The sequence below is a fragment of the Vanacampus margaritifer genome, chromosome 5, assembly GCF_051991255.1.
Source record: "Vanacampus margaritifer isolate UIUO_Vmar chromosome 5, RoL_Vmar_1.0, whole genome shotgun sequence".
NCBI classification, from domain to species: domain Eukaryota; kingdom Metazoa; phylum Chordata; class Actinopteri; order Syngnathiformes; family Syngnathidae; genus Vanacampus; species Vanacampus margaritifer.
The window spans coordinates 11,293,824-11,434,186 of NC_135436.1; the positions used below are offsets into that span (position 1 = coordinate 11,293,824).

The following is a 140,363-nucleotide window of genomic DNA, read 5'->3' on the forward strand; positions in this document are numbered from 1 at the left end:
TCCACAATAAATCCCAAATCGCTGAGTCGAGTTGTCACTTGCTGTTCGCTGAAGCTTGGTAAGAATCAACTGCACTTGTGTCGGCCACAGCTCTCGCCGACGGGCCACGGCGCGGTTTAATCTGGATTCGAAGATTCTGTTTCAAATCATCCACTTTTTGTTCCAAAGTGACAATTAATTGATCTTTTTCTTGTGTCTTTCTTCAACTGCTGAATTTCCTGCAGAAGTGGCTCGATGCTCTTTTTCATTTCAAGTATTTTGGTGACTATTTCTTTGAGTTTTGCGAGAAAAGATTTTATCCCCACAATTCCGTCAGCTCTTTTTCTGCTAGGCATATTGCAACAATGTAGTTAAAAATCCCAATGTCAAAATAGTTAGAAGTCACGAGCGAGTGCAGGAGTGAGTACAGATGCTTGTTTGAGATGCAGAAAATTCTATCTTTGACGGTTTACTTTGTTGCATTATTGATTTTTGTGCTACATAATATTATTTATTATCATCATCCATCCATCTTCCATGCCTCTTGTCCTCATTAGGGTCTTGGCGAACTGGAGCCTATTTCAGTTGACTTTAAGCAGAGTACGGTAGTTGCAAGGCACATAAAGACAAGAAGCTATTCACATTCACACCTGCAGAATCTTTGATTAAGCCAACAAGCACATTTTTTAAATGTGTTGAAAAGTGACCAAGAAAACGACAAAACCTATATCTATAATAAACACTCCCGGGGTGCACCCCGCCTCTCGTCCAAAATCAGCTGTGCTGAGCTCTAGCGCACCCACCACGATCCTGTTGTCATACAGTGATGATTTATTGGCTTACAGGGGTTTGAGGACATGGTGTTTGCTTGGTGGCCGTCACCTGCTGGTGTCGGTCATAAACTTATGTAATAATATAACCGGTAGAAAACACAAACGTATTGATAGTTTAAGTGTAAAGTGTAGACAGTATGCGTTAGTCATGAAGGATTTCAATTCTACTTAAGGGAGATTTGCATTCATTGGCAGACTTGAATGCAGTTTACTGCACAAATTTTAATAAAAATGATTAACATGAAAACAACAATCTGCTTTAACGTGTTTCACATGAAATATAAGCTCAGACAATTGATTTATTGATTTATTTTTGCTTAAACTCTAGAAATATATACCTGCACAGTAACCTTTTACCAGTTCTATCAGACTTCAATATACTTGCCACCCGATAATAATCACAAGAAACTGTTTCAACAAATCTTGTAATAATAACACACATTATCAAGAGGATTTCTGGTTAGATAATCATGACAATCGGTCTGTTTTTTTAAAGCTCCGGAGCTGCCCACGTGGTGACTCACTTGTTTAGAGAATCCCACCCACCTGTGGGGTGAGACTACAATCTCCCAGCCTAATGAATGTTATTAAAAGACAGGATGGTGTTGAATGGAGAGAATATTGAATGGGGCTGATACACGCATGGCATACCTAACAAACTGGCGCAAGCATTGGATGACTTTCAAAATAGAAAAAGTTCCTCCTTTTCTCTCTCTAGGTTAGTAAACCAACCCGGGTACAAGTGTTTCACACATCTATTTAGGTAAAACTGAACGGATTCTTATTTGCAATGCTGACCTGGCTGGTGTGTGGGGGTGGTTGTCTATACTAGGGGTCTGCAACCTGTGGCTCTTTAGTCCCTCTCCTTTAGCTCCCTGTGGATCTCTTAAAAAATAATAATAATAAATAGAAGAAAATAAAGCAAAATTAAGTACATATTTTTAGATGAAATATTCTTCAAATGAATTAATATTCAAAAAATAGGGTCAACATTTTTAAGTTGTCGGACAAAGAGACAAAAGGTAGACTGAATCTTTTCTTCTTCTTTTTTTAAATGCCTAAACATTTCCAAAAAGTGGCTGTAAAATGTCTAAAAAGTACGAGGAAAAGCAGAAAATTACCATAAATGTCCATTAAAAGAAGGAAGAAAAAAGGTTTAAAAAAAAAAAAGAAGAGAGGCAGAAAATATGTCCAAAATATATCCATAGCATTGTCAAAAATGTCAGAAATTTAACAGAGATGCAGAAAAGTCCAAAAATGTATGAAAAAAAAAACGAAATCCCAAAACGGAAGACGAAAGTTAGAAGAAAATGAATCTCAAAAGTATTGGATGCTGCATTTTTTTTCTGTTATGGTGCAGCTCTAATGACCTCTTGGGCCCTCAGCATATTAGACTAACAATTACACACTGTTTTGTTCATCACAGATTCACAATATTCAAATGTTTTGTGGCTCCTGACAGATTTTTGCTTATTTGGCCTAACATGGCTCTTTTGACAGGAAAGGTTGCTGACCCCTGGTCTAAACAATTGTGCTCATAAATGTACATACCCTGGCAGAATGTATTAATCATTGTCCTTACCTTTCTTTTATTCAGGGATGGGTGAAGCCAATTCTTTTATTATATAATATAAGTGTGTGGGCGGCCAAGTACTCCAGAAAATGGATAGATGGCTTTGTCCATTTTCAGGGCCTCAATGATGGTAATCATTTTTAGTCCATGTTGACAAGAAGCCCGTGGACATCACCACATTCTGAATTTCTTCCCTTCACTGCAGCCACCTTTCCAAGTCCGCTGATCAGCTCACACAGAGAGAGACATTTTCTACACAATAGCAACACATTTGGAAGTGATAGACCTCCCCGTTGTGCTTAAGAGCCTTTTGAGACATAACCTGGAAATTTTTAGCATCTCAGCATGTTGCCACTGAAAGAGGTGGGTGCATGCAAGCAAGCAGTGAAAAGGGGGTGGATGTGAGCGAGTAGTGCTAAGTGGACCCCAGGCGGGCAGACGGCGGATTGTTGACCAGACCCTGGCACTTACTCAGCAAATGAGGCTATGTTTGTCTGATTTACATTTTTGGCTTTCTTGGAGTGTACAATATGGTGTTTTGGCTACCATGTCGGCATGTGAAAACAGCACATGCTCTCATGATTATCTCATTTCCCCGTGTTCCATTCGAGTAAACACAATATGGACTTCAGTATGCCACGAGCGTCATAAAACAGCAACATCTTGAAATGCAAATAAATGTGGGATGACGTTTTAAGCTGTCTACTGATCATGCTCACTCTTTGTACACCTGCACAAAAAAAAAAACATCTTTTGAACCATATGGGAGGAAAGGGAACTGCAAGAACATACAAATTCTACACAGGAAGGCCACCCTCAGAAATGTTCAAATGTAACATTTGTATGACACAGAAATAACGTTTTAGCTTTGAAAAGCCCCAGAACGACTTTCACACAAAGGCATGCCACAAAAAATAATAATGATAAAGACAAAAGGGCACATGTACACTTGTAGCCCCCACCCCTTCACGCCTATGTCAGCGAACATGACATATTACGAAACCTTTTTTAAATGCCTTTATAGGGCCAAACTGGCGGATTCGTTGGTTTAGTGAACCTGATGCTGTGGTCATTTATGCATCAGATTGACGTCACCATACTTTGATCGCCGCTGAACTTAATAACTACGTGTAGAAATTTATTTTCAATGGAAATTTGCTGTAACGAACTCGTGGGGTGCCCGGTGCTTTGACCACGCGTCGCGGAAAGTTTAAAAAGTGGATAGCCAATCGTAAGTGAGCTTCATGTGTGATTCTCCATTGACAGTCCGTAAGTCATACTTTTGCTTTTATGTAATTCTCACTTGCAACGCGTTGTTTATGAGTCTCAACTACCAGGCTCACTCCACGCGAGACATGTAACATGGGATTCCACGTGCGGAGGTTGGCTTGTTTATATAAAATGATTGACAGGACCATCTAGCAATGAGCTCAACTCTTTGTAATTTCGTAGCGTTTTCCATGGATACCCAAGATTTCTGACCAATTGCAAAACGATGGAGGCGGGCTCAGAATTGAGGTCGCGGTGCGAGTTCGCTGATTGGCTGGTGTATCTAAACCGGAGGGAACCGGGGGAGGAACTGCCGACTACTGTGTCAGCCTGTCAGAATGCTGTCTCCCATTGAGGAATACTGAAGCTTTACGTGGATATTTTTTGCGTGTTTCGGCTTTACTTTTACATGACATAATATACGTCCGGAAAAGGCAATTTATTTCGATAATCCAGGTGAGTTTTGGCTGAAATTTCTTCTCGTAGATGTACTAAGAGCGTAAAAATAAATTGCATAACTAAATCCGATCTGCGCATGCGCGGCCATTCAGCTTGCTCTACTTTTTTACTTATTTAAACACAAAAATTATATTTTACTGTTTTGCGAATACCTATTTAGGAAGATTGTGTCTATTTGCGTGACGTGGGCCGTCTTGGGCCACTTGATTGTTGTTTTCGTGTCTGTTTTAAGGCTGTATCGTCACTTTTACATAACTGTGTCAGTGTACCGTGCTGTGGATTGCAGGTCAACGTGTGTGTGGATTGTGAATAGCAGGTCACTGTGGGTGAGGGGGGCGAGAGGGGATGTTTTTTTTGGCCAATTTCTCGAGTTTTTATGGTATATATTCTTATTTTAAAGTTCAAGCACTTGGAACTATGGGTAATAATCGATTTCCATCAACACAATGGCCTTTATTGTAACATAATTGATTTAGTGGAAGCCTTTTTTTCATAGCCTGGTTAATGTATTAGAAATGTAGAAATTGCCATTTCCTTTCATATTTAATGATATACGATTGAAATGAGGTAATTCTGCAGCTGTATAAGTATCATGGATTATTATTACATGGGTATGTCTTTTGCTCATAGGCGTCAACTGCTTACAGAGAAACTTTTATCTTCCTTTCCATACATTCCTACACTTTCGGTACACTGTACTGTCAAGATTAGGTGGACTTTGACAAAGCTATTTGGTTTCACCAATTGTAAATATCCTAAAGGTTTTTTCTGAACTGCGTCTTTTCCATGCTTTTAATTTTTAAATGCCGGCGAGTACATTGCATGGTCTCATGATTCAGGAAGTCCTAAATGTTTCATTATACTCGCCATTTGAAAATAAGTTAATACAGTGTACCGAGATCTTTTAAGCTATGTAACTTTCTTTATTTGGTTTTATGTTGTGTGTTTGTGCTGAAATTGACCAAACAAGAGACATCCGATTACAATTTGATTTAGAGATTTAGTGTGGGACTTATTAGAATTGTGCAGAGAAAGTGCCATGCCTGGGTGAAATGGAAACTGGAAAGCCTTTTGTTTTATGAAAGAAGGCCTACAGTAGCTTGGTGCCGCGCTGGATCCAAATCCATGTGACTGGAGCAACGTTGTATAATGCTGTGAGAGTTGGGCTAGTATGACTGGTTCAGCCTCTGAATGATGATGCAGAGCTGCAAGCACTACAGGACTTGACTTCAGTTTCATTATGTCATTCTGAGAGTTGCGTGTTTGTGAGCATGTTTTTATTGAATTTTGAAGCTCCTGTCCTTGGGAATTTATTTTACTCACGTTTTCCCCCCTTTGCCGTCAGTTATGTGTTCCCATTGGAAGGGTGTGGTAAGTTTTATCCATGTTCTTGTGTCTTTGTGGAGTGTAGTCTCAAAATCATGTGGTTCATTTTCTCTTGCCCTTTTAAAGCATCGTGGGTTGCTTTGTAAATTTAATATAGATACAAAGCAAGGACCAGCTTCAGTTTGTTGATATTTATTTATTTTTATTTATTTTTTTAAATCTTGTTTTATAATGATTTCCTTGGCTTGGTGGCTGTTCAAGGCCTGGATTTTATGGTTAATTAATTATATGGTGTTAAGTGACTGGCATTAAGTGCTAATTATAAATCCCCTTGTGCATATGTGTATATGAGGATTTCTGTGTGAAGAAATGTACCGTATCATAAAATGTGCATGTTACATAAATTATTTTTTAACATGAGAGCGAAGGAGATATGTTTGTTGTAAATCCGTTGATTGGCTAACATGGCTTGTAACCTGTTGACACTCCTTACTCTTTCCTGATTGGTTATTGGCTGCAGCCAATCGAAGGTCTCCTCTCAACAGATTGTCTATCATCAGTCCCAACTTCAGAAGAGCATGTCAGAAGCGGCACGATGCGTGGTTGCTTAGAATTTATTTTAGGTCTTAAGAGAAATCTAATCATTACTACCTGTATTTGTTTTTTTATAAGGCTGTACACAGGTGCTTATGTAAAGAGTGTAGAGAGATCAGATTGCAGAAGTTGTGTTACATAAATATTGTAGCTGCAGCCTGCTTGGGTTTTTCTGCAGTGCCTGTTAGAGGGTGGATAAAACAAATATACTGTAAGTACCTCCTAAGGAAGTGAAAGATTGTGAAAATTGCTTCTTTTGTACATTATTTTGTATTATCGATTAATATAGATGTGATATAAGTTGCGCTTTAACGTCCTTTCAAGTGACGTGCATTAGATGATGGGAAATCATTGATAATTTGCCACAGTGGTGTAGTATCTGTAAGGCATAATAAAATGTGTACATAGGGGCTCTATGTGTCCGCCGAGACCTGTTCTTCGGTTTTCCTCTCGATTACATGATATTGGAAGGACAAAGCTACAGTTTTAGAAATGAAATATGTATCCAAATGTGTTCTCTTGTGGATAGGCAATTTGACTGAGCATACAACTATGGGAATTGCAAATGTTATTTGTATTTAGGAAGGATGTTCATTTGTCTTCAGGGATTTTTTATAGCTTTATACTCTTTTGAATTGAGAATCTTCAGTCAGAAATGTAGATCCGAATTCCATTTTCTTTGTGATTATGTGTGTGCACGCGTTTATTTTGGCAGACAGTGCCCTTTCCTTTAGCATCTATTGCCAAGCTGTCTGATCAGATCAGTCATGAGCACTGAATTTTTGATGCAAAGTTTCTCCTAACCATTATTGATTGCTGCTATGTATAGGCTCAGATGTCAAATACACATTTTCTTTTATTGTAGAGCCCGTCCTTGTTGGTGAGGAATCAACTTCACTTGCACCTCACTCCAATGTCATTTGCGGTGCTGCCATGATGAAGACAACCTAGACTCCCATCTCCTGCCCTTTGGTCCATTCCATGTCAGAGAACAGTGACCCTCAGCATTACCTCTATTCAACCCTGGACGGACGGGAACGATCCGGTGAAAGGGTCAGCCTTCAGGTGGAGGAAGGAGAGATCTCTCCGCGCTCCGCCATCAGCCAACTTCACCGCATGGCCAGCAGTTACAGCGAGGGTTGTGGCAGGAGGGACGGGGGCGACATGGAACCGGAGCTGGGCTTGGCTTCCGAGGGGAGCGACAGCAGCCAAGAGCACCCCACCTCGCACGGGTCTCCCCACGATGAAAGGAAGCGGACCCGCTTACACGAAGATGTCGAGATGGCCTGCTCAAGTGGGAGTGGGACGGAATCCCATGGCAACGAATCACATGGAAACGAGTCTCATGGCAATGAATCTGTGGGCAGTTCAAATGGAAATGAGAAAGATTCCGCTCTCCACGAGTCATCAGGAAGCAACAAGAGGTGAAAGCACTCGAATGCACTCAATCGTGTACAAATATTCCGCCGTTATGTGGAAGCGCACCATCTAGGTCATGGAAGTATGGATCATTAAATATAATAGCGAGACTATTTTCTCCTGTATGAGTCATGGCTGCATTGCGGTCTGCTTTCTTAAGACTTAAAATGACAGTGACAGAAAAGTTGCATTCACAAGACCCGTAACTCTTAAACCATTGCATAAAAATCCATGTGCTGCCTTCGAGGGTATTCCTATCAAGCCACTCGTGACCAATTTAAACAGACATTTTATTTGCGATGTCAACTTATTAGCTATTGTATAATCACAATGTGAAAGTAATATTTAATCTCAAATCTTAGCCTGCTGCACCTGGGTTGTACCATTAGATTTATTTTAGAGTCCTCTCATGGCCTTGGCGATCATAAGCACATCTGAACATGGAAAGGTCTGCAAATTAAATTTGAGGCATTTCTTCTGCAAGACCATTGTTGTCGTAGTTCAGACAGAAGATACTGTACGTCGTTTATAATGCAATTACCAATAGTCCAAGACAAACACCCACAGCTTGTTTTGCTGTCCTGTAGGTAGATGGCCGAAAACCATCGAAGACATTTCTCTTTCCAAAAACTAACAATGTAATGAAATCACTAGAGTCAAGTGTGGCTATTCACCTTCTTTTTTCATTAGCAGTCAGCATATAGTAACACATAACGTTGACAAAGTCTAAACATTATGCGCCACAAACTTGACAAATCTTTTCTACAAATGTCCTTGTCTTTCTTTGATGATTCTTGTTTCTCTTTGTGATTATCATGTCACACAAATGTTCATGGACTATCTTAGAAAATGTGGATATTTTCAAAATTAGAACTGTAACTCAAAGAGGGATTTCATGGTAATTTGCAATTTAAAGGAAAAAGCTCTATTTGTTTTATTCCGCCACCATATATTCATTTCTTGATTTACAAGACTATGATCATTCGGGAAAAATTATATTTATTTGGTTTACAGACATTTGCCCAGCTTGTTTGTTTTGTCCGTAAAAATCATTTTCTTTCCACGCATTACCAATCTGTTTGCTTAGGTTCACATTGTTTGTCTGACACGTTATAACAACTCTTTAGATCACTTGTTTTGCGCAGTCTTTAGTTTCTGCCCTTGAAATGTTTTTTCACCCCACTCCCAACAGTGTCGATAATATGTTGTTCATTGTTACAGCTCAAACTCTCACAGCCCTTCACCACCGAGCAGCTCCAATGCATTCAGTCTGGTGAGCTCCGAGCAGGACAACCCATCTACTAGTGGTTGCAGGTTAGTAGTACACACCTTCAACGGCCGCAAGTCACTAGTGCAGTCAGCATCATGCATGGTCTATGCACATTTATAATATTTGTTATTATTAGTCATTCGAAGTTATGCTTAAAAGGGAAGTCAACCCTTTCTATCCAATAATATGTTTTATGCAAATTCACTTGTCTAAACACGGCATTCTGATTAATATTGCGTTTGGGGAATATGATTTAAGAGGCAAAATTCACCTTTTTTTATTCCATGTCAGGAGGTGGCCATTTTGTCACTTGCTGTCAACTGAAAATGATATCACAGTTGCTCAGGTAATGACTTATCAACGGCTCAGCTTCAGAAAACAGGTGAGCTCTTATGGGTCATTACCTGAGCCCTGAGCAACTGTGATGTCATTATCAGTCGACAGCACATGACAAAATGGCTGCCCTCAGACACTGATAAAAAATATTTGGATTTTGTTGCTTTTATTCATATTCTACAAACGCAGTATTAATCAGAATTAGGCGTGTCAGGCGAATATTTTTTTTAACCGTAATTAATCACATGACTTCAATAGTTAACTCACGATTAATCCCAATTTTTTCCCAAAGTTTTCATACTGTGTTAACATAAAAGTGGAAAAATGTTGGTTGCATCTTTTAGTCATTAATACAGTAATTTCATAATTCATAAAGTGTGATATTGATTTGTGTTCAGGTGATATTTCTGCCACTAGATGGCATAGTTGCATTTGTTAGACGGTGGTGACAGACAGCTCAGTGCATTTTTCTTTCATATTTAGAGCTTTGTAATCTTGAACATGAAGTAACTTGTGAAATTCTGCACATTTTTTAAATTGTAAAATGCAACTTGACCCCAGTCTCCACAAATATATGTATTACAGTATTTTTAAATGTATTACTGCTAAATTTTGATGTGGATGTGTCTGCTTTATTGCGACTGGAATTCCCACAGTACAGGCTTTCCAAGTAAGGGGCGGTCATTAATCATGCGTTAAAAAAATGATTGGAGTTAAAGGAACTTTAAATTAACGCACTCAAAAACTAGAACTCAAAATTAACGCATCACCCATAATCAGAATACATTGTTTAGAGTAGTGGGGCTTCATAGAACATATTGTAATGGCAATTTTGAGGTTGACTTCCCCTTTTAAAATATGGCAGCTCTAAGTGAACCCTCAGAACTTGAACAGTCCGCCATGTTTCCAGTTCGTGCTTTTCTCCTTCTCCAAAGTGTAACTGCATCTAAACTGTAAGAGGAGAGAGCTCCTTAATTCCTCCACATCCACATCTCACTTACAGTGACTCACCTCAGTGCCAGTCATTCCCATCATCATTCCTCAGCCAGTTTATACCTCTGCTCAGGAGCGAGCCAGCATTGGTGAGACCTTTTCTCTGATGCACGTGTATTTGTCTCGTGTACGCTCTGCAGCAGCGAACAGTCGGCTAAAGCCAAGACCCAGAAAGAGCTCTTCAAGACCCTGAAGGAGTTGAAGATGCATTTGCCCATGGAGAAGAGAAGCAAGAGCAAGTCCACCACTGTCAACACACTCAAATATGCTCTACGCTGTGTCAAGCAGGTGAAAGGTAAGAAATTTTGTCTTGCTCAGCCATCTTGTGTCAATCCGCAAATGTTGTCATGCATCAACTTCTTCAATTGTGCCGTTTTCCCTTTTACAGCCAATGAGGAGTATTACCAGATGCTAATGAACAATGACAGCCAACCACCTGGTTTTGAAGTGTCATCCTACACCATTGAGGAAATCAACAGCATCACTTCTGAATACACGCTCAGAAACACTGTAAGGTCCTTGCTCCTACATGTGTGATGACTTCACAGACGTTCACAACCATTTCCCTTCAAATGTTGCCTCTTTGTACTGTTTTTTTTCCTTCTTCTTCTAGTGTTTTAACAACATTGTACTTTGTGTCTTCCAGGACATATTTGCCGTGGCCGTGTCACTAATCACAGGGAAAATAGTTTACATCTCCGATCAGGCGGCGACCATCTTAAACTGCAAGCGTGAGGTGTTCCATAATGCCAAGTTTGTGGAATTCTTGACACCTCAGGATGTCAGCGTGTTCTACAGCTTCACTACTCCGTACCGCTTGCCCTCGTGGAGCATGTGCACCGGAGCAGGTAACAGAATTTTTTTTTTTTTTTTAAGTGTTGCATTTAAACACGTTGCATGGAGGTTTGATTCCCGCCAGTTGCACCAGGCACGTGGAAAACCCACATGAAACCCAAATCTCACCCACCACCTGCACACACATTTCCTTCACACGAGCCACCCACTCACACATGCCTGTACACACATAGCACATATTTAATTCGCATGATCAATATCACACAAACTGATTCATACACACAGACACCTGCCACACTGTTTCGTATTATCTGCTTTATAGCTATTAATGTACACTGTAACTATTGTTAATGGTAAGATGTTTACCTTTTTGCCAATTTTGTTGGGTGGCATACCACCGCTCAAAAAAAACCACATTAACATGTATGTTTGTTGCCTCGCTAAAGTTTGGGCTTAGGGATATTCCAATAACACTTTTTGTACACAAGTACAAGTCACTTCCTTTTATATATCTTCCGTTACATAGTCCCGATTCGATATCTTACATTAAGAAGAAAAACGAGGACACATTCAAATTTTGCCAATTGTCGTATTGTTTATTCACATGGATTTATCCCAACATGATACGGTTTTATATGGCTTTGAAGTCTAGTGGCTTTGAAGTCTAGTGCAATAGTGGTTCAAACCATGTAAACAAACAAAATCTTTTTTATAGGGGTGTCAGGTGATTAAAATATTTTAATCTTAATTAATCGTATGACTACTTAAACTAAAATCTAAGACATAAAATTTCAGCAATTCTACTAATTCTTACACAGTGCAACATAGTAACTTGAGCGCATAACTACTTCTAAGAGGTAGCGTCACATTCTGTCACAAATAAAATCACATTTTAGGCCACTACAACTAACATTACCTGAAAGAACACAATTTGCTGTAAAATGTGTAAAGTTAACTTCAGCCCCTTCCTGTCTGTGTACCAAATTAATGAACGTCAATATTTGAGATCATTTTCTTACTGTGTGCACTTGAAGTGATGTTATTGAGCAGTGTCTATGTTTTGATTGCTGAAGTCGGCACCATAGCTGCTCTTTACTTTTGTTAAATCCATTCACCTGGCAATGTGTAAATGCGGTCTCGTTATTGTTTTTTGGTTCGTATATGAACAAATCGATGATGTACAACCGGGCTTTAATGAGTTCCAGCTTGAATAAATTAGTTTCTCTTCACTATATCTCACACTTTTTTTGGGGTCACTTTGCGGCCTTTAAAAGTTAAGGGGAAAAAAACAACTAATAAGATCTGTTTGGCCCAATATCGATCAGCTGAATATAATTCGCCCCAATTCCCTACATTAGTTACTTTGGTCGAACAGGCACATTTACTATTGCCCAACCCAAATATGCAAATTCTATAGACTGTGTAGGTCATTAAGTAGGACTTGACTAACATTTTTCATTCTCATCTAAACTTCAACGGCTGGGTGATTATGGTAATGTGCATTGTTGATTATGTAGTCATCCTGCTTCTCCGCCCTCTTCTTCAGAGTCGTCTCCCACGGAGTGCATGCAGGAGAAGTCCTTCTTTTGCCGCATCAGGTGAGTGAAAGTGCACAGCAGATGCTGTGATTCATAGATTTCTGCTCTTAATAATCCCAGAGTAAGCAAAGTAGCACATAACAGGGGCAAAGGGAGTATGTGGGGTAGTAACTGTGAGCTGGTGATATTCAGACCCTTTTTTACTGCACTTCACCTACTGAGCTTGACACAGATGTGCTTGGCTCTACCTGCTACTTGAATTCTGATTAATGCCAGCAATAATGGAGACAACAGCATCAACATAGCTACAAGTAGTACAATTTTGCTTCCGTTATATGAATGAAACAAAACTAATCGAAATTTTCATGTATGTGTTTCAAGTGGTGGAAAGGAACACTATGGGGATATGCAGTACTACCCTTTCCGCATGACTCCCTATCTAATGAAAGTCCAGGATGCGGAATTATCTGAGGAGCAGTTTTGCTGCCTCCTGCTGGCAGAAAGGGTGCACTCCGGTTATGAAGGTGAGAACGCTAATAAGAGCACTGGCCCTTATGTGAGAAATATGATTCACCACTATCATTACTACTTTACAAAACATGGATTTAATTTGTTAGATTTAAGCACAGGGCTAATGTGGATCTTTTTTCTCTGTTGCTAGCACCCAGAATCCCTCCTGACAAGCGCATCTTCACCACAACACACACGCCTAACTGTGTTTTTCAGGATGTGGATGAAAGGTGAGTAACAGAATGCTTTTATGAACTTTAGGAACGATCAAAGTATTGATGCATGTGGAAAACGGTATGTAAATTTCTTGTAATATCCTCCATCAGGGCGGTTCCACTGTTGGGTTACCTCCCCCAGGACTTGATCGGGACACCTGTCCTGCTCAACCTGCACCCAAGTGACAGGCCTATCATGCTGGCTGTGCATCGCAAGAGTAAGGCTAGATTTCTTTCTTGGGATTGATATGTGCCATCTGGCCATACTAATTACTACTAGTGAATTTATTAATTAAAATATTAGTTCTCACACTTTTTCCCTTCCCTCAACAGTTCTGAAGTATGCTGGTCAGCCATTTGACCACTCCTCAATACGCTTCTGTGCGAGAAATGGGGAATATATCACAATCGACACCAGTTGGTCCAGCTTTGTTAACCCCTGGAGCCGCAAAGTTTCCTTTGTCATCGGCAGGCACAAAGTCCGCATGTAAGTCTTCGCGTGCACACATTAGAAGCTATGTTCCACTTTTTGATGGCCAATTTGGATTTTGATCACCTACAATTCTGAGCGTGTTATTGTCGTTCAATCAGGAACTCAAAAGACTCTTTTATGCTTTTTAGCATTATTTTAAATCATCAATGTTTTACTCATAAAATCAATACTGAGGTTCTTGATACATCGGAATTAGGGGGTTGAACGGCTCGCTACAAAGACTCGATTCCCATCGTTCGCATTGAAGAGCCGCTCAAAAGAGTCGATTCATTTGTGAACGTCGCATCACTAGTCAAGCCTTCTTCTCAATGCAAAGCATCAACTCGCATGTAAAGTCAGTGCAAATCTGAGTCGTCCACTTTCAAGATGTGTTTTACTGACACGAGTGATGTTATTTTCAGGGGTCCTGTGAATGAAGATGTTTTTGACGCACGCGCTTTCAATGAAGGGAAGATGATGGATTCAGACATCCAAGAAATTAGTGAGCAGATCCACAGGCTACTTTTACAAGTATGTACACACATTATAGGTTATTTAAAACGCTTTAACGCTATTTAGGCTTTTGCCAGTTTGTTTAATGGCCTCTTTATCCTTAGCCGGTACACAACATGGGATCCAGTGGTTATGGCAGCCATGGCAGCAACGGTTCCCACGAACAACAGGTGAGCAACGGCTCATCCAGCGAAAGCAATGGGAACGTGATAGCCGGGAACACAGCTGAGGAGACGAGCAAGGCCAAGCCCACCAGGACATTCCAGGAGATTTGTAAAGGAGTTCACATGCTGAAGAATCAGGGCTCCCCTCCGCCATCACCTGCTCCTTTCCCATCCAAACCCGAAAAGAAGAACTCTGATGGTGAGCTCACTTCAGTACCAAAAATCGAAATACTATTCCATTCCATCATACAGGATGCTTTTATGAAAAAACTCTTTGTTGGAGAGCGCGACAGCTCATTTGTTGTGCTAAAGACACGTTTGTTTATTTTTCTGCAACGACAGTGTCTCAAAAGAGTCCATTGGTGCGTCTGAAGGATTCTGCACCGAGAGATAGTAATGCAGCTTGCATGGATGAATTCACCTTTAAAGACCAGACTGTCTGCTCCTACCAGCAAATTAGCTGCCTTGACAGTGTCATCCGGTAAGCGTGTGTGAATGTGTGTGTTTTGTGTCGTATTTAAATCGAAGACTTACACTCTACGGTGCCTTTTTGCAGGTACCTGGAGAGTTGTAACACCCCCATCACTGTAAAGAGGAAATACCAGTTTTCTTCCAACACCTCCTCCAACTCAGATGATGATAAAAAGTGCACAGAGGACGCTGTGCAAGCGCCTGGTGGTTCCAACACAGGTGTGTGCTGATGATTCAGGGCTACACATACACACACATTAGGGGTGGAACGGTTTACAAAATCCACGGCTCAATCTCGAACATTGCGATTTCCAGTGAGGTGTAATTCCAAGTCGTCTGTTTTATGTATCAGAGATCGTGCGTGGGTGTGTAACATCTCTGTTGTGGTGGCATATGATGCTGACGTTATTATGACTCCAACTGGAGAAGCCTACGAGCCAAGACCCGCCCCACTGCAATATGATTGCCGGCCGTGTTGCCGGAAGGATATGACGCACATGTTGTGTCCTTCCTCGAACTTGAGTGTGAATCATGATGCGCCATCGTAATCATGCGCGCCGCCATCTTGGCTTAGGGCCTCTGGGCGGGAAACAAAAGGAAAAAGACAGTTGTGGGAACACAGATGGACAATTTTCCAAAAAAAAAAACGTACCACCCCTAATATATGTATATACAGTACTCACACACTCAGACACACACACATACACATTTGCGTTCCAGCATGGACACACCCTCTCCATTTTTCCTGCATTGGATTTAGTGATGAGACTTGTGAGACTGAGAGCCAACAATTGGTGACTCTTTTCTTTAGATTCTTTGGTGCTCGAGAGCCAGCCCGGATTGTCAAACATGAAAGCGCTCAAGAAGTCCGAAGCAGCAGTGGTTGGAGCACCAATGGGACCGCTTCCCTTACCCAGCAAGGCAGAAAGTGTTGTGTCAATCACATCTCAGTGTAGCTATAGCAGCACCATTGTGCATGTGGGAGACAAGAAGCCTCAACCGGAGTCTGGTAAGTTTTGTATTTGCAGTTACAAATACAATTCCCTCAGAAGCAGAACAGAAACAAAGTAATAAGATGAGGACTGTAATACTGGTTAATACGATACAGCATATTAGAGCAGTACCAAGATGCCATGCAAAAACAAGAGAGTGCAAGAGATAATAGAGTATAAGATGTGGGCGATCCAAATGGTGACTGACGTTTATGAATGCGGTGTTTTGACAGAAATAATTGAGGACGTGGCCGAGAGCCCCGCTCCTCCCGCACCTCCCGTTAGTGTGGTGTCTCCGCTGAGCCAGGAAAAAGAGGCCTATAAGCGGCTGGGGCTGACCAAGCAGGTGCTGGCAGCCCACACCCAGAAAGAAGAGCAGGCCTTCCTCAATCGCTGCCGAGAGCTCCGTAAAGCCAGGACCTTCCAGAAGGATTATTCCACACATCTGCACAGGCAGAAGGGGCCAGTCAACCCTGAAGGTAAACAATATTTTCACAACAACAGCATGAAATGATCAATTCTCACCAATTGTGTTCACTCCTTTCTTGGGCGCCGTATTTTTTGGATCATCAGGCGCAAATGTTGTCGTCTTTAATTTAAATTCCTTCCTATTACGTTCACGTTCTCATTCTCATCCGCATTTAATCACTTGCTGGCGTCCATGTTTTCGTCATACCGGAACTAGAAACTACTTCCCGGTGCTTACGTGTCAAAGAATCATGGAAATTAAAGTCCAGCTAACCTGATGCTGCTGTCAGACCAAACGCAAGCTGAGCGGTTCTAATGTTATAATGTGGGACCATGAGGTAAACTACTCAGCCAGCGTCCAATAGCTGCCAATCGAGCAAAAGGGTTGGATGATGTTCAGCGCATTGTCTTGTTTGCAGCTCTTGAACTGTCAACCAAGACAGCATTTAGCATTAGCCAAAGTAATAACACATGCACCCGAATGTCAAGCTTTTTTTGCCCTCCGTTTCTCTGCTCGAAGCAACCCCCATGTAGTTGCATGGTGAACAAAAGCAAGCGAGACACTTTCATATTTCATATTTCTTGTCGGGTTGAACCTAGCATAATAGCGCTAAATCTATTTTAAAAAAACAACAACATAATGGTACAATTTGGATAACCTGTTTAACATAATGCATTTTATAGCCCGGTGCGTCTTGTGGATGAAAATCTTTTAAAATAGGCCCATTCATTGATATTGCATCTAATAATACGGTGTGCCTAATAGTCCGTAAAATATGGCTGTTGAATTCAAGTATGGGAAGTACAATTTTCTGATCTGCCACTTCAGAACCATCAGGACTACGAGGCGCTGCCAAACAAGGCACCACTAGGCCAGAGACGACTGCCAAAAAGGGGAACCGCAATAGGAAGTCTAAGAAGCCACGCATGAAGCATCCTGAATCGTCCGACAGCGCCGTGTCCAACCGCAAACCCCGCCCCCCTCTTCAGGGCCTCAACCAAACGTCCTGGTCCCCATCAGAAGCGTCCTTGTCCTCTTTCAACGTGTCCTACCCAGCCATGGTGCCTGCGTACCAACTCTATCCACCAGCACCTGCTGCTCCAGCGCAGGTCCCCCGTCCGGACCCCTCCCTTTCCACAGGCTTTGTCGAGGGCCAAAGCAGCCAAGTCCCTCCCACTGCCACTCCTTTCCCTGCGCCCATTGTTACGCCTGTTATGGCTTTTGTGCTACCAAATTACCTCTATCCTCAAATGGGACCGCTGGGCCAAATGGGGCCTGCTCCCAGACCAGCCTTTTTCCTGGAACAGGCCCAGACGCAACCTCAGTTCAACGGCCAGCAGCCCTTTCAGACCCCGCAGCCGGCTTACGCCCTGCAAACGCAGCCTCCCTTCACCAGCCAACAGATTTTCCCCGTGCCGACCGCCTTCTCATCTCAGCAGCCTTTCCAGGCCCGCCCAACGACCTACACTGCCCCGCAGCCCTTCACTGCCCAGCCTACTTTCTCAGTCCAGACTCCGTTTGTAGCTCAAGCCCCGTACCCAGCTCAGCCCTTCCCTTATAGCCTCAACAGCCAAGCCCCTAAAGCCTCAGGTTTGGAGCCCAGAGAGGGCGCGGCTTCCCGCTCCTCCACGCCAGCATCTGGTGCACGCGAGCGCACCACATCACCGACGCTGTTTGAGTCACGGTGCAGCACGCCCCTGCAGCTGAACCTACTAAGCATGGAAGAGGGCCAGCGCTCTTTGGAGCGGCAGGACAGCACAGCGGCCTCAGCTGGACCGCCGGGCATCGGCGCAACGACGTGTTCTGCTGCGGCAGGAGCCGCCGGGGAAAAGAGCATGACAGCCTCAGCCAAGGTTGAAAATCTTCAGCAGGTGAGAGACTTTTTTTTTTGCACCAAGCTGAATTGTTAAATCTTTTTTTGATCAAACTATCTAACTCAAGGGTCTGCAACCTGCCGATCTGGAGCCACATGTGATTCTTTAGTTCCTCTCAAGTGGCTCCTTGTGGATCTCTCTAAAAAATATATATATATATATTTTTTTCAATATTCTATTTATAATTTTCAAGCTTTCCAACAACAAACAAACAGAAAAAGAAAGAAAGAAAGAAAAAAATAATAATAATCAATGAATAAATAAATGCATCCAATATATAATTATATAATTATACAAGTAAAATTATAAATAATAACAAAACCGAAATCAACAATCTGAAATCATATCAAGCTGGGTCACTATATTCAAGAAAATAGTTCAGGTTGATTCAAAGTCTACTAGTTTTTCTTGAGTTGAACATAAAAAAAATTCTGGTGTACAGTATGACAAGTTCATTCATCAAATAATTAATTAATTTTAGTTAATTAATATTTGTAACATATTTATTTTTTGTTTTTTTAATTAAATATTCTTTAAATGCATTGATTTAGATGTTTTTTTTTTTTTAAATGAATAATTAAATAAATGTTGCCGATACCAAATTTTAAAGAGAAGCGAAGAGTAGATGAAAACAAAAAGTGACCATAAAATGTCCAACAAGGAAGAGGAAAAGCAGAAAATTACGGTACCATAAAATTCCATGAAATGGCCAAAAATGTAAAATAATAAGGCAGAAAATGACATGTTTAAAATGTAACTATAAAATGTCCAAAAGCAAAAAAAGAAATCCCGAAAATTACCATAAAATCTCCACAAAATTTTAAAAAAATCTGAAAATTTAGAGCAAAAAAGGCAGGAAAAATCCAAAATTGGAAGACTGAAGGTAGAAGAAAATCAATCTGAAATTATTGGATGCTGCATATTTTTCTGTCAACCCATGAAAGTAACTCTCAATAATCAATAAAGCTATAGAATATGTAAACAAATGCCACCTTTTACAAGAAGTTTTTTTCTTACCACCTGTTGCAGGTTGAGTCTCCTGAAGTTGGCGCACATAGCGACGGTCACTCCTCATCCTGCGATCTACTGGACATCCTTCTCCAGGAGCAGGAGGACTCGCACTCAGGCACCGGTTCAGCAACATCTGGCTCCATGGGCTCGGGATCAGGATCTGGATCGGGCTCAGGATCAGGCTCTGGTTGCAATGGCTGCGGTACATCCGGAAGCGGCGCCTCGGGCAGCAGAACAGGTTTGTTGATACTCACAAAAGCTGCTTCCAAGCCTGTTTTGCTTTGACTTAAACTTGATTCTTTTAAAACACGACAGGGAGCAGCAACACGAGCAAATACTTTGGCAGTATTGATTCTTTGGAACATGACCCGAAGACTAAAACCAAAGCCAAGACGAGAGGAGAAGGAGACTCTGACGGTGGCCAATCACAGGCCAAGACGTCAGCCAAAGGAGAGGGAGAACATTTCATCAAGTATGTTCTCCAGGAGCCGCTTTGGCTGCTGATGGCCAATGCGGACGACAAGGTCATGATGACCTATCAAATGCCGTGCAGGTGCGTCTACCACATCCGCTCTCATCCACTTTGAATCTTCCTGTCACAAGCCTTCCCTTGAGCACAACATCAAAATGGTGCATCACTTGCTCTCCACAGGGACATTCAGAAGATTCTGCGGGAAGACAAGGAACGACTGAGACAGATGCAGAAGAGCCAGCCTCACTTCTCCTCAGACCAGCGCCGAGAGCTGCTGGAAGAACACCCGTGGATGAGGAGAGGGGGCCTACCTGCTGCTATCAATGTCAAGGTCCGCACCCGTTTGCTCAACATGTTTCACAATCAATTCATCGACAAGTAATCAATTATCAAATTCATCGACAACTGTTTTAATAATCAAATTGTTTGGATTTCATATTGTCCAACTCCTCTCACAGTAATTGATCACTGATTTCTGTAGCCCTTCAAGAGATAAAACTGATTATCTTCTGTGTTTAATCAAAATAAGACATTTGCAAACATCTGTTTTTACTTTGGAAAACAATGACCGAACCGGTAACATAGTATAACATCAATCCCCCCCACCCTTTTTTTTTTTATCACTACACGTAATACGAAGTAAACATAAATCACTGGTTAATGAACAGTAATCAGAGGGGATTATTTATTTTTAATACACTTCAATGCAAAATTAAAATGAATCCATTTAGTCGATTAATTGATTGAATAATTGATAGATATATTGTTTCTAAAAATAGTCGATAGTGACAGCACTAGATAGAATACGTTGACAGGCTGGCTAATCAACGTCTGAATAAGGACAGAAGCGTGCTAACTAGTGATAGACTGATATGGTTGTTTTCATGGCCGATACCGATTTTTACTAGTCAAGGAATATACATAGAGATCTTTGTTTAAAAATTATAACAAAAATTGCAGGGGGCTTCCAGAGTCATCAGCATGTGTTAAGATAGATTAAAAGTAGAGTTTCGTTTTCCAAAATTTCAGCATATATATATTTTTTAAATAAAAAATGTAGTTCCCAGTGTGAGCATGATCTTTTACAAAGTGGAAATTTAATTAAATACATAAATGAAAAGTTCCTTTTATATCACTGAGCGCCAAGTGCTTACGAATGTAGCTTATTTTGGTGTTTTGTCAGGGTTCGTAAAAGACAAAAATGGTCTGTGCATCTTTGCAACAAGTAAAAACTGTCCGTGAACATCGTACAAATCCTGATAAAAAATGCAAAATTCGCAACGTTCACAAGCATTCGCCGCTCAGTGAGATACCAGCCTTATCGGCCTTCACATTCGTAAAATGGCCGATGCTGGTATTTGTCAAAATGCCAAATATCTGCACCAGTAATTTGAAACTTTAATGTCGATGTTTGTGTTTGTTCAGGAGTGTCTGTACTGCAAAGACGCTGCCGAGGATCACATTGAGGAGAACCTCTCTGAAATGGACATAGGGGAGATGGGCGAGGAGCTGAGTCAAGGATGCGAGAATGCTCAGAGCCAATCAGAAGAGCCGCAGCCCAAACTGGACTCTGGCTCGTGAGCCTTCAACCGCCAGCGACTTGACCAACAATGGACCCTTAACACATGCACACTCAGACACACAATATTGTAAATGTGACACGAAACAATCGTGTGCCTGGCCGGCCGTCCATCCGCCCGTCCATCCGTCCGTCCGGCCATCCGTCTGCAACAAGACTTGTGAAGTGACACAGACGAACTGAAGCTGTGATGCTTGTGTGGATGCTGCGAGTGTGTTGACTGTGTGAGACCGAGTGATGCATCACATGGCCGCTCTGCTATCCAGCTGTCTCAACATAAGCTCACATTTGAAATGTACACTTTTCCTTTTATTTAATTCCCCCCAACCTTTTTCCTGAGAGATGATATGAGCAGTCAAAAATGTGTAGTTGTTCAACTTTTTAAGAGTAACTATATGGGAAAGAGATGATTGTCATGAGCACAGTGGGTTTCCTTGTTGTGTTTTTTTTTTTTTTTTTTTTAATCCTGTGTATGTTCCCCATATTGAAGCTGATGTCAGCTGGGACCCCCCCACCCCCAAATCCCCACTCTTGTACTTTTTCGACCATCGCATAGCACTTATAGTGAGGCAAAGTTTAACACTCAACTCACCTGCCAATAAAAATGTCGGGACGCATACAGTCAAACTGTAACTTGCCTCAGCTTTGACAATCCGATGATTGAACTCATCTTATTTATTTTGTCTAGAACAGGGTTTCTTATGCTACTGCCAAATCACTTAACGATTAAAATTGTATATATTAGCATTTGACTACTGTATATATTACACACTTAAGTCATCTGCAAGACCTGAAAGGTCACTTTAGTGCAGAGGCGGCAAATCTAAGTCCAGAAAGTCAAAACCCTGCCACAGTTTGGCTTTAGTGCCAGATGCTAGCTGGCTCGCTCCCTTGCTACCTCCCATGGTGCTCCTGCTAGGGAGCTAGCTAGCTAGCTAGCATCAATGGCTAAAGCCAAACTGTGGCAGGGTTTTGTGGCCAACAAAATTGATTAAAGCGAGTTTTTTCCCCCCACCAAAGAGCATAGGAACTGAAGAGTACTTTTAAAAAAAAAAAAAAAAAAAAGGTTGAGCTGAGGGGCATTTTTTATTTATTTTTTCAATTTGAGGCAGTCATTGCCTTAATGGTTTCCAGCACTGTATTCCATCTTTGAGTATTGTGTGAGTACAATGAATAATGTAGTTAATCGGGGGACCATAGGAAAGAAATATGTCCATCATGTTTCTGCCAAAACAAGTCAGGAAAGGGCACTACGGTCAGTTTTGTGGAGTGTGATGCTAGGCGCTCTGGGACCAGCTCAGGTGCTTTGACAAACTGCTTTGTTAAGGCCTCAGAATGTATCGCAGGCTGGACCAATGACATCTCTCACTATTTTTTTTGTTTTTTGTTTGTCATTTGTTCTGTTCAACCATTTTTAAACTCACTTTCTGTGGTCCTGTTTTGTCCATTTGATTTAATTTGGAGAAAAGCTTTGACATTGTAAGTGTGGCTGTAAAAGGAGGGCAGTCCAGTGTCATGTTACTGGGAGCAGTGAAAAACTGCCCCGAAATGTCCATGTGGACAATGTGTGATGATTCCCTTGCGTGTTTGGCTGAGGAGGTGTGAAGACTTCCGCTCTGGTCTCAGTTGCACAGAGACACAGACAGCTGAAGCAAGCCCATTTGCTGTATGTCTCAATTCAGTTCTGGGGATGCCCAAATGCTCTTATAAGTGTGTAAAGCATTGAGAATGCAAATATGGGAAGAGGAAATGTACTGAAAGCACAACATGGAAAATGTTTTATGGAAAATGTTTTTACGCCTTACTGTTTTCCTCAATTTTCAATGAATTCCACACTGGTGAGAGTTTGAATGAGAGGAAACAGCCCGCAGCCCGTAAATGCATATAGAGTATACGGTACTGACACATGAACATGTGTCATGTACGGTTGTTTTGTTGCCACTGTATGAATCTGGTTATATTTAACTATAGTGCAGTTTTGTGCATTATTGTATGTAGGAAGTTGTGTTTGAAACTTTGACAAAATGTTGTAATAAAATTACAAGAACTATTTAAATTGTGGAGACAGCAGCTCTGTTCACATGACACATGGATGTATTTACAAATACAGTAATGGTATTACTTTTAAACAAGCAATGACTAATTACCCTCAAGCACAAAACCGATTTGCACGGTATTATGGATGTTGGATACCAATACGAGTACTGAACTCTTGAATAGTCATCGACACTAAGTAGGGAGAGACCAATATGGGGTTTTTTCAGTGCCTAGACCAATTATTAGTAGTCAAGGAGGCCGATAATCGATACTTTTTTTTTTTTTAAAGAATGGTTTTTGAACAAATTTACAATATAAAGACTTCCCAGGGTCATTGGCATTTCTTAAAAATTATACATTAAAAAAGTTAAATAGCTCCCTATTGTTTTCTACAGAGGTTTTCCAAAATTTTAAAAATATCTGTAATTTTAAATTTTTACTTATCTTAGTTTTAATTTCAAACAAAAACAAGGTGCAGAGCATTCCCAGAGTCAGCGGTATCTCTTTTAAAGTGAATTGAAATCAGGGCTCCAGAGTCAGACTACCCCTAAAGGGTGGCATTTTGCTCCGAAATTTTGAGACAGTGAAAGTCAAATTTCCATCCACTCGTGCCAGTAACCAAGCTATTATTATTTTTTAAATAACAACTATTGTTGAATATATTTCATTGCTGTCAAATTTCTGCTCCACACTTCAGTACAGTTATTGGTAATATAATGAAAAAGAGGGGAGTTAATATTTACTTTTGCAAGTCAATTTATAGTGTGTTTCTAAATCTACTTGTGCTTTTAAAATGATAGGTTAGGGGCTACAGTGCTCTTAATTAAAAAAATAAATACAATTAAATTAAAAGGTAGTGTAGTGCCCTGTAAATAAATAGTTCCCTATAGTTATTACTGTTTTAAATTGATCTATTATCGGCCATATGATTCTTCAAAAAGGCAGATATTCATCAAAATGCTGAATATCAGCACCAATAACCAGTCCATTCCTAATACCAAATATTGATACCACTAGTACTTTTGAGACACAAAATGTTCACGCAAAAAACTGACGGATCATTTAAAGAAAGACCTATAAATCCTAATAAAGCATTTGTCTTTAAAAATGAATTTAAAAATTATGGCAGTTTTTCTTATCTTCTACTTCCTACTTCCTGATTGTAAAACGGCCACAAGAAGACGGTCAACTGGTATCAGCTGCCATTGTGAGTACCTTGAAAATAAGGCCTGTTATTGGCCAAATACAATTCCTGGTATTGGTACTCGTTTAGCCCTAATAAATAATGTTATACAAGTTCATGTTGGGGCGGCACGTGTATGACTGGTTAGCACGTCCGCCTCGCAGTGCAGAGAACGAGAGATCGAATCCGGGCTTCGGCCTTCCTGGGTGGAGTTTGCATGTTCTCCCCGTGCTTGTGTGGGTTTTCTCCCTGTACTCCGGTTTCCTCCCACATTTCACATTCAGAATTCTGACTTTAAAGGGATAATTCTGACTAAAGTGACAATTACATTATTCACAGAATTCTGACTTTAAAGTCATGACTATTCTTAAAATTCTCACTTTAAAGTGAGAATAATAGTAGTACTAAAAGTCAGAATTCTCACTTAAAAATCTAAATTCTGACTTTAAAGTGAGAATTCTGAGAATAAAGTGAGAATCCTGCCAAACTTTTTTTTCTCTCTCTTCACTGGCCCTAATCTTCGTACGTTCAAGTATGCGTTGCTAAGGAGTGCAGTTCAGCACGTTTCATTATGGGTTACTAGCGACTAAATTCTTGATCTTTAAATTTACATATCTTCACCAAATGTTATCTATGCAATCTAAAAATCTTTGGTAAGCTTTTTTTTGTTTTGCCCTTTCAGAAAATGTATCTATCTACCTCAATTTCATCTTTGATATTCTAATAATGTATATTGAGATTTACATCTATATTTGTACCCGTGTTGATAAATGTTGCCACTATAATTACTGAAAATCCCCAAATGACCAAAGTGACTTCTAAAGACACAATGTGCATTTGCTGTTCAGCCTGCTCGTGCTGTTGCTGGACGTGATTGTTCTCTCACAGTCAAAGACAGTTGAGGGTGGCGGGGCTCCCCAGGGATCCTTTTCAGCGCCATATGCTGCCTAGCGCCCGTTAAATGATTCTCAGACCAACTGCTGCATTAAGCAAGTTGACCTTTGAACCATGTAGAACTCATGCACTGGCCACCAACCTGCAGCTGATGCATGAAGACACTCAAAAGTCCCGCCTCCTGCTTGATGGTTTACATGTTTTCTCCACAAAGCTCACTGAACTGAGGAGAGGAAATTGTTCCTGCTTGTCCACCTTTCCATTGAGGAGATGACTTTTGTCAATTGTCAACAATCAGACACAGTTTTACTTGGTTAGTCAAACAAAATTGTATTTATGTTATGTTGGCATAACATAAGATAAACTTTTAAAAACTATTATCAAAATATACTTGTGTGGAATGACAGATTTTTTTAATTTTTTTTCATATCAACTGCTGTTATTAAGTCAGCAAATTTAGTGAAAACAAACTGAATACAATCACAAAAATTAGGGATGTTTGATACCACTTTTTTCAGTCCTCAATTCTTAAGTACCGATACCAATACCAAGTACTACTTGTACTTACTTACTACTACTAGTATTTTTCATACATAAAATTTAAATAATTTTAAAGGTAGACCTGTACATCCCAATATCTGATTTTCTGTTCAAAGTGGATGAAATGAATGGCAATTTTTCTATTCTCCCAATTTATCATTTCTAATTCCTGATCGTAAAATGGCCACAAGAGGGCAGCTTATACTTGTATCAGATGCTGTTGAGAGTATCAATACCTTGAAACAAGGCCTCTATCGGCCTGATACCAATACATTGGTAATTAACCATCCCTAACAAAAATACGACACCTAACAACTATTTTAATTTATGTGCATTATTAATATTCCTAGTGTACTTGTTAGTAATAGTATTTATTTTGTTTGCACTTGTCGACATTTAACAAAATAATTCAAAGCTTGCATGTTTTTCAGCTTTTTGTTCAACTAAACATGTTCACATTTCACACGGAGTAATTCAATTTGTGTAAATTGAGATTAGCTCGTCCGTTGTAATTTGGTGGCCTTCGTTTTTATGTCTTTGTGCCTTTGAAGAACCCGAGCCAACTTGTATTATTTCCACTGTCTTTTGAGCTCTGCAAGGGTTTGACGCTCGCCTGTCAAATGGTCAGCGGCAGCTTTGATCACTGCAGCTCCTCGTGTGTTTCCTGTCTCTTTCACACCCCTCCACCACCCGGCCTTGCTAATGACTTGTCTGAAATACTTTCAAGACTCCGGGATCATCAGACAGAAAATATTCAAGGATTTTTCAGACAATAAGAAAATGGACTCAAATGTCTTTTCACAGAGAGTGTTTTCGGCAGTTGGTTGTTTGTGTCAGGAGGGGAGAAGATGGCTGTGAGTGCTTTATGATGGTGGGTCCATACAATCCAGACAGGATCTAACAGCTTTTTGTCAATGAGCTCATCTGAGACGAGGTGCGACTCAAAGGGGAAGACGTGCTAATAGGAACACACACACTCACCAGCCACAACATGTACACTTTCACATTGAACAAAAACAAATGCGAAAATCTTATTTTTGGTGGGTAATTTTCAGATTATTACATTTCAAACTGAATTAGACTTTTTATGCCTCAAATGAAGGCAGGCCAAAATCAAGGATAACATTCATCCAATAAAAAAAGAATTCTGCCGGGCTTTATATAGAAATGAGCCCCAAACTCAGCATTCTTTGCTTACTTTTTGTAATAATATGTTTCAACGCGCCCAGTCTGGTGCAGTTCTAACGCATCAAGGACACAAAACTGTCAACAAAATCTTGTTTTGACCCATCTGCGGAATGTCCTTGTTTTGACTACAGTATGTGTGCATGTGTGCTAAATCAGAAACTTCAAATCATTTTGCCATACAAAGTTCATCTTGTATAATGTAGAGCAAGTATTATTGATTCAATTAGCTCGTGAATAATAACATGCCCTCATGCAATGTACAAATATTTCACTACTGTACTCGAAGTAGACATTTGACACATCTGTACTTTAATTTATTTATATTTTCTGACAATTTATACTCCACCACATTTCCACTATTCATTTCCCCTAAATATGTTCATTACTTATATGACCAAACAGACAAAACTGTTGATATAATTGCATTACGGAACACAAACTCAATAAAATTTTCTCAATTTGATCTGAGACATGTTTTCAGAGGCTAGGTATAGCTAGCTATAGCATCCCCTCTCTATTTGTTATTGTTAGTCAGACAAGTTTTAAGGCGTGACGTTTCCACTGTCTGGAGAATTAAGACCCCATTTTGTGACTCAGGAGGCAGAAAGATCTGCTGGATGCCTTTGATGGATACATCCAATGACAAACTGACACAAGGAACTACAGCGAAACAAGCTAGCCAAAATCGCTACATTGGTCGTTTTTTTTTAAAGGTCACCATTAAAGCCTCTAAATCATATTTGTGAGTTGGCAAAACTGAGTGGAACTCAAGAAATGGATGTCATCACGTGGCTCCCCCTATCTTCACATCAACAGCTGGCGACCCACAAGACAAGAAATGCTACAATAAAGCTTCACATTGAATCACATGACTGTACACTCAAGTATTTCCTTCAAAATATTTTATTAAGTAAATTCAGTGATCTAGACATTATATCAACACAACATTCTAAAGGAGTTTACAAGACAGATAAACTACAAATCTTTATGAAATACATTAGCAATATTTATATTAATCAGAGGCACTGCCAAACTTACATTTTCTAAAAGAGCTTGCTTCTCCCCATACAAAACCTTTATACAGTACATGAAGTTATTCACATCAAAAGGGGGCAATCCTTCGTTGGCCTTAGTGGTTGAAGTATAAGTGAGCGCTGTGAGGAAGAATGTCATTTTTGGGCCACGTGCCCTCATGGAGGAAAATCTGTTCATCCAACCACACACTGGCCAAACAAAATACAATAAAATTGAGTACCAAAGATATTTGAATGGTTTCTGGGTAATTTAGGGCCGCTGAGTCCGAAAATGACATGTGTTTCTCTGAATTGGCTCTAGTTTTTGAGATATCTACATGTTTGACGATTATTTTATAATTTGCTTTGATCATTACTAAAAGTAGTTTGTGCTTTGACCTCACCTGTTTGCCACTAATATTGCCTCATTTTCAGATTTTTTGCTTGACTTTCACAAAACATAATTTGCATATTGAAGGCTTTCCGTGATAACGATTGGCGTCTTTCACAATATGACATAAAAAATGAAAGAATACTGTATGGATGTGCTTCAAATGACAGCCTCATCAACGTTGTGGCATCAAGAGAATGTCATCGTCGTAATCTGCGTGTTATGAGCACTTGTCAAAACAAAAATATGGATTATCTAAAACACTCAAGGCAATTTGTCATTTTCAGATTCAATCACATTAAAATACCCGAAAACTGTTTAAACGTTTTTGGCACCAAAATGTGTGTTGACGATACTAGTCCCCAAAAAAGCTTTCACACCCATTCGCATTCATGGACAATCTGGAGTCTTCAATCAACATGGCTGACATGTTTTTGGAAAGTGGGAGGAAGCAGAACAGCACCCAAATAGGAAGCCCAGAGCCAATTTGAACCCAGGACCTCAGAAATGGGATGCAGATGTGCTAACCACTACTTCATTGTGCTGCCTAAAAAAAATCCACTTTGAAAACAGTGAAGCCGCAAAATCCAACAGGTGGCTGCAGATATTTTCTGTTGGCATGTGTATTGAGTGGACTCCAATATTTCCCAGAATTCAATAGACAGAAAAGATGAACTATCCAAAGGATCCATTGTGTCTTTTTTGTCAGGTGAAAGTCACTTGTGGGGACCAGAAATTAATCCATGGATGCAGCAACTGTACAAGTGTCTCTTCATTTGTAATTATTAAGTGTTTGTTTTGGGGTGGAATTTCTCCTCGTTTCTATCAAGGGCGCTCACAGATCCATCCAGCACAAGGAAACCGGCGGGTTCCTACCAGGGTCTCCACATGGACCTTGAGTAGGTGACGGTGGGCGTGCTCAGAGCTTCCCTGTTTTCCAAAGCCTCCGCAGTGCTCTGGTTGTGCTCGCTGTCGGTGTCGTCTAGATCGGAGCACGAGTCCTCGCCGGACGTGCCGGAAGACGACCCACTGGACACGCTCCTTCCCCCGGGGGAGGCCAACGCGGAACGGAGAGGGTCTCCCCCTCCATGCCACGCGCCGCCCGCGTTCTCGGACGTGTCCGCGATGAGATCCATCAGCACGTCCTGGAGGTGGTCCTCGTTGAGGGGCATGCACTCCAGTAGATGGTTGAGCAGCTCGGCGGCCACGGTGGTGTCGATGCCGGGACAGGTGGACACAAACATGTGGACCTCGTGCATGCACTGGATGTAGCCGGCTGCGAACCTTTCGCTTGCTTCGTTGCTCAGCGTGTCGGCTTCTGTTGATGCAAGGAGAGTGGGAATTAATTAAACTTGTCAAAAGTGAGCAGGAAAGATTTCCATTTAAAGGGGAAGTCAACCCCCCAAAAAATGATTGACAATAATATGTTCTATGCAGCCCCACTAGTCTAAATACGGTTAATATTGCGGTTAGTGGAATATGAGTTAAGCAGCAAAATAAAGCAGTTTTTATCAATATCAGAAGGCGGCCATTTTGCCACTTGCTGTCGAGTGGAAATGACACCACAGTTGCGCAGGTCTCAGGTAAAAACCAATCACAGCTCAGCTTCAGAAAAATAATGATCTGTGATTGGTTGTTGCCTGAACCCTAAGCAACTGTGATGTCATCTTCAGTCGACAGCAAGTGGCAAAATGGAGATGGACAAAAACGGCTGGATTTTGCTGCATAACTCATATTTCACAAATGTAATATTAATAAAGATGCCATGTTTGAACTAGTGAGGTCACATATAACATCACAACAATACAACATAATTTTCCCTTTAAGATTGTTTGTTTCACATACAGATTTACAGTTTAAGGTGGAAGTCAAGTCAAAAATGTTCTTTATGTTGTATGTACGTTTGTGAATATTAAACGACAAATGCAAATGACATCACAGTTGCTCAAGGCTCAGGTAATGACCAGTCACGGCTGAGCTTGAGCTCACAAAACGACGTCAGCATTCCCCAATGTTGGACCTGAGAAAGGGTCTGGCTCCACTCCGTTCAGTGTCTACATTCCAAACATGTTTGATGGGGTTGAGGTCAGGGTTCTTCCACACAAAACTCCTCCAAGCATGCCTTGCCTTCAAACGGTCTTGAAAAGAGTATTCTACAAACTGTTACCACAAAGTTGGAAGCTTGCAATTGTCCAAAATATTTTGGTAGTGTGAAGAATTGTGATTCGTGGGGAACTGGGATCAAGTCCACTACTAGCGATAAACAAAACAATAAATAAAACAATAAATGTTTGTCCACCTATCATTAAATATCACTGGCATCGATAGTTGGACAAAGACACATTACTCGTGGTAAACAAATATTAGCTCACTGGTTGCGAATCTCTGATTTCGTCCAATCCATGCGATTTGAGTACAGTAATTGACTGAGTCATGAAATGCATGAATGAACTGCCTCCAGAATGTCCGTTTCCACGTAACGAGGATTGCTCATTCATCTTATATTTGAATGTCATGGATGAGGTCCAAACCTTGCGCTCTGTCCTTCAGGACGTCCTCCACCTTTTTCACCGTCATCTCCAGCACCTCCGCATTCTCTATCTTGGAGTGCAACTGTTGAAAGGGCGGTTACAAATGAAGTTAACTGTAAATTCTGTGCGTTAGTGTCAATTGGGTGAGGTGTGTGTACTCACGTCGGAATCAGCCAGCAAGCTCCTCAGCTCCTGCAGACTCTCATTGATGCGAGCTCGCCTCTGCTTCTCCACCAGAGGCTTCCTAGTCTGCAACACATTACGTATGCACACATTTACTCCTACTGCGCCTCGCTAGCCTCCTATTTCACCTCGCCTACCTTTCTGTCCACCTTCTGGATCCCATAGTAGCACTCCTCTTGCACGCCAAGTTCGGCCTTGCTGTGCCGAGCAGAAGGAGCCATGTTGCTTGCGCGAGCTTTCTCTCCTCTCCCTCTGCTGCCTGACTTGTGTTTATTGTGCAATCCAAGTGAGACGTGCTGCCGTTGCCGGCTGACTGTTGTTAGTATTTATAGGGGCTTATTTACATGTGAATAGGGGCCGAGCTGCTCCTGCTGGGGGACGACAGGGCGCACACGGCAGCAGCCAATAGGCGAGAAGCTCTTTGTCTCTGGTCAGCACCAGCAAGAGCTGGACAGACTTTAATGACGCATTTTCTGTGTCAAGGCAGCGAGCGCTTCACCCCCCCCCCCCTACTTGAATTAAAAACGACGCAGAAAGTGTTCAGAAAGTGTTTGTTTGTTTGTTTTTTGCAATAAATTGACTACTGGCAAGCTATTTCTTCCAGAGTATCTTAATTGATAAAAATATTTGTAATAATAATAATAAAAATATACATAAAAATAACAATGTGACCGTTACATCACAGTACCCTTGTAAGCATTGTTCCAAATGCCAGTATTTTAGGCACACATTATATATCTAATGTAATGACACCAAGTAGCAATGAAAAGTAGTCAGTGTCAATCTGTAATACCAAATTTAACATAACTGCTCCCTATTTACATCTGAGACCTTTCAATAACGAGTCACATGACACTGGGGCTGCAAACTGTGCTAAATTGGAACATTTTCACTTAGGGGGTGTACTCATTTTTGTTGCCATGGCTGTATTTTGAGTTGTTTTTAGGGAACAATACATTTACACTGTTATATAAGCTCTATACTGCTTTTCATTGTGTCAAAGCGCAATATTTATTAAACATAGATTTCACACCGATATGATCAGCTCGATCGGGATTTGACGATATTTAGCATTTGATGCAAAATCGGTGATTGGTCTTAATTTGCCCAATTGATCAATGACATCATTGATTGGCTCCAAGAAATAAGACATTACATATGTTTCATTAATTGTTTATCAGCATTTTTTGAAGAAGCACCCCCCATATATTTCATTTGACATCCATTAATATGTGTTTTTTAGCTATTCGCTGGCCGGGCCAGTCCCTACACCCAAAGAATGGTGTTGGTTGACCGTACGTAGACAGTATATAACAGTTTTTTTTTTTAAAAAAACAGTGATCTTTTTTCTTTTCTTTTTATTCGTTGATCACTGGTGATCAACCCAAAATCCTGATTGTGTAAAGTCTAATAAATAAATACATACATCTATTCTTAATTTCATGTACTGTATATAACATGAATTAAATTTAATTGACCTAGTGGGGATGGTGCAGAAATTTAATGAAAATGACTTTTGTCAAATGTGTGTCATAACAATTTGTGCACTTGCCAGCCCTGAATTAGGCTGCAAAAAAAAAAAAAATGCATGAGATGTGATCCAAGAGTGTCTGTGATGTGTTTCTAATATGATGAAGGCTAAACAAAAATACTGAAATATTAGAATTACATGAATGCAAATTACATCTTATTTTAATTCATAAATGTATCTAAATGTGATGATAAAAATGTATAGCATTGGTATCCACAAAAGGCGGTTTTGAACGTTGTTCTTGTTTTGGATCTCGTAGGTCGTACAAGACAGCTGACTGGCCGCATGAAGTAATTTTGTGCCCGACCGTTCCACTTTCTTGCTCGCTTTTGTGTCCGAGCCTCATCAGATCGCCTCGCCTGTTGGGCGGATGTAACGCGATGCCTTCAGTTGGCAGCTGCTGCTGCTGGCGGCCCCTCGGCCCAAACTGAATCAGCCGGGGGAATTAAGGGCCCTTATCCAAAGAAAGCGACAGGTGTTGGCCTGAGCCTGCTGCATATGCGTTTGTTCTCCCTGTTGTTTGTTGACTCCTGATTTGTGTGCAACTCGTCTGTCTGCATCCCCATCTAACAGGATTGCCATTTATACTTTCTTTCTGAGAAATAAAGGCACTAGTTTCCCCCCCCTTTTTTGACATGCATTTTTGTGAATCAGGGACCTTTTTTTAAGAGTCTCACTGTCCTTGTTTTAAACGCAATCTCTTATTATGCAAACGATCACCACAATGGAGCGGTTGTGTACACTTTGATGAAAGATGCGCACGGCGCCTGTTGATAAACAAAACGCAGCGCACGTTTACGCGCGGAAATGCCACCAATGCGCGTCATTCCGCAAGCAGCGCCAGTAAAACTCTACTGCCCCAAATGAAGGAAGCGCCTCAGACCTTTGAAGTGGAATGATTTTGGCACCTCGCCACCCCCAGATCCCCGCTCCACATCTTTAATGGTGCGGACTGGGAGCAGCTGTCCCCACCGGCCTTTGTTGGAGGGCTCGACGAGGGACCAGGCAGCCCCCTCTGTCTCTCTGCAGGCTCCATGAAGGGGGCCACTCATAACGACCATAATGAAGGAGAATGGGCCATATGTACAGCTTTGAAATCCCATTGATGAGTTACAACATCATTGGCCAGAAGACACCCTGCAGTCAGTCTCAGCTCTACATTATGGGGGCAGTGCCTGTGACTTTCTTTTTCATTCTTTACTATCCATTTATATTTAATACAGATAGTGATTTAATTTTGTAACTAATTAATGTGTAGAAAATAAAAATAAATTCGTGATAAATCACCACAAAAGTACCAAGAAGTGTGATGATAAAGATAGAAGTGGATATGAACGTTATTAAAATGTTGTAGAAAAATATATAACAAAAGGGGAGAAATGGTACGGACCGAACTTATACAACGATGTCAGCTGCGTTCAGTGTTAATGTGATGAGGTACATGACGAAACCTCACCCTTTTCATCCTGGTCACTGCATCCATGACGTTATGATTGCACGATGCATCTATTCGTTCATAACTAATAATAATAGTTGGCTTCATTGTTAGAAATGGGTTTAACTTTTATATATAGTTTCATAGTGTGTGGGATCACATATGATGTGACTGGTGCCATTTTGAATTCTCATTCAATTCAATACAGTGGCTACGTCTGTGATTTGGCTCATTAGCACCAAAACTGGATGGATGGCAACATACTGTTCTGACTGGGCAACAAAAAACCCTTCAGACCCACATTTTTTTCTGCTGGGCAATTTCTTTCTTTCTTTCTTTTGTGTGTGTGCTGATTTTGACTCTTTTCCCACATAAGAACAGCATGGATTTTTTTTTTTAATTATCTCATGTTTTTATTTGTTATAGTAGACGCCAAGATAGTATGGCTGTAACGCGTTGTAAACTTACCAAACTTATATGCAACATTTTTAACATGAATATCATGCAAATCAACTTGTGACTGTGATTGGTTAGTTAAGATCCAATCATGAACCAGAAGTGTTAACGTCATTCAAATTATGCATTTTATTGTTTTAGAAACGCAAATATGTCATGTCCACTGGGACAATCTATGGGTCTGAAAGGGTTAAGATCCTCAAGTAAACACTGCTTTTAAAATTGTAATGTTATTATTGATTACCCTTGCTTTAAATGTGAATGTGGACATGTAGTTTACAGACTATATGGACATACCATGTAAAGAGACGTGAGAAACGATTCTAGTGACTGAATCTTTATGGTGCTGAGTAATTTTCCAAATTTCACAAATCAAACATGCAGAAGTGTTTGTTTTTTTTGGTACGTACAGAGACATTAATAAGAAAGTATTTTGTGTATTTGGTTCATGTGTTCGTACACTGCATTGAGGCCTAAGTTGAGTACATACTGTATGACATACTGTAGAACCTTCGTAAATAATATATTTTATTACCATTGATATTATTAATACAACAAAAGGATCAGACAAATATCTATGCATAACCAAGAAAGTGGAAGAAAGAGGAAAAGTAATACATTATAATAGCAAATAAATAGTGTGTTAATACAATAAATACATGAAAGATTAATAAGAGCCTTCTACAATGCAGGCTACGAGAGGTCAACTTCGGAAGGGAAGTACTGCGCAAAGGTCTTTATAGAATCATTATAGCACACCTAAAACAATAACGACTGGAACAAAATTGCCCCATGTTTGTCTTCTGAACAGCATATCTATAAGATACATAACAGAGGTTGGCCTAACAACACGCTGACGGAATGCAGAAGATCACCAGGGCCGCCACATTTCCAGCATCCCCAAATGGGAGCCGTGGAGCTCCCCTCTCTCCTGGCACCCACTGACTGCTGACATATGGGAGGTGGGCTGCTCCCTCTCGTCCCTCCTGATAAATGCACGCTGGGGTCTAGCATCCTGACTGACCGCAGTTGTGATGTCATTTCTGGCTGTGTGCTCTTCAGTAGACCTCGGGAGGGACCGGAGCAGGTGGTTGAGCAGGCGGGAGCCAAGAGTTTTATCCATCCAGTCACAGGTGAGGAGCATGTTGTGGACTTCATGCATGCACTGGATGTAACCTGTGCTGTATTTCTGCTGGGCTTCCAGAGGGTCTGCAAGGGAGGACAGCTGGTTAACATGTACAACAGTGACCCCTGGTGGTGACTACGTAACGTGCGACAGGCGTGATTTCCCAGGAAGATGTTCAGAGAGGCTTTTAGTAATGGACTGAAGATTCTTACCATTGAGTTTATGAGTCTGGATATTTTGCAGATGTTTCACCGTCATCTCGAGTATGTCGGCTTTTTCAAGTTTGGATTGCTGTTGAGAGACAGTTGGCCCGCTTTAATGATGTTCATTTCTCTTACGCCTTTTTAGAGAGACTAGACACACGGAGTACTCACATCTAGCCTGAAGGCGCTGATCACGGTCTCCTTCAACTGATCCAAACAATTGTTTATCCTCTCGCGTCGTTTCCTCTCAATCAGAGGCTTCCGCATCTGTTAATTTAGGGCAGGAAAAAATGTCGACCTCAAGATTTTGATGTGTCACAGCAAAGCAACAAGCTGAAAGTTTGTCTTATAGAATACCTTCCGTTCCTCTTTTGCACTGGTGTGTCTTCCTACAGTGTTTGCCATCGATGAAGCAGTCATGATGCTGGAAGTCTCCACTCGGAATCTCAACGTCTCTAGGGCCCTCGGCGCGCTACGTCCCTCCTATTTATACAAACACAATTAGCATGTGAATGCACCAACTCTTTGGCTGTGGGATTTTCCCACACACACTCAAGACTGCCAGGTCACTGCCTCCATTCAACAGATTCACCCAGAGAACCAAGCGGCCGGGAGGAGGAGGAGGGGGAAGCACGAGCAACAGATGTCCAGCCTGAAACCATGCACTCCCTCGCAGGCCTCCGCCCATGAAAAGTTGCCATTTCCTGCTCTCCCAAAGATGAACAAGGGTGTGCAGTTACTACCTATTTGCCCTCAGGAGGCCCTCAGCCATTCTTTGCGACAGCTCCGTTACATTACACCTGCAAAGGGGCCAGACCTCCACTCCCAAAGGCCACAGACTGACGGAAAGGAAATGTTGACAAATCACCAGGGACTGAGGCAGCACATGTGTATTCATATTAGGGCTAGATGGCACCAACGAGGTTGAACTTTAAAACCTGATTAAATCATGGTTGAGCTTTAAATGCAGTTACACTAGCACTTTAGATTTAGTTGAAACCGCAATCAAGCATTAAATTAATTTGACTAATTTTTTTTAGGTGGATCGAGCAGAAATAATGAACTTCCTAGAAGAAAATTGAGAGACAGACCTCTTGAATTTTATGACGGAGAGGAATTTTTGGTGAGATTCCGGCTTACCAAGGGAACAGTTTTGGAGCTGAACAAGAAGACTGGTCCAAATGATAAACATTACAGTGACAGAAATGCAGTCTCTTTTCTCTTTCACTCCTGTTGATCCTTTAAAACTGTCAGCCAGTTGCTGCCAAGCAGTATCTTTCTTTTCACCGTGCTGTTTTCTGTTTTCTTGTCTTCTATTGTTTGCCCACATTGCTTGTTCAGTCACCATCTTTTTTCAAAGGATGTAAAGTCTGAGTCTCAAGTTAACAAGTGAGGCTAACGTTTTTACTAGCTAGCTAGCAACAGTGTACTGTTTAGCTACTCAAAAAAGTACCTGCTGAAAGAGGCTCAGGGTCCAGACAGCACACTTACTGAGGCGTAGCCTATAGACTTGTTGATATATTTAATTGCAGAATTTATTCATCGGGTCAGAAAGTTGTTTTTTCCCCCAGAGGAAAAGTTTGAGCCTCAAGTAACGTTAGGTTAACGTTTTTTTGCTAGCTAGCAACAATCAGTTCAAATTCAGTTAAACTGAGTTCTATGTAAACCGCGTGTTATATAAACTGAGGTTAATTTCAAATCTTTAACCGGATTAACTCATTTTAAACATAGTTTTACTAATATCGGATTGGAGCTCATCTTAGATCAAATTAAACCTTGTTGGTGGAACCCAACGAGGGTAAGTGTTCTTACGCAATTTTGATCATTTGATTGGGTTTGATCATTGGTGTTGTTTCACATGAAAAAAAATAGTAGTTTGGCTATAAACAGTCAAAATACAGTTTCTTACTATCTCATGTGCTCATTGGTTACTTTGCTTAGACAAAATCAGCAGAACACATCACAAATGTCACAAAGACCAATGAAAAAACATACGTCAGTTACAGCCACTCTGCTGTTTGAATGGCACACTCAGGGTTAGCTAGTAAGCTTCCAGAACCTTCTACAGCAAGGAATAAAGACACAGTATGGACATTTTGATGCCAGTTTTCTTCATTCATTGTGACACTTCATCTTTCAGCATTTAATTAATTTGCAATCATACAACAAAGCATGTCAAATGTAATTTCTGGCGAGATAATAAAAGTATTCTTCTTCTTAATTAAGTTATTGCTGCAGTCCCCGCTTCTATTGAAAGTGTGATTAAGCGACTCACTCCATAGGGACGAATCCCTAAAATACCTGCAGTGTGCCGTTTTTTGAAGAGGGAGCAGCTGACTTATTGACTACACTTTGTGCTGTCAAATGTAAAGCATCTGCTGATGACCGTTTTGCTGAGCAGATGTCGGTTTGACCGCGTGCCCACCCATCTTTGGACTGTTGACGTGGGGGCCGTGCACTGGAGCCACGCGACTGCCAGGCGAACGCTGGGTCGTGGGAACAGAAGACAGACAAAGGCTTGTATTCAGGCAGACCTAATCAGCATGAAGAGAGTAATGATCCACAGAGAGGATGGACACTAGCTGGGAGGGGGGAGGAGCCTCTGGCAAGGTGGCCAATGTGGGCAGTCGGCTTCATCTACAATTGCCACTTGAGATGCCAACAAATTGAACTAATAACTATTCTTTCAATATATTTTTGTGTTTAAAACCCCTGGGCGTTATTTGTCCATTTTCTGTTTTTCATCAAAGAAAAAGCATTTGAAAAAAATACACTAGGGACCTGACATTTTACCAGGATTGTTTAAAAATGTAGAAGTTCAAATTGGCGCCATGCTGTAATTTATAATTATTACCAAACAGGAGGGAGAGATTTACACGAAGTTGTTGTAATAATGCCCGATTTTGGCTCATTGACTCCCATTATAAATCACAGTTTTTGATATGCTGTAAACCTGATGTGTTATAATGTATTTTCCGTGATTATTGATGCAATCGCTTCTTTGACGAGTCATAAACATGAAAATAGAGGAATTTGTGTGTTTAGAGTGTTAACACAAAAATCCACTAGGTGGCGCCAAAGGCTAATAAATGAATACAAAATGCATGCATAAAAAAATTATATTGTTATGACTTATGGACTTGTTTGAGCCTCTAACTATGTCATATGAAATATATAAATTATTATTTTATTTTACATATATATAAACCATAGTTAGTCTTGCTATTAGCATAATACTGCTATTGTTGTCCATAGGGGGCATTAAAAAAATAAATAAAAATAAAAACTATATATGTGTAGATAGGTCTGATGCCACTGAACATTTTGAGTGGTTGAAAGTGAAAAAAATATCCATAAATGACTAAGTTATCTCACGTCAAAGGAAATGCCGGATTTTGGCAAAATTACAAGAGTTTTGTGCTATTCGTAAAACTGCCATTGTGTGAAATCTGGGCATGCAGAAAAAATTCTATTGTTATGACTTATGGACTTATTCAAGCCTCTAAATATGTCATATGAAATATTCAAATTAGTCTTTTATTTTATATATATATACAGCATAGTTAGTCTTGCTATTAGCATAATACCTCTATTATTGTCCATAGGGGGCATTAAAAAAAATTAATAAAATAAAAACTATATATGTATAGATAGGTCTGATGCCACTGAACATTTTGAGCGGTTGAAAGTGAAAAAAATATTCATAAATGACTAAGTTATCTCACTTCAAAGGAAATGCCTGATTTTGGCAAAATTACAAGAGTTTTGTGCTATTCAGAAAAATGCCATTGTGAAAAACTGGGCATGCATAAAAAAATTCTATTGTTATGACTTATGACCTTGTTTGAGCCTCTAACTATGTCATATGAAATATTCAAATTAGTCTTTTATTTTATATATATATATACAGCATAGTTAGTCTTGCTATTAGCATAATACTGCTATTATTGTCCATAGGGGGCATTAAAAAAATAAAATAAAATAAAAACAATATATGTATAGATAGGTCTGATGCCACTGAACATTTTGAGCGGTTGAAAGTGAAAAAATATTCATAAATGACTAAGTTATCTCACTTCAAAGGAAATGCCAGATTTTGGCAAAATTACAAGAGTTTTGTGCTATTCAGAAAAATGCCATTGTGCAAAACTGGGCATGCATAAAAAAATTACATTGTTATGACTTATGGACTTATTCAAGTCTCTAAATATGTCATATGAAATATTCAAATAAGACCTTTATTTTTTCCTTTATACAGCATAGTTAATTTTGCTGTTAGCATAATACTGCTATTATTGTCCATAGAGGGCATTCAAAAAAACTTTTTTTTTTTTTAAACTATATATGAATAGATAGGTCTGATGCCAGTGAACATTTTGAGTGGTTGAAAGTGAAAAAAATATTCATAAATGACTCAGTTATCACACTTCAAAGGAAATGCCAGATTTTGGCAAAAATTACAAGAATTTAATCAAACTATAATAACGCCCAGGGGTTAAAATGAATAATATACGAAATTGGACAAAGTGCAATTTCTGGAGAAATTGCAAGGGAATGCTGAAAGTTAAATGCTAATAGCTGAATGCTAAGATTTGAATGTATGTGGAATGATTATAAAGTAAATTGAAAGATAAATTATGTGAACATGACAAATTAATAATTGTATTTGAATGATAAATGAAAAAAAAGAAAATAAGCTGCAATCTGGCTCAGGGGTGATCCTAACCATTGACTACTGTTTACCAGTCAAAGCTCAGCCGCACTACCACTGAGCCACAGTGGACTTGCGATTAAAGCTGAATGTGAATATCTGAATGCATGTGGAATGCTTTTGGAATGCTTATGAAGTAAATTGAAAGATACATTATATGAAAATTACTCATTACTAATTGTAGTTGAATGATAAATGAAAAAAAAAGTTGAACTGCAACTATAGTTTAAGGCGGGATTCGAACCATCAAATGTACTAAAGTGTGGTCCAGGGAGAATTTGAACTGAGGTTCTCTGTGGCGACAGGTAAATGCTCTAACCACTGAGCAAAGTGACTTGTTGAAGCTTGTGACTCATAGTGTATTTATATTTAGAATTATTGTGAAAGCTGAATGCTAATATCTGAATGTATGTGGAATGCTTTTGGAATGCTTATGAAGTAAATTGAAAGATACATTGTGTGACAAAACTACCCTGTTGAGTCGGCTGTGTTACCTCCCACAGCAGCGCAAATGCACATTTCTATCTGTGATATTCTAGCAAAATACCAAAAGAAAGAAAACTTTGTGCCACACTTGCGCTGGTCACAAAAATATGGCCCTTAATATGAGCTTTCTTTAGCAGTTTGGAGCAGAGAAACACAGCACACAACAAATAAAAGATTTTGAGACACATTTGTTTGCATGTACCCATTCATTTTAGAATCAAATTTCTACTGTTTATAAAATGGATGTTGGAGCCAAGAAAAAAAAAGTCATCTTTTTTTCCTTTGATGGAGCGGGCACTGGTCACTTACTTGCTAATTGCTAAATTATCACTGGCTACAAGTTTTTTCCCCTCACACTAGATTTATTCAATTTTCCTTAAGCTTTCTTTTTATTAACCTTGTCTAGAAAGAACTAACATGAATCATCAAAAGAAAAGAAAAAGCAGAAATATTCACTTACCTTCCAGTGAGGAAATAACATTCATAACATGATAACAATATGGAGTCCTGCAAGTTACTATTGTCAGCATACAACGAAAGACCAAGAAGGCTTCTGTTTTTTTATGAAGCAGCTCATCATAATTATCTTAAAAAAACTCAAACAAAACGTTACTTGGATAAAATAAAGGGTACCATTAAACTAATAGAGTATATAATATACAGAAAATAAACTGTTAAATGTCTGTCTGATTGAAGGGGCTGGTTGAAGTTTATACATTTATAAGGGTTTGGGATATACTGTATACTAGTGTTGTTCCAATACCGTTATCGGGAGAGGCACCGATACTGCATTAAAACAGTGGCATTGGCATCGGCGAGTACTAACAAGTAAGATGCCAATGCCATTATTTCTGACGCTAATAAAGGACTTTGGATGCAGCATCTTGTGTCTTCCCTGTGCATGACATTCAGATAGGAGATATCCTATTGGCCCTTGAATGCTTTGAACCAATGGCAGCGCAAATTTTTCATGTTGAGAAAAAACAACAGCCTAGGTATCAGTTTATGCCAATACCGCAAAACTGGTTATTGGAATTGGTATCGGGGGCCAAAAACTGTATCGGAACAACAACAACAATTTTTTTGCTGGTTATATAATCTGTGGGCAACCCTAACCTGTAAAATGAGACGGAAATATGAGTCGTTTCCCCTTTGCTGCTATAACATCTCATTTGCCTGTCATTCTCGATAGCACATTATCCTTTGAAGCACATCAATAAAATTACACGGTCCGCATACTTTCACTTGTCCACCTTGGTCCATTTGTCACAGCCAAGTGCACTGCTATCCAGTTGTCAACACCCCGGTCACATGCCGCTTGGATTATTCTCATGTTTAGAGACCATGTTGTCATCACGCATCCTTGCGGGCCATCGCAACAATTTCATCATTTCAACCCTCATCTTCCTCTTCAATAGCTCGAGCCTGTTTATCCTCTTTTGGTTGCAAAAGATTGTTTCAAGCCCTGAAGATGAGTCATATGTGTACTTTACCGTATTTAATTTTCTGACAATAGACCGGTTACTTTTTTTTTTTAAACCTTCGTAGATGACACAATGGAAAAAAATACATACATGGAGTGGTAAAGTTAGCCACGGGTGAGATCTTGATTGACTGATTAACTGGTGAGATCTTATATGAAGAGCAATAACATACAGTACAGGCCAAAACCTCATTTCACCTCATTCAATGTGTCAATTGCTTTATTTGCATTACTATTTACATTGTACATTCCCACTGAAGGCATCAAAACTAAGAACTGACTAGTTCTAAAACTAATCTACTTAAAAAAAAAAAAGATGAAATGACTGAAAACATGTTTTAGATTGTAGTTTCTTCAAAATAGCCACCTTTTACTCTGAATACTGCTTTGGACACTCTTGGCATTCTCACCTCTGGGAATGATTAAGCTCATCAAGGTAAAGCCAAGAGTGTGCAAAAAGTGACTATTTTGAAGAAACTAGAATATAAAACGTGTTCTTATTATTTCACCTTATTTTAAAGTACATAACTCTACATGTATTCATTCATAGTTTTGATGCCTTCAATGAGAATCTACAATGAAAAATTAGTCATGAAAATAAAGAAAATGCATTGCATGAGAAGGTGTGTCCAAACTTTTGGCCTGTACTGTATTTAAGCATGACCCTGGGAATGCAAATGAATTGATGACTGCGGGGAAGCAAGATATTCCCCATGCATGGCTTTATTTCAGAGAACTGATTAATGTTGTCGGCAACAAGAAGGATTTGTTTGTTGTGTGTTTGTGTCTAAAAACACATACAAATAAAGTTTTTTTTCCTAGCATTACCCAATTTAGCATTTTTTTTGTTCCTTAGTTCACAACATTAGCAAAGCTATTGGGACACAGTTTGGTAGCATAAATGAGCCAACGTTATTTTATACAACATGTGACATATAACGTGATCTTTTCAAGAACAGACAAACTATTTTGTGCATAGAGAATGTTTTCTCCCAAGTTGGGTGTTGCATAATACTGTACTGTAATTGACACTAAAAATGCATTATTTTTTTCACGCTTAACTTTTGTACTCAAATTCATACAACATTTCGTTCTAACAGTGACATCAATGTTAAGATTACATTTTGTATTTGTCGATGCCACGTTCATTATCACCAGTGTCTTAATAAGAAAAGCTGAAAAGCGCTTTGACATGTAGCCTACTGTTATATGTAAACAATACCTAACGTTTTCTTAATTGTTAATAAATTAACATTGCGGTTAAACCCAGGGACTAGTGAGGCTAGCGGTTCGGAAACTGGATGGAAGAACTCGATGGCGGGTTCAGCTCGCTCTCTAGCGGACGTTTACCCGCAGCGACTGCACTGCATCAGACGGCCATAGGGGGGCGCAAGAGACACGGGACGATGACAGTCTGCTAATATTACCAGCCAGACGCAGTGAGAGGAGCGGAGGTGCAACTGGGAAACAGTGGCTACACAACTAACTACAGTACGAACGAGGGGGGACGACGACGACGCAGGAAAACAAAGCACTTTTTGTCCCGAGGAGGGCCTGCGTTGCCTTTTACCGACGTGACGAATTGGGGGAAACGAGTGAAAACGCTGTTCACGAGGTAATCTGCTGAATTTCCAGTGTTCCCAATGTACATTTGTGCAGATTATATTGTGCGACTACATTACTTAGCAGGCGAAGCCCTAAAAGGTATCTCGTTGAAAACGTGTTCGCCTTTCTGACATTTATCTTGATGACGTCGGGAGTGTTTAAACGCACATTTAGCATGCTGTTGTTGATGTCAAGCATGGGTTTGATTGTGCAAGATGTCGCGCGGAGCTTTTGCCAGGCCTGGCCATGCTAAGCTAACTCACCATCTTTAGATTGTTGACCTACGGTTCGGAATTAACGGCCACACTACGTGTTCCGACAGCGAGTGATTTTACACACTACAAAGGAGTGATCTACTTATCATGTTTCGGAAGCAGGAAGCCTGTCACAGTCCTGACAGTGACACGCTACAACGAGCACAACACGTATTCACTCGGGAGCCAGCAGCAGTTTCGGTGAGCTGTGATTGAAGCTTAATAGGCCGCTTTGCCTCGCAAATAGATTCCCATTTGGCTGCCAAATCAGTACATAGTAAGGGACACACATGTGCACTGCTCCGCCTTGATGCCGTGTCTGTTTTTGCCACGCAATGAATACGTATGCATTGTGCCAGCTGGGCGCAAAGTTGGCACGCTTTAGCCCATCACAAAGCAGGCATGGTTGGACACAGATGGGAGGTGCTCAGCGTCACGTTACCAACTGCTCAATGGGCCGTTAGCTTTCATTTATGATTGGCCCCTGGTTTTAATTAACGTTGTCAGGCAACACTGCAAATCAAGTAATCACCTAATTGCACATTGGAAGTCGATCAAGAGATGATTGTGGATGCACTCGTTTGTTTACGTCATTGTAGCTACTCCACAACAAGCCAGTAAGACCAATCTTAGTCATATAGCAACACAACATTTATAATGGCCATTATTTTAATAGTGTTCTGCTACGTCGTTTATGCTAAAAGCTTTATTATGATGCACTGCAGTAATACACCAACGCAAACACAAATAAAAAGTACTGGGTGATATGACCAAAAATAAAAATGGAGATTTTTAAAAAACGATTTTAATCAAAGTAACAAATCCAACAAACATTTATCTCTCGGTGTCATTTATGCAAAAATAAATCCTTTGCAAAAGGTTCAGACAACAATGTATAGTAATTTTAAATCAGTTTTGATGTACACTTAACAATCATTCTTTGTGTTGTGCATAACTTGCTTAAATGCTACAATTAAGTAGTTAGTAACTATCATAAACGTGTCTTGTGAGCCACCCATCCAGCATTCTGCCACTTACTCAAAATTACAACTCACAGTATTGTTTTGATATAACAGAACTGAAGAACATATATATAATAGTCCAGAAGAAGACAAGCGTGTATTTATTTATATGCTCCTCAATTTCACGATTTAGCTCATTTTCAGCGATTTGATTTTTAAAAAGACTAATTGATTGGATTTATTGCCCAGCCCTATTTAGGTGTGTGACATTGTTTACTTGTTTGCATTGTTGGCATAAACTTACTTGTCATCTTATATTGAAAATGTTTTCCTCATGTGACTAGGTTTGGGTGTCGATGTTTGATCACTTGAACATGTCAAGTAGCAGCAGTTGATGGAAGCTGCCATATGCGATGCCTTCCTATTTGCGTCACTGATACTGAAGCAGGTCAGGAGCAGAAAGGCTGCCTGCTGGATATGTTAACAAGCATTAGTCGGGGTGAAAGACGGATTTGGCCACCTGGCAAACTTGAGGTGTGTCCAGATTATGAACAATGTAATATTAGGCAACCTTCTCATGGCCATTCTTGACAAAACCACTGCTAATATGTGTTGTAAATATGAATAGGGATTGGTTGCAGTTTCATTCCTTGATACGGCTAGATTTTTATTCTTGGTGAAAAACAGGCGTCAGGGGGGGAAAAATGCTCACTTTAAACCCTAAGACAACAAAATATTAACTTCATCAGCAAGTAACGATCTGCAAAATATTTGCTTAGTTCTCTGTTTAGTTGAACATCTTTTATGCCACATACCGCTTCATGAACAATTGGATACTGCTTGATGGGGTACAGAGTGTGGTCATCCGCAACCACAAATTTGTAGTTCCAGTGATGAGCCATAAGTGTGACATTCACCTTGAGACTTCTATGACTCATGCTATGACGCAAACTCCAATATTGCGTATTATAATATTAGTTTGCATTTAGACTGTTATTCTATTTTGGCCATCTGCCAAAAATGTTTGTCTGTAGTAAGTCTAATGTAACTGGGTGGGTCAGGGGCCCGGGTAGATAAAGAGACCTTGTAGTTTTGTAACTCAAGTTAACCAGCACCAGTGAGATAAGGCTGTCAACAGCTGTTTGTTACGTTTATCTTTGGTCACGTGGTTCAGGTTTGAGAAGGAAAAACAGATATTGACACAATTAACAGGAATTTGAATTGTTTTCATTTAATTTGTTGCCATTGTGCTAAATAAAATCTACAATGGATGTGATATAGAAGAGCGCTGATTATAAACATGTAATAAGCTGGGGATGAAACCATTTTAATGTTTTAGGTTGGGTCAGTAGTCAGGAATATATAAAGAAAATTTCTTTTTTTCAGCCATTAACATTTCATCGTCTGAGCCCTTTTGAACACTTTAAATTGCTTAATAATTTGTCAAATAAATACATAAATAAGACCCACATGACTGGACTGACCAATAATATAGATTCATAAAAATATACTGCAATAAATTTACCAAATTGTGGCATAGGCAAATAAACCCGTATTTAAATTTTAATTAAACTGAAAAACATGCTTACTGGCGTCAAATATATTCTCTTGATAAAAATTAATTATGACGCCCCAAATAAATTCACAACACTATTAAATCATATAAGTCATTGTTGTGTGGGGTTTGCATGCATAAAAAAAGTATTTTGGGTGTTACAGTTTTCAATCTAAAATGACCAAAAGTGCCGAAAGATGCTTATTTGACATTTTTTGCTATTCAAAATAGAATATGTTGCATCGGTTCTGGCGTGTGTGTCTTGTGATTTTTGTTGAGTTTAGTTTGCCTATTCTTTACATTTCTTTCAGCAAAATTGTAATAATACTGAGAATTAAAATAATTGTGGTCACTATAATTGTAATGACAGTTTGATTTGGACTGTACGTGAAATTGGACGGGCCAAGTCAGCTGCAGCAACCATTTTCTACGTTGCAGTGAGCGGTTGCACTCGGCCGTAGATATCGTGCCAACACAACACAAGCATTTCTTCGAATCTGTTTGACAAGATTGAACTAGTATTAGAGATCGAGGAGGAGTTGTGAAGCACAACAGTACTTGTTTTGCCTCGTGACACTCGATGCAGCAATTTACAATCACAGCATTGATGTGGAAGTCTCTGTTGAATCGTATGGATAAGGCAGTAGCTTTATCTACTGTTGTCATTTTTCTGTCCAAACATGCCTTCTGTCACGTCTGCATGGAACATTTTCAGAGAGCCTCTGTGTATCATCCTTCCATTTACTTCACACGCTTTTGCAATTCTTTTGAACTTGTTCAAACGTGTCTTCATGGGCAGAATCGTACTTTCACAGCGGATAAATTGACATGATAGTAATTTGTGCTCCCCTCTTTCCAACTCAGGTGGGCCACGCGCTTCCCAGTTTGTCGTGGTAACCCACCGCCATGCCGTTCCCTTTTGGCAAGTCCCACAAGTCGCCGACGGACATCGTTAAGAACCTAAAGGACAGCATGACGGTGCTTGAGAAGCACGACATCTCTGACAAAAAGGCCGAGAAGGTAGGCTGAAGCTCACAAAATGGATCTTGATCGGCTTTACCTTGCATTTTGTAGTCATTCGTTCTGTATTTCCATGCATCTACATGTTCAGGCCACGGAAGAGGTGTCAAAGAGCCTGGTGGCCATGAAGGAAATCCTTTATGGGACAAATGAGAAGGAGCCCCAGACGGAAGCAGTGGCCCAACTCGCTCAGGAGCTTTACAACAGTGGTTTGCTCAGCACGCTGATTGCCGACCTGCAGCTCATTGACTTTGAGGTAAACAAAGAAGACAAAGCAACTCGATCAGTAAACCGCCATATACACTGCAAAAAGGACTGTAGAAAATTTAAGGAGAAAAAAAAGTAAAATAAGAAAATTATTACTTCAAATAAGCAAAATTGTCTGCCAACAGAACAAGAAAATTTTACTTACATTTACCTGTAAGATTTTGAAAAATAAGAAAATAATTCTAGGCCCATATCAACCACTGCAGTCTTGAAAATAGTATTTTTAGACTAAAAACAAGTAATGTTGCCTTTTTTTTCAAGCTGTAATAAATATAACTATTTTCTTAAAATACATTTTTAAAAAGTTGTTGTTTTTTACGCTTGGATAACTTATAGGCTGAGTGTCTAGCAGTAAGGTAACAGGTCCCATTTTCTTTGTCATGACCGAGCCAGGAATTGAACCCACAACCTTCAAGTGTGAGAGTATTCACTCTACCACTAGACCACTGAGCTGGTACTGAAACAAGGAAAAATGAGTTTAGAACCATATTGCACTCGATACTGATACTTGTTTCATACTTGCATTTTTCACATTTATCTTATTACTAGATTATGCAAAATCTTAAAAGAAGAACATTAATGAAAGCCCAGCTCAGGGCCTTTGATGTCGGTGAGTTGTCATCTTAAAATATGGAAAATGCTTGTTTTAAGTCTCACTGTAATTAAAACTGGCTGTTAACACTCAATGCCAAGACTGCTTGATCAAATAAGATAATTAAGTAATAAGTATCTTAAAATAAGCATCATGGTTTTGCCTGACAATTTCAATTTAAGTACAACGATCTTGTCAAATCAAAATAAGCAAATTTAGGTTAAATTTAAGAAATTATATCTTACTTAAGATTTCAGTTTTTGTAGTGTAGATGTGTTCAGTTTGTGTAGAACCCTGGTTACAGTTTTAATTTAACCACAAAGTTGGTGTGTTTGTGTCGCTACAAACATGATATAAGTGGTATCTCTTCTAACAGATGAAGTTGTGTCATTCTTCCTCATATTTGCATAATTGAGAAGAATAACAATTTGAGCTTCAGTGGAATCGCAAATGTCAGTAGTGTGCAGTGCTGGTGAGAGCAAAGGCCAGAATTACAAAAACAGACTCTTGCCTGCAAATGAGCTTTCAATGACTAAATTTAAATAACAATTTGATCGTTATTGAGATACTTGGTCAAAAATATTGATGTGAAATGTTTTCCATATCACAGTCCTTTTTCTAGTCTAGTCTTTTTTTGGTTGGTGTAAAAAAGTTTGAGAACCACTGTTCTACATGCATAGTATGATAAAAAATTGGAGACTGCACGGTGGGTTAAATGTTGATAACTACACGTTTAGAAATCTAAGTGGGCACTAGATAGCTTTCTATGAATTGTGCTTTTCCCAGTTGGTACCGTTGTCTCAAGGGAGAGCTTATATGCATTATATGAGTGTTTGATAGGTACCTAATATTGCTGGACATTGAACAGTGTCCTCCCTGTTAGGTTTTACGATTAGCCGTGTTTTTTAGATGTCAGGATTATATAACCGTAGCCGTTCAACAACACCGGTTATTTCCGCTCACAACAGTCCGTCAGTTTAAACTCACGTGCGGCTCTTCTGTTTCCACACGGCCCATTTAGCGGGCGCTCGACAACACACGGCTCAGCCTTACTGGATAGGCTGTAGGCCGAGCCTGTGTCCAAATTCACAAGGCGGGGTCCTCCGAGGGCTGCATGATGACACTCTCGGCGGGACTCGACGGCACGCACGGACTTACACGTGAATGGACTGTCGGTCAATGCGCTGCCGACAAGCAGCATTGACAATCCATTCGTATGTAAGTCCATGCGTGCTGTCGAGTCGGGCCGGGAGCTGACGTCATGCCGCTGACAAATTCGGCCCGAGACTTTTGAAGCCCCCGGGCCGCCTTCTAGGGACTCCCAAAGAACCTATCTCGGCATTTGGCTGCAAAATGCCTACATGTGTAGCGGTAAACTGCACAAATCTGTTGTTTAAAGGCTGTGGACGAGCATTTTACTTATACCCAGTATGATTGAAATTGAAAGATGAAAGAAAAAGATGATTTTCTTTAAGATGAAAGAAAAAGAGGGTACATACCTTTCAATTGTTATACATAGTGCCCAGGTCCATTCTTTATATTTTATTGTTCAGTTATTTATTTTCACTTTGTTAAAATAAACCTAAAGTTAAAGCCAATTTGAGCTTTTCAAGTTCTGAAACTCTAATGTTAATTTTTTTTTTTTACTTATTTGTGTGCTGTATTTGTTTTAAAAGGCAGCAACTTTTTTATTTCAGTTTTTCTCAGACTATAATCATACACCAAAATATGAAACCATTGCTACTCCCTGTGTTGTTACACGAAATACTGCTGGGTGCCGGAACACACTAAAGTTAAAACATCAATGATTGTAGGTGCCAATGCTTGCCTGTCTCATTTCTTGTAGTAGCAATAATTATTGGTGTATTTTGACATGAACTTGAAGTTTTGAGTCATGGTGCTGGCAAAACGTGGATGGTGACATCTTATCCGTGTTGGTGCAGAACAAAGCACTGTGTTCCTGCCACGCGCCGCACCAGTTCTGCTCACTCTGCTTCCCTGACTCATCCACTTGTGTCAGTAGTGGCTGCGTTGTGTGATCTGACACTTATTTTTTCATCCTCCCGTATACGATACTTCCTGGGTTGAGAAATACACATCACAATACAATATGTAGAGATGTTCAATGTTCTTTTTTTCCAGACCAATAACATTACAAGACAGTACTCACTAATACCAAGTACCGATAACTCGAGTACTTTTGATATATCAAATTTAACATAATGACAAAAAAAAATGATGATTCACTGATGTTACACTGCTGCAGTATAGCACCATCTACTGCCAAGGAGGACTTATTGGATGTTGTTTGCCTGAAGTATTGGTAGCTGGTATCAGCAGCCTCCATGAGTACCCGGTATCTTAAAATAAGGCTGATATCAGTGCTCACCCATTCCCACAAATATGGAAGAATGTGGAAATGCCGTCATCTTAATTTCCTGTTTTTTCCTCACTGGCTTGTTGGTTTTGGAGTGTGTCATGAAAGTATGTCTTCATTGTATTCTGCATCAGCCATTCATGTCTTTATTGATATATTTAACTCACAGGGTAAGAAAGATGTAGCTCAGATCTTCAACAACATCTTGAGACGTCAGATTGGCACTCGGACACCTACGGTGGAGTACCTTTGTACCCAGCAGAATATACTCTTCATGTTACTAAAAGGGTAGGAAACGTTTTTAACGCTGTGCTCAAGTAGAAATGAAAGCATGCTAACAACTTCTGCAATGTTGTCTAAATGTTAGAGATGTCATATTTCTTAAAGGGGAAGTCAAGTCAAAAATGTTCTTTACAATATGTTCTTGGTGCCCTCGGTACTGAAAATGACATCACAGTACCTAAGGGCTGGGGTAACGACCAATTACGGCTCTCCTGTTTTATGGGTTTTGTCATGTGCTGAGTGCGCTTAGGCACTATAATGTCATTTTCAGTTGACAGGAAGGGGCAAAATGGCCACCACCGAGATGGATGAAAACGGGTGGGATTTGCTGCTTAATTCATATTCCACAAACATATTAATTCATCAGAATGCTGTGTTTAGCTCATTTGCTCCCAAAATGTATAAATACGTTAAATTTTAAATATCACCGTGCTCCCAAAGACATTTTAATATGTTTTTTTAATGCTAGAGCATACAGAAGGCTTTGATGCAGCCTCTCAACTGAAGAGAATGCTTAAAGCAATGGTAGTTATTACAAAAACGGCCAGCAGGTGGCAGCAGAGCATAAGAGATCAACCAGGGCCATCTAGCAAAAAGCTGTTTCCCCCACTGTTTTAAACAGATTTATGAATACTGATGAAACTTAGCTTGATTCTAATGCTAATTGCTGCAAAATGGAAACAGATACAAATATACTTTTGATGAAAGAAGAGACTCTAATCTTTCTATTGGTAGGTTCCATGTTTTTATAGCAATAGTACACAATATTCTGTGGACCTTGCAAAATCAGTCGGGATCCAATAAAACTGCCAGGAACGAAGGGGGTTGCTTCAGTGAAAATGGCTGGGAGCGAATGAGCTAGACTAGTGAAGGTGCATAGAACATGGTATTTATTGTACATTAAGTTTTTTGAATTTAATTCTCCTTGAAAGATGGCTGAAATGCTCGTTATCTGAAACTACAAAAAACAAACAATACTCTGCTGTGTGTGTTTGTATGTGTAGGGTTAATACTAGTTTTTGAGTGGTCCTTGTTGTGCTGCGCAGGTACGAGTCTCCAGAGATAGCACTAAACTGTGGAATCATGTTGCGGGAGTGCATCCGACATGAACCCCTGGCCAAAATCACACTCTGGTCGGAGCAGTTTTATGACTTTTTCCGCTATGTAGAGATGTCCACCTTTGACATTGCCTCAGATGCATTTGCCACTTTCAAAGTAAGTGCGAGAAATACGGTTGCCCACCCACAAACACTGAATCATTGCATGACGTTTTTCGTGATCACGACATGAGCATAACATTTTGGTAGGACAACTATATACTCTAATTGGCTTTTTTATTCACACGTATTGGAAAGCATGAGAAAATCCATGTGTTTACTATTATTGATCATTTCCACCAATACACAACTGACACACTCAGTTCAGGGTTCTCAATCTGGGATATTTTGTTCTATGTTTTTGTTCTACCTGTCTAATCAGAAAACATAAGAGCGGACATTGTCATGACCAAGTTTTAATTTGTTGTGAATTTGATTATAGGACCTCCTCACAAGACACAAGCTACTGAGTGCAGAGTTTCTGGAGCAACATTATGATAGAGTAAGTGTGTCTAGTTCCCCTGTCAGGTTGTCATGTGTGATACTGAATAAATCATCAGTGAGGGAATAAATTGTGTACATTTACTGCTGATGTTGGAATTCTTAGTTGTTGTTTTTTGTCAATAATACCCTGTGAACCCCTTCAGACCCATAGATTGTCCCAGTGGACATGACATATTTGCGTTTCTAAAACAATAAAATGCATAATTTGGATGATGTCAACACTTCTGGTTCATGATTGGCTCTTAACTAACCAATCACAATCGCAAGTTGATTTGCATGATGTTCATGTAATTTTTTTTGCATATAAGCTTGGTAAGTTTACAACACCTTACAGCCATATTATCCTGGCGTCCACTACAACAACTAAAAACATGAGATAAAAAAAAAATTCCAAGTTGTTCTTAAGAATCAAAATCAACACACATAAAAAGAAAGAAATTTTGCCCAGCAGAAAAAAAACTTTTTGAGGGTTTTGTGTGTGAAACTATTCCTTGTCCCAATGAGATTATCAGCTTCTGTTTTGCATTTATTCCCTCTGTAGTTCTTTAGTGAATACGAGAAGTTACTCCACTCTGAAAACTACGTGACAAAAAGGCAGTCTCTCAAGGTAAACGCATGGATCCACACCCACAACATATGTAAATGAGCACCATCTAGTGGTGAACCATTGTCGGTGTTTTCTTAGCAGCCACTCGGCTCTTAAGAAATGAACTGAATTGATAAATGTTTTGTTTTCTCACTGTGAAATGACAGTTACTGGGAGAGTTACTCCTTGACCGGCACAACTTCAGCATCATGACGAAATACATCAGCAAGCCTGAAAATCTGAAACTCATGATGAATTTGCTACGTGACAAGAGCCGCAACATTCAGTTTGAGGCCTTCCACGTTTTTAAGGTAAACTTATTCAGAAGGAAACCAAAAACGCCTTTACACATCACATGATGCTAAATTTATTTTCTCTATTTGTTGTTGTTTTTTTGTGAATGTCAACAAATGCCAGGTGTTTGTGGCCAACCCTAACAAGACTCAGCCCATCCTGGACATCTTATTGAAGAACCAGGCCAAGCTCATTGAGTTCCTCAGCAAGTTCCAGAACGACAGAACAGAGGACGAACAGTTCAATGATGAAAAAACCTACCTGGTCAAACAGATCCGGGACCTCAAGAGGCCCGCCCCGCAGGATGCCTGAGGCAAGGTGCCAAGGACAACGAAGGGGGCGGGGACACAATTTCTTGATTGCTTAACACCTGCTTAACAGACCCATCAGCTGCTGCTGTTCTGGTTTCTGAACCACATTTCCAGAAACAAACTAAAAACAACAAACGTATTTCAAGTTGTTGGGAAGTCACCGGCCCATCAAGTGAACATTTTTGTTTTGTTTTCCCCACTAGAGTTTTTGTTCAAAAGAAAACAGTAGATGCTGCTGCTTTCATGCACCTTGAACCACATATGGTCCAATAACACACAAGTCTGTCATAAACAAAAGCCAATGAACCATAAGGTACGCTTCAGACACACACAGGAAGCCAAGAGTTCAGCCCTACACTCTGATACACACAATATTATGGCCTCCAACTTTTGTGATGGAAATGGTACGAGAAACATGGTTGTATGCTGCATGCCTTGGAAGGTGCCAGATGGGCAGATCTGCACCTGATGGCGGCGCTGCCGCGGCATCCCGGCCAATGTGGCTGCCATGTTGAAGTGTCAGACTGACATGCACATGCGTCAATGCCTTCATCCAATACGATGGTGACCTCCTGCTTGCTGTGTTAAATGACCCAGCACTGAAAATACTCGGGCGAAGGAAGAGAGATGTAACTTCAGAAAGCCCAAAAGTCCTCTCTGTGTACTTTTCTTGGACAGGGAGAACATGTACATATGCCTTTATTTTTTTTTTTTTTGCTTTGTAGATTTTGTTTTGTTTAACCGTTACATAGGAATATAATATTGATATAAACATAACGTTAATGGTAATCAAATTTGTAAACCTTAAGCGAGACAAGTGTCAATTGTTTTTACATTTCATTTTACTGCTGAAATGGTTGCTGGGTTTCTTGTATGTAACTTAAAGGGCAGCTCCCAGTTAGCTACCTGACAGAACATGAATAAAATGCACAAAGAAGGAAATTGGAATTATTACAAAGAGATCTGTTCTGTCAGCACCTTGCTGATTGGGTGGCTCGAACATCACTTCTGGATAGGAAAGGAAGGTTGAGATCAGTACTGCTTTAATTAAAAGCTAATTGCCTGCTTTGTAACTAACTGCAGTTTGGAGGTGCAGATCATCAATATGAGTGATTGGTATGTCCCTCTTCGTTCGGAGCTATTGGCCTGTTTCTTGGGGAGTGCTTTTATGGTAAACTTAGCAGGACTTTGGTCGCTTTCCTACTTCCCCCAAGGGTCTTTTAATTGAATAGAAGTCCAGTACAATGATGAGTGTTCAGCAGTCGTGGCTAGGAGACTTTTTAGGTGTGATGGTTTGTCTTTATTGAACAAATTTATCAACAGAATTGCAGTGAGTTGACAATAGTCCACATCTTGAGAACTCATTTTAGATCAAACAGATAGTAATAAATGCATATAGTGCAGGCCACAGCACTGTTCAGAGCCCGGCCCCTCCATTCACATTGAACATGCATGTTCCTACACTGGCTGTGCATGATGCTGTACTAATGGTGATGTACTGGAGTAGTTAATTTAACAACTTTGACATATCACATTGAACTCTGCTTGTATGCAGCTTTTGACACCAATTTCAGCATAAAACGTTTGGGTGCTTTCGGAAGTGTCAAAGTCCTGAGCCGATTGAGAATAAAGAAAAAAGTTTGAAATAAAGTGATGCTGATATTTTTGACTCACTGTGTTAGTGTGACTGGTCTTGGGATAACAAAAAATTAATTTGGATTTTATTTTCAATTATTGTTTTCATTAATAATATTAGCATTTACATAGGTTTATAGTCAAATTTGCAGATTTCAGAGTTGTTTTATTATGAGATGTAGCAGATATGCATGAAAATACTGGATTCGTGGGTTGGTGTAGTGTCCACCAGAACTACATTGGTTTGAAAAAGAAAAGATATTTTTAAAAAATTATTTTTTATGAAATGGCTCCGTTTGCTGACCAAACCCAGAAAACAAGTGAGCAGCGATTGGTCATTACCTATTCCTAACCTTGCCTGTAAGATGAATTCTCGCGGTATTTGTGAGTACACAAACTCCGGAGAATACATCTTGTACCGCTGAGCCGATGTTTTTCCGATCGGACCAATCAGGCGTTGTTTAGGCAGGACGAAACCAATAAGCGCCGATGGCGGGGTTGAAACAAAGAAACCTAACGGACGAATGGATGCTGCAATTAATTATGTTCTCGCAGAATTACTCACCGTTTCCTTGTTGAATTTGAACAGCGAGAGGAGTTCGGTGCATTTGTATCTGGTATAGATGTTCCCAAGAGGAGACGGAAGACGAGATTTTCATCCGTTTCCTTAATTGGTCAAAACAAAATGTGCAAAGATGCTGCATCGTCCAAGCATTGTACAGCAAGCCCCGCCTTTCACGAACGGGTCTTTCTAGTGAAGTACCAGATTGTGATAATGTGAAGAACTCCCTCGAGAGTATCACAATTCTCAATCCGGCTGGCGAGGTTAACCTATTCCCTCAGCACAGTTGACGTCATCTTCAGGCAACAGCAAGTGGTAAAATTAGTTTTTAAAGGTAATAATTGTACTCTAGAAAAATAAGGAAGTTATCACAATAGACAAAGACAAAGTATATAGACAAAGTATTAACTTTTTACTGCTGAAAATTGCTTAATGAGTCAAATATCCCTAAATGATTATGGTTGGGGCACAATTTTTCATCGGTACTACTGGGGAGCCACATACGTACATGCACTTCACCAATGTATCATCACAATTTTAAATATGGATGAAATGTGCATATGTGCAAAGTAGTTCCTAATTACCTAAGTTCAAAACAAGTACATTTTGTGCACTACAGTGCTTCAGTCAGACCACACATGGCAAACCTTCCATCAATTAGATGCATACATCCCGTAGGTCTTCTCCTTGTATCTGTAGCAAAAAGATAACGGCGAAACATGTCAGTCTCCTGTACGGCGTGGTGTGACCTATGTAATATAATTAGCGATTACTTATACGATTATTTTAAGAAAATGTACGTTGGTGTGATTGAGCATATTTGTTTCGCACATTAAATTAATTGTGAGTTTTTAAAATGAACATTGAAAAATGTTCTAGACACTGTCTCTTTAAGAATGGAGAATGTGATGCAAGAAACAGCCCACTTCCGGTCGAGAGAGAGAAACAGCGTCGAGCGGTGAGAAGGTGGCCTGTCTGAAAGGTGAAGGTTTTATTTTGTGGCTAGCTATTCGATTCAGCGCAATTTGCAGAGCAGATACATAGCGAAGACAAACACACCGAAACATGGTGAAGATTACTTTCCAGCCTGTCGCGGGGCAGAAAGAAGATAAACAGAATGAGGGCGACAAAAGCGAAATCCTCATTCCCCATCCGATGGTGAGTTCAAATTCATTATTTTTACAGTCTGTCTTGAATGTCGCTTGTGGTTGTTTTAGCCTGACCCGAAGCCGTATCGCCATTTGGTTGACTACAAAACCTGCCTGTGCAGCTGTGATGGCTTTATCGTTACAATGCGCTCGTTTCAGCTCCATTCAATTTCGTGGAAACGCATCCATCTGTACATTGGTAATGCAGTCTATGTATTGTATATATTGCTGACTGTCTTCCACGACATGCGAGGATTTACCCCCCAAATCCACATTTCGAACTGCACCCAGGCAGAATAGAAGAAATGCACCTTCAGCTTTTGCTGACAAGATGGCAGATGCCGCTGCCTGCAGGATCATATTCAAATGTTCGCAGCAATGAGAATTCCTTGCACACCACAGTCTATCATTGCAAGGTGACAACAGACAGGGACTATAGACAAAACGCAGCGCTTTGTGTACATTCCTGATTTGGAAATGTGCTTGCAGGAGACACATTGGCCCCGTGGTGTGTCACGCTCTCAGCTGCTGTGAAATAAAAGCCTCCATCTCTGTGGGATGAGAGAACACAAAGGGCTGCGTGTCACAGAATGTGTTCACACATGCACAGTTGTGTCCTTGTCCTCGCGCGCCCAGTCTGTCCAAATGTTCTCATTCAAAGTGTCACCCAGATTAGGAATCGACATGGAGGCACTGCATAGCTTGTCTCAGCTCAAGTATTAAGAGAGAGAGAGACGAGAGAGAGAGAGTAACAAAAAACCTGTTTGGATTTTGATGGTTGAAAACAAACCTTTTGTACATATTTTCATTACAGTTATTTCTTTTCTATTTGTATTTAGCCACCAGCACCGAGCATTGTTAGTTCTTCGTCACGAGTACACCAAAGTAGCTACTACATAGTGACACCCACGCCAATATGCACGGATGTGTGCAAGTGCTGCTGGCAGATGGCCTGTGAGACTGGAGGCGGCTATGCAGGATTCACACCATCTTGGGCTTCTCTTTGCCAAGTACTTGCATCACTTCCGGTGGTGCTTGCGCCATCAGTAATATTAGATACAGCTTCAAAAAAAAAAAAAAGACGGGAGGAAATTGAGTTGCGTAAGAAGAGCGTCATAATTGAAACACGTCTTGCAGCGTTTCGTAATTATGCCCATCAGAAATCAACAATAACTGTTAAATGAATCATAACTGTAAGATTATGATGCATAACATTTTAAGTAAATGAAACAAAGAAGGCTCTTACTCATTCTTGGTGTGCTTGCTTCAAGGTGTTTAGTTGCCAGTCCTAGTTGAAGTTTAATGCAAAACTCATGCACAAAAAGAAGAAAAGAGAATCAACAGTTTTTTTTTTAGGGCTGGATATATCGATTTAAATGTCCTCGATTCAATTTCGATTCACAAGAGTTCAGTTTAATTCAATTTTGATTTTTTTTTTCAATTCACTTCAGTTCAATCCAATATTGATTAAATGTAGAACATCAATTTTAAACAAAAAATAAGAAAATGTAATTACATTTGGCACAGGCGCTAACTGGTTACATTATTTATTAATGAAAATAACACGTGTTATAATCAGTTAAGTGTTACAGAAACATTGACATCAGCATGGAAGAGATGAAAATGTTTTCATAATTCTAATTCAATAATTGTAAATTGTCTTAAAGTGCAATAAGTCAAATGTAAGAAAATACTTTTAAATTCCTGTAAACGGTAAATTTCAAGAAAACAGTACGATACAAAAACAATTGGCCTTTAAAATTCTACCTTTTTGTTAATTTATGGAAAAAAAGAGATATTAAAATAATCGATTCATGGTTTTATTAATCAATGTCATGCTCGAAAAGGAAAATTGATTCGATATTGATTATTCAAATGTTTTTAAACATAGCCCTATTTTTTTTATGTATAATCTTGTATAATTAAAGTCTGCTATCTTAATACTAAAATAAAGCAAAACACCAAAGAAAGTAGTGTTGATGTTACAGTAATTATAACCTTTCACAGCTTCTACACTCACATTGCACTTACTTGTACTACAGGCGTATGTATATTGTCTCTGCTCGGTGGGAACGTCTATTATTGCAGCTTAGTAGGAAACCTTTTCTCTCTTCTTATTTGCTTTGATGCTGTTTTAAATACAAACTTGCCTGTAAATTGAGCTGTTTCAATATGTGTTTGCTAGGAGGAGGAGGATGAGCTCGTCCTACCTTTGCGGCCCAAGAAGTCGCCACTCAACGGGCTGTGCTGCCTGACGTTTAGCCTGGTCGTCTTCATGGCCGGTTTGGTCCTCTCCTCCATCTACGTGTACCGCTACTACTTCATACCTCACGTAGGCCACTTTATTGTCTGGCGTTACAGCAAAACGTGCATTTCAAAAATGGTCAAACAGTGAACTTTTTTTTTTTTGAATAAGTTTGATTAACTTTGCGAATTTTTTTGGGCATGTGTGCTTGAAAACAGGCCCCAGAGGAAAACATGTTCCACTGCAAGGTGGTTTACGAGGACTCTGTGTACGCACCGCTGCGTGGGCGACAGGAACTGGCGGAAAACGTGGGCATCTACTTGGCCGACAACTACGAGAAGATCACTGTGCCCGTGCCTCATTTTGGAGGCAGCGATCCTGCTGACATAATCCACGATTTTCACAGAGTGAGCAAACACGTTTGAAGTGGACTTTATCCATGTTTCACCCACGAATATGCATTTGTTCATAAGGAGGATCAATGGTGTGTCTTTCACTGCCAGTCTGCCTGGTGCCTCATAATTAACTCATTCACTGCCATTGATGGCTATAGAAGTCAAAAATTTATTTGAACTATTTCTATTAGTTTAATTTTTTTTTCCACTTTTGTTGACAAGAGTAAGATTTTTTTTTTTTTTGTACATTTAGACCAGATTTAAAATTTGGGATTAATCGTGAGCGAACTATTGAAGTCATGCGATTAATTACAATTTACAAAAAAATAATCGCCTGTCGCCCGAATTTTAATAATCTTTTCTTTTTTTGAAAAAATATTATTTTAAAAACGAAAAGAAAAGTTTATTTAAATTTAGGTTTTTGAAAAAAGATTATTTAAAAAAAGAAAAGATAACTAGAAATTAGGTCGTCAGGCAATACATTTTTTAAAATTGTAATTAATCACATTACTTCAATAGTGAACTCACAATTCATCACAAATTTTATATCTGTTCTAAATGTACAATAACAACTTTTTTCTAGGTTTTCATACTTTTGTTAAAAGTGGAAAAAAAATTTAACTAACAGAAATAGTTCAGATGAATTTTTGACGTCTAAAGCCGTCAATGGCAGTGAATGAGTTAATATATTTTATTTTCAGAGTTTTATGTAGTCAATTACGCTACTATGGAACATTACCAGAAGAATGCTGCCAGCATGTTTGAAATACTCCAACTTAAAACCTTTTTTTAACAAGTTTGAAGCACTTCATCTTCAATAAGCAGCTGTGTTTTGCAGGGATTGACCGCTTACCATGATATTGCCCTGGACAAGTGCTACGTGATTGAGCTCAACACCACCATTGTGATGCCCCCGCGTAACCTTTGGGAGCTGCTTATCAACGTCAAGGTAAGGTTTGCATGCTGTAATTCAACAGGTGGAATAGTATCTTAAAGGTGACTAAAAATATATAATTAATTTAAAACAGTTCATAGGTGTCTTGAAAAAAAAGGTGTCTCAACGTTCTTCTGTGAAAATGCACAAAACGTTATAGTACATTTAATGGGCCAGAGGCCCTGATGACATCACAAACGAGGAGTATGGCAAGTTCTACAAAAATATGACCAATTACATGCATGTAGGTGACACATCACCGAACACACAAAAAACAAACAAACAAATCTTAAATAAGGAAATTAATTAGTGTCGGCAACTAGTGGACCAATGTGCTCCTTTGCTGCATTGCATCCTTGCACAAATTCAAACCATGAACAAGCATCTCCTTGATGATCTCGTATCTTCTTTTATCTTATTTTGTTCTATTTTCATTTTTATGAAGTCTTGGGACTTGCTGCCTGGAGTATATTAAGATCTCGGGTGTCGTGTTTTGAGCCATCTCATGGAAATGTCGGTGTTGGTACGGCAATAAAAATTCCTTAGATCTTTGAATTCAATTTTAAATTATCTATCTGTCTGTCTGTCTGTCTGTCTGTGTGTGTGTGTATATATATATAATTTATTTATTTACATATTTTAAAAAATAATAATGGTTTGAACATTGTGTTTAAACAAGAGCAAAATGTGAGAGAATGTTCATGCCCATCACAGAAAAGTGTATTAAATGTGTGGTGAGGATTTGTACAGCCTTAAACATGTATGTAACAAAATAAAAATAAGGTTGACTTCTTGGCAGATTTCACCTATTGCGTGTATTTTTTGCATTATAACCACAGCAATAAATGAGGGAACGTGCTACACGAAAACATTACCAATAAAAAAAAAACTACTATGCACACATTGACCTCTTATGGGCAGTGTGGTGCCATGCATGCATGAAGTACACACTTAGAATGAGCCAAGGAGAGTAGAAGAAGAAAGTTGCGATTGAGCTCTTAATATAACTCGTTTAATTCACTGATTAGGAATATGTGCTTTTGTTTCGGGCATTGTTAGTACTTGTGTGTAGTGTTTGTGTGTGAATATTTGTTATTTAAAGTAACAAAACTCTTGTAAGTCGATGCTAATTCCCCATTAGCGCGTCAGTGGTATTTGACATTGATTTAGCATTAGCAGTGGCAATATGCAGTGTTTAAATGTTTTTTATTTTCAATATGGTCTCTCTGAAGTGTTGATTTTCAGCTATCGTGGATGGGCCAGGCTCTTTTTCCCTGTGAAACAAATTCACTTTGTTTCCTTTCTGTATGTTTTGGTCTTCTGCAGAAAGGAACATACTTGCCTCAGACTTACATCATTCATGAAGAGATGGTGGTGACTGGCAAAGTGCACAACATGCGCCAACTGGGACCCTTCATCTACCGCCTTTGCAACGGGAAGGACACGTACCGCTTGAACCGCCGTGTCTCCCGCAGACGTAAGCAGCTTTAGCTAGGCTATCACAAAACGCTACCTGGAGCTTATTGTTATGTGATCTGAAGTGTAGGACAGCTTCTCAGCCCGTCCGTTTGTGTCTCGCCACTTTTCCCTCACAGGCATCAGCAAGCGAGAGGCGAAGGACTGCCACCGCATTCGTCACTTTGAGAATACGTTTGTGGTGGAGACGCTTATCTGTGATTAAGTGTGAAGAGGATGGTTGCAGGTGTGTCACGGCACATCCTTTTCACCTCCCCAGCTACTGTAGCACCCTGTGGATTTGATCATGTTGCACTTTACCGCTCATTTGACGTCCTATCTTCTTTTCCATCCCCTGCTTCTTTTTTTCCCCACTGGCAAATATTTATCCTAACATATGATGCAATAATAAGCTGCAGGTTCTCTCACAGGATTTCCATGTAGCCAACCAAGCCGTTTGGCCTCTGCCCTTCGGGAGTACTACGATGGTTACTGTTGTTAGGAGAGACGACTGTCTCCACGTGTTGTCAAAGTGACCTTTTTTTTTTCTCCTCCTGCTCTGGAGGTTTTTTATCTATGTGTTTAGTAACACGCTTAGCCATACAAAATGTAAAAATCTCTTTTTCGGCACCTCATCTTGTCGCTACTCGATCTCTGTACTGGAAAAATCAAACTACTGATGATTAGTTGCTTGCACATTTGCTTCTGCTGCACTCATCTTTACTTTAATGGTAAAAAAAAAGAAAGAAAAGAAAAAAAAAGGCACCATGTAACAAAGAAGACATCGCTGGGAATTGCGGCTTCAACGCTTGGAAAAAGTCAAGAGCCATAATTAATTTGAATGTCCATCATTTTTCAAAGTACTGTATTCAAAAGAATGCATTTGTGAACCATTTACTAGTATACTGTATCTGTTTCCTCTTTGCACGTATATTAGCTATTTGATAAACTGTTTTGTAAGATGTATATTGCCTTAGTCCAGATTCTAAAGACTGGACTAATGTTATTGCTAATATAACAGATGGGTGCATATTATTTGATGTTAGATCAATACAACCAACTTTTATTGTATATATTACCTGCCTATAAAATATTGTCTGTGAATAAAGTTTAAAAAGACTTTGTCAGTGGTCTATATATTCTTCTTGATTTAAATGTCCAAGAACTGTTTTGGAATCATTGCTGGAGCTCTATAGTTTAATCTAGATCTGCAAATGTCCCGGTCACTGTTAATAATTAGCATACATCTGTTACTGTATGATTCCTGACCATGTCTCATAAAACACACATGCCTATGGGATGGCATTGATCGGTGTGGTGCCACTCACTAGTCTACTCACTGTTCACACACCTTGTGATCATGTTATCTTCTGGACTGTGCCCTCTTTGTTTGTTTTTTTCTTTTCTTTTTTTGTAACAGTTCTTTATAGGGGTGATTGGTACTGCATAGCCAGTGGCTACTCCCAGCAACCAAGCTTTGTGGCTCGTCATTTTGTACTTTAGCAAATTCCAAGAAGACAAAACAGCTTTATTTATATAGTATGTTTCATACACAAGGCAACTCCGTGTGAATCACATAATTAAGTGCAACATTTGAATTGTAAATACAGATGAGTTAAATAGCTTTATAATAATAAATCACTCAAGTGACAAAAAACATACAGTGCTTGAACAAAGTTTATGAAAAATGTGATTTATTTTTATTATTTTTTTGAAGACCTCAAACATAAGGGTGGAAAAAAAGGCATATTTTTTCAACCTGGATTTAAAAGCATTTATTGGCATCTTATTCCATTTGTGTGCAGCATAATCATGAAATGGTGCTTCACCATGTTTGCTTTGACCTCCGGGCTCGTCTCATTGGCCTGAGTCTGCGGGCCATAGAGCGCTACTGAGTTTGTATTAAAAAATGTTTTTTTTAAAACGTATTTGGGACTAAACCATTCAGTGATTTATGGTAAAATTACTGGGAGCCAGTGGAAAAGCTTTAAGATTGGAATAACGTGTCCTGTTCTCTATTTTCTGGTCAGAACCCGAGCTGATGAATTTTGAATGAGCTGCAGCTGTTTGATGCTCTTTTGAGGGAGTACAGTCAAACACAAACGTTTTTGTTTTAGTTTAGTTGAAGGAAATGTTGGTTGTTTTAACATAGTGACATAACCACCTTAATTGAGCTCGTTTCATTTGGGGACATCTTCGTAGCCTTGATAGGCAACATTGGCGTTCCTAAGAATTTGACCCAAAGGTAGCGTATACAGACTGACCAAGAGGAGTCCAAGACAGACCCCCACGTCGTGGCCACTATTACTGCCTCCCTCAAGTCTTCAGCTTCAAGTTATTTCACTAGCCATTGTGGTTTTCCTTTCTGTAACAGCTTGTGCTGTGTGTTAAAAAAAATTGTGAAACATGGCGGAAGTTGCTTTGTGTTTGTTCTCCGGCCACTTTGCCACATTTGGCACAGAGTGTCTTGAATCAGTACAGGGTACAATCAAAATCTTAAGACAATACAAGCATTCTGGAGCCAAATATGCTTGCCCAGTGTCAGAAAGCTCAGTCATGGCCACAGCACGAGTCCTTCAACAGAATAATCATTTTTGATCATCTTGACCACCAAAGTCCTTCTTGCAGTTGACAAATGACTGTCCAAGTTATCACCAAAGACTAAGTAATTACAGAAATGGCAAGAATTCTCCTTATGTAAAGCGCTCTACAGTATATATACAGTATGAGAATTCAATAAAAAAAAAACACAGAATATATACCAAACTCGAGTTAAATACATTTTTAACGGTAGCCTACTTCTGTCCTATCATCAGCATTACCGTCAGAATCTTTTTACACTACTTTGGCCAGACTTTACAAAATGGACGAAGTTTCTCCCCTCCCCATGCCGATCTGTTCATATTCACAGTATGGTTTATGTGTATAAATATGTTTTCTCTCTTCTCCCTGTAGTAGGCGCAACTTAATGGAGAGATTGTAAGCAAGACGCACCGATGTTCTGATGTTTGATGGTGAATTAAGATTGTTGAATAAAGTTTCAGTTTGTAAAAAAAAGAAAAAAAGAAAAAGAAAAAAGCCACACTGATGTCACTGTCCCTCCAGGGTATGGACAACTTTTCATCTTTAACCAACAGATGTCACTGTTGAGCTATGTAACAATGATGCACACGCACAAGCTTACGGTGTCACGCGCGTACACACATACACACTCAAAGACTTTTTTCTTTCCGTCTGGACAAAATGCTGACCCAGGCAGATTTAAATGAGACCCACAATTTCCCAGGTTCCTTTCTTGTAAATGCTCCCCTCATGAACTATTTAAGTGCCTTGAATCAACGTTTCCTAATTCCTATTAACTGGTCATTGTGTTGGTTGAATAAAACAAAAATACAATTGATGGGACTAGTGGACCACAAAATTATCACCATTACATTATTGGAGTAGAGGAGAGCGAAAGCATTCATTTATGTGGTTCCATTCATTTACCACAAATCTAGATTAGACCAGAAACATGATTCTGGCTCCGTTCACAGTATTTGCAGAATGTTAAAGGATGATCCCGAATGAAGATGGTGTCTTCAACTTTTTTGTGCAAGCAATTTTTGTCCACACTTGTTAATTTAGTGCACTGGTAGGTTGTAACATGCAATCAAGATAATGTAGGCTACTCATGTACCGTATGAGTAGGACTGGCATTAATGCAAATTGACACACACTGAACAAATAGCTTTGTCTTTTAAATTAATCTGATAGTAAAACTAAAGGGACACTTAACCCATGTTTGTTTTATTCATCTCATACTCACGATACAAACAAAAATAAATTCACCAGTAAAATCATGTCAACCAGCTCTCTACCTTTTCCTGTCATAGCTCCAATATTCAAAGTCCCTACTCTCAGTCCCATGGCGATGGCGGTTGTTGTTAACCCGGGCCTCCACCGATCCAATATGGAAGTCATATATTTGATTCGCATGTTTGATTTGGGCCAAAGTTTTTACGTTGGATGCCCTTCCTGACACAACCATCTGTATTTATCTGGGCTTGGGACCGACACAAGAAGACACTGACTTGTGCCCCCTTGCGGCTACATTGCATACATCCACTTTTAATATCCTACCCAAATAATACAAATAATCCCGTATACCCCTACCTTCAAAATCATACTATACTTAAACCCTTAATACAAGAGTTTGCAGTTTTCTCCCCCCCAAAAAGAGGGGAAAAAAAGACCTAGTTATAATAATAAGAAACCGCAACGCAGAAAAAAGGTCCTCGTTTACCTGCTGATTGAATCACCTGTGGCACAATCCAAACTGTGGCAGGTTTACTTTCTGGACCTGGATTTGATATAGGCCTACCTCCGGTGTTATAGTAAACACTATTTAACGCATCATACTACCATGTGGCCATTACGTTATTGCTTATTTGCAACGCTATTGTTAGCATAGCATTGCCACTTTTGTATAGCTGGCAGTGCTATTTTGTCGAAGCTGGAAATACCTTATCTGTGACTATTTTGTAAAGGGCTGGCTCCTCTATTAGATAAAAAAAAATAGGTGAAAAAAATACACCTTTAATATACTGTGTGCAGTAATATACATGCTAATTAGCAATTCACATTACAAAAAAATAACAATAGACAGCAATAACCAAGAGAGTGTGACATTTTGTTTTTCTCTGTTCTGTGGGAATGTCTAAAGTTGCATTTATTTATTTTGAGTCATGCAGTGCACGCTGCACACCTGGCAAGTGGCAACCCACCACTGGCCTACTCTATGGCCACCTTATGAAACACCTGTCACAGGGAGATCCTAAAAGGATTATGTTCAAATTTAACATTCAAAGATTATGGTTTTGATCGAATCGGCAAAACGTCAATGTACACAACTCAAAGACAAAATACACTCCAACTATGCTATGACATCTAATTTCATCTGGACCGTCAGTATGACATTACAGACACAAATACGTAGGCTAACTTCACAATTTAACAATTTAACAAATTTTCATGCCAACTATTTACTGATTGTTAAGACATTAATTTAAACCGTAAACTATGCCATAAAAAATACATTTGTGGATGCTTTTCGTAGGTTGCTACACTACATGAGTGTGTCCGCCATGTTTAATGTGGCGGATTAACCCTTAAACTAATGCAAAGTAATGGACTGAACGTCATAAATTATGCCACAATCTATATTGTGCATAATGTTAATGCCTCTCATTTATCCACTCACAAACAACAACATAGTCAGGTAAACAGACTGGAACGTTCAGTGTTTATTGTAATTGAGACATTGTATGACTTCATTCAACATGATTGGGACTCACTTGACATGTTGTATTTTTGCCACAGCAACTTGGGACTTGTTTGAAACGTGTGTGGCTTACTTGCAACTCGCACATTATATCCCCCACCTCTGCAAATAGCCTCCTCGCCCCCAGTTATTTAGCGCGGTTTACTGTGGAATTGACAACTTTCCTCTGAGCGCCGTTAGTCTCAACATGGTATGCTAATCAGTAAATGACCATCTGTATATTTCTGTAGCTTTGTGACATGGAAGTGTTTTTTTTAATATTTAGAATATACTCTTCTTACAACTTTTTCATAAACATCATTAATTTTCTTTGCTGACTGGCTAGGCTGGTAAAAAAAAAAAAAATAAAAAATAATAATAATAATAATTATACATTTGATTTGTAATGCACTTTACATTTCAAAGACATTTTAAAGCGCTAAGCGCTTGTTTGCCTGCTCTATGTCAGTGCATTTGGTACCTGAGCTTTCAGTGGGGGTTTACCTTATAATAATAATAATGATAATAATAACAATAATAATAATAATAATAATGCATCGGATATATATACCACTACTATCATGTCACAATTGTAGAAACCGTCAATGCAGTGCAAAAATGCAATTTAAAACATGACAAAATTATAACACATAAACACTACATACTTACTATGCTGATTATTAAATGTGTGCTTTGCCTTTGATATCCAACAGTTTTTCTCTGACCATCCAATCACTGGCCCTGTAAGGTGAATTTGAAATTTGCTTATGTATACAAAAAATAACAAATAAATAGATAAATAAATAAAAAAAGTCACATTGCTGACCTAGTTTAAACTTTCTCTGCCAGCACTACTTACTGTGAAAGCCCTGGACATATTAGGAGGCTGAAATCTGATCGGAGAAAAAAAATAATCTAACATCCATATACAGTACACAAATCGGAAGCAGTGCCGTCAAGAGTATGCTATGATATGAAATGAATAGACTGTGAATAAATTAGTTGAATATCCTGGAATTAAGAAATATTCAAATGTAGTTTATAAATGTGTCTCTGTTTTAGTCCAGTTTCATTCACACTTGATAGTTTTTAACATAGTTAGTCAACCTCAACACGTTTTTTTAAAGTGCATTTTTAGTTGACTATAAATTTAATCTTTATTTTAGTCCAAGAAAGTAAAATTTTATTCGTCTAGTTTTAGTCAACAAAAACTGTCAATGTTGTTTTAGAATTGTTTTAGTCAGGACAATCATTTAACCCCTGTATATTTTTTTGTCAGCAGAGAACAGATCTAAAAGTATTTCACATAAAACTTTCTCTTATCTGTTTGATGAAAAACAACTTGAAATACAATTACAGTATAGCAACAAGTGGCTACTTTGGCTCCATACTATGAGCTAGTAAGTTAGCCTGCATTAGTTAGCGGTTAGATTAACATTATTGTTGAAACATTATGGTCGTTGGATTAATTAATTATTATTTTTTTAACCTTTCACCGTGAATCCACCTCCTGTCTGTTGCCCTGTGTTTGTGCATGTTGCACTCGCTAGCTTCAGATTCGAAAGGGTGTGTGTCACCGTATGTCACATGACAGCGTCCCAGTGACAGATGAGCAGAGACAAGGTTTTACAAAATCAGATAATTTTTGTTTCGTTTTTGTTCATGAACTAAAATGTCCATAGATTTTAGTCCAGTTTTCATTAAGTGAAGTTTATTTTCGTCTCGTCTTCATTATACTGATTTAGTCCCAGTTTATTAATGGGGTTTTTAGTCCAGTCTAGTGTAGTTTTAGTCCGGTGAAAAATGTGTGTTGACGAAATTAAAACTAGCCCTGACTTCATACCACCCTACCAATAATGGTCTCATTCCCTTAACAATAAAGAAATAAATTAATTAATTAATTAATACACACAAAAAAAAAAGCTACCTGGCATTAAGTACTGACTAATATAAATGTGGTTCCATTTTGGGGGGATGGAAGAAATTCATGAAAAAGCAAAATATTTGATTTCTGTAGACCCTATGTGTGTATGTATTAGGAGTCAATCAGTCTTGCGATAAGGTTTAACACTGATTTTTTAAAATGACTGTATGTGTACATGTGAGGATGGACAGTTTCGTACGGGAAAGGTGATGGAGTGCCAGTTGTCCTGAGGCCATCTGTTTCTGTGTGCGTGTGTATGTGTGTGTGAGAGAGAGACCTTCACAGCAGTGGGTCAAAAGTGGGAGGTCATGACCCCACTGACCCTCTGGGAGCGGAGATCATCAATCAACTGGAGGCTGGACAGAGCAGCAGGAGGGAAACACACACTTGCGCACACATGCTGAGATACAGTAGAATATGCTCTCCCAATCATGCTGAACAAAAATAATACTCATTGAAACTGAAAGTTATAAAGAATTTTTTCTCTTTACAATAATTTGTTCTTTGCAGCCCCACTAGTCTAAAAATGGCATTCCAATTATAACTTAGTTTGTGGGATATGAGTTAAGCAGCAAAATGCACTGTTTTTATCCATCTCAGGAGGCGGTCATTTTGTCGCTTGCTGTCGACTGAAAATGACATCGCAGTTGCTCAGGGCACAGGTAACGACTAATTGTGGCTCACCTGTTTTCTGCGTTTGGTCATGTGACATTCGCAAGCTGAGCTGTGATCGGTCGGTACCTGAACCCCGAGCAACTGTGATGTAATTTTCAGTCGACAGCAAGGGGCAAAATGGCTGCCCCCTGAGATGGATGAAAACAGGTGGATTTTGCTGCTAGATTCATATTCCACAAACGCAAAATTAATCAGAAGACTGTGTTTAGACTAGTGGGGGTACATACAAGATATTGTAAAGAAAAAATTTCAGTTAACGTTCCCTTTAGGTCAGAATAAATGCAATAGTCACGCACAAAATGCTGTTTTGCAGTACATTTTTGCTTCCCTTAATCTAAGATTATAAATAAGCGCACACACACACGCTATCAGGGTTATCAGCCAGCACTTGCAGAGCGACAGGCATGCTTTTTCTCTCTCCACCCATAGCCCTCCTCCTCCTCCAGCCTGTCCCGTTGATCAATGAGGAAGTTCTTGGGCCTCAACTATTAATCAGAGCCTATCGGCTATCTGTCCGCCGAGCCAACCAATCACGGCTCACGGACAGCTGGGCCATGACAAATGTGCCCTGGTGGACTCGGGGGTTAGAAGTGGGGGAAGCTTGGATGAGAGCAGGGTGGTGACCGAGCACTTGATGTCATCCGAGTCAGGTCACGGCTGCACAACTGCACTTTATCTACTTCACAGCGGATGCTTAACATCACATGTACCCCCTGGCATATTATAATACTCATAAACACACACACAAAGGTGTGGTGGGTGCAATGTTTGAAGGGAGGCAAAACGGCAGGTCCTGATGTTGATGAGGCCTTTCCTCACACCTCAAAGCTTCATCAAGGCGCCGGTGTCTCCCTTCTGCATAATCACTGCTCTCACGCTCATCCATTCACATCTTATTGCCATGATTCGATTATATCTAATGCTATTATACTGCTCCCCATCTCCCTCTCTTCCCCTTTGTCTCCCTCTCTCCACCATCATGGATTCCTAGCAGATCTTATTAGCGTGTGATGTGGGCCAGGTCGCCGACGTTGGATTTATGAACCTTCAGACTTCTCTCCTTTAATCTTCCTGTCCTCCTCTGTTCCCTTCCTGGATCTGTCCATCTATCATTCCCAGGGTTGGCTGGGCGGAAGAGTATTAATCCCTCCGTCCCATCTCTCACTCCTCTGGACAGATGAGGATGCGAGGGGGGAGGAGCAGGAGCAGAGGGTAGGGGACCCCAGATTGCTTTTCATAATGTTTCTGTAGCATTGTGGCAATAATTTGTATGCAGATTTTCTCCATCATAGGTCATGCGCCGGCAGTTGTTTTGATAGCACCAACAGGTAGGAGTATAAAGTGCACAGGTGCCAACGTGGGGGTGGATAATGTGCAAAATCTACAGTTGGGTTGATAAACAGCACGGTATGTGTATGAGAGTGGTTTAAAAAATAATGCTAATTTATGATTGATACTGCCGGTGCGATATTGATTTAACAGTAGTTTATTATTGCGCATGTACTTTGCAGTGATGCAGAGTCAGACCTGACTGCATTCATTACTCCACTCTCGTGGCTTGTATTGGCTCTCATTAGGTTGCGAAATAATGAATTGTCTGGGGTGTGTCAATATAAGACATCCATCCATTTTTTATGCTTCTTGTGGGGTCTACAACCTTTTTATATGTAGTTTTATTTTTATCGTTACCTCACGGTTGGGACAGTGGTTTTCTTGCCTGAACAGTAAATGTAAGTATGAATGCAATCAAACCTCTCATTGCAATATCTTTCAGTTCTGCACTACCTTAAACCACAATTAAATGAAAGGAAAAGTTAAGTCAAACATTTTCTTTACAATGATATCATCGCTGTCGAGCTAATTCCTCAGCAAGGCTCAATCACTAATTTAATATGTTTTACATCATCTTTACAAACAGTTTCTTAAAGGTCTTAAGCCATGAGTGAAAAAAAATAATGAGCCAACTAATAAGTTAAGTAAATTATATTTTACATATAGTGGCGGCCGTGGCTCAGGTTGTAGAGACGGTCGTTCAGTAAACCAACAGGTCGGCTGTTTGATCCCCGCTCTCGTCAAGTCATGTGTCGTCGTGTCCTTGGGCAAGGCACTTCACACACATCGCCTCCAGTGCTAATCACACTGTTGTATGGAAGGTGTGAATGTTTGGTGGTGGTCGGAGGGGCCGTAGGCGCACACTGGCAGCCACGCTTCCGTCAGCCTGCCCCAGGGCAGCTGTGGCTACTTAACTAGCTTACCGCCACCACAGTGTGAATGTGTGAGTGCATGAATAATGTATCCATTCCATTGTAAAGCCTCTTTGAGTGTCTAGAAGAGCGCTATATAAAATCCGATGCATTGTTATTAACGTGAACCGGAGATTTACCACCGTGACTCGTCTTTCTGCAACGAATCATCACAGCGATCGATTTTAAACAAACAAGCCAACTTAAATGTAGCTCACCTTACTATTTTCACTCATTATTGTTTAAAATACACTCAGACATTAAATAGCGGCGACAATTACGACACACAGTCTCCTCAGAACGAGGAAATAGGAAACAGTTTTGCAACACTTCACAAACATGGGTTGTGTTCAAGACCAGCACTGTATTTGTTTTCAAGCTGTTTTCACTCCTTTAATAAATTGGTGAATATTGCGTAAAAATAACAATGTGCAGAAGGACCTTAATTTAACTCCATACTACGGTATGAGGTTTCCGTTGAACAGCAACAATATGTTGTATGCGTCCCCACTGTTTTAAACGGTATTCTGATTAAAATTGCATTGATGGAATTTGAGTTAAGCAGCAAAATCCACCTTTTTTTTTATCCATCTCAGGGGATGGCCATTTTGCCTCATCATATTTGCTGAGGGCTCAGTTAACGACCAATCACGACTCACGCGTTTTTTTTAAAGTTTGGTCATATGACGTCAAAGACATGCTCCATTTAGTTCCGACCTCAAAGTGTTTGAGGCGAATATAAACATAAAGAATGGCTAATGTTTGTTGTTCTAGCAGTGAGTCCAAATCACATTGTGTTACATGAAGTTACTTATTTCGAATGACTAAATTAATGTTGCCATAATAGTGTAAATTATGTTTTGCCATTCACGGTCACTGTCTCTAGGGATTGCCATTGTTGAGTGATGTCAGATTGAAGTCCGTTGGTGACGTTGGTGCTGATCTTAAAGGGGCGTTTGAGTGCACACTACCTAGTATGAGTAAAGTCTGACTTCCCATCTCCCTCGAATGCAGCATTTTTTTAAATAAACGGACTAACTACGCCTCTTACTCGCTGTCTTACGTTGCCACTCAGTTAGCCCGCCTAACTTATACATTGATTTCTCCGCGGCGTTTTCATGTTATTTTCTCTCTCTACGGAAAAAATACCATAATAATAACAATAAGTCTGGGAGAAGCGCTACGCGCACATTTCATCGCTAAGAGTATGATTTTTAATTTTTTCTCTCATAGTATATCTCCAAGTGCTAGTCAAAGATTTGTCTGCAGCATATTGTCCGAACCATCAACTATCAAATGACTTCCCTTTTCATGACTATAGTGCAAATCAAGTGTACATGTAACTATTGATTAGTGTTGCATCCTGTATATAAATACTGTTCCTCACATATAAAGTAAAAGTAATCAACTGAACATTGGGACATTTAATAAGTTGAGTCCTTTTACCCTTAAGTCTTTGAAAATGTGTTGGAACAAATAGAGTAAGGGAAAAGAAATATAGCTCCACCAGCAGTCGGGGTAAAGCCGACCCCTCCATCCATGCCTGTGCACTGACAGGTAGATTAAGGGGCGTGATAGATGCCCCTCTCTCTATCAGCCTCTCGCCATCTCCTTCGCTCCCTCCGCCCTTTCCCTCCCCGCCATCCATCATGGCGGCTGGTGTAATTGCGGCCGCGTGGGGCTGGCAGAAGGAGCCTCCATCCATCTCCTTAACAACAAACAGTCATGAGGACGGATGGTGCTGCACTCCCCAGTTAATCTCCATCTATAAGCGGGAGGGCAGGGATGTGGGGAGGGAGATGAAGAAAATAACAGAAGGGAGAGAAGTAGTGTTGGCTTACTATAAACAAAAAGCGATGGAGTGGCGGACAACAAGGAAAGATGGCGGAGGAGAAGGTCAATGCTCCAACGTGTAGAAAGAGTGTGGAAATAAAGAAAGAGGAGTGGCTCACATCACAAGGAGCAAAGAGAGGAAAAGTTTGCAAACAAGCTGCGGCGGACGCAAGTGTGTTTGTTGGTGAGGAAAACGTGGAAGGCTCAGCAAAGGAGAGGCCCAAAATGTATGCCTGTGAAGCCAGATGACCCAGAAACTGGAGAGGCGCAGGCTCATAAAAATGCACTCTGCGCTCCCCCTCCCTGCCTTTGACTACCCCTTAACTTTTACCCTTCTCTGTTTCTTTCCCTCATCTTTTCTTTCTCCACTCACCTCCACTCCCACTCTGACATGCAAGTGGTGGAGGGTCACAGCTCTCTGATGTTTTGGGTGCTTGCGCAAGGCTTTCCAGAGGTCACGGCGGCCATATTTTCTTAATGGCCAAGTCATTGAAGTCAACAAGGCTGGGTGGCCTTGCGGGCTACCTCTTCTGTTGCTCCACTTCAATAAGACTAAATACAGACACTTCTCGAGTTGCCGGCTTTGCCCTGATTGAATGGATTGGAACAGAGTCAGACGGCACAGCAATATCCTTTCGGTAACGATGTCAACACAGTCTGAAATCTTATCATTACATCCACGATCAAATGAAATATATTACAGGTGAGATTTCAGCACACACGCCATAAACTATTTTCTCATGGAGGGCATCACCTCCAGTGTGACTTAAAACTGTCCAAATCAATGATGAAAAAGCATGCACTTTATATCGCAATTACGTAAAGTATATAATGACCAACTTCATCTCTGTGTTTTTATGCCACATAGCGTAGCTTGCTTTTACTGTGGCTCTTCCTAAGGTGATCACTCAAGAGGATATATTTTGTTTTAAATATTTCTCCAAAAAAGAGTTTGAAATCATTTTAAAGTTTTAAAACACCATATCGGTTAACACACCAACATTTAGACTTAAATTTAAAATAGATTACACTATTATTTTAATTGACATCAAAATATGAGGCTTAAATTAGAGAGCAAAGTAATAAATGTGCAAGCGTACAAACTTAAAAGCCTTAACAAACGCATGTTATTTTTGTGAAATATGTCTTGACAAATGTCAGACTCCATTTGTAGAGCCTCAGTTTAAAATATCAATTAAAGAAGCATTTTACATATTTTTGCAAACATGTAAATATTTTGTGCTGTAAATATTAAGTTGCTAAAGCACAAATATTTGTACAAGTAATGATTTAATTTCATGTTTATACATATTATGAATCACAAAATGATATGCGCGCTTGCACAAACTACAGATTCAATCTAAGAGTTGTATATTATCGCCTTTACAATGTCAACATTTCTTAATTCAATATCAGGGAGTTGTTTAATTATTGCAGTTCTAGTGTGAAATGGTGCATGAATGTAAATATTTCGACCCTGTCAACTGAGCGAGATATACAACCAAATTTTTAAAGTATCAGCATGTGATGCAGTGCAGTTGTACACTACTGCAAACTGCAATCACAGAATTCAACATTGTTCAATAAACACTTATGTGACGCAATCTAAAGTGCCGTTGTCAAACTCAAGGCCTGGGGGCCAGGTGTGGCCAGCTACGTTATTTTATGTGGCCCGCTGAAAAGCAAATAAAGTGACTGTCCTTCAAAATCTGTACCACAATTGCAGTTCCTTCACTTTGAATATTGGAGATATTAACAGCAATTTGTTTTGTAACTAAACCACGTTTTCCCCGTTTAAAAACAAACAAACATTTAACAGTAGTCCATGACTTCTGATTTATAAACTAGTTATTGATCAATTTGTTGTTTTATGCATACAATTACATTGTTTCACAGTCATAATGACCCTTTGAGAAAACCATAAGTGCCCAGAGAAATTACTATATTTGTGAATTTGTAATTGTTCATTTATGCATATGTTGCTCAAAATATAATCTATAGCGTCCAGACAAAATAATACCTGTTATTATTAATATTATTGTTCTTTCTTTTATTTTTTTTATGAAAACACTAATTAGCTTTTTAATAATCTGTGATGCTGACATTGGATTCCTTCAAAACGCCATAAATCAGATGTGGTAACTTTCAATACATTACTCATCAACAAATATTGTACCAAGGTGCTCTCATTAACATGTAAAAGGAGGCGTCATTCCACAAGCACTGAAGTGATTAAAAAAAAAAAAAGTTTTTTTTTTTTGAGTGTTTGGAATGTAAATTAAAGTGATCTACATCAATAATTTGTTACTCAAATAGCCCAATCATTTACTTGTAAACATGGGGGATAAAAAGACGGAAGGAAAAACATGAAGATGGCTTGAAAGTACAAATGCATCAACCTCGAACCTGCTCCAGCGTGCAATGGAAGTTAATCCTTTTGATTCAATGTTAACAACTTCTTCTAGTCTATTGACACGAGTGTTTCATGGTTACTATCATCGTGTGTGAGGGACTCGGGGGCTGTGATCACCCCCCCCCCCCCCCCCGGGGAAACGAGCACCCTGCAGAGTAAAAAGACCCCCGGGCCCTTGCTGCCAAGCGGCCCCTGCATGCACGCTCCAACTCAAGCCGCCCATGGAGTCTGTGGACGGGCCGCCGATTGAAGTGTAGCCGCCTGTTGGCCCCTCGCAGCAGGACCCAGCATAGAGGGGCGTTTTGAATAATTATTATGTGACTGACGTGTCATTAACAACACAAGACGACTTTTTTATTTTTAAACTAAACTATACCCCCCCGTATCTTAAGTGAAAATAAAACATTCGCACCACTGAGGAAGGACCAATTGGCGACATTTGGGCTGTGTCAAAACAAATGCTGCCCACTTCAGAGTATATGCGGACAATAAAACACTTTGAAAGCTATTATCAGCCTTTAAATTCCACGTCAGCGAGCACACTTTAACTTTATTTATGACAGACAATGCATGCCAACCTTTGCCGCAATTAGCGTCCTAATTAGCTTTTAAACTAAATTAGCCCTCGAGCACACAAAACATGACAGATTGCGTCATTTTTTAATGTGATGCAGGCATCATGCGTGAACAAAAATAATCACATCATCTTATTAACTGTTCATCTTCTCCAACGTTAAAGTGCATGCATCATGCTTTTAAAGAGTTATCTTGAAGCGGGTGCGATTAAAAAAAAGAGAAAAGAACAAACGAGTGTGGGGTCTTCTCTGGCGTGATAAGCAGGAGGAGGAGTAAACGAAGAAAAGGAAGAGGCGGAGGGACTGGAGGAGAGGGGGAGCAAGAGACCCCGTCGCGTTTTGACCCTCCGAAACCTTCCCGCACACCGCCACCATCATCACGCCTCCTCCTCCTCCTCTTCTTGAGACTGAAAACACAATCGCTCATTCCCACCCGTGACATTTTGCAGCCTGTCGCCGCACGCTGCGTGGACAGCGAGCACAAGGACGCTGGCTCTCTTCGGAACCTCGCCGTCTCTTTTGGACCCTTCCTCTTCCCGACAGCAGTGAGCATCCCGATCGGCTTGTGGCCAGAGCGAAAGGCGCACCAGGCGGAGGCGAGAATCTACGAGCAGCTTCTGCTCTCTGGACTTAACACACGACTCCAACACAACCGGGATTTACGTTTAGGTGGGCTATTTTACACCGCTATCATTTATGTTTGTGCATTCTCCTGTAGTAGCCTTTTATAGCATTCGGGCTATGGAAGCGTTTATTGCCACTGTGCACATTGTAACCCCCCCTCGGATGCTATATGTCTTTATTTACGAGCTCAAAATGCCATCTTTCTACTTACCTGCTATAAAATGCAAATACACCGACCGCAAAGAACACGGGCTGCTACTGAATCTTATAAATATTAAAAAGAGCGTTCAATTTCTTGCAGGGGGAGCAGAGGCTGTGCCTGCTGGACTGTAGCCGGGCAGTGCATCATCATTTTGGGGGAAGGACCGACTGGCGAGTCGCATGGAGAAGAGGGTACGTCCATGCTCTCTTGCTCGATGTGTGTGTGTGTGTGCTTTTTAATTACACGATCACAGTGCAAACTTAATTAGAAAGGGGTTCCTACTATTTACGCCAAACCAAAAGCCCAGTGAACCCTGAAGGTGTGCTGACCTAAGCTCCTACAAAAAAGCACTAGAGCATCTGTAACTTTTAAGGCAGTGAGTCACTGTGGGTTATGTTGCTTAGCAGGGATTGCTTGTCTTCTGAATGTTGCTTGTGCGAGTATGCTAAACGCTCACAAGGGTTAGATAGTGCGGGTCATTAAGAGGAGGAGAGCAGGGGCGGCTGTTCAACTCAGTAAGTAGGTCACTTTTTTTGCTACACTGATTCGGAGGCATGGAGCAGGAGAAGTGAGGCTGCAGGCTGAGACCTCACAGAGGAGGGGAGCAATTAGAGATGGACGCGCGCGCGCACGCACACACGCGCGCACACACACACGCACACACACACACACACACACACACACACACAAACACACACACACACACACACACTACATAAAAACACGTTTATCGCCCTTCAACATTCATGGCATGAATACGTTTCAATCATTGGAAATTCTTTAAACTCCAAGCTATCACAATTCAACAACTTTTAAAATTAGAAGTGAAAACACCTGAAAAGTTGAGAAACAAAGAAAAACGATCACCTGTTCTAAAATGGACGTGATTGCAAATATATCAAAGCGTTGGTATTTTCAGAAAAAAACAGATAATTGTAAAAATGCTTTATTTTTTTACAAGCCATTTCACAGTTTAGAGTTTAAAAACTCATTTCTTTTTTTCTTTTTTTACAGCAAACAAAAGAAGTTGTTTTTATCCCTCCATATAACCTAAACAAGTGTTTTTTTTTTATTGAATAAAAACAAAGTTCTCTGAGATGGAATTACTTTTCTCGACCTATTCTCTCCGCCGGCGGCTGTACATTTTAGAGCCCCATTATCTGTTAAGATAACACAATTACATCTCACAATGAAAATGTTGTCTTGCTTCTTGCAGCCCATTTGTCAGCTCTGCGACTTAAAACGAGGGAAACTTGCGGAATTTGTCATCTCGGGCTTTGCGCTTTGATCCGCTTGACGCAGCGAAACCTGATCGGGGTCATGCGTAAAGAGAGAGGCGCAATCCGATAGCGGTGATTGTGTTAATAGCTAACCTCCATAAAAGTAGAAGGTGTCTCGGAGCAGGGCCTCAGAGCAGGTGCTTTCTGTGATCCCGGTGGCCATATGGGACTATGAAACAACAATTTGATAAGCCGTTTAGGACAGTGCACTGGTTCCCAATGTGGGCGATATTTTGGGAGACGGCCAGCGTCTTGCAGATGGGCCAGTCAAGTCATGCAGCGTAGCAAATGTGGAACCTGAGGAAATGGTCACGGAGAGAGTTTAAGGGAATATTTGCGCGTTCAAGTAATTTGTAAATACACCATTAGTTTCACATAATTTACTTATAGTGCTTGTTGGAAGGTATATTGAAAATTCCGCCGTTATACTGAGAGCTGTGCCTAATATAGTCACTCTTTCATTAAGCTAAATTAGGTTACCAAAATATTAGAAGCAACTCTATGTGCGATGCAACTCGATTAATCGACGACTGTGCAAATAGCACAGAGCACTTTCATTTTTATTGCCAGTAGTTGGAATGGTTTTAACTGCAGCAATTTGTGTGTGTGTTTTTATGTTTGCTGGTGTAATGCCCGTCTTTTAATACTGCTCGTATGCTATTGAATTGCCCCTCGGGGACAAATAAAGTGTTTTTTAATTGAATTTGAATTGAATTGAACTATACTAATAATCTAATTTGAATTTAAAATGGTCTGAATCCTCCAGTTTCAGCATAGCAAAAGTAATTGTTGACTGATTTCTGTAGTCCTTCCTGACAAAAGACTGACTAGCTTCTGTGTTTAATAAAAATTAAACATTTGCAAACATCTGTTTTCATTTGGAAAATAATGACTGAAACAGTAACATAGTACAACATCAACCTTTAAAAAAAAAAAAATCACTATACGAATATGAAGTACGAAATAAACAACAATCACTGGTTAATAAACAGAAATCAGGGGGAAAATGCTTTTGTAATACCCTTTAATGCAAAATTTAAAAAATCAGATTAGTCAATTAATCGCTTGAATAATCTATAGATTCATCGATTAAAAAATATTTGATAGTGACAGCACGAGAGGAAATCCTACGGAAGAGGATTAGGTCCAGTGAAGAGAAAAGAAAAATGATTGGCAGAATTCTCACTTTATTCTTAGAATTCTGACTTTAAAGTGAAAATTCTGACTTTAAAGTGAAAATTCTGACGAATCCCAGAATTCTGAGATTAATGGGAGAGCTCTCACTTTAAAGTTTGAATTGTGACTTTAAAAATGAGAATTCTCACTTATATTCTCAGAATTCTGACTTTAATCAGTGAGAATTCAGACTTTATTCTCAGAATTCTGACTTTGTGACATAGAGCTATGAATTATGGGAGGAAGTCAGAAAGTGACTTCTCACTTTATTCTCAGAATTCTGACTTTGTGACATAAAGCTATGAATTGTGGGAGGAAGTCAGAAAGTCAGAATTCTGAGAATAAAGTGAGAAACCTTTTTTTTCTCCTCTTCACTGGCCCTAATCCTCTTCCATACAATTCAGTTCTACACCACTCCAAACAAAAATGCTAACCATATTGCTAAATCCGTGCTGTTGTTTTTGTGACAGCGTCAATGGTTAGCGTTTATATACAAATTTATTATTTGACCTATGGACAGGTAAAGGCAAAAAGCCTTTAAAAATATCATCACTGCCCCGTGATTGTCTGTTATCTGCATTCGACTCACTGTTAGTGGCACAGATAATGGCTGGCCAGTCAATATTCTATATTTTTCATATCGGTAAGGGGATCCCTGGCCTCACTGTACCCTCTACAAGCACAGTGTGCAAAGTCACACCCTTCTGTGGTAAATCATAACCTTTGTGCTATCCCGCCGGGAACAGTCCATCATAGACATCAACTACACCAAGCAGATCATAACTTTTACGGCGCCTTTAAAATAACACCGAAGTATAGAAGAAGGCGTCGTGGCCAACGGAGCAGGCGCTGTCTGCGGCTCGCCCTGCGGGACCGTGACAGGAGTCCCTTTAATCCGGCAGGAAGAAAAGTCGATGTGCTGACCCGAGCAGCCTGAGCGAGGGAAGCTGCAGTGGAGCGCAAATGAGCTCACTAACGCAGAGAAGGAGCACCAGAGGTGGGAGCGCATGTATATTGATGGCGCTTTGTGTGCAAGTGCTGCTAAGGGGATGCTAAGGGGATGCTCCGGCACTGCGCGTGTGTGTTCGTGAGGGCCGCGCAATTTCTCAGGGTATGATAGCAAACCCCAGTGAGGCATGCAGCCACAGCGGGTTATGAGGGGGTGTTTTGCACGACCAGTCAAGTCTGACTTGGGCTATAAAGACTCATTTTTATTTCAAGATCCCAACCCAGTCTCCACTGTCTTGTCGCATGCTGGAAGTTGTTGGTGTCTATTGAGGTCTTAAAAGGGGCTGGTTGAGGGTCTTATGTCAATGCATGATTTGTACTTTTTCTAAACATGGATTTGCCACTGTTGGGTGGATATAAAGTCAAAATAATTTCAGTGAAAAATTCTTGCTTTATTAAAAAACAAAAAAACATATCAAGTTTTATTTTGCTCAATGTTTTTTTTTGGGGGGGGGGGGGACTTTAGTCAAGACGTTGAAAAGAAAAGAGGCCTGATTACTTTTGGTCAATCTTTTGTACAAAATAATACAAAATGGATCTTCCATGGTAGACGAATATATTAGTCATTCCAGGATATTGATGATATTCAATCTTAACTAAAGTTTATAGGCATTTAATTTGTAGACATTTTTAATTAATTAAATATTAATTAAACACGCATGAATAGAAGACGTTTATATGGTTAAAGTGGCAAGTGTGACTGATATTTGGAGCTGTTATTCATTTTTACTAAAAGGGAAATCATTGGTTCAATTTTTAAAATCTATTCTAGCTTTGTCACCATGCTTTTAAGCATATGTTTATTGAACAGATTTTCAGATTGACAAATTGTTATATATATATATTTTTAATGTTAATCAATAGACATCTTTGTTTAAAACCCTTCAGACCTGCATTTTTCCTGCTTTTTATTTTATTTAAAATTTTTTACTGGTTTTCACTCTTTTCCCACATAAGAACAAAAATGATTTTTTGGGGGGGATAGGGCTGTGCAATTAATTGAAATTCAATTACAATTTCAATTATTACACTCCACAATTACAAAATAGACATAATCGCAAAGAAATATAAAAGATTATTATTATTTATATTTTTGCACCTTTTCTAATTTAAAATGACTAATTTAATAAATCTTGTTTTGTCCAAAAACGAACTTACATAATTATAGTGTTTCAAATAATTTTATTTTGTCTTAATATAAATAAACAAAATAAATAATCGTGATATAAATTATTACCAAAATAATTGTGATTATAATTTTTTTCATAATTGAGCAGCCCAGAAGTTATCTCATGTTTTAATTCATTAAAGTGGACGCCAGGATAGTATGGCGGCAACGTGTTGTAAACTTACCAAGCTTATATGTAACATTTTTAACATGAACATCATGCTAATTATTTTGCGATTGTGAACCAGAGGTGTTGACATCATCCAAATGATGCATTTTATTGGTTTAAACATGCAAATATGTCATGTGCATTGCAATCATCTATGGGTCAGAAGGGGTTAAACTTCTAACAAAAAGTTTAGGGAGCTGCCAGCGTCCTCAAGCATCTCTTAAAAAGTTCCATGAAAACTTTAAATAAGTAAATAGCTCCCTCTTGTAAATAAACTTTTCAGAAATTTCAAAATCAAAATAAATATTGCACTGTATGTTTCAGTAAAAAAATACAAATAAAACTTTGCCCTTCAATAAAAAATAAACATTTCATCCGCCATGTTCTAAAATCGGCATTATTGTTGACTGCCATCTTTGTCTTATTGTGGTCTCCCAGTATGAAGAGCTGGTGCACTACTCGGGGACGGATGGCATGTCGATGGGGGTGTACGGGGATGACGTCAGACCACTTGCAACCCCTCAGTACGGAGCCGCCATCCCCGACTCCCTCAAACACCACAAGGACCAGATCTACGGGTGCGTTCACACGCGCTGCGATTGATTTCAAACACTTGAAACCGCTTGAAGCGCATTAACATTCAGCCCGTGTTTGTCTTCTCTATGTGACGTTTACAGCTGCCACTTTCATAAATGCTGTGCTATAAAATGACTTCTCACACCTCCTGTGAATGTTTGGCGTTCGCACCGTGTGTCAACTGTCAGCGCGTTTATGTGAAGTATGTTAACTGTTTGCCCGCCTGTGTGCGCAGTCACCCACTGTTCCCACTGCTGGCCTTAGTTTTTGAAAAGTGCGAGCTTGCCACCTGCTCTCCCCGAGACTCCGCCTCCCTGTCAGCCACATCCCACCTCCCCGGCATGACAAGCCACAGCGACGTGTGCTCCTCGGAATCCTTCAACGATGACATTGCCGCGTTCGCTAAACAGGTGAGCGACAGCTACGAGAGCCAATGGCAGGAAAGACGTCACATGCGAGCCCAGCCTTCCATTTTGTTTTGCAGATTCGTTCAGAGAAACCAATATTTTCTTCTAATCCTGAGCTGGACAACTTGGTGAGATACAAGAAATGTTTTCGGAAATAAACATATCAACCATGTATTGGACCTTTAATCAGCTTTTTTTCCCCTCCATAGATGATTCAGGCTATACAAGTTCTTCGCTTTCATTTACTGGAGTTAGAGAAGGTTGGTTGATGATCGATCCAATTTTCACAAGCACAAACTTTTTAGTTTAGCATACATAATTGTTATGGTATGGTAAAAGGCCTCTAGATTCGTATTTATTACAATAATTATAATATTATATAATAATGATAGGGGTGTCAAAATTAGTGCATTCATTTGGAGTTAATTTAAACTTCCTTTAATGCTACAAAAAATTTTTACGCGCGATTATAGATCGCTGATACAGCCACGTCAAAATTGCGCAGTAATAAATGTAATAATAATGCATATTTTTGTGTAGACTGGGGTCAAGTTCTATTTTACAATTTTAAAAATGTGAAGAATTTCACAAGTTACTTCATGTTAAAAATTAGATAGCTCTTAAAGGTAGAGTCCAACGAATTGAAAAGAGTTTCTGTTTGTAAACAAACAATTCAAAACAGACTCCTCCAATGGCTCAACCCATACTAGCTCAACGTTCACACCCCGTACCTCTGACCGCACTCCGCCCTGCCTGAAGTCACTCTGCACGTCAACATCGCATCTGCCGACAGTGACACGCCCCCTGCTTTGTGATTGGCTGGAGGGGTAAACATTGCCTTTCCGCCCAGCAATGTCCCTCTTATGGCAAAACACACCAAAATGGCAAAATAAAGGCTGGGACGGAGGTGGGGTGGGAGTGTGGGTGGGGTGGGCAGGGAAAGATTGAGAAAGATTTCATGTGTATACATCCAGAGTTTATTTAGTGTTTATTTCTGGATGAAAACGTTGGACTCTACCTTTGATATGAAAAGAAAAATGCACTGAGCTGTCTCCAATGTCTTACAAATACAATTATGCCATCTAGTGGCAGAAAAATTACCTCAACACAAATCACTATCACACTTTTTAACTAAATTTTATGAATTATTATGGAATTACTGTATCAATGACTAACATATGCAGCCACATTTCTAGTTAACATTAGTTTAACATTTTTTTCCCACTTTTATGTTAACAAGAGTATGAAAACTCTGAAAAAACATTTTATTGTACATTTAGAACAGATATAAAATTTGCGATTAATTGTGAGTAAACTTTTGAAGTCATGCGATTAATTACGATTTAAAATTTTAATCGCCCGACACCCCTAAAATAAATAAATAAATAATAATGATAATTCTAATAAAAATAATAATAATAATGATACTACTACTACTACTACTACTACTACTACTACTACTACTACTACTACTAATAATAATAATAATAATAATAAATAATATGTGAATGTTAAGCAAGTCTACCTGAAACGTATTATGTTGTATTCTTTCTCTCAGGTGCATGACCTGTGTGATAACTTCTGCCACCGTTACATCACCTGTCTGAAGGGCAAAATGCCCACGGACTTGGTCCTGGATGAACGGGAGGGAGGCTCCAAGTCGGACATGGAGGACTTTAACGGATCCTGCACCAGTCTGTCGGAACAGGTGAGACATGACACAAAAGTTAGAAGACGTACAACAGTGGAAAGCAAACGTGAGGGTTGCGGTTCGAGGTTCCATGACTCACTCCTGCTCTTTCTCTCCCTCTCTGCAGAATGCGTCGTGGTTACGAGAGCCCGATGAATGTGCCACCACTCCTTTGGGAACGCCTGGCACCTGTGGTCTGCCTTCACATAGCACAGCAGACAACTGTAGTGATACAGGTGCCCTGCTACACGCACACACACACAATGCTGGTTAGGGTAAACAGTACGGGATGTAACGATAACAGCAATATCGTGATATTAAAAGTGCCACAATATCGGCGTCGTTATGTCATAATGTTAAAAGCAGCACATCCGTTAAAAAGGCCAGGTTGTATTCCATGTGTGCAGTTCTAGCACCCTCTGGCGGTTAGTTCATTAGTGCAGTTTAATTTTAAACAGGAATGTTTTGGCCAATGCAGCGGTTATCACACCTATATATCATTCATAGGGTTAGGGTTATTTTAATTGTATTTTTCAATATCTCAGTAAAAAAACAACAACATTGCTTTCAACCCATTTTAGCCAAACACAACATTATGAGATAAAATTGTTTTTTTAAATTTAATTTAATTGTATTTTATTTTACAATATTGTGACCTTCTACAAATTATCGTGTGTTTTTTTTTTTTACTTTCTCACAATATTGTATTTATTGTATCATGGGGTTCATATAACATTATATTTATCGTATCGTGATGTTTGGATATTGTTCGATCCCTAATGTCAAGGGAAAGTTTACCTGCACAAAAAAACACAGACCGACATTTAAAAACACATACCTTTTTTTTATTTTATTTTAGCAATAAATAATAATAATAACAATAATATTAACAAATAATGTCAAACTACTAGACACTTACTTTACTACAAGACTTCAATACAAGACGCAAGAGAGTCAAGCACAGTTTCTGCCATCTCATTGCACGACATGCACAAATTGGGCTTTTATCATCTTGCATTCATGATTTTTTATTGAATTCCCGCATTCCGTTTTATGTGGTTGTGCGAAACCATTAGCTGTTAAACTGCCTCTTGTCATTTTATAATGACAATATAATTTATTTCTTTTTTAATGGCATCCATTTTGTTGAGAATTTTGCTGGCTGTCCAACCAAACCCGAGTCACTTTACTTTGCTGTTCTTCAGCTGTGGCTGATAGATTTTTTTATAAATCAAATATTGGTTGACTTTGCCACATTGACATTTTTAAAGAATATTTTCTACTACATATTTGAGGGGCGGGGGGGTGCAAAACAAAATACACCACACAAGCAATAGGTGAGCCATCTTATGCAATGGGGTCAACAAAATTAGCTTTTGGGGAATCCAGAAAGCTGCTTTTAAAACCATATATGATCCCAAACGTGAAAGACAAAGCAGTAAATAAGTGACACAGAAAATCGGAGTAACTGCTTTTCACGCTTCATTCCACTATATTTGGATTTTCTCTTATATATATTAGTTGTTGTTTTTTTTAACTATCCAATGAACGTTTTCAGAAGTGCCAAACGTCACCGTGTGTGAGTAATAAGTTTCAAGTTTGACCTTTGAAGTTTCAAGCAAGTCGCAAGCTAATGTGGTGAACATCACGCAAGTTAAGTCACTGCTACATTTCAAGCAAGTCGAATGGTCATTAGTTGGGTTAAGCCAATCATAAGTCAAGTCAGACAGTCTTGCTCAGCCAAACAACACAATTTGCATATTAGCCACTTTGCACTCAGTGTCCGTCGTCTCTAACTTCATCCGTCAAGAGCCCGTGAAGACAGATAGCTAACAGTTTAGCTAACAGTTTAACTAACTAACAGCTCATTGACGGCTATTGACGTCAAAAATTCATTTTAACTATTTCTATTAGTTTAACATTTTTTTCCACTTTTGTTAACAAGAGTATGAAAACCTAGATTTTTTTTATTGTACATTTAGAACAGATATAAAATGTATGATTAATCGTGAGTTAACTATTGAAGTCATGTAATTAACTCATTCACTGCCATTGACGGCTATAGACGTCAAAAATTCATTTTAACTTAGTTTTACATTTTTTTCCACTTTTGTTAACAAGAGTATGAAAACCTAGATTTTTTTTATTGTACATTTAGAACAGATACAAAATTTGTGATTAATCGTGAGTTAACTATTGAAGTCATGCGATTAATTACAATTAAAAAAAATTAATCGCCTGATGCCCCTAATTTTTAATAATCTTTTCTTCTTTTTTTAAATTAGGGGCATCAGACGATTAAAATTTTTAGTTGTAATTATTCACATGACTTCACTAGTTAACTCACGATTAATCACACATTTTATATCTGTTCTTAATGTACAATACAGGTTTTTAACAAAAGTGGAAAAAAATGTGAAAATAAATGAATTTTTGACGTCTATAGCCGTCAATGGCAGTGAATGAGTTAATTACAATTCAAAATTAGCAGCGTCAGACAATTAAAATCGTAATTATTTGCATGACTTCATGAGTTAACTCACGCTTAATCACAAATTTTGTATCTGCTCTAAATGTACAATAAAAAAATTCTAGGTTTTCAGACTCTTGTTAACAAAAGTGGAAAAAAATGTTAAACTAATAGAAATAGTTCAAATGAATATTTGACGTCAATAACCGTCAATGGCAGTGAATGAGTTAACTAAGTTGAATGTTAGTAATAGACAACATGGAGAACGGGTTTTCGAAGCTTTAAAAAATGTTTTGTGAATTTGTTAGTACAGAGTGGTTAAGTCGTCAACGGTCATGTGACTTGAGCCTCCATATCTGACAGTTTGTCACATTTCGACGTACTCTCCTTCCAGGCGACGGACTGGACACGGGCATGGCCTCCCCCAGCACAGGAGAAGAAGACGAGTCTGACAGGGAGAGGAGAAACAACAAGAAGAGAGGCATTTTCCCCAAAGTGGCCACAAACATCATGCGAGCGTGGCTCTTCCAGCATCTCACGGTGACAATCTTTGCTCATAGTTGTTATATGGAGCAAATAAGAAGCCGATTGGTGGAAAGAGAGGATTTAGCGCAAGGTGCCGCTTTCCTGTCCTGACACGGCTGGAAATATGAGCGAGTGTATCAGGGAGGTCGCCTCAATTAAATGGAGACTTGGAGATGAAGTGATTATATGAATATGCTTGCAAAGGAATAATTGCGGAAGTGAAATAAATGGGGTGAGTAATTGTCAGCGAGGTTGTTAGATTGGTAATTAGTGACTAAATGAGGCGGGTCAAATGTTGCTTCCCTCCAATTGTGCCAATATGCGCGTGTGCGTGTGCGTGAGACACACACACACACACACACACACAGATTTGAGGGTTTCCTTAGGTTGAAAATAGGAGCGCAGATGTGAATTCTGATGCAGAGTCATTAGTAATCACCCTGAAATTTCACATCCTAAAGCCAGTAACGAGCTCACACAGCCTCATGCTTTACCGACAAAAAAAAAAAAAAAGGATTCACATTTCTAAATAACACCAAAAAAGAAATGACCTTGTGGTGTTTCTTTCCTCATGAACTATAGCTCAATGTGTCCTCTTTTCAGCACCCGTACCCGTCCGAGGAGCAGAAGAAGCAGCTGTCACAGGACACGGGTTTGACCATCTTACAGGTCAACAACTGGTCAGTGTACCGCCAATCAATACACCCATTTGAGTGCCGCGCTTTATCGATAATCATTTGGCCTTGTTCAAGTATATTAAGCGTCATCTCCCAAACGCGGGTGCAACATTAATGCCATTAACTACAAAGCCAGTTTAGTCTGCATTTTTTAGCTTTTTAAAGCTCAGCTGAGGGGATTTTGTTGGATGCAAATGTGAATTAAATAAAAGTCAGCCATTTTATGAGACTGCAATGAATTCTAAAAATAAAGCCGATTTAAAAAGGGAGACGAAACATCCTACTAAGCATTTTGTTACAGGAGCGGTGGTGCAGTAAAATCCACTCACTCCAAGTTCATAAAACAGAATAGCAAATCAATATCCAATATTCTAATTATTTACAGCTCCCTCATGTTCTATTAACCCTATACAGGGCACTCATTGAAATACTTTATATTTATTGAACCAAATATTAGCCACTGCTTTCAAAGGTTTGTGTTTAACAGGCAAAGCTCATTTGCATCCAAACATTAACTCATTCACTGCCATTGACGGTTATAGACGTCAAAAATTCGTTTGAACTATTTCTATTAGTTTAACATTTTTTCCACTTTTGTTAACAAGAGTATGAAAACCTAGAATTTGTTTTTATTGTACATTTAGAACAGGTATAACATTTTTGATTAATCGCGAGTTAACTCATGAAGTCATGCAATTAATTACGATTCTAATTGCCTCACGCTGCTAATTTTGAATTGTAATTAATCTCGGGACTTCAATAGTTAACTCACAATTAATCATACATTTTATATCTGTTCTAAATGTACAATAACAATTTTTTTCTAGGTTTTCATACTCTTGTTAACAAAAGTGGAAAAAATATAAAACTAAGCTAAAGTGAATTTTTGACTGGCAGTGAATGAATTAATCACATGACTTCAATAGTTAACTCATGATTAATCATACATTTCATATCTGTTCTAAATGTACAATATTTTTTTTCCTAGGTTTTCATACTCTTGTTAACGAAAGTGGAAAAAAAAAAGTTAAACTAATAGAAATAGTTCAAATGAATTTTTGACTGACAGTGAATGAGTTAATCACATGACTTCAATAGTTAACTCATGATTAATCATAAATTTCATATCTGTTCTAAATGTACAATATTTTTTTTTTTTTAGGTTTTCATACTCTTGTTAACAAAAGTGGAAAAAAATGTAAAACTAAGTTAAAATGAATTTTTGACTGACAGTGAATGAGTTAATCACATGACTTCAATAGTTAACTCACAATTAATCATACATTTTATATCTGTTCTAAATGTACAATAACAAATTGTTTTCTAGGTTTTCATACTCTTGTTAACAAAAGTGGAAAAAATATAAAACTAAGCTAAAGTGAATGAATTAATCACATGACTTCAATAGTTATCTCATGATTAATCATACATTTCATATCTGTTCTAAATGTACAATATTTTTTTTCCTAGGTTTTCATACTCTTGTTAACGAAAGTGGGAAAAAAAAAGTTAAACTAATAGAAATAGTTCAAATGAATTTTTGACTGACAGTGAATGAGTTAATCACATGACTTCAATAGTTAACTCATGATTAATCATAAATTTCATATCTGTTCTAAATGTACAATATTTTTTTTCCTAGGTTTTCATACTCTTGTTAACGAAAGTGGAAAAAAAAAAGTTAAACTAATAGAAATAGTTCAAATGAATTTTTGACTGACAGTGAATGAGTTAATCACATGACTTCAATAGTTAACTCATGATTAATCATAAATTTCATATCTGTTCTAAATGTACAATATTTTTTTTCTAGGTTTTCATACTCTTGTTAACAAAAGTGGAAAAAAAATGTTAAACTAATAGAAATAGTTAAAATTATTTTTTGACTGACAGTGAATGAGTTAATCACATGACTTCAATAGTTAACTCATGATTAATCATAAATTTCATATCTGTTCTAAATGTACAATTTTTTTTTTAGGTTTTCATACTCTTGTTAACAAAAGTGGAAAAAAAATGTTAAACTAATAGAAATAGTTCAAAAGATTTTTTGACGTCAATAGCCGTCAATGGCAGTGAATGAGTTAATTTATTCATGTCAGCAAAGGTTTAGCACAAAACCACAGACACACACACAGATCTCGTCCATTTATGCAGATCAATCAATTATCACAGGGCGATCAATACGCGCCCTGTCCCAACGTTGATTTATTCTCCCCTCTGAAAGGGTTAAGTGGTTGTAAAAGGGAAAAGGTTAGCAGTCTCTCGGTCAGCCTTTTTCTCCATTAACCGACGGCCTCCATTCTCTCCGCCGCTCTCTTGTTTCAGGTTCATCAACGCTAGGAGGAGAATCGTTCAGCCCATGATTGACCAATCCAATCGCTCAGGTTAGTCTTTTCAAGTCAGCCGCTGTTGACCGCCCCCGCACCGAACCTTTTGGCCGTGTACTGAGCTTGTCGCTTGACAGGTCAGGGTGGTCCCTACAGCCCTGAGGGAGCAGCACTCGGGGGTTACGGGCTTGACGGACAAGCCCACCTGGGGCTCCGAGCAGCAGGTATACTACACATTGGTGTTTGAAATCCACCCGACATATTTAAGTGTCTTCATGTCTCTGCGGCACTCTTTGTAGTCTGCTGCAAAGTCTTTTCCTCACCACTTGACCATGAATTATTTATGGTGAAGGGATTATTTAGCTCTGTGTGCCCTGCCATTGGCTGGCAACCAGTTCAGGGTGTCCCCTGCCTACTGCCTAAAGACGGCTGGGATAGGCTCCAGCACCCCGTGACCCTTGTGGGGAATAAGTGGTTATGAAAATGGATGGATGGGTGGATTATATAGCTTGGTGTACTGGAGTTAAAGATACTCAGGGTAGACATTTGCCCAAAAACGTCTTTACAATAGCTTTTTTTATTTGACCATTTATGACTCAAACATCTTCCAATTAGCAGATTAACACCGAGCCTCTGGACAATAGTTTTAAAGGTGTATTCAAGGACCTTCTCGATAAATAGAAGCCAAACGCCCATTTGTCAGTTTTTGAAAAATGAGCATGCGAAAGACCATTCTATCGGCTTTCCTGCTCGTCCGGGGGAAACGCCTACACTCTAGAAATGGGGAGTGAAAAACTCGAAAATGCCTAGTAAAGGTTGATGCACTCAGAAATTCAAAGTCAATTTTACAAGAAGGAAAATTTTACTTGGTTTTTACAAGTAAATCCCAAGCTCATCTTTATCAGTCTCTTCAGCTGGCCTCACTTCATAGACGGATAGTGCTGTCACTATCGAATATTTTTAGAATCGATTAATCTATCGATTATTTAATTGATTAATTGACTAATCAAATGTATTTTAATTTTGCATTTAAGTGTATTACAAAAACATTTTTCCCCCTGATTAATGTTTATTAGCCAGTAATTGGTGTTTATTTCGTACTTCATATTCGTATAGTAATTTAAAAAAGGGGGATTGATGATGTACTATGTTGGCGGTTTGGTCATTGTTTCCCAAACAAAAACAGATGTTTTCAAATGTCTTACTTTGATTAAACACAGAAGATAATCAGTCTTCTTTCATGAAGGACCACAGAAATCAATGGACTATATGCCATGGAGGAGGCGGGACTTCCGGGTTTTCACCCATCAACTTTGTTTCCGTTTCCGGTTTGCGACGTGTGTCCACCTTTGTGCCCCTCGATTGCGCGTTCCCGTCGACGAGTGCGAGGCTGCGAGTGTGTAGTGTCTGTCTTAGTGCCCGAAGCATTTCAAATAGCCGAGACGCCCTCCCGCCAATGAGCGGGAGCGCGCGGTTGGGGGAAAGAAACAATTTTTGCTTCTGAAATTTAAACTTAATATTTTAAAGAAAAATGGTGTTAATATTTTAGTGGTAAATAGTTCATTATTTGGATCTTCGCATATCTAGAAAAGCTCTACAATAGCGGCACCTTTTTTTGACCCCCCCCCTTCTCACTCTGACCACTTTCATCCCTCTTTTTTTTAACTAGCCATTTTAGTACCAAGTGATAGACTGATATTGATACCGATTATTAGTAGACAAGATCGATAACCGATATTAGCGTAAAAAAAAAAAAAACTTCTTAAAAATAATGTTTTTACTTTTAAACATAGAAAATAGAAAGCTCTGTTTTAAAGTTCTAAAAAATAATAATAATAAAAAACATGCTTAAATTTCAAGCAAAAACAAAAAGTGCAGGGATTTTCCAGCTTCAGCAGCATTTCTTTAAAAAGTTCCCAGGTTTAAATAGATCTCTTTAGCTGCTATCTCACTGAGCGTCGAATGCTTGCAGACTTAGCGAATAAATATTTATTTTTTGTCAGGTTTCGTAAAAGGTTTCCAAAGATGTTCACAGACAGTGAAAAATTGTCTGAACATGTTCAAAATTTCTTTGCAACAAGAAAAACTGTTTGCGACAGATAAAAACTCTTAACATCTTTGCAACCTTTTGCAACATATTACGAACCCTGATAAAAACCCCAAAAGTTTGTATGCATTAGCCGCTCAATGAGATAGCAGCTTTATTAGCCGTAGGATTTTGGGGGGCAGATGGCGATGCTGATATTCAACAAAATGCCAAATATCGGCACGGATAATCGGTCTGGCTGATAATCGATCCATCCAGAATATACGCCCCTGAAAAATGGATGGCGGGGCACAAATGGCCCCCAGGCCATATCTTGGACACCATTGCTGTACCTTGTCTCATGACAACTCATATTGACACAAAAAGTGCACGTTTCCGTCTTTTGCGTATGGATTATTTGCAAGTTGCTCCGATTGCGGAATGACCAATTTGTCTTCTCTGCCCCCCTCGGGCAGGTCTTCAAGGGATGCCGTCTCTGCAGGGGGACTACCCCGGAGCTCTGTTGTCCCAAGCAGCCTACCCAGCCCACCCAGGACCTTCCCTCCACCCCTACCCGGGCCCACACCCGCACGCCGCCATGCTGCTTCACCCGCCGCCACACGCGCACCCCGCAGAGCCCCTCCTTGCACAAGGACTGGACATCCACGCACACTAGCTGTGGAGGGGGCGGGCCCTCTGTGAGCAAGCGTGAGTGTGATGAGTCCTACACACTAGTTAAAGAAAACGAAACTAATTGCTCCAAGAGTTTACATTCCCTACCAAAAGACAATGACCTCAATGTAGCTCTCTCACACACACACACACACACACACACACTGGTTTAAGCCATACCTCTCTCCGAGTAGAAGTGCTTCCTCCGCTCCCATCATGTCCACCGTGTCCCGTGGATGAGACCAATGCTTTAACCTTCATATCCCACCTTCATGCCTGTTTGTTGGACCACCGGAAGAGATGATCAATATTTATCACGTTTTTACAAGACAAAGACATTACTGGATGGGACTCGATCCTGTGACCATGCCTTCTTCAAGCTCTGTCTTCCTGCAAGTGTCTGCCCGAAAAAAAAAAAAACACAACCATCTCTCACACTTTATTTAAGGCTGATTTGAGTTTGTACTTATTCTATTTTTGTATTTATGTGAGCCACTCGTGGCAGTTGCAGTTTGGCACAAGCTTGTTTGAAATCTTAGTGCTCTTCCTCAGCATGAAGCTAAACACGATGAATGACTTCCAGTCTGCCTGGCGCTCATACCACTGACCTCCTTAATATGCCAACAGGTGTCCGTTGTGCACCCGCATACACACACACATGCACACACACGTGCAGAAAGGCACACTGACGAGACAAGCTCTTCAAGCATTTTGCATACATCTCGTGCGTGGCAGCAGTGAGACGGGAGCCGCAGCCAAAGGACTTGAAACATTCTGCTCCCGATCAACTCTGCTCTGCTCGGACTCGATTGAAATATTTCTGAATGAATGATATGGTCAAAGGATTAAAATGTTTTTTCGTACCACATGTGGACGGCTCATCTTTTAGTGTGCTGTAAGGCATCGAACTTTAAGACAATTCGATCCTCTGCCTCATCTCGGGTTTCTTTTTGGATGGAAATTATATAGACCTATACAATACATCAAAAAAGCTTCATTCAAGATAGTGAACTACAAATAATATGACGTACATAAAACTAAATATTAAATAATAAATACATTTGTAGTATATTAGCTCATTTGCTCCCAAAAACGCATAAATATGTTCTATTTTAAATATTACCATTATTATTATTATTACGTTTTTTTTTTAATGCTAGCTAGAGCATACAGAAGGCTTTGATGCAGCCTCTAAACCGTAGGTGTCAAACTCCGGTGTTGCAGGGCCGCAGGTTTTGGAGGTTTCCGTTCTCCAGCACAGCTGATATATGATCAGCTCATCAGCAAGCTCTGCATAAGCCTGATAACGATCCTGCTGATTGGAATCAGCTTGTGTTGGAAGAGGGAAACCTCCAAAACCTGCAGGACTGCGGCCCTCCAGGACCAGAGTTTGACATCTATGCGCTAAACTAAAGAGAATGCTTGAAGCAATGGTAGTTATTACAAAAACGGCCAGCAGGTGGCAGCAGAGTATAGGAGATCAACCAGGGCCATGTAACCAAAAGGCTCTTTAACCCACTGTTTTAAACAGAGTTGTGAATAATGATGAAACTTAGCTATATTCTAATGCTAATTGTTGCAAAACAAAAACAGATAGAAATGTACTTTTTTCCTGATGAAAGAAGAGACTCTAATCTTTCTTTTGGTAGGTTCCATGTTTTTATAGCATTCTGTGGGCCTTGCAAAATCAGTCCAAATCCAGTAAAACAGCCAGGAGCGAAGGGGGTTGCTTCAGTGAAAATGGCTGGGAGTGAATGAGTTCACGGCAAAATCCTTAGTTGTAAATGCATCCCCAAAAAATCACAAAAGCAATATGATCGAAACACACTTTTAAGTTCAGCTTATGACTAAAAATAAAGTCATCATTATTATTTTCGTATTTAAACAATTGTTCCCATGCCTATAGAAACAGTCATTGTAGATAAATAGTATTTAGTAGGGGTGGGAATCTTTGAATGTCTCACGATTTGTTTTAATTCCAATTTTTGGCTCTGCGATTCGATTCAGAATCGATTTTCGATTCAGAACGATTTTTGATTCAAAATGAATTGATTGACAATGATTTTTGCTTTAATCTATAGATGTGCAAGGAATCGTAATGATCTACTCCAGTCTGACTTGCTAATGCTAATTAGTGCTCTACTCGCGGCACTTTTATCATTCAAAAGAACGGCTCCGCGCTGAAAAAACAAAACAAACTTTTATTGGAAGAACTTGATCGTGACTTTTTCCTTCTACTCTCTAATGTGGCTACAACTTAACAGTGTATTAGACCGCGTGGAACTACACTGCCCCTCAGTGGCCAAATCGGGTACAACATGAACAGCGTTCCAAATAAAGGCACACACAGACAAAGGCAAGAAAGTATAAAATAATTTAAATAAAATCAATTCTGAATTGTACTAAATGAGAATCGCGATTCTTATGAGAATACATTTTTTGGGCACACTCCTAGTATTTAGCATTTGTATTTTACTTCAAGCAAAAAGTACACACTTTGGGCCAAGTTTGAATACAATTCTTTTCTACCTTTTATCTCATGTTACCAGGCAAAACCTCCATTTCTCAACTAATACGTCCTCCCTTGTTCCTCTCATAAAGAAACATGCATTCACTCCAAACACATTCAAACCTGAATACCCCCCTCAGACCTCACCCTGCCCTCCAGTGGGGCCTGAAGCAGCAGGGGGGGTCAGGGGTTACAGTTCAAACTGAGGTCAACAGGAAATGACTGTTCTCCCTGGGACCGAGGTCCTGACCTCAGCACCCCTACACTTTTCATTTTTCCTCATCCTCACTCAGTATTTCACCTCCTCACTTGTGCCTGCTTGCTTGTCCCTCCCGATCCAACCTTTTTTTGTCCTGCTTCACTCAACCACAAAGTTTCTTACAAAGACATGTATGTCAATTTTCATTTGCAGATTTTCATTTAGAAATCTTTTGAGGTAGTCACTGACGGCGGGGTGGTTCGTTTGCTTGACTTCTGTGGAGGCAGCATGGGTTTATTTTGCACTCTGATGATGTGGATGTGAGCGCCAACGGTTCTCCATGTGCCCGGCAAGTTCGGCACCTTTTTCGCCTTTTTCAACTTTTCCTGATCCTGAATGGGAGAAATGGTATCGAAAATGGATGGATGGATCTACAGAGTTGCAAAACATCAAAGATCTTACAGGCTAAATAAAAATAATATTGTTGTAGTTGTATGTACTAAAATGATTATACATATACAATTATTTTATTTTAGATATTAATGGTTTAACAATATTGTGCCCTACCTGAGCACACTGAGTAGTCTACAGTTTGGCAGATCCTCAAAAATGAGTCCAATGTTGCTAATTTCAAACTGTTTATTACACTCCAGTCCAGTTGAAGTTAACTGTAAAAGCGAACACATACAAATGAAGTTTGCCTCATTTTGCATATTTCTCGAACATAGCTAGCTCAAGGCTAATACACAATGAAAAAACGCCATTGACTCGCTAACGAAAATTAGCGCGCTACTCGCGACACTCATATCCCTCAAAAGGAACGTACACAACATTCATATCTCGAAAATACTTACAGGCAGAATTAATGATCTTCATATGCTGGGGAAAGGAGGTGGGGGGGTGGGGGGACCCCAAAAAAACTCAATCTCAACTTTCTTCTTCTACGTCTTAATGTAACTAAAATATGTATTTCAATGCGAGGACCATACTGCCCCTAGATGGCCAAATTGTGTACAGCATGAACAGCGCTGCTCATGAAGGCACGCACACACAGGTACAAAACATGCCTGCCTGAATAAAGAAAATTGTACCATTAGCTTAATATTGTTGGTCACTGCAATAGAAAAAATATTTATACTTGTAAACTCCTAATGACCTCCCTTAAGATTTAAATCAGGGCTCATCGAAGGCCGCTACAGAATTGTCCCTTGATGTTTTATTTGTCGCCATTTTGTGGGTGTGGGTGTTTTTAACTGTCTAATTTTGGGTACCTAGAACCTGCAGCAGGTACCTGGCAAAATGCCTTGAACATAAATGGCTATGGCCTGTTTGATGACAAACAAATGTCGGTGTGTAATGTGCATGGCCCATAAATAGGTGCACGTGTACGTGTGTGTGTTTGTGTGTATGTGTGTGTGTTTGTGTGTATGTGTGTGTGCGCGCAGGGGCTACTCTGTTGGTCATTAATCATTCAATTACACACCTGTCAAGAGTTCAGGCAAGTGGGAGAGGAGGGTGAGTAAGGGAGGGTGTAAATAAGGGAGTGGGGAGGTGGAGGCAAAGACAAAAGGAAGACTGGAATGCAGCTAGGAAAAGAGCAGAAAGGATCTGAATGACAGAAGAGTGAAAAAGCACATGGAGGAGGGTTCGAAAGCAAAAGGCATGTTTTATTGTGTGACCGAGGCAAGCTGTTGGAGGGTGACAGCCGTTGAAAGGTCACAGTAGAAATGGACTCATCCACATTTTATGTGGGACATGTGCACATCAACTCCTAGTATAAACATACATGCCTCTTTTTGCTAATGATGAGCAGCAAAAAAAAAAAAAAACTGGTATATTTGAATACTATATACATACATACATGTTGCATATGATTAACTCATTCATATAGACGTCAAAAAATAATTTAAACTTTTTGTATTAGTTTTATACTTTTATTAATAAGAGTATGAAACCCACCCCACCAAATTTTTTATTGTACATTTAGAACAGATATAAAATATGTGATTAATCGTGAGTTAATTACTGAAGTCATATGATTAATCATAATTTTAAAAAGTGTATCGCCTTGCGATTTAAAAAAAGAAAAGAAAAGATTATTAAAAATTAGGGGCGGCAGGCGATTAAGATTTGTAATTGTAATGAATCGCATGACTTCACTAGCTAACTCCCGATTAATCACAAATTTTATATCTGTTCTAAATGTACAATAAAAATGTGTTTAGGTTTTCACACTCTTGATAACAAAAGTGGGAAAAATAGTTAATAGTAATAGTTCAAATGAATTTTTGACGTCTATAGCCGTCAATGGCAGTGAATGAGTTCATGAAAATGATTGCTTTTCTGTCCTGTGGATCCATCAGTTTTGTGGTAAATTGGACGCCTGATATTAATATCAGCTGAATGTCCTTTCACCAATCATTGGTGTGAAATCCAGCATACTTTATTAATTCCAGTCAGCCACTTCATTTCATGTATTTGTGATGGACCATTGCCTTCTGTACAGTGAAAGTTTGCGCACACGCACACACACATGGCTGTGTGTGTTTTGCAGTCATGATCTTGCTGCAGTACCTCAGATGCCTCAGGGCACAGCCATCTGTGGTAACCCCCCCATTTTTACACACACACTCTCTGCCACACATACACACAGGCATATATCTAATTTATGAATGTGGTGCGGATTTTATACACACACTCGTGTATACATAATATATTGCATACGAAATATATGGTGGCGCGACCATGTGACAAAATGTGCCAGTCTACTTCTGATCCTCATTCTCCTCTTAAAACATCCTTTAGTTTCGCTTACGTGCGTGTGCGTTTGTGTGCGTTGCCAGCTGTTTGGGTACTTGACATCAACATGCAGGCAAAAAGCCAGATGTCTCATTAGGCAAATTTGATTGGCTCGGTCATTAAGAATTCAGTGATAAGACGTTTCCATATGTGTGTACATGGAGATGTTTGTGTGTTGCATTTGCATAAGAGCCCCTGCGTCAAACTATTAACATGTGTTGGTGCACAATTTATGTGCATCCATTATAGGTATATCGGATACATACATGCTGTTGATTACATAGTGATTCAGAACAGAAGTGCAAGTCTGTGCGTTCCTGGGACATATAGTTACTTTTTCTTCTCAAAATTAAACTACTGGCTCTTTAAAAAATATATTTTTATTATTTTTGCAATGCTCTGCTTTTTAAAGAATAGTATTAATTTCACTTTGGCTTTTGGGTCCATATTTTGATTTCAGCATCACCATATGTGCGTGGGTACAACTTCCAACACACAAACTCGCCTCCTCACCTGCTGTTTATTAATTAATTCACCTTAGAAATTCAAGTACAATACCTGGTTGGCACTCCCACCAGCTAACTTGTGGTTGCCACTCTGCAGTAGTTCATCTCTAATGCATCTGACATTGCTTTTCCTGGCTGTAAGTTAGTTGTTTACGATTTCTAGACGTTCTCTCATGTGTCCTGAAACAAGTTACGTGATCAGTTTCTGTGTTAGTTTCAATAAGACTTTACTGCTAGTGAATTAATTGGCCCAAATCTGCTCTTGCGTTCCTTATCGACCTCCAAGTCATGACAACAGCATCAGCAGGAGCTGCTTTAAGTTAAAAACACAAAAACAAAAATCCCCCCCCTCCCCCAAGAGGTTGTAAAAATCTATTTCAAAGCTGTAATGCTTTTGATGCATGTATTGTAGGCCTACGCATGCTTCCATAACCCCCATTATATGTTAAGTGGTTCTTTAGTGAAGACACTGATCATGTTAGAGATTTCTCACACAAATCTGCATTTCTTTTTTGTTTTGATTGTGATGACCACTTCTACTAAATCCCTTGGAAATCACAATGGTCATTCACTGGGGAGCTTTTTTTTTTTCTTTTTTTTCTTTTTTAGAACAGGCGTTCTAAAAAGTAGTTCTTGGGGGCAATGTTGGTGACACTGACCTCTGCTCCAACTCGCCTTCTCAGGAGGACAGGCGGTATGAAAAATAAAAATAAAAATAGTTGCATTACTGCCTCCTAGTGGTATAAAGTTATCACTGTCTTAATACAAATATTTGAGTTAATTGTTTGTTTATTGGACCCATTATTTACAGAATTAAAAATACCGTACATGTAATTATTTCACTGTGAAATTTGGTAATTTTTACTAATTTGACCCAAAACACTCCAGAGTTGTACCAATGAATTGGTGTGACCCTTGAAACTGTAAATGCCATAAATGTGTGTATTTTTTTAATGGGGCAGTGGTAATAGTGTTCAAGAGCGAGCTTGAAACCATCCCGAAATATGTCTTTGTTTTTACCACACTTGCAAAGACTCCTGCAGAAATAAGCAAAACTTGGTCTTTGAGGGTTCATGGAGGAATCAATGTGAGAGCAAAACAGCACAAGAATCTCACATAAGGAACAGAAGTCATATTGAAGTCAGAGGGTCCCTTGACATACGCTCATGAAAAACAAGTACTGCAGCCTACTTGTAACATAGCAGATAAAATTACTCATTGATTAAGGTGGAATGATCCATTAATGAATGTCAGCCAGGCTATTCATACAGTTAGAAATGATGCATAGATCATAATTTTATATATTACAGACAATTATATTATGAGGTTCTTGGCCCCAGCCAAAAATAATACCATGTGTGCATGGAACATGTAACAGTAAATTGGATTAATTTGGGAGGAAGAAAAACCCTCAGGTAATTTGGGGGAGGGGCTTTGTGTGTTTTTTTTTAGGGGTATTTTCTTTGAACTTTTTTCCCAGTTGCTCTGAATATATATATTTTTAAAGTTTTTCCTGCATATTCCCTAGTTTTTCCAGAAAATATTGTTTGTTTTTCAGAATACATTTCTTAATGATAGAAATTGAATATTTAAAAAACAGGGGGGATCCGAAAAACTGAAATAAAATATTCTGACAAACAAAAAACTTGAAAAAAAGAGCATAATAAAACAGAAAATGAAAAAAAAAATACACAATAAAACAACCCTCACCCAAATTAGTCAGAAAAACAGGAGTTCCGCACCTCCAAGTTAATAGGCTGTTTTTCAGATTTTTAAAAATATATATTTTTTTCCTGTTTTTTCAGTTTTTTTTAATTCCTCCCCTGTTTTTCTCAGTCATTAAAAAAAGTATATATTCAGAAAAACAGGAAAAAAATTGCCAGAAAAACAAGAGGTCCCCCCTACACACACCCACGTGAATGCAATGCTATTCCGTAAACTTAGTTCTTTAGATTTCTGAAGAAAAAAAAAGTTGGGCTGGCACACTTACACCATATTTTCAAGTCATCTGTTTGACTGTGGAGGGTTTCCTGTGTTTAAATCCATGACTTTGCCTCCCGTTCTTCCTTGTGGTCTTTCAGATATACCGTACTGTATGGCAGACAACGCTGGTATCTACAGTGTGCAGTCATAATTGCAGTATTTTAATGACTGATGTCACCATTAGCAAACATCACCAATCAGCTGATATTTTTAATCTTGTCCTTTCTTCATGTAAAGCACAATCCTCATTCAGTGTCCTGATCTCCATCCTGCTGCTCAGTATGTCCGCCTTCAGCCTCTGTACTTCTTTCTGTCTCCTGCTGCGGCTCATCTCGGCCACTTTCTTCTACATCCCCACTCTCTGTCTCCCAAGACTTCATTGATTTCTCAGGACACGTCTGTCTGCAAACGGTCCGTCGGCGCGTACTGTGCCAAGATTGGTTGCTGTGCAGGGTGCGCCTGCGATGCCATTGGCTGAGAGAGTGTTGGGCTTCGACACTAAATTGTCGGGCGGCCAGGCGTGGCTGGAAGCTTCTGATGTAGTAGAGAGCGGCGAATAGGGTTGTGAGGTAGTAGCCACCTGTTGATGACACATGGACATAGGTATAAGAAGCCATTTTTGGATTCAAAATTTTCTTTTATATGGTCATATTAGTAGTCTAAAGTAGTCAATTGTTGGGTCTGATATTACAGATCCCCTTAGTTACTGACCGTGCACCAAGGAAAAAGGAGGCAGAAGCTGTTGCTTTGTTTTATTGCAACCGCGGCTGGGAGAGGAGAGGAGGCGCGAGACCTTAACTCACGCTCGGCTCCTTCCGACTCTCTCCCCTCCCCCGGCCACCTCGTCGCTTTTATTACAGTTAAGTTTCAGTTTCGTTTCATACGTCATGGAAAAATACAAAACATTAGAGAAAGTTGAGCGGCGCCTCTAAACGACAGTTGATAATATAAAAACACAAAAATATATACAGGATATTCTTTAAAATACACATAATGTTAAGACTACTGTTTTAAGCAACTTCACATTCCCTCCTGTTGTGGATTTAAAAGGATATCAGTAAATACTAAAACAATTAAGTTTTCTCAGTATTACTTCATTAATAGATTCACAACATTTGAACCATTCTCAGGAAATGGCGAAAACCCTTAACTTAAAGGGAAAAATTCCATAACTCCCCCACCGCACGGTGACGAGAACCTCTTGGTCTGAGAATGGAACTGGATTTGAAGTTAGGAAAACACAATAAGATGAGGGTCACACTTTTGTGTCGGTCTCCACAGTGTCAACATAATCCTCTACGCGTAGTAAGTTATATTGATACATCTGGGCCACGAACATACGGGCGACTAATCTCTTAGACATTGGGACAATACAGCAAGAACAAATAACACATAATAAGATAAACATTATAATGATCAAAGTCCAAACAATGTCTGAAAAAGGGTCATCTTCTCCTTTGTTCTTCTTCTTTTTTGACAAGAATCAGGGGGTAATCCCTTATCTGAGTTCGGTGACCCTTTTGCAGTGACTCTGGTGGATCCACGTCTCTCTCTCAGCGATTTTGAGAGCGGTGGGTGTGGTCAGGAGAACAACGAATGGGCCGTCCCAGCGTGGGCTCGACCATGTTTTCCTTTTTATCACCTTCACCAACACCAGGTCACCCGGGGTCACCGTTTCCTGTGCAGGAGGAAGAGAGGTAGAGGGCAGATCATTTGCTCTTGACACAGTCCGTTCTTTAAACAAGTCACATAACCATTTAGTCAGTGGATCTGCCTCTCCTGTTTTGTCTGACCATGGCTGATTTTCCCATAAGGGGAGCACAAAGGGTCTGCCTGTTACTGCCTCAAAGGGCGTGATCCCTTGTGGGTTTGGCGTTATTCTCATGTAAGTTTTTACTAGAGATAAACACTCAGGCCATGGTTTTTTGGTTTCTTCCATGGTCTTTTTGAGTCTTAGTTTAATAGTACCGTTGGTCCGTTCGACTAAGCCTGCGCTCTGTGGGTGATATGCACAATGATTTTTTAGGGTGATCCCTAAGTGAACGGCCATATTGTCAACGATGGTATTTACAAAATGGCTACCGTTATCACTCCACAAGACTCGTGGAATGCCATGTTCTGGTATTATGTGTTTACAAATAGCTTTAGCTACTGTGAGGGCGTTTGGATGTTTTGAAGGAACAAGTTCAACCCATTTAGTTAGTGAGTCTACTAACACTAAACAGTACTTGTGCTGACCACTTTTGTGTAGTTCAATAAAGTCCATGTGTAAAACTTCAAATGGGTAGGAGCCCACTGGGCATTTCCCTCTCTGTGGTCTTAAGTTTCCCTGAGCATTGTGACGACAACACACCATACATGACCTACAAAAAGTTTTAAAATAGGTTTGTAAGCCCTGTGGTATTGTCATTGTCTGTTCTACCATAGATACCATCCCTCCTGTTGAGACATGGGACTTGCCATGACTCAATGTGGCTACTGCGTGGAACAGACTGCGGGGGATGACTGGTCGGTCTTCTTTGTGGTAGAGGCCTTCTGGGGTGAGTTTAATGTTCATCATTTTCCATAGTGTTTTTTCTTTGTCTGGAGCGTTGTTTTGCATGTCAATTAGTACTTGTTTTGGAATGTTGTTGTGTTGTTGTGTTTCTTTGTGGTTGGCGAGCATGACGATCTTTGTTTTGTCTTGGCCTGCTTGCTTGGCTGCCAAATCTGCTTTTGCATTTCCTACAGAAACGGCGTCTTTTGCTGAGGTGTGAGCTTTGCATTTGCATACTGCTATTTTGGAGGGTAGCAGTACAGCGGCCAAAAGGTCAGTGAGTAATTTGGCGTGTTGAACAGGTTTTCCTGTTGATGTTTTCATTCCTCGTCGAGCCCACATGGCGGCAAAGATGTGCAATGTCGAGTGGGCATATTGGCTGTCGGTCCAAATTGTTACTGCTTTGTCTTTGAATAATTTACATGCTTCTGTTAGCGCGATGAGTTCTGCTGCTTGTGCTGACAGATTTCCTATTAATCGTCCGCTCTTCAGTGTCTTTTGTTGTGTGACCACTGCATAGCCTGTGTTGGTGTTGCCTAGTTCATCTTTGCTTGAGGAACCATCTACAAACACTGCTTCTCCTTCTTGTAAGGGTGTGTCTAACAAATCTCTTCTTGGTTTGCAGATTTCCTCGGTGGCTTCTGTGCAACTGTGTGGTGTCCCATCTGTCTCCACTGGGAGGAGACTTGCAGGATTGAGAGTGCTGCATCTCTTGATGGTAAGATGGGGTTGGGACAACAGTACAGCTGTTAGGCCAAGATGTCTTGCTGGTGAGAGAAATGACATCTTTGTTTGAGTCAAAAGAACATCTACTGAGTGTGTTACTAGTAGAGTGGTGGGATGGAACAACACCAATTCGGCGGATGCTTGGACAGCCATTGCTGCGGCACACACTGCTTGGACACACTGGGGCAGGGCTCTGGCGACAGCATCAAGTTTCTTTGAGTAGTAGGCCACTGGTCGCATTTGTGTACCATGTTGTTGGAGTAGGACGGATGTCATGAATCCGTCTTTGCAGTCCACTGTTTGGGTAAACAGTTTCTTGTAGTCGGGTAGGCCCAAAGGGCCTGTGCTTGTGATGGTCTGTTTTATCTGATTGAACTTGTCATTAGCTATTTTCGTCCATGTGATGGGATCGGCCAGGGCGATGTCTTCTTGGTAAATTAAATCCACCAGTGGTTGCGTTATTTCGGCGAAGTCCAGAACCCATAGACGGCAAAAGTTCACTAGGCCTAGGAAGGCCATCATCTGTCTTTTGGTCTTTGGTTTGGGGGCATCAAGGATAGCTTGTTTCCGATCAGAGGTTAGTTTTCTTCCTTCTGCCGATATGATGTGACCTAAGAAAACTACTTCGGTCTGAGTCCACTGTAGTTTGGTCAGTGAGGCTTTGTTTCCTGTCTTTGCCAGGTGTTGACACAGTTTCACTGCTTCTTCTTGATTTTCTTCTTTGGTTGGACTGGCGATGAGAATGTCATCTACGTAAATCAAGATTTGAGTGGTTTCACTGTGTTCATGGAGGCTCAGACAGTTGTTGATTTCTTGAGAGAAAATGGTGGGGCTCTCTGCATAGCCTTGGGGTAGTCTCGTATAGGTGTACTTCTTTTGATTAAAGGTGAAACCAAACCAATGACGGGCGGACTCGTGCAATGGGATGGAAAAGAAGGCGTTGCTTAGATCAATTACTGTGAACCATTTCTGTTCTGGCTTCAGCGCATTGAGTAGAGTGTGGGGGTCGGGGACGCAGGGGGCTCTCTGTTTTACTGCCTGATTTACGGCTCTTAAGTCGTGGACCATTCGCCAGGTCGTGGTGTCTGCTTTCTTTACTGGAAAGATTGGAGTGTTACAAGTTACCTTGGGGGCTTCTATGAGCACTCCAGCTTTTACCATGTTCATGATTACTGGTGTGATTCCTTCTTTGGCATCAGGTTTGAGTGGGTATTGATTGATTTGTGGGCGATAGTTTGTTCTTGGTTCAATTGTTACTTCTGTGGCTGTGGTCATTAGGCCCACATCGGTTTTTGACACTGACCACAGCTGAGGTGGTATTTGATCCATGGCGTCTTTTAGTGCCAGGATCGTGGTTTCCTCCGGATGTCATGTACTTAGGTGGGTGCTGGGGACAAATGTTGTCACCCAGTTTAGTTTTTTCCTCCATACCACGTTTCCTGATGACATGATGCGTTTAAATCTTCCATCTTGACATGGAGTCCACGGAAGTCGTTGTTCGGACCATGTTACATCTCTTATTTTTGATCCTATGTCTTTCCATCTCCAGCCTGTTGGTTTTGCCAGTGAAATGTGGAAGGGAATGCCAAAGCCTTCATATGTGGTTAATGCATATATGTAATCTGGAAAGATTACTGTGGCTGCCATCCATCCTGCCTGTTCGTCCCAAATTAGGTCCTTTATTTGGGCCCGCATGGTTGTCAATCGGGACCATTGATCAAAGAAGTCTCTGTCCTCTTTGTTCGGGGCGAAGCGGATGGTGGAGTGAAGTGGGTACGTGGTTTGGGGCACCCAATTTGAATTTGGTAGGATTTGTTCTGGCATCTGTAGCAGATTGTTTGTTACTGATGTTGGACCTTTTTGGATCGGATCCAGACTGTAGAATGGGCGTGGTTTGTCTTTTCCTTCTAGTACTAACATCTGCATTGGTGTTTCTTGTCCTCTTTTTGTCACGACCATGCTGGAGCCTTCGACCATTAATACAAGGCTCATGGCTTTTATCAAATCTCGTCCGATGAGGTTTTCAGGACAACGAGGCACGTAAACGAAAGTTTGATCTGGGTATTCTGTTCCGTCTTCATCAATAATGGTCAGTGGTTCGGTAAAGTAATGGATGGCTGGTCTACCTCCCACTCCTATGACCATTATTGTGCTTTTTGACAATTTGACACCTGTTGGTAGATCAGTGATCACGGAGGATTGTGCTCCTGAATCCACAATGAATTTCAATGTTGTCGTAAATGGCCCTAAGCCTAGTTTTCTTACTGCTGGGTCAATAGAGGACATCTGGCTAAACAGGACTGTCAGGTCAAGCACCTCGACGATCGTTCTGGTGTCATCAGGGTTTTCATCACTTGACCTTTCCTGCTCGCGTCATTCGGTTGGATCCCAGTGGTCAGATTTTGGGGTCTCAATTTTTTGTTTGGAGCGGCAATCTCGGGCAAAGTGGCCGTACTTGCCACAATTGTAGCACACATCCTGTCTGGTGGCTGGTCGGCCTCTTCCTCTTCCGCGTCCACGTCCTCTGCCCCGATTGGGTTGGTTTTGGTAGTAAATTGGTCCAGAAGGTGGAGGAGAGGCATGTTGAAAAAATGTGTGCATGGCATTGAAGACTGATGATTGCGCTTTTTGTCTTTTTAGGTCTTCAGCGTGTGAGGCCCAAGCTACGAGATCATTCACCGGGGCAGTTCTCCAGGTGTGGTAATGTTTCTTGATAAAATTGACTGTACCGTCCACTAGTCCATCCAGGAATGTTGCCCGCAGTAATGTTTGGTATGTGCTTTGTGCCTCAGTGCTTTCTTCGATGCCACCATGTAGTTTCAGTACGTCTTGGAGGCGGTCCACATATTTTTGTGCGCTTTCTTCAGGTTCTTGGCGGCATTGGCGGACTTTAGTTAAATCAGGTGGTTTCTTGAACACTGCGATGGCTCTTTCTAAAAGAGTATTTAGGGCGTTGTCTAGTTCTTGGCCTGGTTGGTAGACTTGGCCTCGTTGGTTGGCTGGAGCAAAGGCTCCTTGGAATCTTCCAACTCGATGTCCTGCGGTCAGACGTAGGACGCTTAGTAATTCATTGCCATTGAGGTGATAGGATCCATGTAGTTCTCTAATTGCAGCTGCCCATTTTTCAACGTTGTCTTCAATGGGAGGAACTGATGCGCATGCGGCTACTTTTTCTTCTTCGGTCCATGGGCGATAGAGCAGCAAGGTCTGTGGATGAGCAGGTTGACCAGGATTTGGCATTCCATAAGCTGGGTTGGCTACAGCTACCATGGGATATGCTGCCACCTGCTGAATGTCTGGGTATAATTTTGTTGTTGCAGCCAGGACGTCTGCTGTTGGTTTGTTTGATCTTGTACGGCTTCCAATAGGAGGGGAGGCTCTGTCCCCAAAACTCGTGGAGGTGGAATTTGGGGAGGAGGTAGACGGGGTAGGCGGTTCCCGCTGTTGGTTGACGTTTACTTCCTCTTCTGGATCATTTTGCTGTCGCACTTCAGCCGGTGCATTTCCGTTGTCTCTTCGTCTGGCGCCGGTTTCTTCCGTTGGTCTTATCTTCATCTGATACATTTTTCTTTCTGTCTTTTCCTTTTTTCTTTTCTCACTTTCCAAAATGCTTTCTGCCCTCATTTTACACTGTTTTATCCACACTTCAACAGCACGTAGTTGTGCTTCCAATTTTTCTACATTCTTTCCCTTTTTAATCTTCTTTGCTCTTTTCTCCACTAAACTTTTCTTAACTTCCTCTTTGTTCCTGACATCTCTCAAAGACGGGTTAAAATCATACTTGGTCACCCAGGATTCCAGATACTTGCACGCATTAGCGTCAAAGCTTGCAACAAACTTAACATTTTGGTGTTGTTCTATTTCTTTTCTCAATGACTGGCCCATTGTATGTATTCCCGAGCGGGCAGCAGTTACTCCCTTCAAACCTTATCTCATAAACACGCACAAAGTACACACCCACACAAAAACACACGCACACAACCACACACACACACATAAACTCACACACAAACACACACACTTAGTCTTTTCTGTGGTGCACCACTTTCTAATTTAAAACCATGATTTGTGTTTTAGGCGATTAATTTTAATCGCAGTCAGTTCTGTTCTGACCTAATAAATCTTTGTTATATTGAACACAGATATTTTGGTAACCAATGAGTGGGGAGGTGTAAATTATTACGTATTTACGGCAACGTTTAATTTCCTCTACCCGGGCACCCGAAAACGACACTTTTTTTTAACAAGTTAAAAACTAGTCAATAAAAGTATTTTGGATCTCATCTAATAAAACCGTGATCCCTTTGATGCCCGGATCATGTATACCATGGGTTTTTTTTTTCTCTTCTTCACGGGCCAACGCCCAAGCGCTTCTCTTTTACTCCCCACTTTTCTATTTTTCTCTTACTTCTTCAGTATATTTAGTGTTCCTTTTTTCAAACTTCTGTGTAAATCGTGATAATTAAACAGCATAATACCTGTTAGTCCTCTGTGCCGGTCTGGTTCGCAGGACCCGGTGTCCGGGCGAACGGCCGAGGCCGGAGCGACGAGACCCGTCACGCAAGGGGAGACGCTGTCGACAGATTCTCGGTGTCTTCGGTTCGGCGGCGGTCGTCCGTCCAGATGCAGATCCCGGGTTTCGGCACCAATTAAATGTTGGGTCTGATATTACAGATCCCCTTAGTTACTGACCGTGCACCAAGGAAAAAGGAGGCAGAAGCTGTTGCTTTGTTTTATTGCAACCGCGGCTGGGAGAGGAGAGGAGGCGCGAGACCTTAACTCACGCTCGGCTCCTTCCGACTCTCTCCCCTCCCCCGGCCACCTCGTCGCTTTTATTACAGTTAAGTTTCAGTTTCGTTTCATACGTCATGGAAAAATACAAAACATTAGAGAAAGTTGAGCGGCGCCTCTAAACGACAGTTGATAATATAAAAACACAAAAATATATACAGGATATTCTTTAAAATACACATAATGTTAAGACTACTGTTTTAAGCAACTTCACATCAATACTTAATGAACTATCACATAGTGGTTCGTTAGCACGTCTGCCTCACAGTTTAGAGGTTCAGCCTGGTTTGAATCTCTTGTGTGAGTTTCACACATGAAAAGACACATACAGATCTTAACTCATTCACTGCCATTGACGGCTATAGATGTCAAAAATTATTTTCAATTTATGTTAGTTTAGCATTTCCCTCCACTTTTGTTAACAAGAGTATGAAAACCTAGAAAAAAAATATTGTACATTTAGAACAGATATATAAAATGTGTGATTAATTGTGAGTTAACTAGTAAAATCATGCGATTAATTACGAAAAAAAATTACACCCCTAATTTTTAATAATCTTGTCTTTTTTTTAAAGAAAAGATTATTAAAAATTAGGGGCGTCAGGCAATTAAATTTTGTAATCATAATTAATCGCATGACTTCAGTAGTTAACTCTTGATTAACCACAAATTTTACAACTGTTCTAAATGTACAATAAAAAAAATTCTAAGTTTTTATACTCTTGTTAACAAAAGTGGGAAAAAATGTTAAACTAATAGAAATAGTTCAAATAAATTGGGAAAAAATGTTAAACTAATAGAAATAGTTCAAATAAATTGGGAAAAAATGTTAAACTAATAGAAATAGTTCAAATAAATTGGGAAAAAATGTTAAACTAATAGAAATAGTTCAAAAAAATTCTCAATGGCAGTGAATGAGTTAAATAATAATGTTTAAACCAATTAAGTGAAATTGTATATCTCTCATGTCATGGCAGACTAATTTGCCACGACTTTCTGAATCTTCCATACCTTCTCCCTGCAGCTGTGTGGGGTCCAGCAGCTCCATCATGTAGTCGGTGTCTATCTGCAAGTTGACCAGTTCACTGCGCAAAAGCACCCATGTCAAGCAAGGCAGAAAATCATCAGCTCCAAACACTACATCTGCAAGAAAGACAATTTCCCCTCTTATTCATGCACTTTGAAAAAATAAATAAAAAAATAAACACCCAGCTACCTGAGCTGGCATTGGTACTCATGCTGTGGTAGATGCTCTTGCAGATTTTCAGCAGGATGTGGACCTTCTTGTTTGGGGAGTAGGCCTCATGCATACTCAAAAACTTTTGCTGGATCCGCTCAAGGGTGACAGAGTCGGGAACTCCAACTCCAGCTGCCCCTCCAAGCGCCTCCACGCTGTTGTCTTCCAGAACACGCTGTTTGTTCTCCAGTTGTTGTAGACTGCCATCGTTAGTGCGCCATGTGTGAATGCAAGAGTAGATGTGACCTGACACGGGTTTAAGGGCCACCTTATGCACTGAGATCTCTACCAGGGAGTCTAAAGAAATGACACATATATAGAAATATTAGATGACACAAACAGACAATGATGAGGGCTTTATACAAAGTAAATTTTCACAGGTCGAAGGGGGCGTTTGCACTGGATGGAACGCTGCCGGCTCCCAGCAATAAAAGTGGCTCCCCTCATTTAGCACGAACAGTCGTTGACAATGCGTAATCAGAAATCGACTTGCCAGAGACTTGCAGGAGATTGGTGTACGCAAAGTGCGTTTATACTGCAAAATATCCACTTGCTGTAAATTTCCACTTGATGTAGTTGACCGCACATGTGACGTGGGGAATTTGAGATGGCCTGACGATCATGCGTGCGTCTGTGTGTGAACACCACAACCAATAGTTGTGACGTGAGGCCAGGTAGGTGCTAATAAGATATTTTGAAGATGATGATGATAATAATTCGCTCAATTAATTAATTTCTGCAATGATACAGAGGGTCTGTCATCCATCCATCCATTTTCTGAACCGCTTATTCCTCACAAGGGTCATTGGGGTGCCGGAGCCCATCCCAGCTGGCTTTGGGCAGTAGGCGGGGTACACCCTGAACTGGTTGCCAGCCAATCCAGGGCAACAGAGGGACTGTCCCATGCTATTATAATATTTATGAATTAAATAAGAAGGCATCCATCACACACGTCAGCAGAGCGCTGAATCTGTATGCCTACTGTATGTCTCTATCAAATCCACCAAAATCAAATTAAGCCACATACGCCACAAGTTAGACCTGTTTTTTAAGTCTAGAATTGAGTCTACTTTTTGTCACCAAATATCCAGATGTGCCAGGGGTGCGGCAGCTCCACCGCCGGAACGCCCAAACATGGTAGACTAAACCTACCCCGGCCTGAAATTGAAGATCTGACAATTTCTTCGCTAGGCGCACAAGGTGCCTGCCTATGAAAATAGAGCCAAAAATTTAGCTTTTTTTAAAAAATGATAAAACAAAGTATTCCCTCTAATACATTATGTTTTATTCTTAACATCATTTTTATTATGAATATGATGATCAGTAGTCGTCAAAGTAGTAGTATGTGAATGGACATGCAGATGCATGGATACATTAACATTAAAGTTCATTTTAAAAAAAAAAGGGCAAATGTTACACAATAAATTCTGTGGAATGAATTTGACTCTATTAAGAGTAAATTTGACTCTCTATTTAGAGTGGGACAAAACAGACTCAGTTTTAGAGTAATATTTGCACTTGGAAGAGAGTAAAATAAAGAACTGAAAAATGAATGAATAAATAAATAAATAAATAAAAGTCACTCAAGGTTTGAGGAACAAACTCACGACCTTCAGCTTGGGAGACTGAACCACCTGAGCTATGTCCCTCCTACTGTTTGCTTATATCAAAGAGGAGAGCAAAAACGTTTTTCTCTAAGAGTTTCGAATATTCCAGCTGACATGAGTGATATAATAACACACAGCAGGAGCTGCGTGGCTCATGGAGTCGATCGGCACTCTCCCAAGCTGAAGGTCATGAGTTCATTCCTCAACCCTTGAGTGACTTATTTTATCCCCCTAATTTTTTCTCTCTAACTCTAAATAGAGTCAAATTTACTCTACAGAATTTTTTTGCATAGTTTATTTTAATTGTAAAAACAAAACAAACAAAAAACGTAAAATATGAAGACTACCACATTGCTCAGATTAAATATCAAATATACTGGATTATAGTGAGAGATTCTTTTCAAAAATATTGACGTTTTATGTAGCTCAACTAACGAAAATTTTGAAAAAGTATGAACTATGTACTGTAATGTAATTCCAAGTCACTCAAAATCACAACAAATGGATTGTTGCTATTGTGAGGAAAAGAAACCAATTTTGTATACAGCTCATGTAATGAATGTTATTAAACTGTGCGTGGGGTTATGTAGCTAATGATAATAAAGTATATATTTCTATTAAAAATCCTCTAATAAAGCAAAAATATTTTTGGTGTATTTCAATGAGCAACGAAAATCAAAAGTCACACTATGGCCTCACTCACCTATCTCTGAGTCACTAAGGTCAGTCATACTGTACAGCAGTGCTTGTATATCAGGGTAGTCCAAAAGAGTCTCTCTCAGCGAAGTAAGCGTTGACCTCACTTCCTGCAAGAACTCTGACCCCGTTAAGCCCGCAGGATCACTTGCCCTCTGCAGCGTCACCTCCACAAATTCCCTCACGCCATCCGCAAACAAGCCACGTTTCTTCTCGCTCAGATCGAGCACGCGGTTGGTCAGCCTCTTCTTCTGACAAACCAAACTGCCCAGAGCCTGGCCCACCGCCGACAGGCGATGGATGACTTTGTCGGCCAGCCACTGCGCCGGCGGGTGGTGCGTCACGGGGCTCGGCGACTGATCTTCCTGCTCTTCTTCGATGCTGCTGACGGACAGCGAGTCGAGCTCAGGCGATCTAGGCGGAACCAAGAAGGGCGGCTTGTGGGCTGGAGGTAACCACGATCCATCCTCGATCCACGACACCCTGTGTTGGGTGTGGGGCCCGGGGCTGCCGGGGTTCGACGGCTCAATGGAAGGAGGTAAGCTCCCTGTGCTCGCTCGCTTAGAAAGGCTGGATGTGGAACTTTGGCTGAAACGCCTTACGACTACCCCTTCTTGGACAGCTGGCATTGATGGGGGGGACTCTTCTGACTTGGCTCTGATTAGTCCTGAAAATAACAAAACAGAAACTGAACTTCACAAAAAGTTAGGGATAAATTACTTTTGGGTGAAAATGAAAAAATGGACTATGCGTTTCTTCAAACATTTGAATCCCAAAAATTACTGACTCCCAGTCAGGGTTAGAAAGATTTTAAAATTCTGCTACTGCCACAAATTACTGAATGATTTGGATCTAGAAGTGAATATGACAAATCAACCTGAGCACTCAGTACTGTCAACGAAAGGTCCTTGGTCCAAGGAAGTGGCTCGTTTACTCATCAGGCTTGCTCCGGACCATGAGCGAGTGGAACTGAGGCGTCGTTCCTGCCGATAATTTGACACCTGCGGGGCCCGATGTGAAAGCCAGTCATCGCCATGTTCATGAAGATAGAGCGGATTGATGACACACAATGCTCCATTGCTGGAGGTCAACTAGAGAAACACACAAAGCAATGAATAATGGTGAGGCTTATGAACAAGCGGTGAAAACAACATTTGGATATGAGCGCAACACACACACATGCACATACATAACGTTAATAATACTTTTGAATGTATAGATTGTCTTCACACTTATACACTATAAAGAATGATAGTACCTGTATGGAGCACATTACAGTGTTTGGCTCCATGTGCGTCATTTCATCAGCCATGTGGTCAGGTGGAGTGCTGAGCCACGTTTCTGCATTACACAAGTAATATTATACATTAGAAAAGACACAAGTCTGTTCATGACAATGAAAACAAGACTTTTTTTTTTTTCAACACATGCTGCCGGAATATAAAATGAGACTCACGGGATTCAAGCTGAGAAAGATGATCTTTGGTGCTCTCGGTCATATTGGCCATCCAATGAGGAATCCTTAGACAGAGAGCCAACACGTCTCTAAGACAGAAGATACACAGCAAAATCGCTAGTGTTAGCGTAACACTGAGAGTGTTAAAACTAACACTAGAGAAGTGATTATATGTGTTCACTCCAATGAGTGTAAATCTGACACTTTTCAAAGTGTTACTTTTTTCCCCACACTTAACCAGTGTTACTCCAACACTGTATAGTGTTAAAAATCTACACTGGAAAACACTGAGTAGTGTTGAAAGTACTCTACACTAGTGTCAGTGCCAAACTACACTTAACTCTGGTAAACGGTACTTCATTTATATAGCGTTATTTCTCCTTTACATTTTGACTACTGATTACATGGCATCAGGAGCAACTGGGGGTTCAGTGTCTTACTCAAGGACACTACAACATGGTCTCAAGGGCTGGGGATCGAACCCACAATTTCTGATTTGGGAGACCACTGAGCCATCCCACCACCCAATGTGGCAGTAACTTTTTGCCTAGCCACAAAGTCAAGTAAAACTAGATATGCACTAATGAGATATTATTCAGATATTGATACTTCATCCTCTATAAATGTAAAACATCCGAATGACTGTTTGTATTCACTTATTGTATTTAGCTACATGAGTAGGTGCAGTTCTACCCCAAGCTAAACTGCCACCATAATAACAGACTTGTGAAATGAATCTCTTTGACAGCATCATTCAAAACTGAGCAATATTATCTTTGTAAATTATAATTTGTTGTCGCCATGGAGAGTTGTCCTGGTTTTTACTTCCTCAATCTGTATTCAGTAGCGTAGCGTAAGTTTAGTCACAAAGGAAGCTAAAAAGACAGCAGGAGCTCACCTGGTCAAAGAGTAGAAGAACACCAGCTGAACCAAATCAGAGAATGAAAGACGAGACTCCGACAGCTGAAAAACTGCCAAGGAAAGAGTGGGCAATGTCAGTGATCTTTTTTTTTTTAGGTGTATTCTTGCTAACACTGTACTGTATCAGGAAGCATAAAGGTGTCAAGTGGCAAAGGTTCTAAAGATAGGTCTTACTCATGTGTTTTCACACAATTATTTTGGTCGGTCGTGGCAAGTGTCACAATTCTTGTGCAAGTTTCAGTAAGGACTTTTGTGGACTTTTGCAAATTATGACTATAGTCCGTTTTAGATGTTATAATAATGAAAGAACAATGGAATGTAAGGGGTGGCGTGTTTTTATTAGGGCTGTTTTCTTCTTTTGGAGAAGATAAACTGTTGGGCCCTCATTGGTTCAATCAGGTAGACTCATATAAATCATATCTGATCAGTGTCATAGTTTGTCCGTACCTGTGGCCGTGCATGAGATATTATACTCAAGAACCGCTTCATCGTCTCCTCCCGCAGACACACACAGGAAACGGGGCAGCGAGGTCACGCAATCCCTCACAACCACAAAACTCTAGAGGGAGACAGTGACTCATTTCAGCCTCTGAAATGCGACTGAAAGCACATTTAGGAGAATCGTGACAAACACCACTCAAGCAATAAAAACAACAAAGACAAGTAGAAAATGATGACAGTGGGGTTGATTTTCTCTTGAAAGTGCACCACGATGTCACATTCGTTGCTGGAAGTTGAGCAGGCTAAATGTTCCACTCGTACGTCCTAATGGAGGCTGGTTGGCAACCACAGTTGCACCAAGAACCTCAACATTTTCCACAATTTGTTGGCCTACAGATATTCATGTATTTAAAAATGTGTTAAAGGGAAAATCAACCTATGTGTTATATGTGACCTCACAAGTCTAAACATGACATTCTGATTAATATTACATTTGTGGAATATGAGTTATGAAGCAAAATCCAGCCATTTTTATCTCGGAGTGGCCATTTTGCCACTTGCTGTTGACTGAAGATGACATCACAGTTGCTCAGGGTTCAAGCAACGACCAATCACAGCTCACCTGTTTTCTGAAGCTGAGATGTGATTGGTTGTTGCCTGAGAATTGAGCAATTGTAAAGTAATTTTCACTTGACAGCAAGTGGCAAAATGGCCGTCTTTTGATATTGATAAAAACGGCTGGATTTTGCTTCTTAACTCATATTCCACTAACGCAATATTAACCAGAATACCGTATTAAGACTAGTGGGGCTGCATAGAACATGTTATGTTATGATGTTAAAATTTGGGGTTGACTTCCCCTTTAAATGATAAGTCTTTCAAGATCAATAGCACATACGCCGGTATCAAACCTTTGATCCTTGATGGTTTCACAAATGAGCATGTCGGACTCTTTCATTACACCTCAGAGACTTCACACACTGTGCAAGGGTTGTTTTTTTAGGTCTCTGACTTGAATCGGTTCATCAAGAGAGGAATCATACATTATAAATGTATGTGGCATGCGCATTAAGGATGTATTTTGAATATGGAATGAGCTGCTTGTGACTTTTGCAAAGTGGGAAACTGATGGATGTTTTCTCATCATTGTCCAGACTGAAATATCAACACTCTTAATACAGAATATTGTACTCCAGGATTCATTTTGCCCTCACCATCTACCATCTGAATTTTGAACACATTGTCAGACACCAAAGTAAATACAGTAAAATACAGAAATTAAATAACAATAAAATAAAGTTTGTTTTATTATTGAAAATCAATATTGCCCTTCAACCCCCACGCACGCTGTATTTAATTAAACCTAACTCGTTACTAGCACTCAGACAGAGGAAGTGGCTTTGTGCTCACTGTGGACAGAAACAGACAATTCCTCTGCAAGCAATCAAACATACAATCATACAATCAAAGACATCACGGTTACTGCATATGTGCAAGCCACAATTGAAATAGTTGAGCAACAGCCTCCCCATATCCCTTTCTACATTAAGCTTAAACATACAGTATGTCATCACTTTACATACCTAGATATCTGCCCGATACATTTTGCAATTAGACAAATGCACTGCTGATAACATAAATGCAAGATGTACCTTGTTAGGTCCTCATCTTCCTTCACCATGCGTTGCAATAATGTCAACATGTCTATATTCAGCACTACTTCTGCAATCAACCCAGAAAGCAACATGTGCTCTTATTGGATGTCTACCGAAAAAAGGAACCACTTGGTTTGTGCAGAGAGGCTTGTGTAAGGTCACAAGTTGGTTGTAGACCTCTAAGTCCCCCCCCCCCCCAATATAAATAATGGCAGATAATGCAACTTCATGTAACATATGATCCTCTGTTTCTGTATGATTGGACATAACTTTTCACATGTATATACTGCATGTACGATGTCAGCTCACCCCAGGGGGTGTTCCAGAGAGGGCAGAATGGGCCAGCGCTCAGTCCCAGGGCGCAGCTGGGCACCAGGCTTTCTGACAGCTTCGAAGCAGTTCCAGCAGAGACATTTTCCTTCTGCTTCTGCTCCATGGGATAGATGTTGACCCATTAGGTGGACTGTGAGCCTCCCTGGGCATAAATGCAGCACATGCATGTAAGTGCATGTACAGGCTTGGGCAATGCATGAATCAGAGGGGAAAAAATGGACACAAAACAGACTCAGTGATTTATTAATTTATTTTACTTACATGTTCTGGGCAACTTCAGTTCCTGTCGATACACTTGCTCAACTATACAAATTGCACAAAATTGCAAACGTCTTCAAATGATGCAATCCTTCCTTCCTTTCCTTCGATATGGCACAACTTATTTCAAGACTAAAATGGGAACCTCACTCTTGTGTCAAAAACTCCACTGATGAATGTTTTGTCCCCTTGCACATGGTGCTGCTGCCTATATATTGCACTTAAGAGTGCAACATGTGAATCGCTTCAGCTGTGGTCTGTCTACGTGTGGTTAGCCTTGCATTGGAAGTCTGCGCACAACAGAAAAAAAAGTGTTACTGAAAGTAGTCAGAGAGAAACGTGTGACATTACGTGGCCTTCCTTGTTTTGTGATGACAATTTACCACTATCAACAAATTTCCATGCATTCAAATACAATGAAGTTCAAGTATATAGTTGGTATAATGTTAGTTATTTTGCCTTTATTTATAAAATGTTTAACATTCTAAAGTTACAACAAGTGCAAAAAAACTGATACGCAAGATATACAGGACGTGCAAAGGTTTTGGGACACCAGGCAATTAAATATACCTAGTGGAAGTGAAGGTTGAAGAAAAGCTCTTTTTCACAAGATTAACTGTCATGTTAGAAGAGAAGATGGCCTTCCCCAAACGTTTTCCACAGACTAGAATATCCCAAAACATCTTGGTGGGATGAAGGATTAGGGTTATGCGCCACAGGCTATGAATGTTGACCCAGTTTGAGAATTAATATATAGTTTTTCCTATCAAATAAATTAGTGATTTGGTTGTTTTCATCTATCTATCGATCTGGCAAGCTCAAACTGGGTGGTCATAAAAGGCATCAAATTGATAGTTTCACCAACATTTCAATGACAGAAGAAACATTATGAGTTTACAAAGATAACATTTATTGGCAGATGTTCAGATTTTTTTCACATGTTAATATTGTGTTTACTCAACATATGATGACCCCATTCAGACTCTTAAAGTGATCCCATTTTGTGTTACTGCAACTCTTTGTCACTCGTGATTACAGTGTTATTTTATGCAAATCTGAGCAATGAATAGATGTTAATTAAAAATAGACATTTTAATACAATTTCACCTCTTCATAATATTGCACTAGTATATTAACAATCCACCTCGTTTACTTACAAAGACATTGTTAGTTGATGGTATAATTATTTTGCATACCAAGAGAAGCGATGTTAGGTGGTTATAATTTGATGAAGAAACAAATAAACATCAAATGATCTGGAGAACATTTTTCCAGCTTGCCACTCTGGTAGTAAATCTATTTCCTTCCACTGTCTAAACTCTGTCACCATACAGTATTTGTTAAAAGCAGTTGAAAAATCTCACTGTTTATTGCAGTACAAACAACCCATGCAGCCTACCTTATATAGAGTTGCGTGATGTGAGTTAACAGAACATCATTCATTAAAAAAAAACAAAAAAAAACAAACAGAAGCAAGGTACCTTAATTTAAGTGCAAAAAACCCATATTTACAAAAGAATGGCATGTCAAAGGAATTCTGGGAGCATGTTACTCTGCTGTAAAAGCTTCAGCTGTAAACAATAAATACTATAATCCACAGCTCATAATCCACCTTTAAGGACAACCTACAATACCTTAAGCATTCCAAAAGACTACACTCCTCTTTACTCCACTGATGAAGCGCTTGCACCTTTGCTCTCACTTGACTTTGCCTCCTTGCCCTGACTGTCGATCCTGGCATGCTCCCGATTCACTAATTCTTCCAACTCCGCCTGTAGACAAGAGACAATTTGATTTTGGTGGCTAATGCTAACATCAATGACACACAAAGCCAAAAAAAGTGGTGGAATGAGAGCAGCACGTTGCAGGCGTTTTGGCATCAGTTCTTACATCTTATACTTATATTTGAATATTAAATCAATGTTGAAAATAATTGAAATTCCATTATTTCATTCCATCCCTCAAAATGAGCTGCGTTTTTACATATGTTAATATAATGTAACCAAAATAAACTGGTTTTACAAAGTGTAGTTGCTGTACTATATGTGCCTTGAAAGGGTGTGGCCTGGTTAGTGACATCAGAGAAGTTAGATAGAGTCAGGTTGGCCCAATTTCACCCGTTTGTTTGTGTGTGTGTGTGTGTGTGTGTGTGTGTGTGTGTGTGTGTGTGTGTGTGTGTATAAGCATGAGTTGGTGTCCTACAGCAGCTCCTTGGCAGTGTTCTTTGAATTTGTGTGTTTGCCTTTCAATTAACGGCTCAAGGTCACTTGGCCTTTCTTTGCCCTCATGTGAGGGCATTGCGGTACCTCTTAATTTGGGGCACGCACTATGTATTTAGTTTACATAACATGATGCAGACAAAAGTTCAGTGTAACACAGCTATGAAAACAAATAACAGATGAAGGGGAAGGTACAAGAGTTGATATTACAGTAGACAGGTACTTGCCTTCCATCCCAGCAGGTCAGCTAGTGCCATGCAGCCATCATCACATGTACTGATATGAGCAACATCTCTGGAGAGGGAGAAACATCCACAACATATCATCTATTCTATTCACAAAATATAATTAAAATAATAAATAAAATATAATTAGTCAAATATAATGAAAAGTCTTTGTTCAGTTGATCTTATGAGATCTGCCTTTAAGTGTAAAACAGTTGCTAAAGTGACTAAAATGACTGAGCAGAAGGACTGCTGCAAAAACACATCTTCGGTGTCAGATGAAGCAATAATAATTCGTCCTGGTCATGGTCACCGTGAGGTCATGGACTGGACTAATTGTGACAGCAACGTGACCAATTAAACATTAAAATCAAATTCAGCCTTGTGGCCCGTTTTTCTGTTTTGTATTTTTGATCCAAGCGTAAAATTATGAAATTCAGACATTTTTTGTTTTATTATGTTAGATGTAATGGATGGATGGCTGGATGGATTATAAACTCACCCTTTGGTAGGGAAAAAAAAGACCTTCCTGCAGAAACGTTAATAAAGAACTCATTCATTCTTTGTCTTTGTCGCCCTCTGCTGGTATACAATGTTTTCACATCCATTTCCGGTTACTTTTCTGTCGACATGTTTGGATGTATCACTTTAGAATTTCTTATGATTGCCCAGTTATGTTCCTATAATATTTGTGGAACACATACCGATGACACAAACAGAGAAACCAACAAAAAATAGATAAATAGATCAACCTAAACCAGAATCAAATTCTGCATGTTTGGACACATGTATTTCTGCGAATGTGTCAGCCTTCTGAGAGTTGCTTGTTAGCGTTAACAGAAAAAACAGGTGAAACAATCGCATTACCTGTAAGCCTTGTCCGAGTCAAAATCCATCCCTCCTCCAAAGCCCAGCAGACCTAACATAGGATCAGCCTGCAAAAAAAATAAATAAAATGCTTGTAGAACAGCAGACACACAATTAAAATGAAAAGACAAATATAAATTAAGATACCAAATACTGATCATGGGGTTGTTGGTTTAAATACAGACAGGGCAATCACAAATAGCCCCCAATTGTGCTCAAGAAGCTCAGTTACTTAATGCTACACTTTTTCATTTGACTGTTTTATAATTACGGCCTAGAAGTGCTTTACACAAATATTTACTGAAATAATTACTTTACTACTGCATAGTTAGTGATAGACTACCACACATAGGTTAAATGATTTCAGGTTATGTTGTCACTGTAGGAACACAAGTAAAGCCAGGACCCCCTGCACAAGCCCCGAAGCTCACCTGGCCAGTTTTTTCCATGTTGATGAGCAACCTTGGGCAGCTTTTCGAAACCCTAAGTAGAGCAAACAACAAAGGGAGATTGACAAAAGGGGGAAAAAAATGTCTCAAAGTTGCTGTGCCTAGTCTGCGTTAAAGGAAGACGAAATCTAGTACCTGCTAACCAGACTTGCAAAAGGCTGAACCTGCAGAGATGTCCCCATGATGATGAGAAGATCACAACGTGGGAAATCCTGGATGTGCAAAAAGGAAATAAGTACAGACATTTGTAAGACATCGTTTCCAAACATGTACATGTACTAGGCAGCTCACCATCTTCATTGATGTGAAAAACCGTACTGGTAGACTCTCGCCAAAGAAGACAATATCTTGGTATGAAGAAAAGATGAAGCCATGAGTGGAATATAAACTGTAAAATGTTACAGTGTCAGTAATATTAAATATGAATATACTGTACACTCTGAGTGGTCCCTTGATTAATAAAAAAACAAAAAAATGAAAACATTTATTTAGATTTTTTTAACAAACCCAAATAATTCTTTGAAAAAATGCTGATAATTACAAATAGTTTTTTTCCAAAATTAAATGGAAGAAATAGGAAACGGCACATTTTGTGCCGTCCTTGAATGGTAATTTTTATGTGAGAGCCCTTTGCAGTGGGGGGGTACAGTATGTGGTTATTTTGTTGTTTCCTTCAAACCCTTTGTTGTAAGGTTAAGATAGTGGATCTTTTATACATGCCTTAAAAATGATTATCAACAGTATTAAGAGCACATATTTTGTCCATATCTAAAATAACATTTTTTGTCATACATCTTGTTAGTTGCACTGATGAAAAATTGTGGCCCCCTCCAGTATTTAGGTTAGATGCCCAACGCTGCCATAAAGTATGGCCATGGAGAATGAAAGAGTACTACAGTAAAAAGGAAAAAAAGTACACTAGAGAAGAGAAAGAAAAAAAACTGACCTGGTTTGACCAGACTGCTGCATTTTTCACATTTAGGAATATCATCAGAAAATATTTTTTCTGCAAACAAAAGAAAGAGGTTTTAGTCCCAAAAAATTTAAGTCCAACACAAGTAACAAACTTTTACTGTACTTAGCTTTCTTGAAAAACTCGATATAAACATAAATTATTATCACAATGATTAAAAGGTAGAAAAAAAGACACCTTTCATCCATTCCAAGTTGTACTCTTTGCGGCAAGTGAATTTGACGCAGTGGGATGTGAAAAAGGTTCCATGGGCTTCAATAAGATCCCCGCTCTCAAGCCCGGCTACTCGTTCCAGGGTGTCAATATTCTAAATGATCACCAACACATCAATGTTAACAGACAAACAGTGGGGAGGAGGTTGCAGTTTGTTAAGTAAAGACTGCGAGTAACTTTATTTTCTTGCCTGTGTGTAGCAGCGCTTCAGGAGGCCTTTGTCCTTCAGCAGCTTCATGAAGTAGTGACACACAGTCGGCTACAAGAAAAGTCAAATGAAGGAGACCAAAAACCACAAAAATCCATTCCATTGCTGACAAAATTGAAAGCATTTAGAATATATCATTATGTAATGCCCCCCCCGCCCCAGCATTCATTGTGGCCTACTTGGTAGCATTATACAGTACGCTATACCCTGAACTCTCCTGGATAAAGCTCCTTGGCCAAGGCAAAGAACGGCTCTGGATGTTTCTAGGACAGAAAAAGAAAACTGGGTCAGTGAAAACAGAGAAAATTATTTCCCTAGACAGACATCACTATTAAAATTGAGTGATGGGAAAACATGGTCACAATGGACGGATGACGTTACGTTATTCTTGCTTTCTTGATTCATGTAAAGTTGTCATGTTATGTTGTTTTATTCATGTGCTTCTTTGTAACATAAAAAAAATATTGAATATACTGACCTTGAAATAATCTAATTGGAAGATGGCTTCCGGGTAGGGCAAGTTATATTTCTGCATGTTTGCATATAGCCCAGTATTGGGTGAGCGAAAATCGGGAATCCCAGCAGCTGTAGTTGTACAGATTTAAAATGGTGGTTTCCAGTTAAGGTACATTATCACCAAATGTTTATCTATTAACTACTAATTGTTTTCCTTCTGTTGGATACTCACATGTGGATATACCTGCTCCAGCCATACAGATGATGTTTTTACCTGAAAGAAACACCTCTCAATAAACCTATTCATAAAGGTCAGTTGAGGTGAAAGACCATAAATGAAGACTCACATTTGCCACTCATAATGTATTTGGCCACTCCTTCCAAAGTCAAGTCATCCAAAACCTTTTCTGGGGTGCCGATGCCCAGAGTGCGGGAGAACAAGTTTCGCAGGAAGTCCACTGGCAGGATAAGTGATCATTACATGTTAAATGACACTTAATAACTACAAGTAGTTCAATAAAAATAAGAAGAAGTTGATGTTAATGACATACTCTCAGAGTTTCCAGCCGCTTCTTCGTCACTGCTGCCGTCAGATTGCTCCTATCAGGAATAAAAAAACAACGGACATTTTACCAGTGATTACATTTGGAGCAAATCTAGTCCGTAACATATTACAAGTATTACTGGATGATCGCAGAAACACTCTAGAAGTGTTTCTTGTTGTCCGGCCCTTATTGTCTCATCACACGTCAAACCGTATGAAATAGCTTATCGGTAGTTCAAGATGGACACGTTCTGAATTTGTAGATATTATGTTTTGCATTGAAATTGACTCTCCATCTTTCCTGTTGTTCAAACTAAAGCGCCTTGTTTTCATAATCTGGGCAGTCAAGAGTTAACCGTGTCGGCTACTGACAGCTATCAACAAACATAGACTAATCGTCTATTTTTAATGTATTATATTTATTTACCTCTGGTTCAGATGTGGTTTCCTCCTCTTCTTTTTTGTTGGGAGGTTCTAAAAATGCAAAACAAACATTCAAATGTAACTTGTTGGGAATGCTATTTCGCCAAGTTTATGTTATGGTTAGCTGGAGGGACGAAAGAACGCCTGGTATATAATGTTGAAATCAAAGTTATCCTACCTGATGCCTCGGACATTTATTCGCTTGTGGAACCCTTTCAAGCACAAGGGTCTGAATGATGACTGGTTTAAACTGCGAAACTGTTGTCACACCGTAGTGAGTCGTGACAGGCTTTCAGCTAGCTTATGTTGTTGTCCGTCAAAATACATCATCCGTGTTTCTTTGGCAGGCACTATTGGTTCCTACCTTAGCTCTCCTTTAACACAATATGTAGAACATGTGCACATTAATATGTATTCAAATCACTTCTTCGATAATTGTTACTTGGAGGAGGGATGGAAAATACTACTTTCAAAGTAAGAAACAACATTTTTAACAAATTGCACGTGAAATCTGCAAATATTGCTTTCAGCTATCAGTTTTACAATGCATGGTAAGCACAGTAGGCTACTGCATGTTACAACGCTGTTGTGATATATTTAACTAATTCACGTTTACTTAGTCACAATCGTCTTCACTTCCTCTTTTCGGGTTCAATGCAGCAATCACAAAATGGACTGCGGATTTGGGTTCATACTTAATTTATTAATTTATATGTTACAGATAATACAGATAATTGTATCATCAGCCACGTAGTATATTTGTCAATACATTGGCACTCCCCTACCCGCACCCCAACATAAACAAAACCATGTTTATTGTTTTTCTTGTCACTTTGACATGACTAATGCATTTGTGTGAAGTACATTAAATGAAAAATATAAATAAATAATACACATTTATTGTTGTGGTTTGTTTGTGGTGTATTCCAGTACACATCAGGAATTATGACTCTCACACATAGCAAAGTAATATAACTCAGTATGATGCAAAATAACATACTGTACAATGACATTGAAGACTGATTCAATTCTATTCTCACTACAAGCATACATTTAATAGCAAAGTTATGCCCTTCAGAGTGTTGATCCAAACAGAGTATTATTAACTTTTTTTAAACAGATTTTTTTTCTGGCTGTTGTATGAGCTTAATATCATTGGATTGCACACCTAAAGATGTAGCCTGCAACTGTACATCCGATCTGATTTGTCCTCATGACCTATAGACTCACAGATTAAGGTAATGCATTTACAAATAAGATCGTGAATCAAGTCAGATCATATCAGCCTTTATTGAAAACATAACTATATACACAGTTAACATATACCATGATTTTCAAAATCCTCCTTCCTTACACACGTGAAGACAATACATACTGTAGATCCAACCCAAATCATCGAATATGGATGGAAATCAACAAAGTTGGTTCATGGTACTTGTGTTTATTCATTATTCATATTGGATGTTTTTATTTCCAATATTTTTTTTCTCCTACCCTTGACTGCCCACTTCCTCAACTCCTTCTGGCTTCAAACTGTGATCGTAACCAGAAGCAATGATCTCACATTGCGGTAACATCTCTTCTAGCAGGATGATCACCAAGCCAGGTGTCGAAATCCCTGGAAGGGCTGACACGTCCAGACGCCGCAGTCCCCTGCAGCACAAAGGTTGCACAAAAAAGGAACATGTAACAGAGCAGCAATGATAATTAACATGTAAGTAAATTAGTAAGTTAGCTAAACCCCCATGAGTGTGAATTACTTGAGATTCCTCAGGGCAGCCAGTCCGCCTGTGGTGATGTTTGGGCAATGCGAGATATCCAGCTCCTTCAAAGAGTCCCGGAACATATGCAGCCGAGCCAAGAACCAGTCGTCCACCTCAGAGCATCCTTGTAAGGACAGAGTCTTCAAAGATTTTTGTCCCTCTGAATGAGAATAAGTACCAACCATACTGATGAAGCTCATAGCAGTACATAAGTACAAGAAAGCAAAAAAAAACTGAAATTCGGGAAAGATCTATTAATATCAGTACCCAAGTTAGACAGTCCACTGTAGTTGATGATTGTATTGCTCATGTCTATTTCCTCAACAGGCGTGTCTTTGTAATTCAAGAAGTCCCAATTGAAATTGCCCTTCTGGTCTGCACGGAACCATTCTGAATGTCCAACAAATCTGAAGACACACAGCAGACATGTAAAGAGGCTTGAACATTTCAAAAATAAATGATCCATCCATCCATCGTCTTATCAGCTTCAAGTTATTTCAGTGACCATTGTGGGCTTTCCTTTATTTAGTGAATGGGAATATAATGGGAATATAGCCCATTTCAATGACGGAGGTCAATGCTTGTCATTTGAAGGGTGAGGCAACCAATCTTTCATATCTTCCTTTCACACTCCTTTCCACGTATGGAGACAAAAACAACACTTTTTCCAAGCACGAAAATGGTACTTACCGAAATCCTCCCTTTGAACACAAGACATAGTAGGCTGTTGCAATATCAGCCCCATACATGTCCTTAGTGTAACTGTAGTGCCTGTGACAAACATACAGTTTCATGATTCAGAAAACATGCTTTTGAAAAACATTTCAGGATGATCCTTATCAGGTGACCTTATCGAAAGTTTTTAGTGCACATGTCCAACTGTTTCATGTTTCAGGACATTTTGCGCAACATGCTATTTTCTAACGAGGTGCTAAAAATTCACAACAGGTGTTTGATCCTCAAAAATTTCCAAGGATGTCAGTTGTATACATTTTTGAGACTCTTTCAGTCCCTTTGTGGCAAACAATTAATGGAGCAAACATTCACATGTTTTGAATTTTGCTATTCAGCTCCTTGTAAGAGTACAGCACATTTTGCAAGGGATACTGAAACACCGAATATTTGCACATGTGCATTCAAAACTTTTGAGGTCAGGTAAGTTCACCTGTAAAGGTTATAGTCTAGCCTGCTGCCTACATGTTTATGAACATTTTCTTACGCATTCTTCGTCCGAAGCTCTCTCCTTTTCATCCGAGACTTCCAGCTGTGGAGCATCTCGATGTCATAGAAACGCTGGTTGAGGAAGTGGAGCAGCCTCTCGCGCAGGAGAGGCAAGCTCACAGGGCTGGAGCTCCATGATCGCCTAGCAACTAGGAGTCGAGATGACCGCTGACAGCACCCGAGTAGAGACTAGTGAGCAGAGGAATCAAAAACACAATTAACCATATTACGGCCAAACCGTGCACCGTAGTCTATGTTTGAAAGTAGCTAACGGAAGAACGAAGGTAGCACACGTAAGTAAGCGTGCCATTCGATGGGTGTAAGTACATGTTTGTTAAGTATTTCGGTAACTTATATAATAAAAGCCCAAATGTGAAGGGTAACTTACCACCAAGGGGGCAGACATGATATGTGCTTCATTGCTTCTACAGAAAATCACGAGGGTCAAAAATGTCTTCCGCGTATGAGGAAAATACTGTTTTGCCCACAGGGTGTCGCTGCAAGCTTGTATTTAAGTCTTTACCGCCTTTTCTGTTACAGTCGTCAATCTGAAACATACCTTGGATTTACTGTGTTCTGAATCACTCTCCATCCACTTTACAGGGCCCTAAATAATGAGTACACCGTTGTGTATTACTATTTGAATGTGCCTCCCTTATCCCATCTATCACAGGTCATTAAAATGGGGCCCATCAGCATAAGTAGAACTAGACCTATTAAAAAAAATGCTCACGAGTGATTTATTTAAAAAAATATATATTTATTTTGCTTTGCGTGGCTATTCTTAATAAATAAATCAAATTGGAAAAATAGTGCCACTTACCAGTGAGCCACATCTAACATTTTTTGTTGTCAAATGTCATTGTCATTGTAGTACAAAACCGTAACATTTACGCACAATTTGCAAACGAGGAGGAATGAGGAAATGACTTATCGAAAAATAATTTGTGCAAATTTATTAATTCAGAATTGTGTGCAACACATAGTCAACCTGGTAGTTCTTTGCATTATTCAGTACACAAAAAGGAGTGCGTCTTTTTAAAATAGTTGGTTGACTTCTGCCCTTTTCTCATCGCATAAAGTAATGAACAACGGACTGTCACTAGAAAATGATGTGGCATTGTGAAGACGAAGAAAAAACAATTCTGTTTCTGGGTTATTCGTTAATTTTCAGTACAAGACAACATATCTTTAAGTAGTGTGACACATCACAACACCACTGGGCAATGAGTTCTTTGTTTGAAATCATTTACTACATACATCTTAAAGCGCTACAATGTTTTACATCATTATTTATTTATTCAGTATTTATTGCTGAAGGTGCAGGGAATGTTGTAATTGCGCGATTGCAATGATGTTTACCTAACAGTGCACTTAAGTTGTATTTAAAAAAAATATATATATATATTTTTTAGTCCACTACATAGAAGTGAATAATTCTGAACGCAGCCAGTTTTACTACTTGTATTACAGTACATAATGAATATATTAATAACTGACATCACACGCATGCACACACACACAAACACACACACATGCGAGAGATGTCTGGCACCTGCTGAGCTGATAGCGCCAATTAAAAAGAAAATTCATGGCTCACACGCTTGCTTTCCAATTTGAGCTGTCAGTGTACAGGCCAGTGAGTGGATGAATGAAGTGGTAAGGATGTGTTGTGGTAGATAATAAGTATAACAGAGTGTGATACAGAGAATATCCTAATTAAATGGTTGTTTGTCTATGTGTGTCATGCAATTGGCTGGCAACAAGTTGAAGGTATGCCCCAGCCTCTTGCCCAAAGACAGCTGGGATCGGCTCCTCAACAACCCAAGTGAGGATAAGCGACACAGAAAACCCGTGGATGGTCGATGGATCATTATAATGGGATGTGCTTGAACATGAAAATATTGTGTATGCAGCTCTGAGACTTTACTTTAAAGTGCCAAGAACAATGATGTAGTTAAATCAAAGTATTTCCCTTTGGACTTCATCATACAGTAATAATGGAATAGCTTTTTTATAACTCCATGGTTTTAACTGCACCTTTGATTTTACTCATCAATCTTTTACCCGACCTTAATGGATATTTAAAAAGAAACATGTAGTAGTAGTAGTATGATGTTTGAGTGCTCGAAAGCATAGATCCATAAAGAATGTATAGTTTCTCATATGCAGTACTCTTGAACAGCATGCAACTGGAATTGAAGTCAACTTTCAAAAAGCTGCCAAATGATTAATTTAGTTATTTCAAAGTGGACAAAGTGAGGTTTTTTTTTAAAGCAAAATCCATTTTTACATTGACTTGTATACAAATTGTATTCATAATTCAAATGCAGATTTACCCTATATCATTGTTTTAAACTGCCAATTAATGTAGTCTGGCCAAAGCAGCTGGAGCCAGCCCAGAGAATATTCAGTGGAGTGGCTGGGTTGAGACTGGATCTCATTTTGAGGTGGCACATGATGCTTAATGAGCATGTAATGAGTAAAATAAGGGAATAATTATGGCACTTACACAGTAAGATATGTTATTACTGTAACATAACCTATCAAATTAATATAATTAACATGCATGCTAATGAATTTAACATAAGTTCAGTTCATTTACTTGCATTAGTTCACAAAGGGATCTGCCACATTCAGTATGACAGACATGCAGACGTATCCCAGTACATCCATAGCCAATCTGTTGAATGAGTCATCTACAGTAGGCTACACATACAATATACTGCATAAAACAATCTATGGGTTGACCTACCAAGGCACCAGTTATTTTTCGTTTAGTGAACAGATATACACATTCAGCCATTGTGTAGTAAACCTGTTTGCTTTTTTCCCCTCTGCGAATGTTATGTAAGTATATTTGTGAGAATCAAATCAATGGATGCTCACTTTTTAAATCTCTCTCTTGATGTCTTGTTCTACAATGTTCTTCCATAGAAATCTAAAGTTGTTGTTGAAATGGACTAATGGCGAGCCGTAAACCAAGTGATGTGACTGGACGCTACTGAACCGGACAATCTAGAACAAATTGCAGTCGATAACTGACTCCCGGTGTTCTTATATGGAAAAAAATATATTTTGAGGTAACACAATTTATTTTAATGAACCACAAACAACATGATGACATTATCAAGGAAAAATCAGATGGAGTGGAAATAATACAAAGAGAGACAAGTTCAGAAAACGTCAAATTGGGTGTTGGGTGCCGTACTGTATATTTAAAAGTGTCTTCCCAAGTCGTCAACCTTGGGATTTCAGATTTGCATCAGTTGGGATGTGAGCAAAGAGCATACTGGCTTTGAATTTGTAGCATACTGTGATCACGGGGATTTGTAGTAGGCAGCCCAAGAACAGTTTTGCATATGAAAGTAAGTTAACCCGTGTGAACATCCGCCGACTTACAAGGATGGGTATCCGACAGTAGAATACAGAATGTAATTCGGTTTTCATCTTTAGTAATGAAACACAATGAACAGTGGTCAATGGTATTCATTTTTTGAGGTGGTGAACTGTTAGTGTCTTGAAAAGCAGGTCACCATAGCCCAATAATGGCTGAAACGTTATGGAAATCAAATATTTCAGAACCACGTGAGAAAAGAAACAAGCCTATCCTTTAAGTTTGATCTCAAGATTTTGAAGCAAAGTTCAGACCACTGACAATATCCGTTCAATCTCAAGATGAATCTTAACGATGCAAGTCAATTAGTTAGCGTTTTATTTTGAAGGTTGCTGTTTGCTAACTGTAGCCTTGCCGGAGAATGCATTGTTTCAAGGAATGTCACATATTACGCATATTTCACTCCAATATAAACTAAATTTGGAGATCTAAAAGCATGTTTGTTACCTAAAATGCGAAAACTTATCGTTCTCCTACCTGATTGGATAAGGTCACCTTTGGGAGTCAAAAATGGGTCGCCGACAGATCATCAAAAAATGACTCATTTGAATTTCATAGGCAACTTACAGCAGCATTTAAAGAGCTTTTCCCATTACAACAAATGCCACTGGCGTTTAAATTGATAATTCAGGCTGTCTTCATCCTTCATTTCAAGACTTACTAATATTGTTATTTTATGCAACCATAATATTCCATTTTATTAATTTTTGTCTGTGCAGTTGTGCTCCAATTTATTTTTTAAATAAGGTGTTCAAAAAGCACTTTGAATCTCTGGTGCACATTATGTTATTAAAGCCTATTTTTGAACAAAGCATTTTCTTTATTGTTCTTAACTTGTGTAAAAGTGGGTCTCGGAAAATACGGGTCCCAGGGTGACAACGTGAGCCTGTGCTTCCACTCATGCTGAGAAGAATATTTCAACGTCACTCATTCTTTATAGAGTATTTCTCCTACGCAGAGCAAACAGGAACGCTTTATAAGTCTTAGCTTTTGCTGTTCCCCTGTGGTTTCCCACTTTTTGCTGTGAGTTGGAGTAAGTGGTGGCCCTGTGGGGAAGCCATTAGCCCCAGGCTGTCTCGCTCCTTCTTTCACACCGCCTAAACCGATTTTACACACACACAACACACACACACACACACACACACACACACACGCACACACACACACACACACACACACACACACACACACACACACACACACACACACACACACACACACACACACACAGCTCTTATGCTTTCAGACACACATGCACAAGCTGCTGCATCATTCTTAAGACCCTTAGCGGCTGTCAGGGTTGCTTTGTTGTTAGTTTGGCTTGCTCCCGTAAGGTCATGTGGAGTTTGTGAATCTCTGTAGTAGGAAAACCATTAGTGGACGGGCCGTACTGGGCCAATGGCTTCATACTGAGAGACCAGGACAACCAATGGGATGGGTCACGAAATGACAATGTAAAAATTGGAACGGCACTCTAGAGAACTATCGACATGACTAATCACTACATGTGGATCTACTCCAGTCCTTGTGTCGGAAATGTATATGAGATGGATTGACGCAAAGTGTGCTGTGGTCTGACGAGTCCACATTTCAAATTTTTGGAACTCATGGATGTGTTGTCCTCCAGGCCAAAGAAGAAAAGCTCCATCCAGCATGTTTTCAGCGCCAAGTTCAAAAGCCAGCATCTGTAATGGTATGGGGGTGTCTTAAGTGCTCATGGCATGGATTAATTGCACATCTGTAAAAGCACCATTAATGCTAACGGTGCATAAAGATTTTGGAGTAACATATGCTGCCATAGGGCACGGTGGCTGACTGGTTAGCACGTCCGCCTCCCAGTGCAGAGGACGTGAGATTGAGTCCGGGCTTCGGCCTTCCTGGGTGGAGTTAGCATGTTCTCCCCGTGCTTGCGTGGGTTTTCTCCGGGTACTCCGGTTTCCTCCCACATTCCAAAGACATGCATGGCAGGTTAATTGAACACTCCAAGTTGTCCATAGGTGTGATTGTGAGTGTGGTTGTTTGCCCTTCGATTGGCTGGCAACCAGTTAAGGGTGTACCCCGCCTACTGCCCGAAGCCAGCTGGGATAGGCTCCAGTGCCCCCCGCGACCCTTGTGAGGAAAAGCGGCCAAGAAAGTGGATGGATGGATGGATATGCTGCCATACAAACAACAGCAACATCTTTTTCATACAGTAGATGCCCCAGACTGTGCCAAGCCACATTTTGCACTTCTCACAACAACAGGGCTTTACAAGACTGGCCTGCTAGCAGTCCAAACTTGCCTTCCATTGAAAATATGAGGCACATTATGAAGCACAAATTATGACAATGGAGACCTTAGACTCTTGAGCAACTGAAGTTGTGCATCAAGCAAGAATGTGACAGAATTTCACCTACAAAGCTTTGACACAATCTAAAAACAGTTGTGTCAAAAGTAACCCAATTATGGATAAAAAAATGGACTGGTCCACTTTATAGTTCCATTTGACCCAACTTTCTGGGTTGTTTTATACATAATAACTCTCTCTTCTTTTTTTTTTAATATCTAAATTTGGATCAAATTGACCCAAGTAGAGGATCTAACCCAACTTTCTGGGTTGTTTTATATAAAACGACCCCTTTTTCTGCAAAACAATCCAGAAAGTTTAGTCAAATTGACCCAAGTAGAGGATCTAACCCAACTTTTTGGGTTGTTTTATGTAAAATGACCCATTTTTTTTAACCAGAGGTGGGTCAAACGGACCCAAATAGATGATCTGACCCAACTTTCTAGATTCGTTTTAAATACCAGTAATATGACCCATTTGTTTTACCCAAAGTTGGGTCAAATTGACACATATAGTTGATCTGACCCAACTTTCGAGGTCGTGTCGTATACCAGTAAGTAATATGACCCCTTTTTTCTTTTTTTTGCCAAAGTTGGGTCAAATTGACCCAAGTAGAGGATCTAACCCACATTTAAAGGTTGTTTTATATAAAATGACCCAATTTTTTTACCCAAAGGTAGGTCAAACTATCCCAAATAGATGATCTGACCCAACTTTCTAGGTCGTTTTAAATACCAGTAAAATAACCCATTTTTTGACCCAAAGGTAGGTCAAATTGACCCAAGTAGAGGATCCAACCCAACTTTCCGGGTTGTTTTATAGAAAATGACCCATTTTTTGACCCAAATTTGTGTCAAATTCACACAAATTGTTGATCTGACCCAACTAGGTCGTGTTATATACCAGTAAGTGATCTCAGTTTCTCCATCGGGAGGAGGCCCACGGCACGCTGGACAGATAGTCCGTCAGTTTGCCTCGGAACTGGATTGATCTCCAATCAAAAGGCACATGACACAGACAACCATTCATCTCACTTTGACTGTCCCTGCCTACAACTAACTAACTAACTAACTAACTAACTAAATCTCTAGTAGTGAAGTGTGTTGCTGGACTGTAAATGTGATGTGTGTCACCTTATCTTTTGTGTCATTATTTAAGCATTTCTGAATAGCATGTTCAACTGAACACGTGCACGTCATCTTGTTATCTCTCTTTTTCACACATCTGCACTAATTGGCATAATTCATTACCATGGGGACAAACAGCACTTTGGGTCAATCCCTCCTCCTTTCACAAGCTGTAAAATTATACAACAGCACCATTATTTTTTAGGATGAAGTCAGTCGCCATCAGAGGGTTGAACATACGTATTCTCATTCTCATATACCAGAAATCCTCTTTTCTCTTGGAATACCAAGTGGATTCAAGTGCAGGAACTCCAGGTATTCAGTGAATGCACACATGACATTGTTATCAATCGCCGGACAACTATGTGGCTAAAGCTCCAGAGTAGTGGTGGGGAGGTTAAAGGTCGAGGTTAGACTTCTGCCTGCTGTACCAAACCCGCATTCGCCGACACAAACACATGCTGGAGCAACATGTAAATTATAGTCAGTTCTAAATTAATTGAATTAATTTAAATGTATTATGTTTACTAACTCTTATATAAAGAATTGATCACCCTCTTTCGATTCCCCCTGAAAAACAACAACTGTACATACTGTACGAGGATTCCCATTAGACTGGTGAGTTTTTCCCCCCAAAGTGTCAGCTAGATAGCATCAGATTAATAATTCAACAGAAATAAAAGGCTTTTTTTCTGTGCAAGAGTTACATGAGCTATGATATGCAAGTTGTAAACCAAGTCAAACCTTTTCTGCTTGACTTCAACCATCAAGGAAGACCTCCTATCGTCCACGGGACCCCCAGACACATATTTTCACATGCACACCTATTATAATATTAATGAGATTATTACCCTTGAAGAACAATTTAGAAAGGGAATACGCTATTTACTGCAGTTGATTACTGGTAAAACTTGGAGGCTCTTTTGCATATGAGGCGGCGTCAGTGACATAATTCAGCATTAGGCGACATTTTTCACACACTAATGAAATGACGCAAATGAAAGAGAGCAGAGCGTTTCAGTATTGTGCATGAGTGTTTCACTAATGTCCATTGTAGCATTTGACGTGATGATTATTGGTTCATTAAACATCCTCTCATGACTTATTATTCACCACATTATTCTTCTTTTTCTTGGTTCTCCATCCTCTTTATTCCCCAAAGCCTTTATTTCCCCTACGTCAATAATATTGAACAACCTACTTCTGTAAAAGCACATGCAAGTCAAATTTCAAACCTAAAAATTCAGCTCAGTCACGATGTTTCCATCGACATTTTTTCCTAATCTACTCTCGTGTCCTCATTGTCAGCACTACTGAGATGAGTCGTTGCAGAAATAATTCCAAGCTTTTCAGTAAGACAAAAATAGAAAAGGTGGAGAAAACGGCGAGATGACAGCAAATTCTTAATGGCAGCACGATGCAGCTGCAAATCATGAATAACTGAACATTTTCACATTTCTCTGTTTCTTCTTGGTATCATCAATCATAGCGCAGAACAATTCTCAGTCTTTCACGCTACCGTGGCTTCATTTGGCTGATAATAATTCATTTGACTGCGGAATGTGTTTACATTGCTTTTTGTTCACTGGTCATATGAGCTTTTATCTGTTTTTTTTATTTTAAACAAACATTGTTTTTTTTTTAGCACATTGAAAATGCACCTTTTTCAAACTAATGTCCTAAAAGAACAATAACATTGATTCATTATGATAGTTAGGCCTTATTCTACTTGGTAGCATGCTGAATTGTAATGAGACATCACAAGTAAACACAGCAGAGCTCGCAGATTTATTATATCTGATGGGATTAAAAATTATATGAATTAATGCATTTATTTTGCCTAAAATGATGCCCCAGCGTGCACACAGTTTCACTGTGTCTTTCTGAGCCTTTTCTCATTATCTCTTCATGGGTGATGTTCCTGTCCTGGCGTGATGCCCATCGGGTAGAAGAAAACTGAAATACACAGCAAAGCTCTTATTGATTGATTAAAACTCACATTATTATTCCTTTCCTAAATTGATTGATTGGTTGGTTTCTGACTTCTCAGAGAATTTGACTTTTTCTGTAATTTGGATATTTAAAAATTAATTTTTCAATTTTTCATTCTTGCTCAAAATAGTCAAACGTCAGCAGCTCATTGAAAATGAATGTGTCTAATTTTAAAACAATACTGGTCTATTCTCATTTTATGGTAACACATTTGTCAAATATAGTTTATGTAGTGTTAGTTATTAATAGTGCTTAAATCAGTGTCAAATTTCAACAATTCATTTATTTAAAAAATAATGTCTGTAAATTGGAGAAATGCAGTCAAGAGTAGACAGTGTCAGTTGTTACGGAAGCTACCAAATCTTTCCGTCTCTTCCTCCTGTAAACCCCACCCCGTCCTCGCGCTCACCTACTAAATCAGGAACCTTTGCTCTTTCACGTGATAAGCTGATTACTGCTTTGACATCCTCCTCTCACAGGCACACAACTGGAAGTCTCATGGCAACGAGCCAAACTACACTGATTTAAATTTTGTGCATGGTTGGCTTCAACAATTCTGAGAATTCCTTTTTGGGGGGAAATTGTTTCAATTGTGTAATACGTATTTATACTCGTCCAGCAAAATTCAGTTTTGTAAAGATGAAAACATCTCAAACCCCAACTCCTTTCCTTTACATTTTGATAAAACACATGCATGCACACACAAAAGCAATGCATTCTCATTAAGAAGCCCATTATTCTGGCGGGTCTCATTAAGTTATACAGTAGCCTACACTGGTCTCAGATGCTCATTGGCCACATTAGGTAGCTTCAAGCTGCTAACCTCCTTTCCACTGCAACAGAGCAGAAATTTACATTTGACTGCTCTTAAATTAGAAGCCTTGTTAAGGGTGGGGGTATATTTTAAACTACAGAGAACACAAACAGCAGCTTTAATGCTTTTCATTCAGCTTGCAGTCTCGACAGAATTGACAAATGACCCCATAATGGCATATGAGCTCATCAGCTATTAAGGAGAGGTGGGATTCGTATTGGAAGTGGTAGCCATAGGCTTTTAGAGACTAAGCTGAACCTTGATTTGACCTTTGAACCACAACAACGTGCACACGGATGCAGTGCCATCAGCGAATCAAATAATCAATCAAACTTAATTTGTATAGTACTTTTCGTACATAAAAAAAGCAACTTAAAGAACTTTACATGAGTTAACATCAATCCCTCCCACCACTTGCCCACAAGGATACTGACGCGGCACACACTGCGTGATTCAAAAATGATCCCACAGTGACCACACACTCACACGCATACCCGTTAAAAATAATACAATAGTCACCTAAGAAACCTGAGGCTGGACACAGAGCATCCAGGTGAGGAAAGCACCTGAACAAAAATGGGAAAAGGTTATTCCCCACAAAATTGATATAAATCAAATTAAGATGCTGATTTTAAAAGCTGCAACCTGTCATATGTGTGAATAAAGGTACATCAATACGCTTAAAATAGTTGGTCTATTTTGATGCAACTTCGGAAGTCACTTTGAAGTCAAATTAAGACGCAGCCTCATAATGTCTTTTCCACTGAATTAGATCTTACGCGAAGGCAGCTGTAAAGGGACACCAAATGTATCTTTATGAGAACTTTTGACATTTCATCTGATCTATTTGAGTTGGAGTATGTTTCTCCCAGCTAGCAGCTCCCAGATGGGCTAGCTTTTATCTGTCTCTTCTTTGCTGTTATTAATAAATACAGTCAGCCGTTACAAATGAGTATGCTTTTCTGGTGTGACTCCAAATGGAATATTCTAAACAAGTCTTTAGATTAGATTGTACACACCATGTTGCTCTGACTGTTAAAAAAAATCATCTAATGAAGGTTGCGAGAAATGCTATCCTTCAACTGGCGGCGCCGTACGGTTCCATCAGTCTTCTACTCACCTACCTCTGCTTATTCATTCCTTCTGAGTTACCCATAATGTCTCCTCGATTTCCTCTTTCACCCTCCACTCATCCGTGCACTCGTCCATCCAAGCGGCTCAACCACATTCATTGAGTTCTTGCTTCACTTCATTGCTTTCTTGACATGCTTCACACAATTCACGAATAACAGAATCCATCTAAAAAGAGAATACAATATATGAGAAAACAGAAAAAGTCACACATTGCTTTTCTTTCTCGTCCAGCCCACCCTCCTTTCCACACAGCTCTTGTTGCTCCGCCCATGCGTGCCATCAGCGATCGCACTCCATACTTCATGTTGAAGTACAGTATGTGGGCTGAAAGCTAATTAGCGAGAGTCATACTTAATAAGTGCTCAGTGATGTCTTTCATGTCATGTGAGCGCCATCAGTCAGGAGCTGGATGGAAGTGCATCAGATTTTCACTCTCATCACTCGCTTCACTATTGTCACTCACCTTCCGCTGTCCTTCCAGGCACGAGACATCTTATTATGCCATCCATCCATTTTCTTAACCGATTTTCCTCACAAGGGTCGCGGGGGGCGCTGGAGCCTATCCCAGCTGGCTTCGGGCAGTAGGCGGGGTACACCCTGAACTGGTTACATCTTATTATGTTTTTACTCAAATCATTTTTTTTCTTGGTTGATTGTAAGAAATAGATTGCTCGTTGTTGTTTTCAATTCTTCAACAATGAATGAAATAATGTGATTTGTCGTAACATTCACCGTTTAATGGTGATTAAACTTTTGTTGAGAATCCACTGCTGATAATGATGCTGGACTATAAGCGCA

General features: G+C 39.6%; 9 protein-coding genes and 1 long non-coding RNA gene across 13 annotated transcripts; 4 read left to right on the forward strand and 6 right to left on the reverse strand.

Annotated features, from left to right (window-relative positions):
• Positions 1-3,960: 3,960 nt before the first annotated feature.
• Positions 3,961-23,182, forward strand: LOC144051900 (period circadian protein homolog 2-like). Its single transcript, XM_077565493.1, has 22 exons — positions 3,961-4,110; positions 6,899-7,457; positions 8,674-8,766; positions 10,192-10,346; positions 10,440-10,561; positions 10,698-10,899; positions 12,393-12,444; positions 12,766-12,908; positions 13,046-13,124; positions 13,221-13,327; positions 13,443-13,596; positions 14,004-14,112; positions 14,199-14,457; positions 14,601-14,739; positions 14,815-14,948; positions 15,541-15,738; positions 15,955-16,200; positions 17,019-18,061; positions 19,094-19,313; positions 19,391-19,628; positions 19,728-19,878; positions 20,973-23,182. Exons 2-22 carry the CDS (start codon positions 7,015-7,017, stop codon positions 21,126-21,128), a joined length of 4,443 nt encoding a protein of 1,480 aa, XP_077421619.1. The 5' UTR covers positions 3,961-4,110; positions 6,899-7,014; the 3' UTR covers positions 21,129-23,182.
• A 4,715-nt stretch (positions 23,183-27,897) lies between these two features.
• her13 (hairy-related 13) lies at positions 27,898-31,470 on the reverse strand. The gene is made up of 4 exons (XM_077565494.1): positions 31,224-31,470; positions 31,066-31,152; positions 30,904-30,985; positions 27,898-29,690 (listed from the first exon to the last, which is right to left on the reverse strand). Exons 1-4 carry the CDS (start codon positions 31,305-31,307, stop codon positions 29,245-29,247), a joined length of 699 nt encoding a protein of 232 aa, XP_077421620.1. The 5' UTR covers positions 31,308-31,470; the 3' UTR covers positions 27,898-29,244.
• Positions 31,471-34,992: 3,522 nt separating this feature from the next.
• her8.2 (hairy-related 8.2) lies at positions 34,993-44,675 on the reverse strand. Of its 2 annotated transcripts, none has more exons than XM_077565989.1 (5): positions 44,480-44,675; positions 36,195-36,320; positions 36,009-36,104; positions 35,847-35,925; positions 34,993-35,717 (listed from the first exon to the last, which is right to left on the reverse strand). In XM_077565989.1, exons 2-5 carry the CDS (start codon positions 36,255-36,257, stop codon positions 35,380-35,382), a joined length of 576 nt encoding a protein of 191 aa, XP_077422115.1. In that variant the 5' UTR covers positions 36,258-36,320; positions 44,480-44,675; the 3' UTR covers positions 34,993-35,379. The 2 variants fall into 2 exon arrangements, with proteins under 2 accessions (XP_077422115.1, XP_077422114.1); XM_077565988.1 differs by having other exon boundaries at positions 44,386-44,675.
• On the forward strand, positions 43,871-55,894 carry cab39 (calcium binding protein 39). The gene is made up of 9 exons (XM_077565987.1): positions 43,871-44,132; positions 47,758-47,913; positions 48,005-48,169; positions 51,319-51,437; positions 52,478-52,646; positions 52,971-53,030; positions 53,574-53,639; positions 53,786-53,929; positions 54,036-55,894. Exons 2-9 carry the CDS (start codon positions 47,800-47,802, stop codon positions 54,222-54,224), a joined length of 1,026 nt encoding a protein of 341 aa, XP_077422113.1. The 5' UTR covers positions 43,871-44,132; positions 47,758-47,799; the 3' UTR covers positions 54,225-55,894.
• A 1,446-nt stretch (positions 55,895-57,340) lies between these two features.
• On the forward strand, positions 57,341-63,717 carry itm2ca (integral membrane protein 2Ca). Its single transcript, XM_077566560.1, has 6 exons — positions 57,341-57,578; positions 59,754-59,900; positions 60,032-60,220; positions 61,047-61,157; positions 62,469-62,619; positions 62,738-63,717. Exons 1-6 carry the CDS (start codon positions 57,486-57,488, stop codon positions 62,821-62,823), a joined length of 777 nt encoding a protein of 258 aa, XP_077422686.1. The 5' UTR covers positions 57,341-57,485; the 3' UTR covers positions 62,824-63,717.
• A 14,151-nt stretch (positions 63,718-77,868) lies between these two features.
• Positions 77,869-95,425, forward strand: meis3 (myeloid ecotropic viral integration site 3). Its single transcript, XM_077566779.1, has 13 exons — positions 77,869-78,231; positions 78,488-78,579; positions 83,628-83,767; positions 84,001-84,175; positions 84,250-84,300; positions 84,382-84,432; positions 85,731-85,880; positions 85,990-86,098; positions 88,727-88,872; positions 89,461-89,537; positions 91,863-91,921; positions 92,002-92,088; positions 94,367-95,425. The coding sequence occupies exons 2-13, from the start codon at positions 78,568-78,570 to the stop codon at positions 94,564-94,566; spliced, it is 1,257 nt and encodes a 418-aa protein (XP_077422905.1). The 5' UTR covers positions 77,869-78,231; positions 78,488-78,567; the 3' UTR covers positions 94,567-95,425.
• A 6,078-nt stretch (positions 95,426-101,503) lies between these two features.
• On the reverse strand, positions 101,504-118,959 carry rinl (Ras and Rab interactor-like). Its single transcript, XM_077565213.1, has 10 exons — positions 118,934-118,959; positions 116,976-117,087; positions 116,506-116,578; positions 115,608-115,696; positions 115,410-115,492; positions 115,029-115,242; positions 114,159-114,818; positions 111,828-112,145; positions 111,623-111,754; positions 101,504-103,138 (listed from the first exon to the last, which is right to left on the reverse strand). Exons 4-10 carry the CDS (start codon positions 115,657-115,659, stop codon positions 102,804-102,806), a joined length of 1,794 nt encoding a protein of 597 aa, XP_077421339.1. The 5' UTR covers positions 115,660-115,696; positions 116,506-116,578; positions 116,976-117,087; positions 118,934-118,959; the 3' UTR covers positions 101,504-102,803.
• Positions 103,305-110,283, reverse strand: LOC144051792 (uncharacterized). Its single transcript, XR_013294038.1, has 2 exons — positions 109,747-110,283; positions 103,305-109,519 (listed from the first exon to the last, which is right to left on the reverse strand). It is a non-coding gene; the product is annotated as an uncharacterized LOC144051792 (long non-coding RNA).
• A 1,142-nt stretch (positions 118,960-120,101) lies between the features above and the next one.
• On the reverse strand, positions 120,102-126,136 carry sirt2 (sirtuin 2 (silent mating type information regulation 2, homolog) 2 (S. cerevisiae)). 3 transcript variants are annotated; one of them, XM_077565215.1, is made up of 16 exons: positions 125,970-126,136; positions 125,796-125,842; positions 125,376-125,424; positions 125,172-125,282; positions 125,057-125,098; positions 124,847-124,953; positions 124,575-124,631; positions 124,351-124,419; positions 124,125-124,254; positions 123,921-123,980; positions 123,266-123,321; positions 123,110-123,186; positions 122,957-123,008; positions 122,526-122,593; positions 121,662-121,728; positions 120,102-120,987 (listed from the first exon to the last, which is right to left on the reverse strand). In XM_077565215.1, the coding sequence occupies exons 1-16, from the start codon at positions 125,983-125,985 to the stop codon at positions 120,880-120,882; spliced, it is 1,116 nt and encodes a 371-aa protein (XP_077421341.1). In that variant the 5' UTR covers positions 125,986-126,136; the 3' UTR covers positions 120,102-120,879. The 3 variants fall into 3 exon arrangements, with proteins under 3 accessions (XP_077421341.1, XP_077421340.1, XP_077421342.1); XM_077565214.1 differs by having other exon boundaries at positions 124,847-124,959; XM_077565216.1 differs by lacking the exon at positions 125,796-125,842 and having other exon boundaries at positions 124,847-124,959; positions 125,970-126,111.
• Positions 126,137-127,062: 926 nt separating this feature from the next.
• dmac2 (distal membrane arm assembly component 2) lies at positions 127,063-129,243 on the reverse strand. Its single transcript, XM_077566130.1, has 6 exons — positions 129,164-129,243; positions 128,774-128,964; positions 128,245-128,325; positions 127,822-127,961; positions 127,552-127,714; positions 127,063-127,444 (listed from the first exon to the last, which is right to left on the reverse strand). The coding sequence occupies exons 1-6, from the start codon at positions 129,179-129,181 to the stop codon at positions 127,282-127,284; spliced, it is 756 nt and encodes a 251-aa protein (XP_077422256.1). The 5' UTR covers positions 129,182-129,243; the 3' UTR covers positions 127,063-127,281.
• Between the last annotated feature and the right edge of the window lie 11,120 nt (positions 129,244-140,363).

Excerpts from the sequence above, each read along its gene's own strand:
- LOC144051900 (XM_077565493.1), top strand. The coding sequence starts at position 7,015 with ATGTCAGAGAACAGTGACCCTCAGCATTACCTCTATTCAACCCTGGAC. Across the intron at positions 10,562-10,697 it reads AATACACGCTCAGAAACACT|GACATATTTGCCGTGGCCGT; the intron begins GTAAGGTCCTTG and ends TGTGTCTTCCAG. Across the intron at positions 13,328-13,442 it reads GCTGGCTGTGCATCGCAAGA|TTCTGAAGTATGCTGGTCAG; the intron begins GTAAGGCTAGAT and ends TTCCCTCAACAG.
- her13 (XM_077565494.1), bottom strand. The coding sequence starts at position 31,307 with ATGGCTCCTTCTGCTCGGCACAGCAAGGCCGAACTTGGCGTGCAAGAG. Across the intron at positions 31,153-31,223 it reads TCCAGAAGGTGGACAGAAAG|ACTAGGAAGCCTCTGGTGGA; the intron begins GTAGGCGAGGTG and ends AATGTGTTGCAG. Across the intron at positions 29,691-30,903 it reads CCTGAAGGACAGAGCGCAAG|AAGCCGACACGCTGAGCAAC; the intron begins GTTTGGACCTCA and ends TTGCATCAACAG.
- her8.2 (XM_077565988.1), bottom strand. Across the intron at positions 36,105-36,194 it reads GTGCAAAAGAGGAACGGAAG|ATGCGGAAGCCTCTGATTGA; the intron begins GTATTCTATAAG and ends CTAAATTAACAG. Across the intron at positions 35,718-35,846 it reads CCAGACTCATAAACTCAATG|ACCCTCTGGAAGCCCAGCAG; the intron begins GTAAGAATCTTC and ends CCTCCCTTGCAG.
- cab39 (XM_077565987.1), top strand. The coding sequence starts at position 47,800 with ATGCCGTTCCCTTTTGGCAAGTCCCACAAGTCGCCGACGGACATCGTT. Across the intron at positions 47,914-48,004 it reads CTGACAAAAAGGCCGAGAAG|GCCACGGAAGAGGTGTCAAA; the intron begins GTAGGCTGAAGC and ends CTACATGTTCAG. Across the intron at positions 53,930-54,035 it reads AGGCCTTCCACGTTTTTAAG|GTGTTTGTGGCCAACCCTAA; the intron begins GTAAACTTATTC and ends AACAAATGCCAG.
- itm2ca (XM_077566560.1), top strand. The coding sequence starts at position 57,486 with ATGGTGAAGATTACTTTCCAGCCTGTCGCGGGGCAGAAAGAAGATAAA. Across the intron at positions 60,221-61,046 it reads TAATCCACGATTTTCACAGA|GGATTGACCGCTTACCATGA; the intron begins GTGAGCAAACAC and ends TGTGTTTTGCAG. Across the intron at positions 61,158-62,468 it reads AGCTGCTTATCAACGTCAAG|AAAGGAACATACTTGCCTCA; the intron begins GTAAGGTTTGCA and ends GGTCTTCTGCAG.
- meis3 (XM_077566779.1), top strand. Across the intron at positions 83,768-84,000 it reads CACAAGGACCAGATCTACGG|TCACCCACTGTTCCCACTGC; the intron begins GTGCGTTCACAC and ends CTGTGTGCGCAG. Across the intron at positions 84,176-84,249 it reads TTGCCGCGTTCGCTAAACAG|ATTCGTTCAGAGAAACCAAT; the intron begins GTGAGCGACAGC and ends TTTGTTTTGCAG.
- rinl (XM_077565213.1), bottom strand. The coding sequence starts at position 115,659 with ATGGCCAATATGACCGAGAGCACCAAAGATCATCTTTCTCAGCTTGAA. Across the intron at positions 115,493-115,607 it reads TCTTTCTCAGCTTGAATCCC|AAACGTGGCTCAGCACTCCA; the intron begins GTGAGTCTCATT and ends TGTGTAATGCAG. Across the intron at positions 114,819-115,028 it reads TGACAGTACTGAGTGCTCAG|GACTAATCAGAGCCAAGTCA; the intron begins GTTGATTTGTCA and ends TGTTATTTTCAG.
- sirt2 (XM_077565214.1), bottom strand. Across the intron at positions 125,099-125,171 it reads ATACATTATGAGTGGCAAAT|GTAAAAACATCATCTGTATG; the intron begins GTGAGTCTTCAT and ends TGTTTCTTTCAG. Across the intron at positions 121,729-122,525 it reads GACTCGGACAAGGCTTACAG|AGATGTTGCTCATATCAGTA; the intron begins GTAATGCGATTG and ends CTCCCTCTCCAG.
- dmac2 (XM_077566130.1), bottom strand. Across the intron at positions 128,326-128,773 it reads GAGCTTCGGACGAAGAATGC|GCACTACAGTTACACTAAGG; the intron begins GTAAGAAAATGT and ends TGTTTGTCACAG. Across the intron at positions 127,715-127,821 it reads CAGTGGACTGTCTAACTTGG|AGGGACAAAAATCTTTGAAG; the intron begins GTACTGATATTA and ends ATTCTCATTCAG.